This window comes from Peromyscus californicus, unplaced genomic scaffold (genome assembly GCF_007827085.1).
Source record: "Peromyscus californicus insignis strain IS unplaced genomic scaffold, ASM782708v3 Scaffold_23__1_contigs__length_62951481, whole genome shotgun sequence".
Lineage (NCBI taxonomy): Eukaryota > Metazoa > Chordata > Mammalia > Rodentia > Cricetidae > Peromyscus > Peromyscus californicus.
The window spans coordinates 59836926-59940579 of record NW_026294534.1 but is presented as its reverse complement, the minus strand read 5'-3'; the positions used below and the strand labels follow the sequence as shown (position 1 = coordinate 59940579).

The 103654-nt window shown below is 50.1% G+C and overlaps 1 protein-coding gene across 6 annotated transcripts; it reads left to right on the top strand.

Moving 5' to 3' along the window:
• The first annotated feature begins 3233 nt into the window (after positions 1 to 3233).
• On the top strand, positions 3234 to 96910 carry Eps15l1 (epidermal growth factor receptor pathway substrate 15 like 1). 6 transcript variants are annotated; one of them, XM_052752467.1, is made up of 25 exons: positions 3234 to 3337; positions 28973 to 29014; positions 29738 to 29827; positions 30440 to 30487; positions 33825 to 33920; positions 34691 to 34753; positions 39976 to 40101; positions 43103 to 43162; positions 44971 to 45204; positions 49715 to 49872; positions 52021 to 52177; positions 52415 to 52500; positions 53723 to 53795; positions 54340 to 54501; positions 55193 to 55390; positions 56857 to 57021; positions 62384 to 62507; positions 63314 to 63364; positions 64461 to 64597; positions 67595 to 67655; positions 68341 to 68423; positions 79620 to 79752; positions 81867 to 81914; positions 91749 to 91954; positions 96353 to 96910. In XM_052752467.1, the coding sequence occupies exons 1-25, from the start codon at positions 3305 to 3307 to the stop codon at positions 96494 to 96496; spliced, it is 2778 nt and encodes a 925-aa protein (XP_052608427.1). In that variant the 5' UTR covers positions 3234 to 3304; the 3' UTR covers positions 96497 to 96910. The 6 variants fall into 6 exon arrangements, with proteins under 6 accessions (XP_052608427.1, XP_052608428.1, XP_052608430.1 ...); XM_052752468.1 differs by lacking the exon at positions 81867 to 81914 and having other exon boundaries at positions 3237 to 3337; XM_052752470.1 differs by lacking the exons at positions 81867 to 81914; positions 91749 to 91954 and having other exon boundaries at positions 3237 to 3337; positions 96353 to 96470.
• The last annotated feature ends 6744 nt before the right edge of the window (positions 96911 to 103654 follow it).

The following is a 103654-nucleotide window of genomic DNA, read 5'->3' as shown; positions in this document are numbered from 1 at the left end:
CAGAGGCAGGTGGATCTCTGTAAGTTTGAGGCCAGCCTGGGCTACAGAGTGAGTTCCAGGAAAGTCTCCAAAGCTACATAGAAACCTTGTCTCCAAAAAAAAAAAAAAAAAAAGTTTCCCCTGCACAGAACAGACCATTAAGAAGCCAGAGACCTGTAAGAATCTGGCCATCAACAATATGCCTTTTTTTTTGAACCTTTTAAATACCATCATGAAATAAAAGATGGTATGTAGCTGAAAGTTTTCTCTCTGGTTCCGCCCAGCCCATGGTCCCAAAGCCGCTTATAAAATAATCACTCAGAAGCTTATATTAATTAGAACTGCTTGGCCATTAGCTCAGGCTTATTACTGACTAGCTCTTACACTTAAATTAACCCATAATTCTTATCTATGTTTAGCCACGTGGCTTGGTACCTTTTCTCAGTTCTGCCTTGTCATCTTGCTTCCTCTTTGTCTGGCTGGCGAGCTTGACTCAGCCCTTCCTCTTCCCAGAATTCTCCTCATATGCTTGCCCCACTTATACTTCCTGCCCGGCTGCTGGCCAATCAGCATTTTGTTTATCAACCAATCAGAGCAACACATATTCACAGACTACAGAACAACATCCCACAGCACTTCCCCTTTTCTATCTAATCAAAAAGGAAGGTTTTAACTTTAACATAGTAAAATTACATATAACAAAACAGTTATCAAGCAAGAATTACAGTTACAATATCTCATCTATTTGTATTTGGCAAATTTAAAGAAAATATTCTTTTTATCCTATATCTGTGAGTCTCAGGTTTCATGTCTAATTTATCTTTTATCATAACCAAGGAAAATTATAACAATCTAGTCTTCAACTACATCAAAGACCTCAGAAGGATATATTACCTAAGCAAACGGGAGGAGCATTGTAAGCTCTGTAAGTCCATGACTGTCATGGACTCTAAGCCTCTGGAGCTGTAAATCCCAATAAACTCTTCCATAAGTTGCTTTGGTTGTGATGTCTTATAGCAATAGAAAAGTAACTAAGACAGTAGCCACTTTGGATAGAATGTGCTGTGTGACAGGCCTGTGCCACCATACGTGGCTATATTGCCTTTAAAAGTCTTTCTGAGAGAGTGTTCCACTATGTAGCTTATAGCTCCTTATGTAGACCAGGCTGGTGTCAAACACACAGAGATCTGACTCTGCATCCTGAGTGCTGGGAATAAAGGCATGTGCTACCACACCTGGCTAAAAAACTTCAAAATTTACAAATTTTTATGGGCTAGAGAAATGAGTCTGTGATCAAGAGCACTTGCTGCTCTTCCAGAGGACCTGAGTTTAGTTCTCAGCAACTACATCAGGCACCTCACAACATCCAGGCCCAGAGGATCTGATGCCCTCTTCTGACCTCTGCAGGGACCTGCATAAACACACATAACATAACTTTTGTTGTTGTTTTCGAGACAGGTAGCTTTGGAGCCTGTCCTGGAACTTGCTCTGTAGACAGGCTGGCCTGGAACTCACAGAGATCCACCTGCCTCTGCATCCCCGAGTGCTGGGATTAAAGGTGTGTGCTAACACCGTCCAGCTAACTTTTTAAAAAAAGATTGATGTCGTGTGTGGTGAGGCATCTGGTCACCCAGCATCCACAGTCAGGATTCAGAGCTGAATGCTGTTCAGCTCACTTTCTCCTGGACTCCCTGCCCATGGAATGGTGGGTCTTCCCTCCTCATCCCAGTCCAGAAATTCACGATGTACCCCAGAGCTTTGTCTCCTACGTGATTCTAGATTCTGTCAAGCTGGCAATCAGGATCAATCATCACAATTAACTCAAGAAATCAAACCAAGTGGGAGTGAATGTGGTGGTGTACATATGCCCTTTATCCCAGCACTTGCATAGTGGTTTGAATGAGAAAATGAGGATGTCCCATGGGGCCAGCAAGATGGCTCAGTGGGTGAAGATGCTTGCCACCAAGGCTAACAACTTGAGTTCTATCTCTGGGACTTACGGTGGGAAGGGAGACCTGACTCCTCCGCGTTGACCTCTGACTACACACCCACACACTAAGTAAGAGTGTAGTAAAAATATGTAGGGGCTGGAGAGATGGTTCAGTGGTTAGATAAGAGCAGTTGTTGCTCCTTCAGAGGATCCAGGTTTGATTCCCAGCATCCAATGTGATGGTTATAACCACTGGAAACTCCTGTTCCAGTGAACCCCAAGCCTTCTGACCGCTATAGGCACCAATGAAGAGATGGTTCCTTGGTTAAAGGTGCTTGTTGCTTTTCCAGAGGACCCAAGTTCGGTTCCCATTCACATCGGGAGGCGCCTAAGTGCTGTTAACGCCATCTCTAGGGCGTCCAACAACCTCTTCTCCACAGGTACAGGAGCGCATGTAGCAGACACACAGACACACACACATAAATGACAAAAGAACCAAAAACAAACAAACCAAAATGTCAGGCCACACCCGCATCTGCAAACAGAATCAAAACCTAAGTCTGCAAGTCTGTTTAACAAGCTCACAGGGTGGTACTGACACCGCACAGGGCCCAAAGTGTCATGGTACTTGTGTCTGTTTCTATGTCGCTGGGAAAAGTTCAGCAAACGCTAAGCATTTGTAAGGGGCTGCTAGAGTAGAGAGGTTAAGATGGTGCCTGCGTTTAGCCAAGCTCAGAGACACCGACCCAGACTGGGAGGCGCACACAGCGCTAGGAACAGGGGAAGCTCAGAGCGTCCTCAGAATTCATCCGCAGGGAGCTGGAGGCCCGCGGCCGGGAAGGGAAGCCTACTGCTCTAGGGTCCCTGCCCTCTAGAACCACGCCCCGGGCTCGTCCCGCCCACTCTAATCAGATTATGCACACGAGACCCCGCCCCCAGATCGCCCACCCCGCCCACTCCAGGCCAGCTGTGCTCCCGATGCCCCGCCCCTGGTCCCCCACACCCAGGTCTACTCTGGATGACAGAGGTCGAGGCCCCGCCCCTTCCAGACAGACATGTGCTCTAGGCTCCGCCCTCGATACGCCCTACCATCTTGCCCGGCCCACTCCAGTTATGCTACGAGAGGGAGCCTCCTCATCAAGGCCCCGCCCCGAGCCAGAAGCGCCCCGCCCTCTCCGGGCTGACTATGCCCGAGGCCCCGCCCCTCTACTGCAAAACTGAGCACGTGAGGCTCTGGATTCCTATCTGCGCATGTGTATTCTTGTACTCTAGCCCGCGGGCCTGTCATCGCGCTGGCCGGGCTGCGCGCGCATCGCATCTCTCCTTCGTCCTAGTGCGCACGCACGGCTCCGCCCCCGCCCCCTTCGGCGCTCGGGAGGCCGAGTCCGCACGAAGATGGCGGCGCCGCTCGTGCCCCTCTCGCAGCAGGTACGGTGCTGGGGCGCGCCGCGGGGTGGTGCGGACGGCGGGTGCTGCAGGAAGGGTGAGGCGTCGCGGAAGCGCGGCTTCAGGGAACGGCGGCGGCGGAGACGCGCGCCGAGGGCTCGGGCGGCGGAGCGGCGGGGTCCGGGTGGCCCTGAAGGTGACAGGCCGGCGCGGCCCGCGGACTCTCGCGCCCGGCGACCCTCCGAGAGGCTGCAAAGAGGTGACGGGGCGCGGCCGCGGCGCGTGTCTGCTCCGGCTGGGGCCCGGCAGGCTGGCAGGGTCCCGCGAGCCGCGTCGCGCTTCGTCTCTGCGGAGGTGGGCGAGGACGGTGGGCCCAGTCGCCAGTCTTTGTCTCCCGCGGGGTCGGGCGTCGGGGCGGATGGCGTCCCTGCGTGGAGCAGCGCGGGGATTCGGGACGCGCCCGCAGCACCGCCGGCCGGCCGGCCCTCTTTCCCCAGGGAGCCGCTTCCGCTGCCCCTGCGCGCGGTGGGAAAAGCGCAGATCTCACGTCCCCACGGTGGGCGCCAGTCTGCGTCCTCAAAGTCGCCCGATGATTTTCTTAAGAGTATCAGACGCCACAGGGACGTGCAGAAAACCCAAGAGAAGGCCTCTGTGCTTCTGGGCAGAGACATTCATTCATTCTTCAGCCCATCTCTCTGACGTGCCTGGGGTCAGGTGCTGGGAGCGCAGCAGTCTCCCACTGACAAGGTCGCTGGTCTCCTGGAGGTGACACTCATAAAAATTAGAGAGTACGTCTGTCCTGCTAATTTGCCAATTTGCCCGTTTGTCCTCACAGCATATTATAAGCACTTGCTTGAATCATCTTGCACGGGGTCATAGTTACCATGAGGAAGCACCTTATGTTCATCTCTTGGCCCCAGCTCTTTCTCTTTCTGAGTGTCCTTGAAGCAAGCTTCTTAGCCTCCGCAAACATCAATTACCTCATTTGGAAAATAGAGCTTTAAAATGCATTAGCGGAAGGTGAAGAACAACTATGGAAAGCACATTTTGCCCAATGAATTTGGAGCTCTTTTGTTATCATCATTAAATTTGGGTGTTTGGGACTAGAGACGACTGCAAGTAGAAATGCCTAGGCCGGTAGGAAGTGATAGGCAGGTTGGTGCATGCTCTCACCTGTCCAGAGGAGAAAGAAATAGAGTTGTAAGTCCTATAAAGAACTAGCCACTCAGCACCCTGCCACTAAATTAACAATGTGGAGACCAGTGGTTATTAATTAACATGTACTTACAGCACTGTGACTGTGTCCTGTAAATGGTTAAGGACCAGGCAGATGTGAGGTATATGTTGATATGGAGCCTTGCTATGTTGCCCAGGCTGGCTTCCAATTCCTGGCCTCACTCCATCCTCCTGCTCTAGGCTTCCAAGAAGTTGGGACTGCAGGTGCTTGTGACCATGCCTGGACATAAGGTGTCATTGTTAGTAGGCAGGTACCACAGTGTAGGCTCAGGGGAAGGGATGTCTCAGCTAAGCCCATTTAAGGAGTGAGTGCTCTTGGCTATGATTTCTTGATAAAAGTGTGTGTATGTGTTCACTCCTACCTTGGATGTCCACCTCTTTTGTGACAGGTGGCCTGGAGTTCATCAGTTAGGGCAACCTGTCTAGCCAGCAAGCCTGTCTCCTCCTCCTCAGCACTTAGATTACAAGTGCATGCTACCATGTGGCACTTGTGTGAACTCTGGGGATAGAGCATGGATCAGGGCAAGCATGTTACCAACCAAGCAGTCTCCTGCCCAGGCACTACTTCTGGCTTTTGGAGGAAGGTCTTTTCAAACTTTCTAATTTTGACATTAGCCATAATTTGGATTTTTTTTTTTAATTTGGGCTATGGTAGTAGCTGATGGTTATTGAGTATATAGGAGTTGGATACATGCTGTTAATTTTTCCAAAACACCAGAATATCAAGGAGGAGGTTGATGTTGTTGACTCTCAGCTAGCAACCCAGAAACAGTTCTAGGCAAGCCTGGGCTATGTAATGAGACCCTGTGTGGGGAGGAGGGGGAGTTCTGTTTTACTGATCAAGTAATTGCAGTGTAGGATGGTGTTTTTGTCACAGTGAGGTGACTGGTGTGAGAACATGAGTCAGTTCATGAGATTCACCTTCTTAGAACCTGCTAGAGCCGGGCGGTGGTGGTGCACGCCTTTAATCCCAGTATTTGGGAGGCAGAGGCAGGCGGATCTCTGTGAGTTTGAGGCCAGCCTGGTCTACAGAGCGAGTTCTAGGATAGACTCCAATGCTACACAGAGAAACCCTGTCTCGAAAAAACAAAAACAAAAAAACCGAAACAAAACAAAAGAATCTTCTGGAATAGAATCTGGATTTTTTTCTCTTCCCAGGTGTGCACCAGCTTCTGACTTGCTTGCCATATGCTATCCTTGGTACCACGATGTGGCCAATTTTCTGCTCCTTGCATAGTCCAGCTGTGTCGTCATGGTGTCCCTGAGGGTTCTTCATTCTTCCTGAAGCACTCTAACCTTTTCCCCTTTTGTGGTTCAGCTCCTGGTTCTTTCCTTTCCTTTAGTGGCAGCTCAGATGTCATTCTTCCCAGAGGCCTTTGCTAGTCATGGCACAAGGCCATGTGTGTCTCACATGACCCCGCAGCCTTCCTGCTAGTCCTCAGAGACTACTTGTCTGTTTGCTGTCTCTGTCGCCAATGGGAGGACAAGTGGGTAGTGGGGACTGTGGCTGTAGCTGTAGCAGTTCCCTGTGTTGGATGGGTTGTGGGTGGGAACAGGAGCAGTTGAGATGGTGGCCTGGCTGTGGCTCACAAGTTCAGGTTATGCCTTCTAAGCTTCTTTCCCTCCACGCTTGTATTTTGTGATGATTATTGTTGTTTTTGTATTTACTTAGTTTGTCCTTGTGTATGTATGTGTGTGGGCATGTGTACCATGGTGCATGTGGTGGTTGGAAGACAACTCTCCTGCATTGATCCTCCATGGGAGTCTCGCGAGTCTTGCTGGTTGTCCAGGCTGGTCCCAAACTTGTGCTGATTCTCCTGCCTCCGCCTCTGGAGGCCTATGATCACAGATAATACCTGGCTGCTCCTTATCCCCTTGTTAACAGGCCTGGTCCACAACTCCCTCACCTGCTGCTATAGGGGCAGTGTGCTGAGGGTTCAGGGTTTCACACACACTAGGCAATTTATTCACTAAGCAATCCTTACATTTATGTGTGTGGAGGTCAGAATACAACTTAGGATTTGGTCTCTATTTCCACCATATGAGTCTTAGGCCTCAAACTCAGGTCATCAGGCTTGGTGACAAGCATCGTTACTTACTGAATCATCTCTCTGACACTAAGTTGCCCAAGCTGGCCTTGTACTCATGGCAGTTCTCCTGCCTCACCTTCCTAAGTGCTAGGGTTACAGTGTGAGCCACCTGCTCAGCTTTTATACCTGCCTCCCCCTCTTGATTTATTTACTTATACATGTGTGTGTTTGTGTGTGTGCGTGCCTGTGTGTGCGTGCCTGTGTGTGCCTCTGTGTGTGTGTGTATATGTGTGTGTGTGTGCCTGTGCCTGAGTTACATGTAATACATGTGTGCAGGTGCCCATGGAAGCAAGAAGGTGTTGGCTTCCCTAGAACTGGAGATACAGGCTTGGTGTGCGTTCTGGGAACTGAACCTAGGTCCTCAGTAAGAGCAGTAAGTTCTCTTAAAGGCTGAACCATCTTTCTACCCCTCTGTACCTGCCCTTGATGCTCAGACCCAAGTTACTATCACCCAGGTGTAAGGCAAGGCCCTACCAGGCCCTTAGAGCCAAGCCTTGGAGCTCACATAGGATCACAGGGAAAACAAGGGAAGGCTTCTGGGATGCCATTTGGATGGCTGAGGTGTTCTGAACAGAACACTTCGGTGTAGTTGAGCTTCCAGCCACAGGACCAGTAGGAGTCTACTGCTCTTTCTCCTCCAGTCCCAGGGGATGTTTCCTGTCATCCTCTGTGTTCCTGTCCCCAACACTTCCCTGACCATCAGACCTACAATTCTGCCTCCACCTCTCAGAGCCGATTGCACATGAGTGCCAGCAAGCCCAGCCTCGACCTTGCTTTCCCTTAAACCCCAGGGACCCTTTCTGCTCTTTCCAAGGCTATGGGACAGAGCCTAAGGCCTTGTGCACAGCCTCCTCCTTTGTTCACTCAGCTTCCTCCTCTCTGGCCAGGGGCTTTTGGCTTCTCCCACCTCTCTGTCCTCCTTCCTTTCTGTTCTTTGGTCCCAGCCTCCATGCTCAGCACTCTAAACCTGCCTTTTGCAGACGCTCCTGACATTGTCTCCCCCACCCCTCTGGGGCCTGCTGGACTCTGGAATAGGCTACTTCCTGAGCCTTGCAGTTCTCTGGGGGCATGAGTCTTATTTCCTCCTTTTATTCCTAACACCGCTGTGAGATCTTCTAACCACTCCCTTACTCCAGAGCCTTCCATGGCTCTCATTCTCTTGGTGAAGGGTTAGGGAGTAGCTCAGTGGTAAAGTGCCCGCTCTCTCAAAGTGAGTCTGGGCTGGTGAGCCAGCACCTCAGTCCCACTCTGCTCGGCCTTGTTGACTAGCCTTGCTATTCCAGTCTCATGTCCTGACCCTGGTCTTCCACTCACCAACAGGCTCTGTCACCCCCAGTGCACTGGGAGACTGCTGACTTCCCTTTTGCCCTCCTGGATCTGAGATTTCATTCTGCTCACTGTCTTCTGAGTCTCCTGTTCATAGTCCTAGCCCTCATACTGAAGGTACCCTAGGCTGAAAGAAAGCACCCGGTCTCACATCCTACTTCCAGGGGATCTGGGGATACTTCTTGAACCACGTACTGTGGTTGTAGGTTTTGATTATTTCCGGTGCTGCAGATGAAACCCAGGCCCTTGCATTTGCCAGGTGGTGCTTTACTGGCAAGCTGTGTCCCCAGCCCCTCTAGAAAGATTCTGTTTATTGCATGGAAGAAGCTGAGGCCCACAGTAGTCAGGTGACTTGTAAATTCCCATGGCTGTAGGTGCCACATTGGAGTTGAATCACAGCTGCCTACTGAGGAGGCACCCCCCCCCCAACCCCATACTTCCCCACAGCCTGCTGGGCACCCTGCCCAGAGCTCTGAGCCAGGCTAGTGTGTATGGAATGAATGTTGAGGGCCTGGGGACACTCATTTGTCCCCTTGTGCCTGTGTTATTTTCAAGGCTTTTATCTTTCTGGAAGGCTGATGACTGTGCAGTATGCCTTGATGGACAAAGAGCAGGGTTCTAGGGGCAGATTTGGCTCTGGAAAAACCAGAATCCTCTGGCTGCTTTGCTGACCTGCCTTGCCTGCTTTTTGCTGACTCCTGAGGCCCTGTCAAGTGAGATCACATGTTTCCTCCCCCCCCCCCCCCCCCCCAGCCCTAGTTCCCATGCTCATCTTTGAGCCTGGGTCAGCTGCTCTTAGGAGACAAGTGCCTGTCTTTGCCTGAGATGCTGGGGAGCTGAGCATCACTTTCTGATGTGACTTCTAGGCTGTGTTGCCAGCCATGATGCACAGACAGTACCATGGGTTACATGATTGGCCTCCTCAGCTTGGCTTCCCAGGAGCAATCAGTGTCCCTATAGGAAGCTGTTCCATGGAGTGGGTCTAGGTGGGCAGCCTGTCAGCCAGCATTAGGGAGGCAAGGCAAGATTTCTGTGAGTTGAGGGCCAGCCTGGATTATGTGGTTCCAGGTCAGGTGTGACTACATAGTTAAACCCGACTAAACAAAAACAATATACATCAAGAGAGAAGGGGGTGGGCTGTATCTTGCATTGCTGGGTTAATCATCTGGGTCACTCTGGTCATTGTTGTGGTTGTTTACCATGTGGAGGAGTAAGCTGAGTCAGAACTATCTGGTCCCTGGCTGGGGTTGTGCCTGGCAGCCTCACCTGGCCAGGCGCTGACCCAACTCTTTCTGTTGTGCTGCAGTTTCCTGTCCTGGAAGGATTGTTCCCAGACACCAATAGACACTGATGTCACTGGCTGCCTGCAGTGACTGCTCCTCAGAGCACCTGCCTGTTGCTTATATCCTTGTACTTTTTTTTTTAAACATTTACATATTGGTGTGTATTTGTGCAGGCATGAGTGTGCCACTACTGTGTGTGGTCAGAACACAACTTGCAGGAGTCAGTTCTCCCCTACCATGTGGGCCCAGGTTTGGCTTTACCTGCTGAGCCATCCATCTGGCCTTCTTTATGTTTTACACACATTGTGTACGTTTTGGGGGAGAGGGTTAAGACAGGGATTTGACTGGTATTGTCTTGAACTTGCCATCCTCCCTCCTCACCTCCTGAGTGCTGGCATGACTGACAGACCTGTCCTCCACGTCTCTCTTTGACTGGGGTGACTTAGGGATGAAAGGAGGAAGGTGTTTTGGTAAATAGGACACAGTGTGCCTGGACTGCAGATGAGTCCTGGACAAGAGGCTGACAGGCTGCTGTTTGTCTAGAACTGGCCTGAGGCCAAGGGTTTCAGGGGGAATGACACCTACTCACTGTCCTCAGGCAGGATCACAGCTTGCTGCTGGACAGGGTGGTGGCTCCAATGGTCCAGGCGTGATGGGTTCCACTCCCTGTGGAGTTTAAGCCATTAGCCGTCGTGGCTGATAGGGGCTTTCAAGCTATTTTGCTCGGTTTGGTGTAGGAGTGCTGGGCTCTGAACCAGAGCGTCATGTATCCTAGGCAAGTGCTTTCCTCTGATCTCCGTGCCCAGCAACCCCAGCAAGGTTCCGATGCCACAATATTTGGGAGTCTCAAGACTCCTGCTACTTGCTGCATGGGAGAGCATTCATCCTCTGATTCTAGCCAGACTTGCCTCTTCCTGACTGAACGAAGGGAGAGGCCCAAGAAACCCTGCCTGAGAAGGGCTGCTGTCCATCAGCGGGTGGCACACCAGGGTTCCCATCTCCCAGCACTGCCTACCCTGTGGGCTGCCCTGAGGCCTTTTCAGCTGCAGTGGCTTGCCTGGAATACCCTTCCCCTTCTCCCTGTTCAGCTACTTTTCCTGCCTCAGCTGGGCCATCTCCTCAGGGAGCCTTTTCTCACAAATGACTGGCTGGTGTGATGGACACCCTGTGTGCCACATACCCATTTGTGATTCCTATAATCTTACAATCTGTCTTAAAACAACAAGAACAAGAACAAGAAAACAACAACAACAGCAGCAAATCCATCTTTTGAGACAGGCTCTCTTGGAGCCCAGGCTGGCCTGGAACTTACAGTGAAGAGGAGAATGGCCTTACAGTCTGATCTCCCTGCCCCTGCCTCCCATGCACCACCATGACCATAGTATGTAGAGAGGATAGACTCTACAGTCTCATGCATGCTGAGACAGTGCTCTACCAGCTGAGCTATATAGCCCTAGCATTTTAAAGAAATTTATTTTGAGTCAGGCTCTCCCAGTATGGCTCAGGCTGGCCTCAAAGTTCTCATCCCCATGCTTCAGCCTCCTAAGTAGCTGGGTGGCCACAGCCACTGTGCCTCACTTGGGATTTCCTCAGTAGAGTGATTGGCACATGATGTGCTGCCCTCTCCTGCCTATGCCTTTTTCCTCATCTTATATCCCAGGTCCTGACTGTGCTCACCGCCGAGCTGTACGGGATTTGAGAAACACTGGGTTGGGCTGTGTTGGGGGGAGCATTGCCACGGGGAATGCTGGATGTGGGTGTGCAGTGGCAGAGAGCTGGTCAGAGGGCTTCAGGAAGAGTAGTGAGGTTGCCCATGGAAGGGATTCGGTCAAGAGAAGCAGCTGTGGGGACCTGTGAGATGACTCGTTGGATAGAGGCACTTGCCACCAAGCCTGATGATTTGAGTTCAGTTCTGGAAGTCACATGGTAGGTAGAAGGAGAGACCCAACTCCTATAAGTTACTTTCTGACTTCCACACTGCTGTGCCCATGCTTATCCTCCCAACAGACAGATGAATGAAAGAAGTAGCCATCGGGTATGCAGACCAGAGACTGAGGCTAACCTTCTGAGCTCCAGGCAGCCACAGGCCACCTCTCACCTCTGCTTTGCCTCTTTGGTACTGCCATCCCTTGGAGGGTGGAGAGGGCCTCATCATCGGGAATTAGCCTGTCCTTTCTCCTGCCCCCAGCCCTTATTTTTCTTGTGCTAGAAATGGAAGCCACCAACTCGCACATGTTAGGATGTTTATCTTTGCTGGGAAGTGTAAAATTGAAAAGTATACTCCTTTTGGATTAAGAGAAGCCAGTTCTCAGGCTGGTATGTGACTGCAATATTAAGCAGCAGTATTGCCCCCATTGGGCTGGATGAGACCTCAGGTCCCCTCGCTGTCTGTGTTGGAGTCCTACATGCAGCTGAACTCTGGTGGGGTCTGGCAGGCATTTGCCTCTTGGGCTTGGTTTTTAGGTAGGGACTCTGAGGCTGTCCTCATCACTCCTGGGAGTTTTGGAACCTTCTAGGTAGGGCTGGGCATCTGGGATAGCTGGGTCTGCTGAGCACCCTGGACCATGGGGTCGGTATCCTTTCTCAGGCCACATTCTTTCACTTGAGGGCTCATAGCTTAGTGGCATTGTGTGCCTGGTGTTTAGAGGCCCTCAGTTCCAAACACCTCCTGCCCCAAACCAACTCCCACAGTGTGAAAAATGCAAGGAGAAGGAGGGACCAGGACAGGCACCTCTATGAATCAGACCTTAAGAAGTACCCCTTTCCTCAGTTCTTGGCCCAGGGTGTAGGGGTGGGAAAGACACATTGCTCTGGGGCTTAGGGGAGTGGAGAGCAGTCAGTCCCAACACTCAGCACAGGCATAATTTGTGATATCCAGGGGTGACAGTGCCTAGATGTTTGGTGACCTCAATAGGCAGGAAAGGAAGGATGGAGTACTGCTGTGAGCATGACTGAGGGTGGGTGAGTGGATGTGTCGGTGTGAGCTTGCGTATGAGTGCACTGACCTGTGTGGTCGGTCTCTCTAGGGTTTTCTGTCATTGAGGTAGACATTCAGTAGATTCTGGACCTGAGACTGGGAACCTGCTGCTCTCGTCAGTCAGGGCCTCTGCAGGGAAGAGGCTGGGTCCTCCTTGGCCTAGTCCATGCTGGTGTGTCCTTGCCTTTGGAATGGTGAGGCCTCTGAGCAGAGGAGAGGCTTAGTGCTGGCAAGTGGGCCAGGCAGAGGGGATGGTGGCTTTCACTCTTTCTTGTCTAGACACAGCTTTGATCTGGTCCTCTCACCAAGCCAGCGCACTCCTGTGCCTGTGTATGGGTCAGCTGACTGGGCCTCAGCTCAAGATGCTGGAACTCAGGCAGTAGGTGGCCAGTGACCAAGGCTATCGATGTCACCAGTGGTTGTCCAGAGTTAGAAGGAGGTAACGGGAGGGAGTACCAGGAAATTGGAAGCACCCCAGGAGGAGGCCAGATGCATTCAAACTCAAGTCCTGGGCCCTGTGTTCATCAGATAGGGGACAGCGGGCCAGGCAGGGGGAGTCAAGCTGGAAGATACAAAGTAACAGCCCCAGGGCATGGAGGAAAGGAGTCTCTCAAGGCCCAGGGCATTCTCGGGAGAGTGCTTGCAGAGTGGGTTTCTCCAGAAGGTGGGAATTAGCCCTGGGTGTGACAGGCAAGTCTGCTGAGCTGAGGTACCCTTTGGGGTGATCACCCCCAGGCTTTCTGGGGTCTGTTAAAGCACAGGCAGAGGGGAGAGGATGGTCTCTGAGCTGGGTGGTGAGCTGTGTAGTGTCTGGAAACTGAGAAGTCACGGCACTGTTTGGCATCTGTTGACTGTCCCTGGGCAGACTCTGGAGGCTGCTTGGAGCACAGTCTTCCTTTCTATGCCCGGCGCTTTAATGGCGTCCTGGAGGGAGGCAGAGTCATCCTGCTCAAAGTCACATCTGCACCTCAGCTTCTGCCAGGGCGACAGCCACTCCCTGTTCCCTGCATTTCCTTTTGCATTTGGAGTCTGGGAGGTCAGTCTTGTTGGGGGCTACAGTCCGCCTGGTTACCCAGTGTGTGCTCCTGTGCTGGGATGAATTCTACAGCAGCAGCCCCACAGTCCTCTCTTATCATCCTGGTTGTTGTTGTTGTTGTTGGATGGGGTTTACTGTGTAGTCCAAGCTGACCTGGACCTCCCTGCTGGTGGGATGATGTGTGTCATGACACTTGGCTTCTGTTTACCCTCAGCTGCAGAGCCCTGGACCTGCTGGATCCTTGCCCCATCCTTGAAGCCCCTCACTGTGTCACACAGTCCGTCTGTCTGTCCTCCGCCCAGAGCATTATCATGCACACTGATTCTCAGGGCCTCATTGTTGATGGAATAAGCGAGCAGGGGAGGAGTGGTGGAGCCAAGGGCCTACCTCTGTTTGTGGGGGTCATCTACAGAGGGTTGATTGGAGAAGCTTGAGTGGAAGCAGGATAGAAGGGCACTTCTAGGAATGAACTTCCAGCTGGAGCCTGTGAGGTGAATGATCATGTAGTCAAGAACCACAAGGCCTTGGTGGTGGGATGTGGAGACTGAGGTCCAGAGAGGAGGCCCACTGTCCCAGGGTTGCCCAGCAATCCAGGGCAGGGCTAGGAAGGGAATCCACATCTGTTGGGTGGAGCCTGTACAGGACTGTTTACTTTAGCTCAGGTTTGCCTGGAACTTACAGCCAGCCTTCTGCTTTAGCCTCCCAAGTGCTAGGGTGACAGGCATGTGCCACCCTGTCAGTCTGGGACTCCTTGCCTTAGTGAGGCCAATTAAGGTGGGTGGAGGAGCTGCCAGAGTCAGGCAGGCTGTCTGAAAGTGGGGTTATCTCAGAACGCTGCTGCAAGTGACCTTTCCCCTCAGGGTCATTTCTTGTAGTGGAGGCTGGGATCCAAGGTCACCTGGTAGCAATTGATGCTCTCAACTCTTGAATCTGAGCTCTGGTAGTGTGGAACAGGTGAGATCTTAAGGTTTTCCCACTCTGTTCCATGCGAGGAGGGCAAGTGGCTTCCTCCAGTTGGCGTGGGCACACCCAGATATGCTGTCCAAGATCATTCAGCCCTTGGAAGAGTTTGGGAATCTAAAGATCTTCCTGACCCCACTTTTTTTTTTTTTTTTTTTTTTGGTTTTTTCGAGACGGTTTCTCCGTGTAGCTTTGCGCCTCTCCTGGAACTCACATGGTAGCCCAGGCTGGCCTCGAACTCACAGAGATCCACCTGGCTCTGCCTCCCGAGTGCTGGGATTAAAGGCGTGCGCCACCACCGCCCGGCTCCTGACCCCACTTTTATCTCTAACCCTTCTCTGTCCTGTGGACAGAGAAGGATGACCCAAATCTGGAACTCCAGAGACCATGGAAGAAGCAAGTTGGCTATCCAAGAAAGCCCTGCCAGTGTGGGCCCCACCCCACCATGTTTAGTTTTCAATCTTTGGTCTTTTTCTGAGGTGCTGGGGATGGCAGCAGGACCTTGAGCTGCATCCTGCAGTGCTGTAGAGCTCCACCTCCTCCTCCCTTCTCACCTAGCCAGTCCTTGGCAGCCGAGTCCTCGGCTTAGGCATCCTTTCTGCTATGCTCTGTCGTCACTCAGGAGTCATTATTGACTTGGTCAGTCCTCAGCTGCCTGTCTGTCCATTTCTGAATCCAGGAGGGAAAACAGCCCTCTCACTCTTCTTGCCCTACACATCTGGACAGGTTTTTCTGGTGGACTCCAGGCCACTCCTGTCCCTGGGGGTACAGATGTGTGAGCTGCTTGCTGTGCTGGAGTCTTCTGTTTGCAGTACCAGTGCTGGGACCCAGGGCCTTCCCATAGACTCAGCATTCCTCTCCCCACGAACCTCAGCCCTGCCCAGAAAGGCTGCTCTTCACCGTTAGACAAAAGCCTGGTCCTGTTGGTGGAAAAGTTCTCTTCTCTCTCAACATCTGCAGGTTCTAGGCCTGCACACACTAGAGGGAGAGGAAAGGTGGAGGGACAGCCTGAGCTCACCACAGGTAGTATGCTCTGCTGTCTCACTCAGTGCCTGTCCTTCTGAGCCCCTCGTCCAGTTTGTGTTTTGCTTTTCATTGTGGAGTCAGGTTCTCACTAATATGACCCAGGCTGGCCTGGAGCCCGTCAGTCATCTCCTGCCTCAGCCTCATCTCACTGGGATACAGGCAGGTACCACCATGCCCAGCTCAGACCCATTTCTTTAATTCCAAGGTTGTCTTTTTGATTTTTGAGATGGTATTCAAGTGGGTGAGGGCGACTTCTAACTTGCTGTGTAACTAAGAGTGATCTTGACCTTGGCATGCTCATGCACGTACGTGTGTGTGTGTGCGCGTGCGTGCGTACGTGCTTGTGTGTCTGTCAGTCTGCCTGTGTACAGACACAAACCAAACCCTGAGGTTGTTGTAGTCAAGTGCAGCTGTGACAGTTATGCAGAGATCCATGGGTCATTTCCCCTCCTTACTCCATACCAGCACTCTGCCTTCCTCCTCCTCCTCCCAAATGCCCCCCCCCCCCCCCCCAGTCAGCCAGCTGTTGCTGTGGCTTTAACCTGGTGGTCAGACAGGGAGGAGTCACCCTTTGGGACTGGCCTGTTGTGCTCAGTCTCTTGTTGTTGTTAAGTGTGGCCATAAGGTTTATGTGGTGGTTTCTTAGCCTGGTTTTCTGCTTTATTTGTATGTTTTGCATTTTGGTCCATGATCCATTTTTCACTTTAATTTTTGTGTGTGCCTGTGTGTATCCATGTGTCCATATGTGCTTGTGTGTGTGGAGGCTGAGACAGTAATGTTGGGTGTCTCATTCTATTGCTCAACCTTGTCTTTAAATATTTTAATTAAACGTATGAGTTTGTCCACAAGAGTGTCACAGCATTCTGTAGAGGTCAGAGGTTGGCTTCTATCTTGGAGGTTCCAGGGATCAAACTCAGGTTGCCAGGCTTGGTGACAGTGCCTTTCCTGGCTGAGCCATGTCACTGCCAACCTTATCTTTTGAAACAGTCTCTAAGTGGACCTGGGACTGGCTGCCCACTCAACTCTGGGAACCCATGCCCCCTAACTAGAGTTACAGATGAGGTCGACCACACTTGGCCTTTTCTGTTCTTTTCTTTTCTTTTTTTTTTCTTTTTTCTTTTAAATGTGTGTGCTTTAAGTAAGACAGTTGTATAGCTTGATCTGCTTAAGGGGCCCCCTGGCAGTAGGATCAGGATCCATCCCTGGTGCATGAGCTGGCATTTTGGAGCCCACTACCTATGGTGGGACACCTTGCACAGCCTTGATGCAGGGGGAGGGGCTTGGACTTGCCTCACCTGAATGTACCAGGGTCTGCTGAATCCCCATGGGAGACTTTCCTTTGTCAGAGGAGGGGATGGGAGGTGGGTTGGGAGTGGGGAAGGCTGGGGAGGCAAGAGAGAGGGGGTCTGTGGTTAGTATGTAAAATGAATAAAAAATTTCTTGATTAAAAAAAAGGCTAAAATAACAGTTAAAAAAAGTGTATGCTGGGGATCTGAGTCAAGTCTCCATTCTTGCACAGCAGGTGTCTTAACACCCAGTAGCTTCCCCAGTCCAGGACTATGCTCCCAGCTCCTCCCCTTCCCTGTCCTTTTCCCTCTGCCTCACCCCCAGCTTGTTGAGCTAAACCCTGGCCTTCAGGTGGGGTGGTGGTGGTTGGAGTGCTTAGCCTAGGCTCCCCTAGAGCTAGTAATGCCTCTGCCTCAGCCTCCAAGGATTGGTATGAGTGGCGTGCCCTTGAGCTGTTTCTAACATGCTCCATCAGTGTTTGCTGAGTTGACTTTCTAGGAGCATTGGTGTGTCTCCAGGAGACAGATGGAAGTGTACAGGCTGTAGCAGGATGGCTATACACCAGCTCTTGTTGGAGAGTGAAGGCCCAGGACAGCTGCAGCGTTGTTCAATTGTGTTGGGTTTTTAGCCGTTCCCCTGCTCTTGGGAACCTACTACTTTCCCACCAGCAGCTCTGCTAGGCTCTGCCTTTGCTGTGTGAGCCACCCCACAAGCTTTTAATTTGCATTTCTGTGCTGGTTCATGGTGTCGGACATCTTTGCACTTTCCCCCATCTGTATCTTTAATGAACCGGCCATTTTACCACTCATTGAGCAGTGCTGTGCAGGGAGGTGAGCGCTCTGCGGACACCCCCACCCACCCCCTTACCCCCACTTGCTTGCCTTGTCTCTCTTTCTCTCTCTTTTTTTTTTAATTAAAAAAATTATTTTATGTGCACTGGTGTAAGGGTGTTGGATCCATTGGAACTCTAGTTACAAACGGTTGTGAGCAGCCATGTGGGTGCTGGGAATTGAACCTGGGTTTTCTAAAAGAGCAGCCAAGTGATCTTAACCACTGAGCCATCTCTCAGCCTCATCTCTCCCTGTTCTTACGTGAACATTTGTATTTGGGAAGTTTGAGTTAACCTTTCCCTTTGGTGTCAGCTCTAAGAACTAATACCTCCCCCTCCGCCCCACCCAAGATGGGTCTCTCAATGTGTAGCCCTGGCTGTCCTGAACTCACTCTGTAGACCAAGTTGGTCTCGAACTCAGAATCCTCTTGCCTCTGCCTCCCGAGTGCTGGGATTAAAGGCGTACACTGCCACCACCCGGCATAAGAACTCATTTTTATTGCTCCAGTGCTGTGGATGGAACCTGGGCACTATGTGTGCTCAGTAAATGAGGCTGGTGGGAACCCGGGTCATTGCATGCTCAGTAAGTCCTGGGGATGGAACTGGCCTGAATGTGTAACCCAGGTCCTGTACACATGCAGTAGGCACCCTGGCTTCTAAAACTTCATCTAGCCCTAGATTCTAAAGATTTGTCTCCTATGCTTTTTCCCAAATGTTTCATATTTTTACATTTTACATTGAATGAAGTCCGTGATCATTTGAGTTTTCACCTGTATCTTTTATGTATCACCAATATGTAACCAGCAGGCTGAGGTCGACTTTGTTCTGTGTTTTGATTCCTCTGGTACCGTGCTGAAAACTGCCCTTCTCTGGCCACCAAGCCACCTTCTGCCCTCACAGTCTTCCAGATGAGGCTCCTGGTGTAGCTTTACTTCTTAAAAAGAAATTATTACACTTATGGGGAACACTACAGTGTGTGTAGAAATCAGAGGACAATTGCAGGAGTAGAGTCAAGCTGGTGGTCAGACTTAGTGGCAAGCACTTTTAGCCACTGAAGTGTCTCACCTGCTCTGCTCTTTATTAGACTCTGTTGGAACAGGGCTGGGGGTATGACCCAGTGGTGGAGTCCAGCATGTGCCAAACTCAAAGTTCCCTTGCAAACACGGGGGTATTGTGCAGGGCAGTCTCCCAGTGCTTTGGAGACTGAGGCAGGATGGCTGCTGGAAGTTGAGGCCAGTCTGGGGTGCATAGTGTGTTCAAGGCCAGCCTTGGCTATATAATGACATCCTGTCTCAAATGCCATAATAATAATAATGAGCTAACAGTTCCATCTCAGTGTGCAACACAGTGAGTACATCTAGGCTCTGTTCTACTCTACATGGTGCACACTTGTCTTCTGCCCCATTATATTTCTTTGGTTGACATGGCTGCAGAAAGCCTTGCGATCAGACACATTAACCGCTCTTCTTCTTCCTCCTCTTCCGGTTTGTTTACTTTTACTTGTGTATGTTGGTTCCTGCATGAGTTTATTCGAAATGTATATACAGGTGTCTGTGGAGGCCTGAGGTGTCAGTTCCCTGGAACTGAAATTACAGATGGCTGTGAGCTGCCTAACCCAGGTCTTTGTAAGATCAGTGTGTGCTCTTAAGCACTAGCTGTCTCTCAGCATCCTCCACCCTTTATTCTTTTAAAGGGAGGAAGGCTGACAAGATGGTCCTGAGGTTAATCCCAGGACCTACCAAGTGGGAGAAGAGTGGGTCCTCTAACCTCCACTTACATGTTGTGGCATGTTTGCGCACACATGTACACAGTTTTTAATTGAAATAGAATTACATATGTACACACTTTTTAAAAAAAATTTAAAAATAAATTAAAACATTAGGACTGATGAGATGGCTCTGCTGCTAAAGGTGCTTGCCACCAAGCCTGTTTGATATGAGTTTGACCCCTGGGACCTACATGTGTGGATCAGAGCTAACTCTCACAAAGTTGTCCTCTGACCTCTGTGTGCACGAGCATGTACACACGCATAGGCATATATTTTAGTTCTTCTGCCTTCTATATTGGTCTGAGAATGATCCACAGTTAGCAGAAGTCTGGCCGGAGTTCAGGGGAGTCGCTTATGCCTGTACATCTGGGGTGTATAGATCAGCTCCTGTAGTTTTATTGTTCCACCTCCAGAGCAGGGCAGAGAATGTGTGCATGTGCTTCTGCTGGCTCTGTTCCATGCCAAATAGATAGTTAAGGCTAGCACTTCTGTTTTGTTTTGTTTTTCGAGACAGGGTTTCTCTGTGTAGCTTTGTGTCTTTCCTGGAACTCGCTTTGGAGACCAGGCTGGCCTCGAACTCTAGCACTTCTGTAATATAGGCTGTGTAGCCAGAAATTTTCCTGTGTCCCAGCCGACTGGCAGTTGGGACAAATCTCTCCTACTCACATGCCTCAAGTAAGCATATAGAGGCTTATGTTAATTATAATTGCTTGGCCATTAGATCAGGCTTATTATTGACTAGCTCTTACACTTAAATTAACCCATACTTCTTATTTATGTTTAGCCATGTGGCTTGGTACCTTTTCTTAGTTCTGCCTTGTCATCTTGCTTCTTCTGTGTCTGGCTAGTGACTCCTGACTCAGCCTTCCTCCTCCCAGAATTCTCCTTGTCCTGCTTATACTTCCTGCCTGGCCACTGGCCAATCAGCATTTTATTTATCAACCAAACAGAGCAACACACATTTACAGCATACAGAACGACATTCCACAGCACTTCCCCTTTCTATCTAATCAAAAAGGAAGGTTTTAACTTTAACGTAGTAAAATTACATAGTTGGGCGGTGGTGGCGCACGCCTTTAATCCCAGCACTCGGGAGGCAGAGCCAGGTGGATCTCTGTGAGTTTGAGGCCAGCCTGGTCTACTGAGCGAGATCTAGGAAAGGCACAAAGCTACACAGAGAAACCCTGTCTTGAAAAAAAAAAAATTACATATAATAAAACAGTTATGAAGCAAGAATTATGGTTACAATATCTCATCTATTTGTATTTTGCAAAATTAAAGAAAATATTCTATCATCTATCCTATATTTGTGAGTCTATAAAGTTTCATATCTAATTTGTCTTTTATCATAACCAAGGAAATTTATAACTGTTTAGTGTTCAACTACACCAAAGACCCCAGAAGGATATAAGCCATTAGGTCATACAGTTCATAATTAATATAAGCCTCTGTGTGTTCATTTGGATCTGAGTGGCTGTGGGACTATGGGGCCGCCAGAGCCAGGTGGGACCAGGAAAACTTCAGCTACAAATGGCGCCCAATGGGTTGGCTTGAGTTTCCACCTGAAACCTGAGAATACTTTATAAGCGATTCTAAACAGAGCCAAAAACAGGTCCCTGCTTCATATCTCATGTGGGCGGCGAGACTCCGCAGCATTTGGGCTTGAGCGCAACATGGCGGATTCCCGCTGCAGTACATAGTGGCCTTTCTAAGCCACACAGCACACTGCGTGACAGATTTAGCTTTTGCTAGTACAGAAAAAAGAGGGGTTTCTGGGCTATACACTCCATTAATGGAGGCATAGATCCACTGCTTCCTAGAGTTGATGATACACATGGCCTAGAGCTGAAGGTGAATTACCTCCGCCATGTTGAAAAGCTGAAATGGGCAGAGTCAGCAGCCAAGGCTGCTGCTTTTTGTCCTGGCCACTCAGTTTGTTTAGCAGTTTAAAGTCTCTCCTGGCCAGAAAAGGATTATAGATTCAGAATAAGACAGATTCAGATGGGATAAACCCTAAACAGTTTACAGTGTGTGTAAAAATGTACGTAGGCTTGGAAGAGAGAAGAAAAGGAATATAGACAGTTATAGAAAGAAATAGAAAGGTGTTTTTTTTTGGTTTGGTTTGGTTTTTCGAGACCGGGTTTCCCTATGTAGTTTTGGTGCCTGTCCTGGATCTCGCTCTGTAGACCAGGCTGGCCTTGAACTCGCAGAGATTCCCCCTGGCTCTGCCTCCCGAGTGCTGGGATTAAAGGCTTGCACCACCGCCGCCTGGAAGAAATAGAAAGTTTTAAAAAATAAAGTCTTTAAAGGGAAAGTAAAAGTAATATAAGAAATAAGCCACATAAAGATGGATATCACACACAGAGTCTAGATTATATTGTCTTTGGGATTTTTAACTGCAGAGAGACATTTGATTGTAAAAGTTGCTGAGTTAATATGTGTATTTTAAAGGTATCTTGACCTCAAAATTTGGATCTAAGGATATGTTGCTTTGGAAAGGAGGCTCTGCTTTTGTTTCCATAGGAAGCAAGAGGCTGGATTTGTTCCAGGTTAAGATGATTCAGATTTGATCAAGCCAGACCTCCTGAACTTTAACAGATGGTACCTATCAACAAAGGTTATAGCCAGTTTTCTCAGGACTTCTCCATCTCAGGACTTGTCCATAATTCTTAATTTTCTCAGGATCCCCATAAGATTGCCAGCGCCCTCATTCAGCAGAAAGTAGTGTATGAGAAGCTACGCCCCAATTCCCAAAAAAATTGTTCATAAATGTTTGTTTTTATTTAAAGAAGGTTGATTATAAATGCAATCTCTTTCTAAAAAAGAAAAGAGGATATGGATATGATGGGATAAAAGGGTAGATTATTGAATCTACTCTTAAAGAAAAACTTAATTTTGCATTGCTATAGACTTTAATTTATTGATACAAATTTAAAGTTAATTTTGTTATACTGTATATATTTCTACTCTTGTTTAAGGTATTTTGTTTGTGAAACTCATTTGAAATCATAGTGTATAGTGGAGAAATACAGATTAATAGTTAATCATGTATGATAATCAAACTTGTAGTCATGTTAAGTTTCTAGGTATACATAGATACAATTCAGTTAGGTAGGTAATCTTCAAACACTTCAAAGACCTACAGAATTTGGCATTTAAAATGTTTTAAAAACTTAGACTTTCTGGACAGTGAAACACATTTGCTCCTGGTAGCACCGATTTACTTCAAAGAGAAAGATGGGCATTGAGGACACTCCATATGGAATTATCTTCTTCTTGGCAAAAGTAGCCATTTGGGCAAGAAACTGTTCTTGCCTGGACTGCTTGACAAAATGTTGTATCGACTGGACAAGCAGGACCCATAGGAAGGTGACCACTGAACTTTGCAAGGCGAGATGGTCCTTCAGGTTCCTGCTTCACAGAAGAAACTGCCAGACATTCTACAGCACACAGAAAAGTGACTGAGAGACCCTAGGCCTGTAGGCCGAAGATGGATACCCCCAACGTTACAGAAGAACTTCGGGTGACTGTCCAGACAGCTAGCTGTTTCTCTCATTCTAGATTTTTGGAAGTTGCTTACAATGCTCTTCCTGTTTACTTAGGTAATATTGTACCCTTCTGAGGTCTTTGATGTAGTTGAAGACTAGATAGTTATAATTATGGTTTTCCTTGTTTATGATAAGAGATAAGGTAGATATAAAACCTTAGGCTCACAGATACAGGATACATAGGATATCTTCTTTAATTTCGCCAAATGCAAATAGACTAGGTATTATAACTATAATCCTTGCTTGATAACTGTTTTATATATGTAATTTTACTATATTAAAAACCTTCCTTTTGAATAGAAAGAAAAGGGGAAGTGATAAGGATGTCGTTTTGTATGCTGTGAAAATGTGTTGCTCTGATTGGTTGATAAATAAAGCTGTTTGGCCAATGGTGAGGCAGAATAAGGTTAGGTGGGACATTCTAACTAGAGGAGAGGAAGGAGAAAGAGAGAGCTGGGAGACGCTGCCAGCTGCAGCCATGAGAAGCAAGATACCGGTAAGCCGCGTGGCAAAGTATAGATTTATAGAAATGGGTTAATTTAAGATGTAAGAACTAGCTAGCGAGAAGCCTGAGCCATTAGCTCATACAGTTTGTAATTAATATAAGCTTCTGTGTGTTCATGCTGAGGGAGCCAGGCAGGACCAGGAAAACTTCAGCTACAAGGCTGTGAATTGCTTTGCTTGAAATCCCAAATGGGCAGTGATCCAAAATCCAAAAATTCCTCATGGACATGGCTCCACAGGCAGGAAGTTGCACACCTGACCTGCTGGGACCGGCTTGCATGGAATATGGTAGGAGACTCCCTAGGCGGTGTGTGCAAGGCCCCTGGGAACAGCTGAGTTCTGTATTTAGACTTGAGTCCCATTCAGAAGATGGTGCTGTGTGGTATGAAAGATACCCATAACCTGAAAGAGCCCTAAAGCTCTGCTGGCCTGGGCACCTTATGGCAGGATGTTCTGCCAGCGTAGCTGCTAGTGGGGGACATTGTCCTCCTGGCCTGGCCGTAACCTGCCCATCTCAACAGTGTTTCTCTTCTTTTCCTAATTTTTTCTCCCTCCCTCCCTCCCTCCCTCCCTCCTTACTTATTTGTTGACGTGGTGAGAATAAAACCTAGAACCTTGTCCACACAAGTTGGTGCTCTACCACTGAGCCCCAGCTCTGTCTCTTAGTTAATTAAAATGATTTTACGGTTATGGGTGGTAGTAGGGGGAAGCATGTGCCACAGTGTGTGTGGAGATTAGAGGACACAGTGTGTATACAGAACCACCCCTCTGCTGCCATCTTTATGTAGGTTCTGGGGATGGAAATCAGGTCAGTAGGTGTGGTGGTGGTTTGAATACAAATGGCCTCATAGGCTCATCTATTTGAATGCTTAGTCACCAGGGAGTGGCACTATTGGAAAGGATTGTAAAGATTAAGAGGTGTGACCTTGTTGGAGGAAGTGTGTCACTAGGGGTGGGTTTTGAGGTTTCAAAAGCCCATGCCAAGCCAGAGTCTCTATCTCTCTCCGCCTATAGATCAGGATGTAGCTTTCAGTTATGGCTACAGCACCTGCCTGCTGCATGTTGCCATGCTCCCTGACATGATAATGGACTGAGCCTCTGAAACTGTAAGCAAGCCCCAGTTAAAATGCTTTCTTTTATAAGAGTTGCCACGGTCATGGTGTCTCTTTGACAGCAGTAGATAAGACACCAGGCTTGAAGGAAAGTACTTTTGCCCATTGGGCCATTTGCCAGCCCAATTTTTAAATGAAAACAAAAACCACATTTTTTTTTTTAAGACAGAGTTTCATGTAGCTGAGGTTGGCCTCAGACTTATTGTGTACCGGGGATGATCTTGACCTCCCTGTCCATCCTTCTGTCTACCCCTCCTGAGTGCTGGGATGATCTGTGTGCTTGTAGAGTCGGAACCAGGCTTCGTGTGTGCCAGGCAAGCACTCTACCAGCCGACTACCTACGGCCTTTGCCCCATTACTGATTTTGTGCTTCTGAGACAGGGTCTTCTTCTGTAGTCCCGGCTGGAATGCTCCTCCAGTACAGCTGCAGGTCATACTGCTGTGATCAGCTTCTCTTTCTTTTCCACTTGTCCCTGCTTCGAAGCTCCTCATTCCCAGGCTCCTCCTCAGCTCTGACCTAGACTAGAGAGAGTGTTGCTCTGGGGGTCAAACATGCCCACGTAGTGGAGTCTCATTCTTGCCCCATGACAGATGTGGTGTCCTCCCCCAGAGTGCAGGCCAGCGTGCCCTGGGAATAGGGCTGGGATGGCAGGACTGGCACTCTATGGGACTGCCCCTTCCTCCTGTGCCCAGGGCAGCCAGGATTGGGCAAACAGCAGGCAGTACCTGTTTTCATAGGGCTTTTTTGTTCACTGTCTGGCCATGGCTGCTTTGGTTTCATAAAGCGCACCATTGTGGAGCCCCGAGAGTGCATTTTCCCACGTCACATGCCCATGTAACTGTTCCACGTCAGCACTGCCACACCTGGGCTGTCTTTGCAGCAAGTTAGGGTCAAATGAAAGCCTCCTAGCCTGGAGCTCCTGGAACCTCAGCACTCATTGCCTGCATGGGGGAAACTACATTGTCCCACCAGTAAAGAAGAGCTAGCATATTGTCTGCCCTATAGCATTGCCCTATAGGAAGAATGAATGAGGAGCTCAAGGCCAGGCATGGTGGCATGTGCATACTACCAGTAATCCCAGCCTTAGGAAGCAGAGGCAGGAGTTTGCTGAGAGTTTGAGGTCAGCCTGAGATAAATCGTGAGTGCCACATATGCCAGGGATATGTACCAAGACTCCACCTGAAAACAAAATGAAACGAGATGAAAGTGCTGGATGTGAAACATTGAGTGAACAGTGAGGAGCATGGTCCTTGGTCAGGAGGGGTAAGATGGTCTCAGGTATCCCAGGGTTCCCTCGAACTCCACATGTACCTGAGATTGCCCTGAACTCCTTCCTGATCCTCCTGCCGCCACTTGGGGGAGAGTTGGGATGGCAGGCGTGTGCTGCCATGCTCCACTATGATCTATTTATTAGGAGAGTGGATTATACATACTTTTCTACAAGTTTTAAATTATTAGTTTGTGTCTCCCCATCCCTGCCACTTGCTCAGGCGCGTTCTGAAGTCCAGTTTCAGCTGAGCACATAGTGAGTGTGGGTGTAGCAGGAGATAACCAGGTGCTCAGGCCTGTAAGGAACCCTGCTCTTGGCCAGATCCTGCCAGGATTAGGGTTGCTGTGACGCTATCTCTAGGGCATCCCCTCCACAGGGTGCTGCCATGTTCCCATATTCTCTAATGCAAATGGACTGTGGCGTTGCAAAGCTGCTTCAGCAGCAGTGTGCAAAACTGCTCCAAGGCCTCTCCCTGCCACCTCAGCCAGCTGGAGGAGAAGTAAAGGGACATGTGTGGTGTCCTGGCTGTGTAGTGGGCTGTAGCCAGCTCCCTACCCCTGCAGCCTCTTGCCTTCAAAGCCCTGTCCTCTGGCTGGTCCCTCTCAGTCTGTGCCTCTCCCTTTGTGGTGAGACTTGCGAGCATAGCTTACGTGGCAGCTGTGGGCCCACAGAGGGCTCTGTCCCAGCTTGGGAGCTTGCCCTGGGGACCACTGCCTTTATCACGAGCTGGCGGTGACTGAGGTCTCTGCTCATGCCTGTTTCATAGATTGGCCATGGCTGAGGCTTGGATGGTGTCACAGTGAACACTAACACAGCCTGCAGGTGTGGCTTCAGTGTCCCCAGGAAGCCATGGCATAAGAGGAATTGTAACTCATATCTAACATCTGCCCTGCTTCCTTGTCTCTGTCCACAGCACTGAAGTGTGAGCACTAATGAAACCTTTGCTGTTGCTGCCCTGCCCCTGGGCTTATGAACTGTGGCTTCTAAGGATGCACAGCCAGCCCCAGGGCTGGAACAAGCTTGAGTGGGCCTGGCTATGGCAGCCTGGATGCTGGGCTGTTTCTCTTGAGCGTGGATTTGGTGATTTGCTTGGTTTGGGTTTTGTCTTGACCAGGACCGGCTCTCTCTTTGTTGCTCAGGCTGGTTGGTCTTGAACTCTTGTCACTTGTAGGCCCTTGGGAAGCAGCCAGATATAACAATTGAACATGCACCAAACCTGCTGCTGTCTGTCACTGAGCCACAGCACCTTGGGAGTGGATGCTTGATGTGCTTGGTTAGAATTGAACTTCTACCTCCAAAACCTTGAGGAAAATATTTACAGTCTGGACTTTGCCAATGAGACCTGTGGGGTTAGATGAGCTATGGCAGGTGATATGCCATCACCACCTTTTCTCACACATGACAAACAGCCCATCTCCTTTCTGTCAGTCTTACTGCTCTGGGGAGATTCTTCTAGAGGCTTGCTGAAGTATTTAGTTATGTATGTGTGTGCATGCGTACTGCATGTGTGAAGAGGTCAAATGATAACTTGAGGGAGTCCATTCTCTCCTTCAACTTTGTGGGTTCTAAAGCTCAAACTCAGGTCATCAGGCTTGTACAGCAAGCGCCTTTACCTGCTGAGACATCTTGCTAGCCCCACATAGTGGCATTTTCCTAATGCTCTTTCTTCAGCGTTTGCTCCAAGCCTCAGGTCTTTTCCTGCCATCCAGCCTCTTCCCCTTCCTCTCCCCTGCAGCCCTCTGTACTTTCCCTCCTGCCTCTCTGTCTGGGTATTTTGCTTTGCTTACAGGTGCCTGGTTCCCCCAGAGAAGCTGACTGTACTTGCATTGTTTTGAACCTGAAAGGATCTTGTGCTGGGTAGTGCTGGTTCAGAGCCTGGGAGTCCTTTCCCTGGCTTATCCTTATGCAGTCACAGGACAGCATCCCTCCTGACTCAAACTCTTAACCACCAGCATCACAGGCAGGCCAGACTAAGGAAGTTTGTTTATTTATTTGTTTTTAAAGACAGGGTTCTCACTATATGTAACCTTAAGTGACCTGGAACTCATTATGTAGAATTCAAACTCAGAGATCCTCCTGCCTCTGCCTCTTGAATTTCTGGGATTTAAAAGTGTGCGCCACACTTAAGGAAGTTTTGAAAACCTCTCAGCAATGCTCAGTCTCTCAGTCTCCCTGCGGCTGTGTGGTTAACACCCTTCTTTAAGTTAGTCTCATCTCACTTTCTTCACTCAGCCCAGGTGTGTTTTGTGCTGGGTGTCTAAGGCTGGGCCACTGATCAAGAACAGATTTAGCTCTTGTAAGCTCTGATGGTTGGGAAGGCCAAGCAGGACACCTACAACTGGCCAGGCAGAGGGAGTGGGCAGGACACACACTCCTGTCGGGACAGGGTGATAGCAGCTTGATGCTTCAGAGTATGGAGCCCCTGCCTGACTTCCCAGTCCTCACTGGGGTTGATGCTGCCTGCATTTGAACTTCAGCCTCCATAAAGTACCAACATAGGGAAGCCCTTTTCATACGGTCACTTGTTTGTTTACTTGTTCTTTTGTTTGCGACAGGGCCTCACTACATAGCCCATGCTGTCTTGACCACCCCTCCTCCCAGTGCTGGGAGACCCCACTGCTACATAGTGGCTGCTTACTTCCCCACTGAGGTAGCTTGCTCCCCTAGATGACTTCTTCCTCTCCATAGAGGGACATCCTGTTGAGGCCAGTGAGGGAGGGAGGTAGTGGCTGGAGCCTGACAGGTGACCTTAGAGTCCTGGGCTGAATGAGGGGTGTTCTTGGTGCTGAGTGGAGGACTCTTGGCTTCGCACACAGAGGGAGTGGATGCTTTCAGCGTGAGGCTGTGTGCATCCTGGAGGATGCCTGCAGCATGAATCTGTGTGCTGTCACTTGTCAGGCAGCTGGTAGAGGACAAGATGGGTGAGGACTTGAAAACAACCAAGTGCATTATGGTGACTCAGGGTCACATACAGAAACTCCACCAACACACAGGGTGAGGAAGGAGGCCCATCACTGCCTCTCCCTAGGCAAGTTTCTGTGTGGGGTTTGGCTTTGCTCTGGCTGTCAGGTGCATACATTTTTACCAGAACCAGGGTGTATTTTGGTGATGGTGAAACATTGAGTATTGTCACCTCCACTTAGGAGGCTAAGGCAGGAGACCACTTGACCCTAGGAGAGTTCAGGAGGAGTTTGGGGCTAGGTGCGGCAGTTCCTGCCAGTAATATCAGCACTCAAGAGCCAGAGTCAGGAGGATCACCAGGAGTTTAAGGCCAGCCAAGGCTCTCTACTAGTGCCTTGTCCCAACAAAAATGAAACAAAACAACTGGAGACCAGCCTGGACAGCACCTGAAGAGGAAGAAGACCAAGGCGGGAGGGTGCTTTTGTGTATTGTGACCACTTTCTGACTCTCCTGTTTTGTTCAGATTCCCAGTGGAAATCCGTTGTATGAGTCTTACTACAAGCAGGTATGTCTAAGTGCATCTTTTCACATTGTAATTGATTGTGCTGTGTAGGTGTGCGCGTGTTCACCTGTGCCATGGTATGCCTGTGGCAGTCAGGGCACAACTCTCATGGTCAGTTCTCTCCTTTTACCATGTGGGTCCCAGAGATCAAATTCAGGCCATCAGGCTTGATGGCAGGAGCCTTTGCCCACTGACCATCTCTCCAGCCCACTAGTGCCTTTTTTTTTTTTTTTTTTTTTTTTTTTCAGTGGTGGTGCACACCTTTTTTTTTTTTTTTTTTTTAAGATTTATTTATTTATTATGTATACAGTGTTCTGCCTGCTTGAATACCTACAGGCCAGAAGAGGGCACCAGATCTCATTACAGATGGTTGTGAGCCACCATGTGGGTGCTGGGAATTGAACTCAGGACCTCTGGAAGAGCAGCCAGTGCTCTTAATCGCTGAGCCATCTCTCCAGCCCCACTAGTGCCTTTTTATGTGTTTTGTATGTACTCATGTGTGCATGTGTGTGTTGGTGCTGGGGGTGGAACCCAGAGCCTCTTACATGCAGAGCAGATCAGCCACTGAGTTGCACCCAGCCTCCCGTCATCTTTGTAGTTAACCTTGGGAACACATGGCCATGGCGTCTGTAAGTGGTGGTGTCAACTCCTGTGGACATACATGGGGACGGCGCTGATACTTCTGTATCTTTAAGTGTTGTGTCAATTCTTGCTGTCCTGTTGCAGGTGGACCCTGCCTACACAGGAAGAGTTGGGGCCAGTGAGGCTGCGCTGTTTCTGAAGAAGTCGGGGCTCTCTGACATCATCCTGGGGAAGGTAGGGAAGATGAAGCGTGGTCTGCTGAAATGAAAGCCAACTGTGCAGACCCTCCCTGGGCAGGGCCAGAACATCCTGGGTTTCTTTGCTGTAGCTGGTGGATCTGAAGGCCTGATTTCTTTTTCCTTTAGAGCTGACTTTCCATGCCCATCCTAGCACTTGAGAGACTAAGATCACAACTCCGGAAGGATCATGAGTTCCAGGATAGCCTGGGCTACATAGTATGACCTGTCTTTGAAAAGACAAACCAAAGTTATAATGTGAGGCATGGTGGAGCGTTCCTTTACTCCCAGCACTCTGGAGGCATAGGGCTATGGGTCTCTGGAGTTTGAAGTCAGCCTGGTCAGTCTCAGATGGTGGTTACCTTCAAGGTGTAAGCAGCAGACTGGACCAGAGTGCTTTTGATGTCTTGATAGCTCTGGGCTTACATTGCCATGTAATGACTGAATAGGGAGCTAAGTGGGCATAGGGGGTTCTTTGGGCCCTACCACCAAATGGCTGTGTGCCTGGCAGGGCTATTGGCCCCAGTGCCCATGGCACTGTGACTCCTGTTCCATCCAACTTGGCTGGTGAGCGACAGTCACACTTACGGGCACTTTTTTGTCTCCACAGATATGGGACTTGGCGGACCCCGAAGGTAAAGGGTTCTTGGACAAACAGGTATATATGAACACACAGAGCAGGGGAGGGCTGGGCACCCCTGAGGCTGGGTAACTTGTACCTTTCTTCCACTGGCTGCTATATCATCCACACACAGCTGCCAGGCTCAAGTGAGGAACTCTCACTTTGGAGTGCAGATCTGTAAGTATGCCAACCCCTGACTCAGTGACATGCCCTTGACGGTCTCGAGACTATCTCAGCTTCTTTACCTGCTGCTGTGATAAATTGCCCTGACAGAAGCAGCTCTGATGAAGGGCCACCCGTGGCTCCCAGTTCCAGGCACAGCCACTTGGGGCAAGTTAAGGCAGCAGGAGCCTGAAGCAGCTGGTCACATGTAGTCAGGAGCACAGGGACCAAATGCTGTCTCCTGTTCACTCAGCCCGGGGTCTAGCCCAGGGGTGGTGTGCCCGCATGGAGGGTACACTTTCCCATCTCATTTAACCTGGGAACCCGTCACAAGCCAGCCTAATTGAAGCAGCTCCTCACTGACTTCCTTCTTGGGTAGTTCCCATTGTGTCAGGTTGACAATCAAAACTGAATACCAAGGGGACTGAGAGAGGACTCAGCTGGAACTGAGTTCAGGTCCCAGCACCCACATTTGGCAGCTTACAACCACCTATAACTCCAGCTCCAAGGGATCCAATGCCCTCTTCTGGCCTCTCAGAGCACCCACTCATACCTACATGTATACATACACACACCTACATACCCACCTTTAGACAAAACAAAACAAAACAAAACCCCAAACATCACAATGAACTTACCAGTGATTGAAGCGTTTTAAAGATTTAAAATAATTTAAATAAATTGTACTGTGTATGGTGGCCCACACCTTTAATCCCAATACTCAGGCAGCAGAGGCAGATGGATAGATCTCTGTGAGTTTGTGGCCAGCCTAGTCTACATATGGAGAGCCAGGCTACCCAGGGCTACACAGTGAGACTTGGTCTCAAAACAAAAAAACCCCACAGGGGTAGGGGGACCAGAAAAAAATTTGTTTATGTATATGTGGCCCATGGAGGTCAGAAAAAGGTGCCGGATTCCCTGGAGGTGGGGTGAGGGAGCTACCTGATGGGGTGCTGGGAACTGAACTCTGGTTCTCTGCATGAGCAGCATGTGCTCTTAACCACAGAGCCATGTCTTACAGCCTAAAGACTAATCTGTATCAAAGTAATTTTAGAATTCTGTAAAGATATCAAACACAGTTTAATGGGTTCCCATACACCCCTTCTAGCCCATGTTTATAGCCAGCTCTCCCCAGGGATGCTCAGTCACACAATTCCAATGCTTGTGTCAGATTGCTGTGGTCACAGCATTAACCAGGACCTGCAGTCAGGCTGGCCATTTCCTGGTGCCCTCTACCATGGAGGCATGTGTGCCAGTCAGCCCTGATACTCTTAGGCTTCCCCTTGGAGCCCTGGGCTCTATGCTCTTCAGAAATATTATGAATGGAATTGTGTTTGTCCCGCAGTGTTGGCTGTGGGAGCTTTACAGCAGGCTTTACCGTGCTGTGCTCACAGGGCCTGGGTGCAGGTGAGTTCCCCAGCTCCTCCCCCAGGCACTGTCTGAGGCTGTTCTGTATCCTAAGGCCTCAAGCCTGTCCATCTGCTGGCCACCGACCTCCAGCCACCGGTACCTCCCTTCCTTGTGGTTGGGGTTGCTCAGCCGCTTAGTGAAGGAGCTGAGGGACCTGATTTGGTTTGTCTGGCCACCATCCTGCCCCGTTTCCAGCTTCCCTCTGACACCATGTGTTTCTGCACAGTTTCTGTGGACATCCCCATGAAAGGCGTAGCTCTCCCCATGTTCTTATGCCAGTAGAGAAGCTCCGCTGTAGGGTACATATTTGCCCCTGCTTCTGTCTGATAAAACTGACCAAAAGCACCTGGAGAGGAAGGGTTACTTGATTTACAGATTACAGTCCATCACTGAGGGAAACTAGGAACTCCAGGCAGGAACCTGGAGGCAGGAACTGAAGCAGAGGCCATCGAGGATCAGTGCTTGCTGGCTTGCTTCCCTGGCTTGCTCCATATATAGAATTTAGGACTACCAGCCCAGGAATGGCACTGTCTTTGTGAATCATTAATTAAGAAAATGCTCTGTAGACACATCCACAGGCCCATCTGATGGAGGCAGTTCCTTGATCAAGGTTCTTTCTCATCCGATTTTAGTTGTGTCAAGTTGATGGCTCATCACAGAACACAGGTCATGCTGGCACTCAGGAGGCTGAGGCAGGAGGATTGAAAGTCCCCCTTCAGACTCAGCTGCATAGTAAGAACCTGTTTCAAAAAAGGAGGCCGGAGAAAAGGCTCAATGGTTAAGAGTGCTTACTGTTCTTGCAGGGAACTGAGTTCAGTTCCCAGTACCCACAAGACTGCTTACAACCACCTGTACCTCCAGTTCCAGGAATCTGATGCCTCTGGCCTCTGTGGGTACCCACACTTGTGTGCACACACTCATAATTAATAGCAAAACTATCTGGGCTGTGGTGGTGCACACCTTTAGTCCCAGCACTCGGGAGGCAGAGGCAGGCAGGTCTTTGAGTTTGAGGGCAGCCTGGTCTACAGAGCAAGTTCCAGGACAGCCAGTGCTACACAGAGAAACTCTGTTTCAAAAAACCAAAAAAAAACAAGTATCAAAACTGAGTATTAAAAAAGAAAAAAGGAGGTCAGTGAGACAGCCCCTCTGGTGAAAGAAGGTCCTTGCTGACAAGCCTGATGACCTGAGTTCAGTCCCTAGAACCATATGGTGGGAGGAGAGAGCTGAATTCCCCTCTGGGTGCACATGACCCCTCCTCCCAAATAAATACTAATAGTTTCTTTTAAAAAAATTTTTTTTAAATCCACTACCTGGGCTGAAGTACAGCTTGGGAGATAAGTGCTTGCCTGGTGTTCCTGAAGCTTCAGGCCCCACCCCTACCCCACAAAAACAGAAAACAACATAGGCTGTGTGTATTTTTGACCCATCAGTCACTGTAAGTGTATGGACTGCTCCAGCATCTCGTTGCCTTTGGGAAATCCCTTTACTTGAATCTTTTTTTTTTTTAAATAATTTATTTAACTTTATTTTATATGCGTTGGTGTGAGGGTGTCAGATCCCCTGGGACTGGAGTTATAGACAGTTGTAAGCTGCCATTTAGGTGCTGGGAATGAACCCCGGTCCTCTGGAAGAGCAGCCAGTGCTCTTAACCGCTGAGCCATCTCTCCAGCCCTACTTGAATCTTTTTAATGCTCAGTACTCACTACTGCTGCCCACTGTGTTGTCTGTGGTCATCACAGTGGAGATGAGAGCTGTCCTGTCCGCCTTATAGGGTTAACGCCTCCTCTTTCTGGGCCCACAGGGTTTCTATGTTGCCTTGAGATTGGTGGCCTGTGCACAGAGTGGCCATGAAGTCACCTTGAGCAATCTGAGCCTCACCATGCCACCACCGAAGTTTGTGAGTGTGCAAGCCATCATACTCTCTTGGTACTGTGTGTGTGCGAATATATGTGTGAGTGACATCTCCATGTTTTCTCTTGTTTTTCCGTGTTTTAGTTAAGGTGAAATACATATACCATAAAATTTACCATTTTTTTAAGTGCACAGTTCAGCTAGGCATAGTGGCTCACACCTTTAATCCCAGTACTCGGGAGGCAGAGACAGGCGAATCTCTGAGTTCGAGGCCAGCCTGGTCTACAGAGCTAGTTCCAGACAGCCAGGGCTACACAGAGAAACCCTGTCTTGAAAACAAAGTAAATAAAATGCTCATTTGGGTAGCACTTACACATCAGCCTGAGTTCTAGTTCTCACCCCGTAAAGGAAGATCCTGGGCCCGTCTTACTCTTTGATTCTCCATCTCCCAGTCCTTGGTAGCCGCCCATCTTTTTTTCTGTGCAGAGTTGTCTTTCTGATGTTGCTCTCAGTGGAGTCACACTTGTGTGTGCACCTTGCACTCAGTCTACCTAGATGAGGATACTTTACTGTTGTGACTGTGGCTGGGCACTGCGTACCTGTCTGTCTGCTGAGCTCTGTGGTGTCTCCTGCACCTTTGGCTGTTGGGAGCAGCGCAGCTGTGAAGGGTCATGGATTTGTGTGTGCACCTGTGGGCCTACACCTGGGAGGGAGCTGTGGGGTCCTAGCTCATTCCCCATTCCGTGACCATCCCACTTTGGAATGAGATTATTTTGGTTGTGTTTGCATATGTGATCTCGTCCCTTTTTTCCTCAGCATGACACCAGCAGCCCACTGATGGCCACACAGCCGTCTACAGAGACTCACTGGGCTGTGCGGGTAAGTGAGGGGACAGTGCCATAGTTGATGCGCTAGCCATGTATATCATTTGGAACATTCTGGAGCACCTTTGCCATCTGTTTGTCTCCACAGAATCCAAGGGTCATATCTATTTTAATATTGTTTTTAAGATTTTATTTTATTTTTAATTATTTGTATGTCTATGGGTGGGTATGTTTTCCCTTGGAGGCCAAAGATGGGGGTGGGATCCCCGGGAGCTGGAGTGACCTCCTAATTTAGGCATTGGGAACTGCACTTGGCTGCGTTAACCTCTGAGTCATTTCTCCAACCCTTGTTTTGTTTTTTGCTTATTGAGAAAGGGTCTTATGTCACCTAGGCTGACGTCAAGCTAACTTGTAGCTGAAGCAGCTTCCAATTCCTAATCCTCTGCCTCTACCTCTCCAGCATGGGGATGACAGGCAAGCCACAGCACTAGGCTTGAAAAATCGATTGTCAAATTCTCTCACCATAGCTAGCGGCTGTGTCTAGGAGCAAGGAACTAAGGACCTGAGGTTGCCTTTAATTCCTGTGTTCTCAGGACGCATCTGGGGCTGTGTTGCTTGTGTTGGTTCTTCAGGATAGAGAAGAGACACACTGCCTATGCAGCCTTCCAGCAGCTCCCTGAGGCCATTCTTCCCTGTGTGAGGTGCCTACTGCTCTGTAAAAAGCCTCACCCAGCACTTTAGGTGTTCCTTTTCCATGCAGAGGGCAATGTGGTCCTGCCTCTAGAAAGGAAAAACAAGCATGGTGGCTGTCTTAGTCCGTGTCCTATTGCTGTGAAGAGACACCATGACCACACTGGCTCTTACAAAGGAAAGCATTTAATTGGGGCTTGCTTACAGTTTCAGAGGTTTAGTCTGTTTATTAGCATGGCAGGAAACATGGTGACGTGCAGGCAGACATGGTGCTGGAGAGGAACTGAGAATTCTATATCTGTATCCACAGGCAGCGAGGGGGGCGTGGCGCGTGCCACTGCGCCTGGCTTGGGCTTTTGAAACCTCAAAGCCCATCCACAGTGACACACTTCTTCCAACAAGGCCACACCTACCCCAACAAGGCCACAATTCCTAATAGTGCCACTTGTTGGTGACCAAGCCTTTAAATCTATGAGCCTTTGGGGGCCATTCTCATTCAAACCACCACATTCTACTCCCTGGCCCCCATAGTCTTTTAGCCATACGCCTTCAGTCCAACTTCAAAAGTCCCCAGTCTATCACAGTCTCCATACCGTTTGAAAGTACAAAGTCTCTTCTGAGACTCATGGCAATCTCTCGTTTTTGAGACAGGCTTTTCTCTGTGTAGTCTTGGCTGTCCTGAAACTCACTCTGTAGTCCAGGCTGGCTTCGAACTCAGAGATCTGCCTGCTTCTGCTGCCTCCTGAGTGCTGGGATGAAAGGTTGTTGCCACCACACACGGCTTCGTGGCAGTCTCTTAGCTGTAACCCTCTGTAAAATAAAAATGAAAAGCAGATTACAGACTTCCAACATACAGTGGCACAGGATATACATTGCTATTCAGAAGCACAGGGAAGGGAGCATAGTGAGGAAATGCTGGACAAAAGCAAGCCCCAAACCAGTTGAGCAAACTCTGTACCTCCATGTCTGATGTCAAAGTGCTCTTCAGATCTCCACCTCCATTCAGCTTTGTTGACACTTCTCTCTCTTGGGCTGCTTCCACTCCCTGTTAGCAGCTCTCCTCAGCAGGTATCCCTTAACTCTGGCATCTCTAACATCTTGGGTTCTCCAAGGCAACTCAGACTTCACCTTCACAGCTTCACACAATGGCCTCTTTGAGCGTCCATGCAGGGACACCTATGATACATGCCTGGCCTCAGTGGCTTTTGTTAGTCGTGGAGGGAGATTCCATAACTTCTTTCTTCTATCCTTGTCTCTAACACCAGAACCATGTGGCTGAAGCTGCCAAGTTCTGCTGCTTGCTGAGCCTGGAACATCCCCCCCACCCCCCTCCCTTGTTCAAAATTTTGCCAGTTTTCTGTTTTCAAGGGTTTCCTTCAATGCCTAAACTTTGCTGTCCTGAAACTTGCTCTGATGACCAAATTGGCTTCGAACTCAGAGATCCACCTACCTCTGCCTCTCAGTGCTAGGATTAAAGATGTACACCACTGTGCCTGGCCCTAAAATTTTCTTAATTCCTCTTCACAAGTTGGAAGTTTAGCTACTTGGGGTCTCACCTTGAAGCCCCCACTTTATTTCATTTAGGATCTCCCGAGCACTGGACTGCTCCATCACACTCTGATGCTCTTCTCCTCACACTGGACCTTTTGTGATTGTCCTTGCTCAGCTCTACGGAAGAGTGACTGCTAATAGCCAGGCTGTGGTGGCCCACACCTTTAATCCTAGCACTTGGGAGGCAGAGGCAAGAACATAGATCCACTTCTTGCCCCTATCCTGGGCATGTCTTGTTCTTTCATGAAGCAACAGTTCATTTCCTCTTGTGGGCCCCAAGAATATAGAGATTCAGCTGTGTATTAAAGCTATACTTTGACCGGCCAAGGGTCTGTCAAAAGGCAAACCATTTATTATGAATATTTGGTGTTATCCAGTTTTTAATATTTCAGCTATCTTCTGCTATGAAATTCTTGTGTGCCCAAATACTTCCCAACCATCTTGGCAAACAGCTAAGCTTTTCGACTAGGTACTAACTCCCCTGCTGAGCCTAGGAGACTAACAGCCTACTAGATGCATAGCTTTGTTTCTTGTGCAAATCACGTTCAGATCTTCCACGGCCCCAGAGCACCTTCTTAGATCAGAGGGTTCCCTCTCACCAGGTGCTTCAAGCTGAGATGCAGATTGACTAGCTGTCAGTGCTCCTCCCCCGCCCTGTCAGGAAACTGGTGCAGAGAAAAACTGAGGCAGTTTTATTTTAGTGACTTGTAGATTTCTTTACCCTATCACCTGTGAGTTTGTAGTTGGAGCACATTATGATAGACCCGTAATGTTTTCACCTAGCCACAGTAAGGGTAGATTCCTAGCACATAAATTCCTTCTCTGATTTGTTCCAGCTCCTATCTAACTCCGCCTTTATTCTCTCCCCCTTTTGGGGTTGCAAATGAAGTTGCCAGGAAGCTTCTGGTGGGGACCTTGCAATTCTTCTGTTGTATTGTACACAGGAAGGTGTTGCTGTCTTGGGAAAGATATAGACCAGTCCCGATAGAAGCGGGAGGAGTTATGATGGCAGAATGGTGGTGGCGGGTGAATAAACGAGTGGGACAAAAGAGCTCCGTGCATCTAGATTCATTCCTGCACCACTGGTAGTGTCTCTTCTGGGCCCCTGTAATATTAAGGCTGGTCCTATAATATTATATGAAAATTTCCCAGGAATTTGAACCATTTATATTTGCCTTGCTGAGAGAAGAGAACGGGTCCTATGACTGTCCCAGGGCAAGTAAAAAGTCAGAAAGCTGAGCTGGGCGGTGGTGGAGCACACCTTTAATTCCAGCATTCCGGAGGCAGAGGCAGGTAGAGTTCTGTGAGTTCAAGGCCAGCCTGAGCTACAGAGTGAATTCTAGGATAGCCAGGGCTACCCAGACAAACCCTGTTTTGAAAAACCAAAAAGAAAAAAGAGAGAGTGACCACTAATAACCATAGGACAGAGTCAATACTGGGCTGCCCTGAAATCTCCTCTGCTGACACCATTAATTCCAAACTTTTAAATTTAGCTTAAGGTAGATTTTTTTGGACAAGAGCAAAAAGCAGCCACTTTTTTTCCTCCCCAAAAATACCACAAGAATGGTCTCTAGGCCATATACTAACATTCTTCTCTTCTGAAACCTCTTGAGCCACGCCCCTACAGTTCAAATCCCCCTCAGTACCACGTCTTCCGTGGTTCTACTAGTATGGCCCATTGAGCCCACCTTAAAGCATTCCACTGCTTTCCTGATCCAAAGTCCACATTCCATCAACAAGAAGCTTGGTCAGGCTGTTAAATCAATACCCCACTCTGCTACCAACATCTATCTTAGTGTTTTATCACAGTGACACATGCTTGTCATCCCAACACTCAGGAACCTGAGGCTGGGGGACAGATCACATATTCAAGGCTGGTGTTGGTCACATAGGGAGAATCTGTCTCAAAAAAGAAAAAGATGGGGCTGATGAGATGGCTCAGTGAATAAAGGCACTTGTCAAGTGTGACGGTCCTGGAACCCATGTGATGGAAGGAGAGCTGACTCTCTCAAATTTCCTGACTGCCACACACAAGTGTATACACAGTAAATACATTAAAATTTGAGATATGTATTTGCAAAACCTAAGTGACTCCTTCTGGTAAGCCAGAGTTGGTTCTGCAGCTGAGTGTGGGCTGTGGATGCTCTCAGAGAATGGGAAGCAGCCCCTCTTCCCTATACTTCTTCCTTCCTTCTTGATCCTGCTCTCTGTCTCTTTTGAACTTGGACAGACCTTGAGCTTCTCAGGCAAGGGCTTTGCCACCAAACTGTCCTTAGCCCTGTTTAGTTTGTTTCTCTAACACAGGGTCTCCATAGCCCAGTCTGACTTCAAACCTCAATATAGCCAAGAATGACCTTGAACCCTGACCTCCACCTTCTCAGAGCTGGGATTGCAGGTGGGGCCTGTGGTTTATACAGTGCTGGGGATAGAGCCCAGGGACTCTTTTGTGTTTGCTATATGGGCACTCTACCCACTGAACCACAGCACCTTTTCAAAACCCTTTTTTCTTAGTGATGTAATTAGAACCCAAGGATTCACTGTACTGAGCCCCATCACAGCTTATTTTGGATTGTGAGAAGTAAGACTTGTGCTCTTGAAGTTGACATTTGAGACAGGGTCTTCCCATGTAGCACAGGCTGGCCTCAAGCCCTCTATCCTAGCTCCATCTTGAGTGCTGGAATGAGAGGTGTGTGCCATTGGCCCCACTGGAGGTTGATTTGACCATGTTTGCTCCCAAACTAAACATCTAATGAGGTTCCTTGAGACACTGCAAAGGCGTTGCCATGCTGGTTAGGCTCCTTTTGCCATTCGGCAGAACAAGATGTGGACCAGCTTCTCTTCTGCTCACTGTGGCCCCTAGGCCATGGTGCCAGGGAGCTGTCCCCCTAGGCCATAAATTCTCCCTGGAAACTCAGGCAGTTGGGCTTGCTCTAGGATATCTCGCACCCTCTGGTACAGCTGAGCTCTGTGTAGACAAGTCTGGGTTTGGATTTGAACTGCGTGCTCTGTTCATCCCAGCTCCTTTTTTCCTGGTAGGTGGAGGAGAAGGCAAAGTTTGATGGCATCTTTGAAAGCCTTCTGCCAGTCAATGGTCTGCTCTCTGGAGACAAGGTCAAGCCAGTCCTCATGAACTCGAAACTACCTCTGGATGTGCTGGGCAGGGTAAGCTGCTGCGTGCTTTTCCATCCACCCTGTACCACAGCATGTCTGTCTGTTAACGGATACCTTTCTTCTCCCGCTGAACACCGTACCCCCCCCCCCCCCCCCCCCCCTTGTGTGTGTCTGCCTTTTCCGTAGTTGGAGGAGCAGGACTGCTCTTCTGCTCCTGGGAAGATGCTAGCATCCATCTACTTACGACAAGAGGCAGGGGCAGACAGGTGATGGCTACTTGTACATGTGACAGCAGAGCCTGCTCCAAGCCCAGCACCAAATCCCCTTTTCTCTTGTTTGTTTCTTCCCATTTCTTTTTTTTTTTTTTTAAAAAGGCGTCTGCACAGGAGTGCATGTATATGTGGAGTTAAGAGGACAGCCTTGGGTGCACTCTTTAACTGCTGTCTTCTGCTTTTTTAGATAGTGTCTCTCACTGGTCCTAGAATGTACTAAGCTGATGAGCTGGCTGGCTAAGAGTCCAGGCATTACCCTGTCTCTGCCACCTCAGTACTGGGATTATAAGTACATGCTGCCACACCCAGCTTTAAAGAACAAGTTACATTTAAAAAAAAAATTTTTTTTTTTTTGAGATAAGGTTTCATTGTGTTGCTGTGGTTGGCTTGGAACTCATTATGTAGACAATATTGACCTTGAATTCATAGAAATCTTCCTGCCTCTGCCTCCCAAATGCTGGGATAAAGGTGTGTGCCACTATGCTACCTACATTTAAAACTTTTAGTGTGTGCATGTACATAGTATGTGTGCATACCACTGTGTATCTATGAAGGTCGGAGGGCAACTTGCACGATCGGGTTCTCTCCTTCTACCTGGGAAATTGACCTGAGCTTTCAGGCTTTGCGGCAGGCACCTTTACCTGCTGAGCCATCACAGTGGCCTTTGGCTTCTGTTTTTAAGTTAATGCTTTTTCCTGCCTATCAGTCTCAAGGTGAAGGCACTTTCAGCTCTGTTATAGGTTTAGAAATAGTTTTAGTTATTCCTTTTTTGATTTTATCATGGGGTCTCCTATCTCCCATATCGGCTGGGGGGTAAACTTAAACTCCGAATCTACCTCCATAGTGCATTCCTATTTGTTTGTTTAAAAGTCTCAATTTCGGTGGCTGTGGCCATGCGCACCTATAATTCCAAGAGGCTGAGGTAGGAGGATCATGAGTTTGAGGCCATCCCAGTCTGTGTGGCAGGACCCTGTATCAGGAGCCCCTCAACAAAAATGAACCTCAGATGTATTCATATTAATACGAAGTGTTTGGCTCCAGATCTCCCACTGCAGGCATAATTCCTCTAGATGGATGTGGCTTAAGTCTTCATCCTGGCAGCCTGCTTCCTGGTGTATGTGGGCCAGGCAAGCTTATTGTCTCTGTGGGGCCTTGCTACAGAGGGACTGTGGTTGTTCAACCAGAGCCCAAGGCCCTGGCCTTCAACAGAACCTAAAAACAACAAACATTGTCCTTAGAGGTTCTCAGAGACCATTTCCTAATGCCCATTAGATGTGCTTCTTTCTATCTCCCAGCTTCTAGAATTATAGGCACGTGCAACATTTCCAGTTACATTTTAAAATAGACTTTAAAAATCTCTGATACTGGGGCTGGAGAGATGTCTTATGGCTTACGAGCACTGCAGTGACCCCAGTTTGATTCAGATTTCAGTTGAAAGCGTTTCCTGGGATGTGGTTTTCATCCTGGCCTTCGTCAGCACAGTGAGCATGCTACTGTAGGAAGGATGTGGGTCTCAGTATTGGCCCTCAGCTCCCTCAGAGAGCTGCAGGGTGTCAGGATTATTGTTTGTTTTGATTTCTGTAGGGTCTTAGTGTTCTGTTGCTATGAAGAGATGCTATGACCACAGCAGTTTTTATAAAAGAAGTAGTTTAATTGGGGCTGGCTTACAGTTTTAGAGGGTTAGACCATGGTCGTCATGACAGGAAGCATGGCGGCAGGCAGGCAGACATGATGCTGGAGAAGTAGCTGAGAGCTCCATCTGATCCACAAGTGGAGCTGCAACTAAAGATTGGATCTGACCTGGTGTGGGCTTTTGACAACTCTTCCAACAAGACCACATCTCCTAATCCTTAACAATTCACCAACTGAGGGGCATCTCTGGTCAGACCCTCAGAGATAGGCTCTGAGCTTGGAACTCTCTATGTACTCGAGACAGGCCCTGAGATTCCAATCCTCCTGCCTCAGCCTCTTGTCATAAACTAGTTCTTTTTCTTTTCTTTCTTTTTTTTAAACTTATTGATTTATTATGTATACAGTGTTCTGCTTGCATATATCCCTTCAGGCCAGAAGAGGGAGCCAGATCTCATTACAGATGGCTGTGAGCCACTAAGTGGTTGCTGGGAATTGAACTCAGGACCTCTGGAAGAATAGCCGGTGCTCTTAACCTCTGAGCCATCTCTCCAGCCCCACAAACTAGTTCTTTTTTTTTTTTTTTTTTGGTTTTTCGAGACAGGGTTTCTCTGTGTAGCTTTGCGCCTTTCCTGGAACTCACTTTGGAGACCAGGCTGGCCTCTAACTCACAGAGATCCGCCTGGCTCTGCCTCCCGAGTGCTGGGATTAAAAGCGTGCGCCACCACTGCCCGGCCACAAACTAGTTCTTAAATGCTTTTCCTTTTCTTTTTTTTTTTGTTTTTTTTTGTTTTTTTTTGTTTTTTTTGTTGGTTTTTCGAGACAGGGTTTCTCTGTGTAGCTTTGCGCCTTTCCTGGAACTCACTTGGTAGTCCAGGCTGGCCTTGAACTCACAGAGATCCGCCTGGCTCTGCCTCCCGAGTGCTGGGATTAAAGGCGTGCGCCACCACCGCCCGGCTCTGCTTTTCCTTTTCTTCTCGTGTGTGTGTGTGTGTGTGTGTGTGTGTGTGTGTACACATATGTACATATGTGTGTAGGTGTGTGGGAAGACAGATATACAGCTCTTTAAGTGCCTCTGATTGCCTGGCCTTATTTACTATCAACTCAGATGTTACTTGTGCTGGGTTTACGGATCTGTCTGGCCCCTGCAGGTCTGGGACCTCAGTGACATCGACAAGGATGGACATCTGGACCGAGATGAGTTTGCTGTGGTAAGTTCTCTGTGTCCTGTTCCCACCTTGCTGAGGCCTCATGGGGTGGGTACGGGAGTCTTTTGTGTCTTTAGTTTAAAAGTGTCTATTTTGACATCTCCCAATACTTAGAAAAAGTTCAGGGGTCAGGAGAGTCCAGAGTCGTCATCACTGATCCAGTATGACCTTACAGTGCCTGCTTCACCATCCTTCCTCCTGCTCTTCTCTGTCTCTTCCTTATCCCCACCCCCACCCCCACCCCACACGATTTTTTTTCCCTTGGATTGTTTTCAAAGAGATAAATTGCAAACATAGTGCCTTTATTTTTGTGATTTATTTTTTTTTTTGGAACAGGGTCTCAGATAATTGAAGCTGGCCTTTTTGTTTGTTTTTGTGTTTTGTTTTTGTTTTTACACAGAGACAGGGTTTCTCTGTGTAGCCCTGGCTGTCCTGGAACTCACTCTGTGGACTAGGCTGGCCTCAAACACAGATCTGCCTACCTCTGCCTCCCAAGTGGTAGGATCAAAGGCGTGCACCACCACTGCCAGACTTGAAGCTGGTCTGAACTCCTGATTCTCCTGTCTCTATCTCCCTAATTCTATAATTATAGGCATGTACAGCACCTGGACTTCCAGTTACATTTTAAAATAGACTTTAAAATCTGTGATACTGGTCCTGGAGAGATGTCTTAGGGCTTAAGAGCACTGCAGAGGACGGGGTTTGATCTCCACCTCACACATGGAGGCTCACAACAGTCTGTAACTCCAGTTACAGGAGATCTAATGCCCTCTTCTGGCCTCCATGGGCACTGCACAGACACATAGACAGGCAAAACACTCATAGGTATAAAAATAAATCTTCAAAATCTGTGATATTGCCAGTGTGTGCCTGTCATCCCAGTACCCAGAAGGCTGAGGCAGGAGGATTGGGATTCAGGTCCAACTTGGGCTTCATATCAAGACTTTGCCTCAAAATAAATAAATACATAGACACGATTTAGAATGTATCCCCTGCCCCCCCTGCCTGTCCTCTCTCTGTCCCCTCTGGGGTCATACTCTGTATCTCCTGAGTATTTTGAAGTAGAAGCTCCTCTTGGGGGTCTGTGCATCTCCAGATTTCAGAAATTTGGAAATCATAAGCCCTGGGGCTTGGTGGTCATACTGCATGCTGACAGAGCTGCAAGTGCCTGGTGTACTCAGCCACGTCTGTTACATACAGGTACTTCACTTTTCCTGTCTGTTCTTGGCTGTTACGGTGTTTTCCTTGGTAATAGATTAATAGCGATTGTAATGAAGTAATTGCAACAAAGACTGAGGCTGTAGCTCAGTGAGCAGAGTGCTTGTCAAGCACGCACAAAGCCCTGGGTTCATCCTGTGCCACATAACTCAGGGGTAGTGGCTCATGCCTGCAATCTCAGCACTCTGGAGGTGGCCACGGCAGGAAGATCAGTTGTTTAAAGTCATCCTCAACTATTTAGTGAGCGTGAGGCCAGCCTGGGATACGTGAGACACCTGTCTCAAAACAGTCATGGCAATGTGCTATAATAGACGTGTTATGAATGTGTTTTTTTTTGTTTCTGGAATTTCCTACCTAACATTTCAGACCACAGGTAACTCAAATCTTGGCAAGGAACCCTCAGAACTGGCTGTGTGGTGTCTGGATGACTGCCATCTATGCTCACTTCACTCACCTAAACTCAACATGTCTCAAGAAGCTGCGGATTCCTTGGAGCCTCTTGGGGTCCCCATGGCTCCAATACTGCATGAGACTCTTTTCTGTTATGTGACCCCTGCCCCCTCAGTTCCCTTCTCTTCTCATTGGCACCACAGGCCATGCACTTGGTGTACCGCGCCTTGGAGAAGGAGCCAGTGCCCTCTGTCCTGCCCCCATCCCTCATCCCACCCTCCAAGAAGAAGAAGACAGTGTTTGCAGGTGCTGTGCCTGTCCTGCCTGCCAGCCCCCCACCCAAAGACAGCCTCCGCTCCACGCCATCCCATGGCAGCGTCAGCAGCCTCAACAGCACAGGCAGCCTGTCCCCAAAGCACAGCGTCAAGCAGACTCAGGTCAGTGTTCCTGGTTCTGTTCTGCACTATTTCTTGACAGCAAAAAGGAGAAAACTTTGATCCAATTTTCTAAAAAATTTACTAGAAGTATTGGGCTGGAGGGATGGTTTAGTGGATGGGAGCACTGACTGTTCTTCCAGGTTCAATTCTCAGCACCCACATGGCAGCCCACAGCAGTCTGTACTTATGTATGTGATGCATAGGCAGTAATACCAGTACATATAAAATAAATAAGTAACCTAGAAAAATTGCTAGAAGGATTCAGAATGAACTTTCTTGCTCACTTGCAGGTAAGTGAAATTGTTCCCCGGTGTCTATGGAGCTTGGGCTCCAGGAGCCCCAGGGTACCAGTGCTCACCAATGTCAAGTCCTCATCGAAGTGATACAGTGTCTGCACAGAGCCTATGTGTGCCCTTAGACTCACCACATTAAGAGAAAAGACCCACATGGCAGCTCATAGCTGTCTGTAACTCCCGTTCCAGGGGATCCAGTGCCCTCATACAGACATACATGCAGGCAAAACACCAATTAAAAATAAATTATTAATGGGCGGTGGTGACTTGCATGGCATAAGCCTTTAATCCCAGCACTTGGGAGGCAGAGGCAGGCAGATCTCTGAGTTTGAGGCCAGCCTGGTCTACAAAGAGAATTCCAGAATAGCTAGGGCTACACAGAGAAACCCTGCCTGGAAATAAATAAATAAACAAACAAACAAACAAATAAATAAATATTTTTAAAAAGTGAAGAGCCAAGATTTTAACTCAGGAAGAAGGGGGTGGGGGAGAAAAGACTCATTTATTTATATTCATTCACTCATCCACCTATTTATTTATTTATTTATTTATTTATTTATTTATTTATTTATTTATTTATTTATTTATTTATGCATGCACCTATTTATTTGTTTGTTTATTTGTTTATGTGTATGTTTATGTGTTTATGTGCATGCATTTGTACAAGTATGTGCACATATCTTTGTTTGGAGAGCAGAAGAGGGTATCAGATGTCCTCCTCCTTCACTGAATTCCTTTGAGGCAGGATCTCTTCCAGACGTGGGGCTCTTGTTTCCTGCCTACGCCGGCAGCCACGAACCCCAGTGATCTCCCTGTCTTTGACCCCCTTGGAGCAGGAGTTGCAGGCACTTGCAGGATGCTTGCTACGTGGTTCTGGGATCAGCACTGCCATCCTCAGGATTATGTAGCAATCAGTCTCAATCAAAACTGAGCCAGTGCCCAGCCCTGGCCCCTTGGTTTCTCTGACCATTTAGAGACTGCTGTGGCTGCCACGCTGTCCCCATCTTCAGTGTGCGTGGACTGATGTGGGGGACAGTGCTGCTCGCATGCTTAGTGCACAGAGTTACTTGGTGAACAATGAGAAAGACACCTGTTGGTGTTGAACTGTGTAGGTGCTCTTCTTCTCTCATTTTGAGACAGCAGCTTGCTGTGTACCCCAAGCTGCTCCAGAAGCCTCCATTCCCTTGCCTCAGCTCCTGAATTCTAGGATGACAGATAAGTGCCTGGCAGTATTTTTCCTGAGGTGGGTGCAGAACCTGTGGGTATGTGGGGTGACCATAGTACCCTTTTTCAAACACGCCCCCCACCCCAACCCCTAGGTGCCCTCTTCCTATCCCTGCCCAGCTGTGGCTTAGTCCTCAGCCCCAACCCTCTCTTCTTGGCTTCCATCCCCACCCGGGTCAGGAGGCCATGTTCCTCAGCTCAGTCGTCCCTTCCTTAAGCTTACACTTGGCCAGACATGTGGCATGGCCTCTGATTGATGTCACACAGAGCCCTCCTCCAGTCCACACACCGTGCCTTTCTGGGGCTGCCTGCACACTGCACAGTCCCCCTGGAACATTCTGGGGCATCCAAGGCACTCAGTGGACATACACACACAGGAGAGTATGCCACAGCAGGCTTGTTGGTCAGGACAACTTGCAGGAGTCGGTTCTCTTCTTCCTCCACGTGGACTGTGGGGATCAAACACGGGTTGTCAGGCTTGGTGGGAAGCACCTTTACCCACAGAGCCATGTCTCTGGCCCCTCTTGTATTTTTGAGGATAGATTTGGGCAGGCAGGTGGACAACACCTTACCCATTATCAGATCGTGAGGATGACAGCAAGAAGGGCAGATGGGGTCAGTGTGCTCTCTCTGTGACTAGTGGGGAGGTAAGTGGTCAGTAACTTGGGAGGCTCCTTCTCAGAGAACTTGTAGGACATGGTACTGCCCTAGCATTTCAGAGACCATTGGGAGGATGGACGGCATCATCACTGGGAACTCAGCACTCACAACTCCTGAGGCCACTTGATGTTAGGGGTGGGGGTGGATGGAGTTAAGCTCAACCCCCTGAGTATCCCCCAGCCCGGTGTTCACTGCTCTCCCTTTCCTTTATTATTTCATGTATGTTCACACAACATGCTCCTACAGTTCTGGGAATGGAACTTAGGTCTTACATATGCCAGGCAAGCATCCTGCCACTGAGTCACCTCCCAGCCCCTCACTGGGGGATTCTAGGCTCCACCCCTGAGCCACGCCCCCAGCCTCTCACTGGGGATTCTAGGCAGGGGCTCCACCCCTGAGCCACACCCCTAGCTTTTCCACTCCTGGTGTCTTTTTTTTTTTTTTTTTTTGGTTTTTCGAGACAGGGTTTCTCTGTGTAGCTTTGGAGCCTGTCCTGGAACTCACTTTGGAGCCCAGGCTGGCCTTGAACTCACAGAGATCCACCTGGCTCTGCCTCCCGGGTGCTGGGACTAAAGGCATGCACCACCACCACCTGGCTTCCTCATGTCTTTTTGCAGCCACACTCAAGAATGTCCTCAGAGTGCTCAGTGTTTCGCAGTGTCATACAACAATCTTCTGTTCTTACATGTACAATAAGCAAATTGGTAAACTGAAGAAGTGCAAGGAGTCGGGTTGGACCCCTCCATAGATAAGCCAGCTGGAAGGGTCCCAGCAAGGTGACATCTGAGCTGAAATGACAAGAAGCCATTAGAAGAGCAGCCATGGCTGGGCTGAATTAGAATACTTCGTGCGCTCTAGAACAAGAGGAGGCCAGGGTGGCAAGAGCTGGCCACTTGTTTAGCCACTACAGCTCACCAGTGAGCCCTTGCCAAGAGAGAGCTGTTGTGAGCAGAGGCCTGGGTAGGTGTTTGGCTGGGAAGGAAGCAGCCGAGGCCAAATTATCTGGCATAGCCTCAGGCATCCCCGGTTACCTCCAGACTTCTCACCAGGCCAGGTTTTTTTTTCTCTTTCTTTCTTTCTTTTTTTTTTTTTTAAACCTAAGATGGGGCATTTGTCATGAAGATAGGTGTTTTCTGGGACCCATAGTTATGATCCCTCAGGTCATCATACCACCACAGGAGGGGCTCCAGTGCCCTCCTAGTTCCGTGCCCTGGTGGCCTGGGTGCAGTGTGGTACCTTCTAGCCACAAGTGTGCCCTCCTTCACTTATCGCTGATACACTCACATTAGTATGCCTGGCTCCAGCACTTAGGCAGAGTTTTATTTTGTTGGTACTGCACACAGGACTTTCTCTATCCTAGAGTCTTAGTTTCTTGGGACTCATCTGTTGAGAAGCCCTTCTGCCTTGTCAGTTCAGTTCAGCTTGTCTGATGCCTGTTACCTTTCCTCTACTCTCTGGCTCCAGACACCAGCCTGCTGCAGCCCCTTAACTCAAAGGCAGCAGCATCCTGTCACTGTAACTGAATCCCACAGCTAAGGTCATTTATAAAGAACAGAGGGTCATGGTCTGGATGCTGGGAAGGCTTCCTGGCAGAGGACATAGTTTGGCAAGGTGAGCATTTAGGACAGAGAAATAGTGTACTGCACACAGCTGTGACATCAGGTTAGGCATTTTTAGTCATGTTAAGATGGGGAAAGTGTTTGGGAGAATGTGTGTAGGATCTGTGTACGCATTGAGAAAGCATTGAGAGTTTCGGCATCCATGAGGGTTCAGTAGCTGGCATGTACTGATAGGCCTCTTGGGGCCAACAGAGGCTGTGTAGGGAGGGAGGGCATGGCTGTACAGCACAGAGCAGTCACTAGCAGATAAATATGTCTGGTGCCCATTAAAGACAGGGTCTCACTATATGTAGCCCAGGTTGGCCTGGAAATCATAATTTTCCTGCCTCAGCCTCACGAGAGCTGAGGGATAATTATATTAAAAATCAAAACAACAGAAACTGTCAGTGTGTGCAGAGACTAGCAGCTGCAGTTTCTTCCTGGTTGTTTCTAGCCTGAGACGGTAGCTTACACACATACCCATACACCATACCCATGCTGTGGTTCTGGATTCAGAGGTAGCGGTTGTGGTAGCAGCAGAGAACCTCACGCGACTTGAACTTCCCTGTACACTGTCTTTGTGTCCATCCTTTCTTTATTCCCTTGCTGCCGCTGGCAAGGGTTCTGGGACCTGAGCTGCATGGATCTGACACTATCTGTGAGAGCCCTGTAAGTAGAGCCTCGGGCTGGGACAGGGCTCACAGGTAAGTAAATCACTGTTGTAACATCTTTCAGCCACCAGTGGCCTGGGTGGTGCCTGTGGCAGATAAGATGCGCTTTGATGAGATCTTCTTGAAGACGGACCTGGACCTCGATGGCTATGTGAGTGGCCAGGAAGTGAAGGAGATCTTCATGCACTCAGGCCTCACACAGAACCTTCTGGCACACATTTGGTAAGAATGGAAGCTGTGGTGGAGGTGGCTCTGAGAGGCTGGGAAGCGGGCAGGTGGGAGGGAGGGCTCCAGTTTCCTAGGTGTCAGTGTACAGGGAGGTCGAGTCAGCCTTATTGGAGAGTTCTCTTGGCACAATCTCTCCACAAGCCTTACCTTGCCTCAGCCACTTGTGATAGTCATTCTGCCTGCCACTTGGGTAAAATAAGAGGGCCTTGACAGTTCCAATGAGGTCCCACTTGGAAGGGCAGCATCTTCTTTCAACAGGGAGGAGGGTGGGGAGTCCTACCCTGTTTTGTTCCTCAGTGCTGTGGGAATCCTTTCCTGGGGAGATGTAACACCCTTCCCCCCATGGGGCACCAAGGACAAACCAAATACATACCACTGAAGTCCAGTGGGGCACCAGGGAGTTGATTGGGCTTGCAGTTCATTGGTGAGATGCTTTTTACAAGAGATGGGGGGGGGGGGACCTCCAGAGAGGCTGATAACCCCCACAGCTGCATTGATGGAGTCCCCTTCAGTTAACTTTCCACACTCAGTGGATCCTGGAACCTCCTGAGACCACAGGCTATGTGAGATTAGAGCAGAATTACATACAGTGGTTGGGAGGTGTAGATGAGGGTCCAGTGACCCTCCCTACCCTGTCCTCCTATGGAGGACTGATTTAGTTAAGGTTTCTATTGCTGTGATAAAACACTGTGACCAAAAGCAATGTGGACATGGTTTATTTTTGCTTACATTTCCAGATAACAGTCCATCACTGAGGGAAGTCAGGCAGGAACTTGAGCAGGAACCTGGAGGCAGGAACTGATGCAGAGACCATGGAGGAGTGTTGCTTACTGGCTTGCGCCTCATGGCTTGCTCAGCCTCCTTATACAGCTCAGGACCACCTGCCAAGGGTTGGCACCACCCACAGTGAGCCTCCCTCCCCCATATCAGTCATTAATCAAGAAAATGCCCGCACAGAGCTGCCTACAGGCCAATCTGATGGAGGCATTTTCTCAAGAGTCATCTTCCCAGATATGTCTAGACTGTGTAAAGTTTACAAAATCATCTGGCACATGGACAGTCAGGAGCCAACAGGCTTGCTCTCAGGGTCCTCTGGCAAGCAGTCATAGCTGTTCTGGTTAGATGGTGGCCACTGTGTAACACTTGGTGCTGGGTAGAGGAGCCACCTTCATCCTCCCTCTGCCATCTCAGAATGGGGCTTCTGTGGCTGCCCTGGTCCAAGGCATTGTCGGCTTGTCCAGGGCCAGGGCCTTGAATGACTTCCTGACTGTAGCAGGGAAACTGAGCCAGTCACCTGATGGCCAGAAAGAACCATCTTGAATAATCCTAGCCGGGCAGGGAGCAGAGCCGACGAAGGGGCAGTGGCCACGGAGTTGCCTCCTCAGGCAGGACGCCGGCTCCTTCAGAGCTGAGCTGCCGCACTCAAGTAAAGGAGGCGCCGCAGACAGCAACCCGAGCCTGCTCTTCTTCACCGATGCTCTGCAAGTAGCTGCTGCCAGAGCGGGCACTTGGAGACCGTGTGCCTCTGGCAAACAACTGCATTTGAACAGCAGCTGCATCGATCACCAGAAGTGGAAGTGTTTGTCCCTCACGAGGCCATTCACTGCCAGCTCAAGTCTGGGCACTCCTGTTCTCTCTTGTTCCACACTGGGCACAGAGAGGCCAGAGGCAAGCTTCTGGTGGCACAGACGCTGTGGGCAGGGAGTGTCTCCAGGCCTCCACAGTGCAGCTCTTGTCCCCACTGACTCACGCAACCTCCAGATCTCTAGATTAAACAGGAATGAGAGTGTAGCCCTGCCCCATCTGCACAGGGGCTTATGGGCAATTGCATCTCTTCAGTATCTTGCACAAGATGAACCAAGAAAGCCTTGACCCTTACAGCCAGCTGGAGGTGTGTGTGTTGGCAGGGGTGGGGGGGTGTCCTTTCTGAGACCAGACGCCTCTCAGCTCAGTAGGCCAAAACCTCACTCCCACGCTGTGAGGCCTGTGATCAGCCTTGGGTAGGTGCTCATCAGCACTGGGGGAAACATGGAGGCAGTGCCCGGGGCTTGCTCTGGTCCTGGTGGGCTTGGTAAGCGGGCTTGCTCGGGGTAGGTGGTACATGTAGCTGTGGTGTGTAATTGCATCCCACGTCTCTCCCAGGGCCCTGGCTGATACAAGACAAACGGGGAAGTTAAGCAAAGAGCAATTCGCGCTAGCTATGTATTTCATTCAGCAGAAGGTCAGTAAAGGCATCGACCCTCCTCAAGTCCTCTCGCCAGACATGGTGCCACCCTCGGAGAGAGGCACTCCTATTCCAGTGAGTAACCAGACACCCTTGTTTCTGTTGTTTCTGCCACCCACCAGAAGGTGGCACTGGTGCCCCAAGAGCCCCACAGCCCTCAGTCCCCAAACACAGGTTGGGGATCGGGGTGGGGCATACTGTGACTGGGCCACCTGGAGTGTTTTCAGGCCAGTGGCCAGCACTTTTATCCCCTGCTGTAGCAGAGATGTGGGCTGCTGGCTCCCTGTGACTCTGTCTGACTTTTGATCCTAGGATAGCTCAAGTGCTCTCGGGTCAGGAGAGTTCACTGGTGTAAAGGAGCTGGATGACATTAGCCAGGAGATCGCTCAGTTGCAGAGGTATGCCACTACCCTCTTCCTGGTGACTCCTGAGGGAGGACAAGTCTTCTCAGATCTGCTTCTGTTTGGGTCTTTGTTGCTCTGAGTCCACACTGTCCGGGTAGCCTCAGCAGGTTGTGGCTACACAGCTGCATGGGGACACAGCAGCAGAGATAAGCAGAGAGTCCAGCACATAGCTTAGGATATAAACCCAAGTCTGGAGCGCCTGGTGTGTACAGTGGGCCAGTTCCTCACTGCCCTTTACCACAGGCAGGGTGACTGCTACTGCTTTCCATGTCACTCCACACGATTCCCTTAGCCCAGCTTTGTTTTCCATTCGTGTCCTCCAGAAAAGTCTTCTCCCATATATCCTCATTCCCATAGTACCTCCCCAGAGTCCACTGTTCCTTGTGGTACTAGTAGGTGTTCATGTGCAGGTGTTTGTTCCCAGTGCCCCCCTACTCCTGTTGAGCAGACCTTCAGTTTCAGACTCCTGAGTAGCATTTGATTGGGTATGGGATGTTGGGGATGGTGTGTCTCTGTTCGACAGTCACAGACTTGAACATCGTGGTGGCATAAGTATATTAGCTCACAGGAGGGAGTCCAGGTGCCTGTACCAGCTGTCTAGGGTGTTGGAGCCCATGGAAAAGGTGTGTGCCTGGGCTTCTCTCTGGATCCTTGCCATTTTGGGCCAAGCTCTCCATTTCCTTGATGTCAGCTTGAGGGTGGGGTGGGGTGGGGCGTGCTAATGTTGGAGACCATCTCTATTCCTCCCTGTTTGCCTCCTGAACCTTCAGAGTTAGTAAGGGCTTGACAAGTCCTTGTCACACCTACAAGTCTCCATTTTCCTTTTTGGCCATCAGCTGGAGAAGACACTGCTCTCAGGCAGTGGGCACTGGGAGGGAGGCCTGTCATGTGCAGATTCCACTGCACCCTAGGGTAGGGGATTGTTGGTTAGCCTAAGAGTGTTGCTGTAAAAAATACCTGAGGCTAGGTGATGTATAAAGACAGGGGCTTCCTTCCCTCAGTTTTGGAAGCTGATCTATCTGGCCTCTGATGAGGACCTCAGGATACATGCTGTCACTGTGACTGTGACATAGGACCAGTTGTGTGGCAAGCCTGAGGGGTCAGGACACATGGAGGGTCACAGGGTCATTCTGTCGGAGTATAGGATCAGGCCTGAAGTCAGTCAGGGTGACAGCAGTGTCTACTCTGTTTTTATGCATTGTCTTTAAACCCACAGAGAGAAATACTCACTGGAACAAGACATCAGAGAAAAGGAAGAGGCAATCAGACAGAAAACCAGTGAAGTACAGGTGTGAATACTGCATTCTGACTTGCACTTTTGGGGTTTTTTTTTTGTTTGTTTGTTTGTTTGATTGATTGATTTTTTTCTCCATTTTTCAAGACAGTCTCTCTGTATAGCCCTGGCTGTCCTGGAATTCCCTCTGTAGACCAAGCTAGCCTTGAACTCACAGAGATCCGCCTGTCTCTGCCTCCCCTGTGCTGAGGTTAAAGGTGTGTGCCACCACCACCTGGCAGCTTGGGCCTGCTTTGTGCTGAGTGTAGGGACCATGGGAAACAGCCTTGGGATTGCAAAGTGTTTTTGTTTCCTTGGTGGCATTGGCAATGGAACCTGGGGTTTCACTCATGCTTGGTAGGCAATGAGGGTAAAAACCCGGCCTCACCTGTGCTTAGATGCCAGACAAGAACCCAGGACCTCATGCTTACTCTCGGCCAGCATGGTGATGGAGCCTGGCACCACACGGTTCCTACTGCAGAGCCACAGCCCAGCCCAGAGTTTTTAATCTCTCCTTGTTCAGGGCCAGTTACCAGTCAGCATCCATCCATTTCCCATAGGAACTACAAAATGACCTAGACAGGGAAACCAGCAGTCTGCAGGAGCTTGAGGCTCAGAAGCAGGACGCCCAGGACCGCCTGGATGAGATGGACCAGCAGAAGGCCAAGTTGAGGGACATGCTGAGTGACGTGCGGCAGAAATGCCAGGATGAGACCCAGATGGTGAGTCCCACGGTGTGGAAGATGTCCCCTGACCAATGCTCTCACTGACCAATGACAAAATACCTGGAGTGGAATCACTGAAACGTGAGCTGGGAAACTCCAGGCATTTGAGGCCTGACCTATGAATGATCTCTCTGTTCCTAGAGATAAAGTTGCAGAATTGCATGGCTTCAGTACCCGTGGCCTGGACACCCTGCTGTGGTCTGTGTCCCACAGCAGGGAACAGGGCTCCAGGTGCCTCTCTGCTTTTCCCATGCCTATGCTACCTCTTTTATTTTTTATTTATTTATTTATTTATTTTGTTTTTTCAAGACAGGGTTTCTCTGTGTAGCTTTGCGCCTTTCCTGGAACTCGCTTTGGAGACCAGGCTGGCCTCGAACTCACAGAGATCCGCCTGCCTCTGCCTCCCGAGTGCTGGGATTAAAGGCGCACGCCACCACCGCCCGGCTGCTACCTCTTTTAAAAGCTGTTTATTATACTTATTCATGTTTGTGAGAGGTTATGCGTGTGCATGTAGAGGTCAGGATAGCTGTGGGACTTGGTCCTCTCCTTCCACTCTGTGCTCCCGGATCTTTAGGCTTGGAAGCCGGCACCTTTACCTGCTAACCGTCTCCCCAGCTTCACACAGTGAGAAAGTTTGCTGTCTGTCTTTCTGTGCTCTGACTTGTGAGTCCTTTGACTGTCATTTCAGATCTCATCATTGAAAACCCAGATCCAGTCTCAGGAGTCAGACTTGAAGTCCCAGGAGGATGACCTCAACCGGGCCAAGTCAGAGCTGAATCGGTTGCAGCAGGAGGAGACACAGCTGGAGCAGAGCATCCAGGCTGGGCGTGCCCAGCTAGAGACCATCCTCAAGTCCCTCAAGTCCACGCAAGATGAAATCAACCAGGTACTTTCACGGGGCTGGCAGTGAGCAGAAGCTGGGCCCCCGTGCGGCTGCACTGTTACTGTGGCTTTTTTTGTCTCACTTGCTTGTGTGCTGGGGTCACTGGTGCTGGGGAGATTAGCTGTGGAGGGCTTTGTGCAGTGTGGCTCAGGGTGCCTGGCGCCCTGTCCATGAATGCTTGGTCTCTTCTGGCAGCGGGGAGAAAGCTCTGACTCTGCCCTATCCTGCATATGGTGGTCATTGGTCTTCGTGGTGGTCTCTGGGATGCAGGCCACAGAACAGGATGGTACAGGGCCTTAGTACATAGGAAAGAAAACCTGTGTCCTCTAGACTGAAAGTGTCTGTTTGTCTGCAGGCTACAGGCTGACAGAGCAATGTGGGTGCCTCCTTGTCTCAGTGCCTCCTTGTGTCTTATATATTGTATTTTATAAATGTTAATCCTGTAGGATTATTATCAGGTTTTTTCCTCCTGCCCTCAGAGTCTTACATGGAGATGGCCCAAGATGCATGTAGAGTTGCTGATAGAAGGATGATGGGACTAGACAGGTCTCACTCTGTAGCCCCTGCAGGTCTGGAATTCACTATGTAAACCAGGCTATCCTTGAACTCTGTCCTTGAACAGACCCTGTCTCTGTCTCTTGAGTGCTGGCATTAAAGGTGTGCACCACCATAGCCACCATCATTTTTGTTGTTGTTGTTCTTGAAGCAGAGTCTTATCATGTAGCTCAGGTCAGCCTTGCATTTGTGATCTGTCCTCCTGCCTCAGCCTTTGCAGGCCCTCCTCTGGTGTCTCCTCCTCCTCTTCCCCTTATCTTTCATTAACAGATGCTACATAGTGAGTGTCATTTTGACATTCCCATCTTTGCCTTCCCATCATTCACAGTATTTCTTTTTAAATTAGAGGAGACAGAAAACAACAACAACAGTAACCACAAAAAGCTGGGCATGGTGATGCACGCCTTTAATCCCAGCTCTTGTGACACAGAGGCAGGTGGTTCTCTGTGAGTTGGAGGCCAGCCTGGTCTACATAGTGAGTTCCAGGACAACCAGAGCTATGTAGAGAGACCCTGTCTCAACCAAACAAAACAATAGAGAAACAGAGGTTGGGTCCAGGCCAGCTGCATGCACCGAGCTGTCTCTTCTGCGTGTGTCACCCTCCCTCTCCACGAGTTCTTTGTCTGGGAGTGAGGGAAACAAGCATGTAATAAAACCCTGAGAAGGAACAGATTGCCAATCCAGATTCTGCCTAATTGTAGTTGGTTGAGAATTGGTTTGAGGGAGCAAGTGCTCCTCTGGGGGCCAGGCCGCAGAGGTCTGGAGCAGTAGGGTGTCTTGGTATTCATGGATCAGTGCATCCTGTCTGGTGTACAGCCTGTGCAGGGCAGTCCTGTGTGCATGATTCCCTGGGCAAGGCATCTTGCTGGCTGTACCCCGTGCTCCTCTTAATGTCTGTGGTGTTTGTCTTTTAGGCAAGAAGCAAGCTGTCGCAGCTGCAGGAGAGCCACCTAGAAGCTCACCGGAGCCTGGAACAGTACGACCAGGTGCCTGATGGGGTCTCTGGCACCAGCCTGCCTGACCTGGCCACCCTGAGTGAAGGCATCTTGCTGGCAGAGAGAGGCGGCTTTGGAGCCATGGTAAAGGTCGAGTAAGCGTCTCCTGGTCCTCGTGGGCTCTGCTGCACCTACAGATCTGCACACGGCACTGGCTCCCTCAGTGCATGGCACCCGTTGTTTTTGATGGCAATCTGCACAGGGCCCAGGGCTGGCGGTTGAGTTTATCCTGCTGTCTAAAAGCTGTGAGGCCCAAGTGTTCATTTCCTCAGAAGTGTTTTCTATTGGGCCAGTCACACAAATGTAGAGGGCAAACCTAACCGAAGCCCATGTAGTCCCATACTGTGGAAGTTCCATACTCCACAGATGGCAGCCTTGGGGTGCACATGTGTTATTCAGGCCAAGTGATTCTGAAAGATGAAAAATCAGCTGGAGCTGGAGCTTGTAGTAAGCACTGAAGGCCCCAGGTCCCATCCTGCAGTGCACACTGAGAGCACCACAGCTTGTCTGCTTTCCAGGTGCTGCGCAGTCAGCTGTCGGCCGGCCTCTCTGGGAGAACCTCAACACTGTGTGACCCTCTCTGCTTGTGAGCCATCAGCCTAGGCAGTGTGACCCTTCTCTCGGGTTGTCAGTGCCCCTTGTTGGAGTCATCAGCCCCATCCAGGGATGTCTCTGTGGTTGGGCCTATAGTATCTGGGGTGCTATGCTACTCTTAACCACTTGGCCGCCTCATCTTCCAGGGCTCTGCCTTGCTCCAGCCCTGCTGCTTCTTCCTCTTGGTCCCTTCCCTCCTTGCCTTGTGCTTTAAACACAGCCACCTTCCCCTCTCTTCTCTGTGTTTCTTTCGCATCCAAGAACTCACAGGGAAGACTACTTCCCCTGGACTACTTAAAAGGTGCTGTCTGTAACCCTGCCTGTCCCTCGTGTCTGCCCGCAGAAGTCCCGTTCACTCTTAGACGCACAAGCAGGTGGCTTCCTGCCCACCATGGGCATCTCAGGCTTCACTGTTCCATGGGATTCCCATGGAATTCCCTGCTTTGTGGCCTGTAGCTGGTGTGTGTTTCCATCTTGTGACTGTGCTCTCTATTCCATCTCACCATTGCTCCCCATGCAGCTGGCTTGTCCTGTGTCCTGGGCCAGGGAAATCATGGCTTAAGCCTGCCCTTGTAGCCTGCTTGGTTTGTTGTTCGTTTTCTCTCTCTCTCTCTCTCTCTCTCTCTCTCTCTCTCTCTCTCTCTCTCTTTTTGAGACAAGGTGTCACTGCAACCCAGGCTGGCCTGGAACTCCAGAGATTCCAGTTGTGGGGATTAAAGGAGTGTGCCCGGTTCTCTGTGCCTTTATCAGGCTCACATCCTGGGCTGCATCTTGGCAGTGGATGACAGTTTCAGGTAGCTGGTCATTTCTGCTACCACCTGAGCCTTTCATACCTGGTAATTTTTGTCCATTATTGAAGCAGGCAGAGTTTGCATGGTGGACTGTCACGTGTACAGTGTAACTATCAGATATATTACCTAGAAGCTCAGGACTTGTGTCTGAAGGAACCCACATCTCTTTGTACAAATAGTTTTAAGATCATTTTTGGGGTTGTTTCCATTTCTTAATAAACAATTTGAAGCAAGGTCTTTGTTCAGTATTCCATCTGGGGACTGTCTGGAGCAGAGTGTGCTCTGTCAGTTCTCTTTGTGGGGTGCAGCTAGGCACTGTGCTTGTGGAGAACAGTGCAACCAGAGTGGCACATCTAGAACTTTCTGTAGGTGATTCTTGAGTCACTGAGCTAAATGTAAGTTCCCATGGTGGAGACAATGGGATTCTTAAGACCATGTTCACTTCTGTGTGTATACCTTTAATTACTTTTTTCTTTCACAGTGCTGTAGGTAGAGCCCAGGACCTCACACATGTTAGCACAGGTGGAGCCCAGGGTCTCCCTCACACATGTTAGCACAGGTGGAACCCAGGGCCTCACACATGTTAGCACAGGTGGAGCCCAGGGTCTCCCTCACACATGTTAGCACAGGTGGAGCCCAGGGTCTCCCTCACACATGTTAGCACAGGAGGAGCCCAGGGCCTCACACATGTTAGCACAGGTGGAGCCCAGGGCCTCACACATGTTAGCACAGGTGGAGCCCAGGGTCTCACACATGTTAGCACAGGTGGAGCCCAGGGCCTCACACATGTTAGCACAGGTGGAGCCCAGGGCCTCACACATGTTAGCACAGGAGGAGCCCAGGGCCTCACACATGTTAGCACAGGAGGAGCCCAGGGTCTCCCTCACACATGTTAGCACAGGTGGAGCCCAGGGCCTCACACATGTTAGCACAGGTGGAGCCCAGGGCCTCACACATGCTAGCAAGTACTCACCACCGAGCCTTTCACCCAGCCCAAGGCCATGTTTATTTCTTGTGACTGATGGGAGCCTCTTCCTGGATACCCAGCCAGCCCACCCAGCAGAGAGCAAGTCGTGCACCATCCCATTTGTTACTTTGACTCATCAGGATAGGTTGGGTCCTTGGCCACTCGAGCCTTGGTAACATTCAGGGGCCAAGGTTATGGACTCCCAGCAAGGATTTATAAATGAGAGACGCTTAGCTGGTAACTTGAACTCAACTGAGGATGGGAATACTTGCATCAGTACAGTTAGCAGGAGCTGCAGCATTGGGCACCCACCCAACAAACTTGGTTTTGTTGTGTTTTGTTGAGACAAGGTCTCACGGTATAGCCATGGCTGGCCGGGAATTCATTATGAAGACCAGGCTGACCTTGGGCTCACAGAGATCCATGTGCCTCTGCCTCTAAGTGATGAGATGAAAGGGATGCACCCCACACCCAGTCCCCAACATTCTGTAAAAGGCAAGGATGTCACAGAAACTTCTTGGGTGTCCTCTGTGACCTGGTCCATACTCTGAAAGCAGGCAGAGCTTAGGGCTAGCTGCTGCCTTGCTTTTGAAGGTGTTTTCTGCAGCTGGGCACGTGGCTCAGTAGTGGGGTCTTGCCCAGTGTGTGTGAGGCCCTGGGTCCCATCCTCCATGCTGCAAAACCTAGTAATTAAATGAAAGTAGTTACTGTGTTTTAGCTCTGTGAAGGTACTTATCACCCACCCTAATGCAGTTACATCACCGAGTGACCACGTGATTCGGTGCTCTGAGAAGATGGCATCTACTAGTGGCATTGTAGATTCATTTATCCGCTTCTATGCACACAATGATAGAATGTGTCCTGCATTTGGAAGTGCCACAGGCCTATTCTTGCCCTTATATTCTGTCTCCCAGAGTGACATGCCCTTCATTCTCCTGGCTGGTGGCTGGCCATGTTCCCATTTGTGGGTGGGGAAAAGCCCTCTTTCCAGCTCTGTTTCTTCCTTACTGTTAATTTGAGCCAGTGCCTTGGCTGCAGTGCTGGGCTGCATACATGCTCGGTTAGTCTTTGCCGCTGATCTGCAACCAGCTATGCTGTGGCCCCCTTTGGGGGGAGTGTCACAGTTGCACAAGGTGTACGACTCCTTCTGACATCACTGCATAGGTCCCGCCATGCCACCATGTGAGAACTGGTAGTGCAGTTCACAGGCACATTTGTTCCATTGAAACCCATTCCTCGTCTTCCCTTCAGCAATTGTAAACAACAGATAGTCAGTACCTAGCCCTGTCCATAAATGACATGAGTTTCCTTTTGAAACCAAGCTCCATCCCTCATCCCTTTGTCTTTTGAAACACAGCCCATTCCTCACCCAGGGCTAGTACAAGAGTCTTCTGCCCGGTTCAGGGCTTCCTTAGGTCATGACCTTCTGCCGGTGTCTCTCTGTCCTTGAACCCCAACAGCTGTGTGTCCTTCCTTTGCCCATGGTAGGGCAGAGAGGTAGGTCTGTCTTCTGCCTCAGTGCACGGGCTTCTTTCGGTCAGAATCTCCCATCGCATTTCTCTCCATCCTGAACCCCAGCAGCTGCACTGGGGTGTGTGCCTCTCAGGGCTGGCAGCACCCAGGTGTCTTCAGCAGATGCCACGCTGGCTGCATCTGTGCTTAACCTCCCTGAGCGCCAGGCCTGGCTTCTTTAGGAAGGCCTGTGCCCAGAAGCTCCGAAGAATCAGTCCCAGGTAAGACTATGGCCCACCACTTCTTCCCCCAAGTCAGTGACCGCTGCTTCCTGTTTTATCTTACTGTGTGACCAGGCTGGTGAGGAACTCTTATCCTCCTGCTTCAGCCTCTCCCAGAACCAGGGTGCTCCCTGTTCCTATCTAGTGGCTTCCTCTTAACCTAGTCCCTCTGGGCACCATTCTCCTATCCCAGGTGCAGGCAGCCTTATTAGAATGCGTCCTTTTCATGTCATTTCTTCAAACCATTGTCTGCTTTCACAGATGTCCTAGCTTTGAATGACTTGGTCAGGGGAGGAATGACAGTCCCTTCGCCCAGCTGCAGGTGTCTGTGAGAAACCATCTGCTGGTCATGGTAGCCCACACATTTAATCCCAACAGTCAGGGAGGCAGAGGCAGGCTGATATATGAGCCCAAGGCCAGCCTTGTCTACATAGTGAGTTCCAGGCCAGTCAGGGCTGCACAGCGAGACCCTGCCTCCCTAAAAAAAAAAAAAAAAAAAAAAAAAAAGTATTCCAGTTAAACATCCCTGTTTCATGGAGGATTGTGTCTCTGTTAAGCAGAACAGATCCCTAATTCTCAACCCAGCATTCTACTTACAGGGGTTACCCCGCCCCACAGGCCATTTCCACTATGGACAAGCACTCTTCAAAAGTAAATTTTTTTGTTGTTGTTGTTGTTCTGCTGCTTTGAATACACTTTCCAGTTTCTAGAAATAAGCACCTTTTTATAAAAATGCAAAGTGCCCTGCATGCTTTAGCAGCTCCCACTGTACCAGTGTCACCCCAAGCCCCACTTCCCACTCAGGCAGAAACGGCCCACTTGTTTCTTGACATAGAACTTGTGGGGGGTGAGGGTCGATGGCACTGGCCCCGTCATTCCACTTTCTGTCCCTGTGAATGTGGTGACTCCAGGGGCTTCGTATGAATGGGATCACACAGCATTTATCTCTCTGTCACTGACATCTTATTTCCACTTAGCTTCACATCCTCAAGTCTCCTCTTTTTACAGCAGAATTTTCATCCTCTTCAAGGCTGAGTATTATTCCACCATGTGGGTGGGTAGATTCCATCTATTTGTTCTTTCTCCTCAGTGGCTTTATTAGAGTTGTTTTAGATTTATTGAAACACTGCAAAGCTATGGTGCAGAGTTTCCATGAGTTCACACCTGGTCTCCATTGCTTCCTCAGCAAATAAATTCATGTCCAGGGTTGCTTTTAGCCAAAATCTCCACTTGTGTGACTCCTCTCAGGCATTCTGTTCCAGCTCACACTGCATCAAGTGCAGATCTGAGTTAAGCGTGAAATCCTGCACTTGGCTTAGATCAGAAGTAACTCAGTGCCTGTCCTTTCTTCACACTCCTAGGATGACCCTTTCAAAAACAAAGCCTTACTGTTTAGCAACAACTCACAAGAACTACATCCAGACCCCTTCCAGGCGGAGGACCCCTTCAAGTCCGACCCATTTAAAGGAGCTGACCCCTTCAAAGGTATGCCCCAGCCTGCGTGCCATGAAAGGACTATTGTTTCTTTTCTTTTTAAAATACTTTCTTGTGAATGTATGGGTCTTTTGCTTGCGTGTGTGTGCATCATGTGTGTGCAGTGCTCCTAGAGGGCACAAGAGGGCATCAGATCCTCCAGAGCTGGAATTACAGATAGTTGTGAACTGCCATGTAGATGCTGGGACTTGAACCTGGGTCCTCCGTAGAAACAAGCGATGCTTTTAACTGCTAAGCCACTGTTCTAGCCCCTTAACTTTAAGGTTTTTATTTGTTTGTTTGTTTGTTTTTTGAGACAGGGTAGATGTTTGTGTAGCCTTGGCTGACCTGGAACTCACTCTGTAGACCAGGCTGGCCTGGAACTCACAAAGATCCTCCTGCCTCTGCCTCGCTTGTGCTGTGATTAAAGTTGTGCACCACCATGCCTGGGGAGCTTTCAGATTTTGATCTTAGGTCTAAGGGACGGATCCAGCAGCTTTGGCATTGTCATAGGTCATCATGACATGGCCAGGACAGCCACTGTGTCCCTGTCCTCTTACTGAGCAAGGTAGGAAATGCAGGGATCCAGAGTGGAGAAAGAAAAGTGCTTCCTCAAAGACTAGTTATTTCTGCAGCCGGCTAAGCATCTGGGCCAGCTTAATTAAGTGTTTTCCGGCCTGGGGCTCCCACTTTTTACCCATGACCCTCTGTGGCAGGGCCGGGTGCAGAGGGACCACTTCTTCTCTTGAACCAGGCAGCAGGCCTGTCTCCCCGCTGTCCTCCCTCCACTCACCTGACTGCTGCTCTCTCTGCTCCAGGTGACCCCTTCCAGAACGATCCCTTCGCAGAGCAGCAGACGGCAGTCACAGGTAAAGGCTGGCTTCCTTGTGTCCCTCAGTGCTCAGAGTCTCTCCAGACTCAGTTCATTTGGGGACACGGTCACTTGTGCCATAGCTGCCTATGTTGGGTGTGTGATGTGAGTGTCACACATGGTGGGATTTCCCACCACTCATGCCAGGGACAATGATGTCATAGCAAAAGACAGCCATCATATGTCATGTGTGACTTTTTTCTCCTGTGTTGGCATTGCCTAGTGTGCCTGAAAGCCTGAATTCCATCCCCAGCCACAGAAACAGAAAAGATTTGGAAACTTTGTACCCCAGCAGAAACCCGCATCTGTCACAGTAGCTCCCATCCTGTCCAGTGCCTGGCGCCACCAGTGTGCTTCCTGCCCCTGGTCCCACCAGTGTGCTTCCTGACCCTGGCACCACCCACATTGCTTATTAGTGTTAAATGCGGCTTTATTATGGAGCATGATGTACACATCACAAAATTCTCCTTTTAAAAAAGTTTTATGAGCCGGGCGGTGGTGGCGCACGCCTTTAATCCCAGCACTCGGGAGGCAGAGGCAGGCGGATCTCTGTGAGTTCGAGGCCAGCCTGGACTATCAAGTGAGTTCCAGGAAAGGCGCAAAGCTACACAGCGAAACCCTGCCTCGAAAAAACCAAAAAAAAAAAAAAAAAAGTTTTATGAACTGGGCATGGTGGCACACACCGTTAATCCCAGAACTCGGTGACTCAGTAGGCAGAAGCAGGTGGATCTCCTAAGTTCAAAGCCAGCCTACATAGCTGGTCTACATAGCAAGATCCCGTCTCAAGAAACTTTTATTTAACAGTTGTGTGTAGGTGTGCCATGTGTGGCGGTCGGGGCACTTGTAGGAGTCCGTTTTCTTCTTCCTCTATGTGGGTCAGCCTGTTAGGTTTGGCAGCAGGTGCCAGGAAAGCTTCTGACAGATGTTTAGAGGTTGAAGGACAGTCGACAGTCCATCACCCTGAGAGGTCCTGACTCTGGGGCAACTGACCAGTCACCACAATTTCCATCTCATCCTGAGTTTTTGTCTCCCTGGTGTCCACTCCTCACATCTCTCTAGTATCATTGCTCACCCGTTGTACCCTCTCTTTCTAGACCCATTTGGAGGAGACCCTTTCAAAGAAAGTGACCCATTCCACAGCTCAAACACTGATGACTTCTTCAAGAAGCAGACAAAGAAGGACCCGTTTACCTCAGACCCCTTCACAAAGAACCCTTCCTTACCTCCAAAGGTGAGTGGTCTCTGGGCCCACTTGAGCAGGTCTGGTCTGATGTGTGTTTGGATGGGTCCATGGTGTCAGGAGGCTGGCTTGGCCAGGAGCTGGGATTACAAGCCTGGTCTCATTCCTGGTCAGTGCTGTCATTGCCAGGTCCTGTCTTGTGAGCCAGCACACTACGGCGCCACGTCGGGGCCAGGGCATCTCCTCAAATAGCTCTTGTCCCTTCCTGTCCCTCTCCTCTGCTCCCACCTCCACTCTGTCTCCCACAGCTACAGCAAAACACCACGAGAAGCTGGGCATGGTGGCTGCACCTGTTGTCCTGTCCACTTGAGGGGAAGCTGGGGGAAGACTTGAGTCCAGGCCGTCCTGGACAACACAGCGAGGCCCCGCGCCACACACATAGAGCCCACACATTCCCTCCATCAGCCTGCCCTGCCGTCTTTTTTCTTTTAAATTACATTCTTATTTATTTTCTTTTTGGTTCTTTTTAAAAAATACATATTTTTTTATTGTGTGTGTATCTACATGAATTTATGTGTACCACATGTGTGCAGGTGCCCTGGGAGGCCAGAAGAAAATATCATATTCCCTAGAGCAGGAGTTCAGTCTGTTGTGGGTTACCTGACATGGATGTTGGGGACCAGACTGTACGAGAGCATCAAGAGCTCTTAACTACTGAAGAGTCCACAGCCACTATTTTGTATGTGTGTGTACACTTGTGAGTGCCACAGCACATGTTGATGTCTATTTCCACCAAGTAGGTTATTGGGAACAAACTCAGATTGTCAGCAAACACCTTTACTTAATAAACCATCTCGTTGGCTGTGCTCTGGGATCCATCTGGTGCAAATCACTGATGGCATCACTTGAGTTAGATAACTTAGAGGGTGTTAGCCTGTTTTCTGTTACTCTAACAAAATTCCTGAGGCTGGACACTTAATAAAGCAAAGAGGTTTATTTTGGTTCAGAGTTCTGGAGTAGTGTGGCCATTGGTTTTGTTGTGGGTGCAACATGGCAGAAGCCAGAGAAGGAAACCAGCCCTGCCCAGAAGGAGTGGTTTTTGTGCAAGTGAGGAACCAGAAGGCAGGAAGCGCCAATCTTGCTTGCTTTTCCCTTCATGTAACTTTCAGAGGACCTAATCTGCCCCTGCCAGACCTGACATCATGATACAAGTGCAAAGTTCCACATCTGACCTCATGTGGTTTGGATATATATAGCCAGGGTGCAAGTGCACTTAGAATGCTGTGCGAATTTCCCTTCAGGCTGTGTATAGAATATAAGAAACAACAAAATTCCAGGCCAGCCTGGTTTTTATAGCAAGTAGTGAGACACTGTGAGACTCTGTCTCAAAAAAAAAAAAAAAAAAAAGCCAACAAACCACAGGGTGGGTAGCAGTGCTGGGGTGCTGGAGTGGTGGCTCAGCAGTCAGGAACGTGCCTGTGCAAGCCTGAGGTGGACATGGAGACCCCAGCACCTGTGAAACAAGCTGCCTGAGATCTTAGACATCACAGCCTGCCCTGAGCTGGGTAGAGACAGGAGGATGGCTGGGGCTTGCTGGCCAGCCCAGCTCCAGATTCAGTGAGAAACCCTGCCTCAAAGGAGTAAGGCAGAGGGCGATGAGATAGGAGGCCAGGTGCCTCTGGCCTTTGCATGCACACACTCACCCCCACACACATGCAAACAAACCTCACACACGAGAGAAACAAAGAAATTTTATGTTGAGACTGGGGTCCCATCCCCAATCTAGCTCATCATGCATGCATAATTCTACATGTTCTAGAATCCAGTTCCTTTGCCCAGCATGCTGGAGAGTGAAACACAACCTATAATTGCTTTTCTTTTTTTTTTTTTTTTTTGTTTTGTTTTGTTTTGTTTTTCGAGACAGGGTTTCTCTGTGTAGCTTTGTGCCTTATAATTGCTTTTCTGTTGGGATTTTCCTTTTTAAAGATTTTAAGAAGTTTTTATTTTAGTTTTGTAGGTGTTTTGCCTGCATATCTGTCTGTATACCACATGAGTGCCTGGTGCCTATGGAGTCCAGAAGAGGGCATCAGATCCCTGCACCTTGAGATACAGGTGGTTGAACCACCTTGTGGGTGCCGGGAACCAACTCTGGCCCACTGGAAAAGCAGCCAGTGCTTGTAACCACTGAGCCACCCCTCCAGCTCTGAATTTTTTGTTTGTTAGTTTGTTTTTGTTTTTATGAGTCAGGTACTCTGTGTAGCCCTGGGACTCAGAAATCTGCCTGTCTCCACCTCCACGGTGCTGGCAGCATTTGTCATTTTTGCTTTGATCCTTTGTATGTGGGTCTCTCTCCTCTATTTCTCTTTTCTTTTGAGGCATAGTCTCTCAGTGTAGTCCCAACTGGCCTCAGAATTGGAGCAATCCTCCTGCCTTGGCCTCCTGTGTGCTGGGAAGACAGGTGTGAATTTAAAAGAGTTAACTACTGTTTTTAATTTTTATTATTTATTTATTTATTTTTGGCTTTTTTTGAGGCAGGGTCTCTCTGTGTAGCCCTGGGTGTCCTTGCTCTGTAGACCAGGCTCACCTTGAACTAAGAGATCCGCCTGCCTCTGCCTCCCGAGTGCTAGGATTAAAGTTGTGCACCATCAAGCCTGTTAAGTGCTCATAGGATTGACCAGGCATGTGTCATTTCTGATTCTCTTCCTTCCATTGAAAGACAAACTTCCTTCCCTTTATTGAGCCTTGCCCCCAACCCCTCTCTAGGGGATTTTAGGCAGAGACTCCACTTCTACCAGATCTTAATGCCCTCTGTGTCTGTGGCTTTGGTTCACTTCTCAGGCCTTCATTTCATGGTCATTTGTGGGGACTATAGCATTCATCAGTGTTACCTGCTGCAGGGCATCTGTTGAGGATTCCCCTCCACTGCCCAGGTTTGTCTGAGTCACCCCACCCTCTCTGATGTGTGGTATTGTTAATGGCATTTGAACGTGTTGGAAAGTACATTGAGTGGGTAGATGGCAGAATAAACTCTTCTCTCTCCTCCCTCAGCTCGACCCATTTGAGTCCAGTGATCCCTTCTCTTCCTCCAGCATCTCCTCGAAAGGATCAGGTGAGACTTGAAGCTCCCACCCTCCTGACTACATCACGCCTCAATAATGTCATCAGTCCCCAGATTAGTGTAGCTCGGTGGAGCGTGATGCCTAAGTGGATGCCCTCATCTCACCCTCACAGACCTGTCTGTCCCAGCAGAAGCTGGCATCCGTCCTTCCAGACAATTTATCTGCTGGGGGCCATTTGCTCATTGTCCTTAATGGGAATAGTCCACAGTTTCCCAAGCATGGTGGCACTCACCTCTGACCCCAGCACTAGGAAACAGCCTAGAGGATCACTAGTTTCAAAACAGACTCAGGCATGGGAGTACACATCTTTAATAATCCTACCACTCAAGAGTCAGAGGCAGGGGGATCTCTGTGAGTTCCAGACCAGCCTGGGCTACAGAGTGAGACCTTATCTGAAAAGCTGGGGGTGAGGGAATCTCTCCCAGCTGATGATCCACACACACACACAAACTGTGGTGTGTCCAGCCACCCTCTAATGGCTCATTCTCTCCATGTCACCTGTTTCTCCTGGACTGGTGGGACAGCAGGAACCAATCCCTCATTTGATCACTGTGAGCCATCTTCCCAGAGACATTCACAGCCCTGAGTCTCCTACTCCTGGATCCTAGGATTGCCCCTTGATGTTAGGCACATCTGCTCAGACCATAACCCCAACTGTGTTGGTGCCCCTTGCAGATCCCTTTGGAACCCTAGACCCCTTTGGAAGCGGCTCCTTCAGCAGTGCCGAGGGCTTTGCTGACTTCAGCCAGATGTCCAAGGTAAGGCCCTCTCAAGAAGCCCCAGCCACATGCGTCTTGTGTGGGTAGCCAGATGTAACTGCTGCCACATAGGTGTGTACCTGCACTTGTCACACTCTGAGTACAACCTTACACAGCAGAGAGTGGATAGGGTCTGGAAAATACCTGACCTGGGATAGGATACCTTGTGTACACTCGAAGCTGCCAAAGCCCAGGTCCCTCCTGGTGCCATCAGCCTCGGCCCATCTTGCTCAGGTCTGATCAAACAAGGTTCAGATCTCAGGGCGTGAAGTGGCGCCTCTGTGGCCAAGCACACTCAAGGTCAGTGAGTGGCCCAGGGCTGTACATTTGTCTGCCTGCCAAGGACCTAGGGAAGGAAGAGATAGACATGGTGGTCCCAGGAGGCCAGGGGGACAGACCTCAGGCTTGAGGTGTCTGGAGAAAGTGAACCACACAAATGCCTAGAACCTCCAGGGACCAAACTCTTGAGGGTGTTGAATGGTAAGGGCCAGCTCACAGCAAAGGTGAATGAATATGCATATGAAGACAGCTTGCACTACTCAAGGACAAAAGCTACACCCCTGTCCTAAACAGGGGCCCTGAAAAGCTTCCCTGTCTGCTCTGGCTCCAGGATGTACTGTGGCTGATGTCACTCATCGAGGGGACATGTGGTTTGAGAGCCACATCTTGAGCTCAGCAAGTAGTCATCCCACAGTGCAGCAGCTCAAGGCCCGAGTGGGATGCATGTCTTCCTCCAGCACTTGGTAGGCTCAGGTGGGAGGACGGCTGTGACTTGGAGGCTAGCCTGGGCTACACATGGAGCTAGACCTGTCTGAGAAGAAAGCAGCAGGGCTCATCCTTATGAAGAACTTGCTAACCTGGAGTCATGGTCTTGGTGAGAGAGACTAAGTCACAGGTCCTTGCCCAGCACACCAGTGCATGAATTTGAGTGGTCTTTGGTAATGAATAAAAGAGTCAAGCCAGCTGTAGCAGCAAACCCTGGAGACTGAGGCAGGAAGATGGCCAGCTCCAGGCCAGCCTGGGCTATACAGAGAAACACTGCCTCAAAACAGTTAAGGAAAGTAGTGCTACAGGAGTGCTCTCTCAGCCACTGCTGTCCTGTCCTGGTGGCACCCTTGTCTATTCTGCCCTGTCCTCTCCTGGCAGGGCATCAACTCTGTCCTTAGAGCCACTGGTGTGGTGTGCCTTGCAAACTTTTCTCATGGGGCACAGTTTCCCTAACAGAATCCATCCTTCTACTGGGCCACCTGAAGGAGGCAGTAGGAGGCCATTCTGAGGGTGGAGGCATCCCTGGTATCCATAAAGGTGTATTGCGTGATGCCCAGGGGACATCCAAATCCTCACTGTCATTCCTCTTGTGACATGACTCAGTACCACAGACTGCACATCTGGGTGGCTTCGAGTGTCTCCCAGGATGTGCTGTGTCTGTAGCTCCATTTGTAGTCCCAAGGAAAGCTGCCTGTGTGCGCTCAGTGCTGATGCAGTGTTTTTCTATCTTCAGTGTGAGGTTGGTTGAATATTCAGATGTGGAACCCCAGGAGATGGAGGCCAACCACAGGTGGTAGCCAGTGTCCAAGCATGGGGTCCCTGCCCTCCCCCACCATGCCCTCTTCACTGGTATCCCAGTATTATCCCGATAATTCTCAGGTGCCAAAGGCTGGCAGCAGTTGCAACATGCAATGTGACATGCTGCTTCCAAAAAACACTTGGCATGCCGCAAGTTTTCAGCACAGTGACAGACAGACGTACACAGCGGCACAGGGAGGCCTGGCTTTTAGCAGGAGACCTTCAGTTGGCCCATTCAGGAGCCCTGTGCATGCAGCTTCAGGAGCACCAGTACTGTATAGGCAGCACCTGGCATTGGAGAAGCAGAGACAGCATGAGCCCTTGGAACCCAGCTCCTGCTCTCAGGACATTTTGGCCACACGGGGGCGGCAGCTTACAAGGGCTGGTGATCAGAGCTGTCTGAAGCTGTGGACTCCTTTCTGAGGAGCCCCTCTCTAGGCTTGGAACTGTTCCCTGCTCGTTGTCAGCCCCATAGAAGGCCTGAGCAAGTGTACAAGGTACCTGTAGTTGTAGGTTGCTGATGAGAAGAAAGTTTTCTCTGCTCACTGTGGCCACTGGCTGTTGCCCATGCTCATCTAACGTGCCCTAATTAAGCTCAGTCACAGAGAGAGCCTGCAAACCAAAAATGTGGAAGTAGGAATGAAAAAGGGGTTTGTGGGGAGTGGGGAGGAATGACAGGGCTACAGGAATACATCACACACATGTGAAAATGTTAGTTCTAAGTGTTCATTGAGAGACTGTGGCCATGCAGGTGGCTGGGGGCTAGGGCCTGGGCCTGGGCTGCTCTCCACTTGAGATGCTGGGATTCGAGGCTGGAATAGGTGCTAGCTGCCACCCCTATTTAGTCCTTCCCTGTCTCTCTGCCCAGCTACCCTCTAGTTGCATAGGCCCCCCTTCTCCTGAGGAACCCCCAGATAAGCCTGTGTGTCCTCCCCATCCCCCTACAACTGGGATAGGAAAGCCAGGCCCACTTCCTGTTCTCGGCACCAGGCCAGGACACAATTGGCTAGGACTGTGGAAAATCCTGTCCCGTACACTGTTTACACCATCCTTGGGGCTCCTTGACTTCAAGACACTTGTAAAGCCTATGCTGGCCCCGCCCCTGCCCCCCACTGATTTTCCTCTCTGGTCACCTTGCTAGTTTTCAAGAACAACACTGGGTATAAATAAATCCGGAGGGAAATGAAAGTAGAGTGGCAAGGGCTTCTTTCTCTTAGCTTTCTTTTTTCTGTTTTTAGCCATCACCACCAGCCCTTTCGCACCTGATCAGGGTGGGGCAGCAGTGCGTGCCACTCCTGGCTCCTAGAATTAGAGTGCCCTACACTGGCACAGCTGTGCTGAGGAAGGGGACAGCAGGCCCCTCTGGGGGCCTCCAGGCCGTGCTAGTGGAGGGCTCCGTCTTCGGGGTTCTGTCGCTGCAATGAAACTCCGTGACCAAAGCAAGTTGGGGAGGAAAGGGTTTATTTGGCTCACACTTCCACGTCACTGTTCATCACTGAAGGAAGTCAGGACAGCAACTCACAGAGGGCAGGAACCTGGAGGCAGGAGCTGATGCAGAAGCCATGGAGGGATGCTGCTTACTGGCTTGCTTCCCCTAACTTGCTCAGCCTGCTTTCTTGTAGAACCCAGGACCACCAGCCCAGGGATGGCACTACCCACAATAGGCTGGGCCCTCCCTCATTGATCACTAATTAAGAAAATGAGCCGGGTGGTGGTGGCACACGCCTTTGATCCCAGCACTCGGGAGGCAGAGGCAGGTGAATCTCTGTGAGTTCGAGGCCAGCCTGGTCTACAGAGTGAGTTACAGGACAGCCAGAACTGTTTCACAGAGAACTCTGTTTCAAAAAACCAAAGGGAAAAAAAAAGAAAAGAAAAGCCCCATAGGCCTGCCTACAGTCAAAACTTAGGAAGGCATTTTCTCAATTGAGGCTCCCTCCTCTCAGATGACTCCAACTCTTGTGTCAAGTTGACATAAAACTAAACTATCCAGTACAAGCTGGGTGGTGGCAGCACTCCCAGCACTCGGGAGGCAGAGGCAGATGGATCTTTGTGAGTTCGAGGCCAGCCTGGTCTACAGACTGAATTCCAGGACAGGCTTCAGAGTTGCACAGAGAAACTGTCTGAAAACAAAACAAAAAACAAACAAACAAAAAAACTGTCCAGCACAGGTTCCCAGAGGAATATTCTAGACAATTATTGAGCCTCGGTGACATTTGCTTGCTTTCAAAATGAGTTCCCCCGACTGCAGGTGCGATCAGTGGTACGAGCCTGCAGAGCATGATCAGGGCCCTGGGTTCATCCCAGCACTCCAGCCGAAAAGGAAATCAAAGTAAGTAAGTTCTCTAAAGTGTGTTCATAGAGCACTTCAGAATGTAAATAAGTCTAACTTCATTTACCTTTTCCCCACCCACACCCAGAAGAAAAGCCACCTGCGCAGTAGTGGGGTGGATGGCAGCCCATTTTCAGTGACTTTTCAACCTTGTCGTGGTTTGTTTGGTTTTTTTCTTTCTTTTTTTAAATCTTTGCAGTGGTGCTGATGGAACACAGGGTCCCCTGCATGCCAGGCAGGGGCTCCACCCCTGAGCCATGCCCCTAGTCCTTTTTGGTATTCCTCACCCCTGCCTCTGAGTTCTTGCTGTCGTTTGGAAGCATACCTTGCTCTTCTCTAGTTCCCAGCCTCTGTGGGAACCTTTCTGAAATACAGCCTGCCTTGAATCCACCGTGGCTTGAGGTGGAAAGAGCCAGGTCCCAAAGGAGATTTAGTGGGAAGGAAACCTAAAGTCATCAAAACTGGGTCTAGAAGCTGGGCCTGGTGTCGCACACCTTTAATCCCAGCACTCGGGAGGCAGAGGCAGGTGGAGCTCTATGAGTTCAAGGCCAGCCTGGTCTACAGAGTGAGTGCAGGCCAGCCAGAGCTACATAGTGAGACGTTTCCTCAAAAAATAAAATCATAAAACTAATACCGGGAAATTACCTGAGCAGTGTGACACTGGGTAGGATGGACCACGTGAGGGGAGCCAGGCTGCCACGGTTAAGCCCCAGGCGGAGGTGGCACGGCTGTCTGCCCTGAGACATTGCTGCTAGCCAGAGGACCACGCAGCATTGTGTCAGCAGATGTCGGGAGCTCAGAAAGGAGAGCTGCTCAGGCCCCTATCCTCCTGCCTGTGATTTGGGGCTTCCCGAGTCAGGAGACCAGGGAACCACATCCACACTGCACCCTCTCCTCAGGCTTCTATATTTCAGGCCCCAGAACCAGGACTGCATCACACAGGCCCTAGCACTCACACCTTCAGCTAACAAATGGCTTTTCTTTGGGGAGGGTGGCACATGTCATGGCACCTGGGTGGAGCTCGAGGATAACCCTGCTTGAGTCAGTATTTTTTCTACCTTTTGAACCTGAGGAGCAAACTCAGGTCACCAGGCTTGCCTCTAAGTACATTGAGCCTCTCACCAGCATCCAAAGATACTGAGTGCTGCACCCCTCTCTTATCCTGTGTCTTGTCTGGAGGCTGGAGAAATGTGTATAAGAGCAGCCTCAGGTTTATGGTGAGACTTTATCTCAAAGAAACAACCACTAGCCCGTAGATGGCCCTGGTCTACCTCCAAACCCCAGAGGCAGGAGGAGTTGAGGTTCTGTAGACACAGGCTTCAGAAAGAGATGGGATCCTGCCCATCTGCCTCACCATACTCTTAGCCTGTGGAGCCCCATCCTGGGAGCCCTCCTCCAGTGGATGCCTGAAGCCTGTATTCACTGTTCCCTCTGCACCTGTACTTCTGACATAGTATGACTAGTAAACAAGGCACAGTTGTGGAATGAATAGTTACAGTACTCTACAATAAGTTATTTGAGATTCAGGAATTGTTTTTCTGGAACTTTCCCTCCATGCTCTCAGTGTGATAGCCTGTGACAAGGTGGGGGCTGCTGTATTCACTGTATCTGTGCTGACGCATCCAGTGTGTGGTGGGCATTTTCCCTAACTCTGACTTCCAGGGATGCTACTGACAATGAGGCCTGTCATCTCTGTTACGTCACAGATAGGAAATCAAGGCAGAGAACTGGGCTGGGATTTCAGCCCAGGTTGGGCAACCCAACTCACCTCTGACCATAGGACTTTGCAGCCTGACTAGGCTGGTGTTCTGGAAACTTCCAGGACAGGCTCTGAAATAAGACTGTCATTTGCGGAGAACGACTCAAGTGTTCTTGGTAGAGGAGCTGCCTCCTCCCTGCACTACAGCCTTCCAGCCTGCCGGCACGAAGCTCCCAGTACAGGAAGTGGGAGTAGGGGGCTTGTTAGAAAGTAAATCTGGGGCTTGCAGGGTCCTGTTGTGCGTGCATGTGTGTGTGTGTGTGTGTGTGTGTGTGTGTGTGTGTGTGTGTGCGCGCGCGCGTGCGTGCGCTCTCCCCAGAGGTCAGAGGTCAGTGTTAGGTGTCTTCCTTAATCACTCTTGCTGTTGGAGATGGATCTCACTGAACCTGCAGCTTGCAGCTTCACTTAGGCCAGCCAGCAGTTCCTCTGGTCTCTGCTCCTCCTGGCTCTGGGTTACAGACACATGCTATAGATGCTGCAGCACCTGGCCTTTTCTAGAGGTGGTAGGGAGCTCAGGGACGTGACCCGTCGGCTGTGTCTCCAGCCCCAGACCCCTGTTTTCCTTTGGAGGAGCTGCCTTCTCCTGCTGTCCCCTCCTGGCTCTGTTTCTCCCCTAAAGCCTTGTGTGTTTCCTTCAGCCTGAGGACAGGTAGTTCTCAGTGCCTGCCCTTCAGACGATGCCACAGAGTCCAGGCCTAGGTGGTGGACAAGCTGTACTGGCCCTGGGTCAACATTGACCCATGGTGTAGTCTGGGCAAGCCACACTGACTTCCTGTGCCTCGGTTTGCCTGTGTGTATAGCAGGGGTGATGATAGTAGGGTTCTCTCACAAGCCCTAGGAAGAGAGCAGTAGAACATCCATTTCCTGCCTGGAGCCAGAAAGCCCTGGGGCCTGGGGAAGGAGCTGTCGGCTTGGGTGCCAAAGCCACTGCCTCCCTGCCACACCTGCTGCTAAGGATGTGTGAGTGCCTGGAGCTGGCTTCTTCTCTGGGACCAGGGAAGCTGCACACTCTCCTCACCTCTCCTGCAATTGGATGGTGTGCCTTGGGTCCAGGGTGCTCTGGCTGACTTTCTGTCCTTGGTCTGCCCTGTGGGAGGAAGTAGAAAGCGCCAACCCTCCTCTCACTCTCTGGGCTCCGTTGAGGAGTTTGCTGTCATTTTTAGTCCCACTTTTGCCCAGTGCTGTGGACGGACTGTGGTGGCGGCCATGCCACCACACCTGGCTTGGTCCTTCTGCTTTGTCAGCAGTGGATTTGTTTGACCTGTCCTTTACTTACTATGTTATATGTTGGGCAAAATGCGCTCTGGTATACTCCATTAAACATTTTGCTCTTTTTGAGAAGGTCTGTCTTAGTTAAGGTTACTCTTACTGTAATGAAACACCGTGACCAAAAAGTAAATTGGGGAGGAAAGGGTTTATTTGGCTTACACTTCCACATCACTGCTCATCTTTGAAGGAAGTCAGGACAGCAACTCACACAGGCAGGGACCTGGAGGCAGGAGCTGATACAGAAGCCATGGAGGGGTGCTGCTTACTGGATTGCTCCCATGGCTTGCTCAGCCTGCTTTCTTATAGAACCCAGGACCACCAGCCTGGGGTTGGCACCACCCATTTTATCTTTTTTTTTAAATTCCCAAGCAAGGTCTTTCCTTGTAGCTCTGGCTGTCCTGGAACTTACTCTGTAGATCAAGCTAGCTTCAAGTGCTGGGATTAAAGACATGTGCTACTACACCCAGCTGGAGGCATTTTCTTAATTGAGACTCCCTCCTCTTAGATGGCTTTAACTTATGTCAAGTTGACATTAATTTGTAGCTAGAGTTTTCCTGCCTTGCCCACAGTCAGGACAAATCTCTGTCACCCGCCAGTCCCACAGCTGCTCAGACCCAACCAAGTAAACACAGAGACTTATATTGCTTACAAACTGTATGGCTGTGGCAGACTTCTTGCTAACTGTTCTTACAGCTTAAATTAATCCATTTCTATTAATCTATACCTTGCCACGTGGCTCATGACTTACCGGCATCTTCACATGTGGTTTGTCATGGCAGCGGCTGGCAGTGTCTCCTTTAGCCTTCCGCTTCCCAGAATTCTCCTCTCTCCTTGTCCCGCCTATACTTCCTGCCTGGCCACTGGCCAATCAGTGTTTTATTTATACAGAACGATATCCACAGCACTTCTCTTTTTCTTTTTTTTCAAAAAGGAAGGTTTTAACCTTAACATAGTAAAATTACATATAATTTGGGAATTTGGGCATAGCTTCTCTTACTACTTCCTGCTGGAGGGGGGCGCTGTATCTTATGGGGACACAAAGAAAATTTCAGGATTATGGAGTAGTCCATGAGGCAGTATTGTCTGAGCCAGTTGCCTTCAAACCATTCTGGATGTTGGATCATCTGGGCCATGGTGTCATTGGAGACCTTTCAGGGGGTCTTGGCTGGTCAAACCTGATGTATCTGAATCTGGAACAAATCCATAGCCTCTGGCTTTCTGTGGAAAGAAAAGCAGAGCCTCTTTTCCAAAACAACATATCCTTACATCCAAATTTTGAAGTCAAGGTACCTTTAAAATATACATTTTGGCATAACTCAACAGCTTTTGCAATCAAATGTTTTTCTTCAGTTACGAATATCAAAGAGAACATAATCCAGATTCTCTGTGTGGTAGCCATCTTTACGTGGCTTATTTTTTATATCACCTTGAACCTACTGCTTTAAACTGCAGCATTCCAAGACTGAAACGGCACTGTGACTGCTGCCTCTGCCCACTTTAGTTTCCCAACATGGTGGTGGTACGTTTTCCGCCAGCTCTGGGAGCCATCAACTCTCAGAAATAGTGGGTCTATGCTTCTATCAAAGCAGCATGTAGCCCAGAAACCTCTTTTTTTGTTTTGTATTAGCAAAGGCTAAATCCACCATGCAGCTTAATGTGCCACTTGCAGAGGCCTCATTCCTGCCATACGCGCTAGGAACCCACAAGTAGCTCAAACCGGCAAGCTGCCGCTCATTTGAGAGAGACAATTAGGAACTGTTTTTAGCTCCATTTTAGAATCTTTTTTCTCAGTTTTTAGGTGGAAACTCTTGCCACCACGTTGGGCACCATTTGTAGACATCTTCTTCTTCATCTTCGTCTTCCTCTTCTTCCTCCTCTTCCTCATCCTCTTCATCCTCCTCCTCATTAAATTGTCTATCACAGGGTCTCACTATGTAATACGCTGGCTGGACTCAAACTCAGATTTGTCTGTGCTGGGATTAAAGGCATATGCTACTGTGTCCAGCCAGATATTTCACTTAAAAAAGAATTATTTTATGTGTATGGTATTTTGCTTGCATATGTCTATGCAGCATGCTCTGGTGCACTCAGGTCAAAAGAAGGAGTAGATTCCTGGGGCTGCAGTTACAGACAGTTTGAGCCACCATTGTGGTGCTAGCAACCAAACCCAGGACCTCACCAGAGCAGCCAGTGCTCTTGATTGCCCATTACCCAAGCATTTCACTTTAACTTTTTTCACTATATTTTATTTGTATAAGTGTGTCAAATGCCCCAAGGTGCACATGTAATTGCAGGTGTTTCTTTCTGCTCTACAGGTCCAGGGATCAAACTCAGGTTATCAGACTTGACGGCAGTCCCTCTTGCCATCCCATTTCACTTTCCTATTTGCTCTCCCTCCACCAGGTGTGGTAGTGCCTGTCTGTCCTTCTAGCACCCAAGAGATTGAGGCAGGAGGATCAGGAAACGCAAGACCACCCATCAAAAGAAAGCAGTGTTTCTTACCCACCCTTCCCCATACACAGCGATTTTTCTCCCACATGGGAGGCTCCAGCTCTTTCCTGCGAGCATCTCAGATGATCTGACCACTGTGGTCTGACCTATCTGTCAGTGGGTGTCTCCCTCATAGGGAATAGGCACATTCCCTGATGCTGACACACAGGCACCTGCCAGCCACAAGCACTGACCCTGAACTAGGAAGGATGCCATGAGTGGTGGGAGCCCTGTACCAGCAGGGAGGCCCAGGCCCACCAATGAAACAGGGCCAAGATAGAGTGATGATTGACAGGCAGGGCTTGGACCAGAGTGGGGTCCAGCTGCTGAACTTCCCCTGGAGTCTCCAGGACTTGGCCAAGTCCCCAGGGGGGCTCACAGAGCTCCACGGTGTATCATACCTAGCCTTATTTACTTGTTTGTTTGTTTGATTGTTTTTTGAGAGATGGGCTTAGATGAGGCCCAAGACCTGGCACCTATGTGCCTCGCAGAGTGCTTAGAGTATGCTTGTTACATCAGCCTGGTGCTGTCTCTTGTTTACCCACCCAGCCGCTCTCTCCACCAGCAGCCTATCTACCCTCACACCTACCTCTTCCTCTCTCCTCCTCCCTTTCTCTGTATCCATCCATTCATACTTCCTTCATCCACCAGACTACCCGCTGTCATCCACCTATGTGTCTATCTACTGTCCGTCTACTCATTATTCCATCCACCTGTCCTAGTTTTTTTCATGTTGCTATAATAAAATATCCTGGCAAAAGCTACTGTAAGGGAAGGGTCAGGTTAGTCCATCATTGTGGGGACTCCAGGATGGGCCTTGAAACAGCCAGTCAAGAGCAGGGGATAAATGCATCCTTGTTTGTGCTTAGCTCTTTCTATCTCTACTTAGAAAGTCCAGGATTACCATCCACAGAGGGCAGGTCTTCCCACCTCAGTTCATGTAATCAAGACAGTCCCTTCCCCCATGCCTACAGACCAACCTTATCTAGACTTTGAGCCCTCCTTGTTAAGAATTTCTTCCCCAGTGATTGTGGATTGTGTCGGGTTGAGTACTTAAACTAACCATTGTACCATCCATCCACCTACACACCCGGACATCTACTCACCTATTTACCCACATCAATCTATCCATTCATCCATCCACCCTCAACTACTTGTCCCATCACACACATGCTCCATCCGTGGTCACCCACATGCCCCATTTACCCTCACCCACATGTCTATCCATCCATCACTCCACACATTCATCCACCTACTCACCATCTATTTGTAACTGTCTTATTTCAAACAGGGGAATTGGGGCTAATTTAATTGAGACGTAAACATTGGATAGGGGAAACAAGCTTAAGTGGAAGTGGCTACCAAGAGTGGGTAGAGCTAATGGAGGTAGTGTGGCTGTGCCAGCAGATGAAGGGGGCAGGGTTTGGAGCAGACACTCTGGCCTGAGCGTCTGGGGGCATAGAGAGAGCCTGTCCCAGCACCAGGCCAGCAGAGGCTGAGGCCATGCGCATCTCTGAACATGAGCAGAAGTCCCAGGGCCCCATGTGTGTGTTGAGTTGGGAAAGACTCCTTAATGGAGCAAGAGAGGCCGTTGGGGATAGGGTTACCCTCTGCTGCTTGTATTGGTGGCTTCCCTGTCATACAGAGGGCCTGGCTTTTGAGGGTGGAGGAAAGCGGGGGCTTGAGAGGACCTCAGTCTTGCCAGGGCTCTTGGTGCGGGAGCATTTGCCCGGTGCCTTCCTTTTAATGTCTGTTTTTGCCTCTTTCGTGTCCTCTCTTACAGCCCCCACCTTCTGGCCCCTTCTCCTCCTCCTTGGGAGGCACAGGATTCTCAGATGACCCCTTTAAAAGTAAACAGGACACTCCCGCTCTGCCTCCGAAGAAGCCCGCTCCTCCACGGCCCAAACCGCCCAGCGGTCAGTACGCTTCCTCCTCTCGCGGCACCCGCCGGTGGGGACAGGGCGGCGGGCACAGGGCCCCCTGCATTGAGCAGCCAGAGTAGAGCAGACCCCAGGGCAGGAGGCTCTCCCCTCTGCCCCACTGCCCCACCCCCTTGTGTGTGCTGTGCTATTTCCCTGTCCCGAGGTCCACACAAGAGTCCCCACAGAAGGTGCCCGCATCAGTGTCCCTGCATCTGCACCTCAGCGTCCAACGGCCTCCTGGCCTCCTGCTGTTCCCACAGTGGCTCAGGGAGGGCCTGGGGTGGGCTGCAGCAAGTGCTCAGGGTAACCCTGGTCCCTGAGTGTTGGGGTAAGGTGGTGGCTCTCTTGGCTGTGTTGATAAGCAGATGGCCTTATCTCCCTTACTGGTCAGGAGAAGGCTGTAGAGGGGTTTCCCATTCTCTTCCTATAACCTCACTGTCCTGAACCCTGCTCTCCAGAGAGGACCACTGTGCCCTCCCCCAGCAGATTCTGAGTACCTGTGACTCCAGTGTGGAAGGCTGGCGACAGAGCTCAATGGCTCAGCAGTGGAGCACGTGCCTTGCATGCCCAAAGTCCTGGCTTTGATATCCAGTACTGAAAAAGAGGACACATTTCTGAGTGACGCGCATATGCAATGTCTCCTTTCCAGTCCCCAATAAGAGCAGGTGGCCAGCCACAGGGCCACAGCTGTCCCTGCAGGCTCCCATTCATCATCCATCCCACTCTACTGTCCAGGGTGTTGCTGGCAGCAGGACACCTACACACTCCCAGCCACACCTGCTACCAGGCCACAGCAGCCTTCCCAGGGCAGGTGACAAAGTGACACACACCTTCCAGCCCAGTATGTACCTCTGTGAACCTACCTGTGATTCCATCTGTGGCCCTTGGAGGGACCTAGCCTGCCCCAGCTCATTCAGTCCTGTGATCACCCCTTCCTACGCAGCCCACCTGCAGAAGATAGACAGAGGGAGGGTTACCCTGAAGAGGCTGCCCCCCGCCTCCTGTCACCAGTGTCCTTCAGGGACCGTGCCCAGGTCGGCAAACTCTATGATGACAGCAGCTCTCTGTGAAGGGGTGGGAAGGAGCAGGAGTCTGAAAGGCACTGACCCGGAAGTGCAGGGGAGCCCTTCTATCTTGAGCAGCACCCCGCACTCCATCACCCCAGCAGCCTCATGTAGCATGTACACACGTGCACACCTACACATACATGCCCTTGATTCACAGAGAGTGTGTGTGCCCGCATGCATATTTCATCACTCAAGGTTCACATGCACTTTGAAAGCAAAGGCTTGAACATGTGTGCACCTGTGTTCATGTTTTGTGTATGTGCTCATGATGCCAAATGTTCGAGTGTCAAGTGAGCATGCGTCCCCACAGCGTGAGCCACATTGCCTGTGTCAGATGTGCCACAGGCATTCACTTACACACTTGTAAACACTACCCACTCACTCCTGCATCATGTGTATCCACAGGCACACACTCTCTCATGGAGACACACAAGCAGTGCTGACACTGTCCCACGTGGCCTTCTGTGTCCTCTCCTCATGCTGGATTTAGAGAGCAGGGTCACCTGTGAAATGCCGAGTGCTCTGTGGCCTCTGGTACCTGGTGTCAGAGTTGAGTCTTCGTAGCATGGATCCAGGATTGGGGCTCCAGGGCCCTCAGTCACCCTGTTTGAGGCTCTGAACCTGGCTCCTTTTCAATGATGCAGACTGGGTTCTGTCAGCCATTGTGCCGTGGGTGTGCCTGTGTGCTCCTGCCATCTGACCTTGGCAGGCCTGGTGTAACCCTTACCTCCTGTGACGCTAGTGAGACCATGAGATAGACAGGGCAGGCAACGTGATGCCTACTTACTGCAGAGGAAGGGCAACAGAGGGCATGGGGCCACCAGAGTCCCAGGGAAGATGGCATCTGCACCTGGACTTGGTCCCCACCTCCCCACCACTTTCTTTGGTTACTTGCCGTTTGCTCTTACATCAGCAGTCAGGAGAACCCAGCCAGGAGGGTCCCGGCATCCTGAGAATTGGGGCTCTCTCGTGCACTGTAATCCATGAGCACCTGAGAGCACCTGTGGGGGCCTAAGCGTTTTTTCATTTCACTCTCCCCAGAAGCAGCAGCTGGACAGAAAGACGCGGCAGTGTACACGCTGCTGGGTGGTAGGTACAGATGTGTGGGTGCATGTGAGCCCAGCGTCCCGTGCTGTGGTTGTGTTGACCTCATGCTAGCTCTAACATGCAGGCACTGCCTGGTACCTGTGCACAGCTCAGGACACCCCCTGCCTTAGCTGACTTGCTAATTAGCCCTGTTTGATGGGGAAGCATTTGGCGTCACGTCCCTGGTTCACGCATGGATTTGGAGCCCAGCCATACACTCCCTCGTCCTGTTCCCATCCATACCACACATACCACAGCTACTCTCTCAGCGGACGGGGTAACAGTATAAACTGACCAGCTCCCATGGCTGGACTTGCTCAGAAGCCAGGGCACTCTGCCTTCTGACCACTTAAGAAGGGACATAGCCAAGCTGAAGTGGGACCTTTACCTCATTTTATGTCTGAGACAGGATCTCTGTGATAACCTGGAACTCAACAATCCTCCTGATTCAGCCTCCTGCCCCACTGTGCCCTGTTTTTGGATGGTGCTTTTCTGTCTACCCTTTTTCCATTGAGGAAAACCACATAACCAGTGTACAACAGTAACCACCTTCAGCTGCTCACGTGCCATCATTCAGACCCTTGGGATATCAGATGTTGAGTTCTGCAGTAGGAGGGCTGGTCCCTGAATGGCTAGGAGCGGGTGGAGAAGGTGGGAGCATCCTGTTCCCAAGGACCCCCATGGGTGGTGGACCTGGCAGAGAAAGTGTGGCAATGGTGGTACTTCTCCAGATTCAGTGTTTTGTCTGGTTAAGGCAGGAATCATGAGCGACAGTGGCTTTCCTCATTCTGATGGCATGCCTGTGTGTGACATATGCCACCACCTTCCTAGCATATTTTCTAGCCCAGGGACAGGGACTTTATGAAACCCTACTGGGTCCCTGTCCAACAGGAATCTGAGGGGTTGTTCAGTCAGGCTGCTTTGGGGACGTGAGGGCCCTGGGCAGATGTCCCTGGGCCGCCCTGGACACATGCCCAAAGCTCACCCAGCCTCAGTTTCCCACAGCCTGGGCCCAGGCTTGTAAGTAAAGCACTTGTCATGGTGATGTTGTACGGTACCTGCATTGCATTGTGTGTCCATCCCCAGCCCCCCTTCCCCCAGCTATCCCCAGGCACAGGGCCCGAACACAGATGCCAGACTTAAAAGCCAGCCCTGGGTCCCCTGAGGGTCATCACTCAGGATGTGCCAGTTTGGGCCTGGGTGGCATGTAGTTACATGCTACCTTCTCCCGGCTCCGCGTCTCCTGGGATCTGCTGTTTGTCCTCTCAGTTTCCGTTCACATAGGGATTGGCTGCATCTACCGTGGTACCCCCAATGCCAAGGATACAGTTCTCTCCTTGAAGCCATAGACTGTATGCCCTAGACTGCTGGGGTGTGCACAGAAGTTGGACGTTTTGAAAGCGCTGCATTCTTGTGCCTGGAGATCTTTTCTAGAAAGGTCTATCAAGGTATTGAATAACCTGCAGGTGTCTGTCTGAGCCTGAGGCAACCGACTGCTTTCAGACACATGCAAAACAGCCCTGAAAACTGCCAGTTGGAGTGAATGCGCACCTCCCCCAGGTAAACAGTGGTGTATTTTCTGCAACGGACGGAGAGGAGATCAGTCAGAACTCACCGCTAAAGTTTCTAGGTAAAAGTTGTTGATTTGCAAAGAGAGAAACAGATTTTTTTAAGTGCAGGAAACGGCTGTGTGGGCGTCAGTGATTGGGCTGCCTGAGATAGCGGGATCCTGGCGGGCCCCACCCTGCCACTTCCTGCCAGCGCTGCCCTGCGGCTCCCAGCAGAGCCTACCCGCTGCCCCAGCTACACTCACTCACCAGCCAGTCACCTTTAACCTCTCCCCAAGTTAATGATCATCTTTATTACTACTCATGACCTCCCCCCACTTCTTTAAGGCCAGGCGCACGATGGAGATAAGGTCATGGCGACTTTTTGCCCCTTCCCCACAGTGCCTCCGACAGTGCACTTACGTTAGCAAGCAGCCCTCACTCAAGCCACATGAGAATGGTCTGGCCTTGTGTTGAATTCGATGCCCCTTCCAAAGCAGAAGCAAAAAGTCATTTCTCCTGTGACATACACTTCCTCTCCCACCCATGTGAGATCTATGCAGAGTGGCATGAGTTCCTCACAGGGTCACTGTGGCCTGCAGGGTACAGGCACAGGGAATGTTCTAGGGCTGTAAGCAGTCCACTCCAGTGTGTTCTCAACCCTCCTGTGAGGTACCAGGCCAAGGTCGGAACCTGCGTGTCTGGACCCTGGTGCTGACCGTGTTGTGCCCGAGCCTCCTGTTGCTGCGTATTGTCAAATGGCATCGCCATCTGAGCCTGTGGTTAGCACCTCTGCCCTGAACGTAACTACTTTAATTCCGTTCCCACGATGGTGGCAAAGAGATAATGCAGTGGGTACACTAGAGAGTTTAGAATGGGACAGACTTGTTCCATTTCAGGAAGATTCTGGCGTTTGCCAGCCAGCCAGGATGGCCAGAAGGCACCCAAGCAGCCCGAGACACCTAAACTGGTGGAGCATCACCACCCCCATCTTGCCCTCACTCAATGCACTCACTGCTCTGCTGTTACCAAGGCAGCCCTGGAGTGTCGTCCCTGGGCCCCGTATGTATAACCAGTGCCTGCTGAGGATGCTGGCTGAGGAGGCACCTGTGTGCTACAAGGGCTGCTTTCCAGGCTACCTGAGAATCCTTGCTTCTCTAGCTAGTTTCAGTGACCTGGCAGTTCCTGCTCTTTAGAGTTAGAACAATTTGAAAATACCTCAACACACCCACCCTTCTGTACACAGCAGGGTGGATCCAGTGGGTGTCTTGTAACTCCATTACCTGGTATGCAGTAGTGGGTAAATGCCCCTCCAGGGGTGGGTCACAGTCCAGACATTGGAGTTTCTTGGGGGGCCTGCAGGATGTAAGCCCAGAGAAATAGGGCCTTCCTTACCATCTGTGTCTGCAGAGGTGAGTGGGCAGAAGCCACTGACTCCCAGGCCCTCACAGAGCCAATGGTCCACTGTTGGTTTACCTAAAGGATTCAGGCTAGGGCTCCAGATACAGCCTCCCCAGCCCTCTGGCAAGGTCAGGGTAATCACTCACAGCTTGTCAGAAATCTGACCATAAAGAGAGTGAAGTAGGGGGTGCTAGAGAGATGGCTCAGTGCTTTAAGAGCACTGGCTGCTCTTCCAGAGGTCCTGAGTTCAATTCCCAGCAACCACATGATGGCTCACAACTATCTGTAATGGAATCCAATGCCCTCTTTTGTCATGCAGTTATACATGTGAGTAGAGCACTCATACATAAATTACATGAGAAAAAAGAGCCAAGTAAGGACCCTCCCCTTAAACCCTCCCTGGGCTCCTCTGTGGGCCTGTGACCCTTTCCACCACAGGGCATTCGTTCCCACTGCAGACATCACAGTCTGTGGTGACTTTGTTAAATGTGGGCACTTGTCTCCCTGCCCTTCACAGAGGTAGCATTCTAGCTATGTTAGCCCTTGTGGGGAAGAACAAAGAAGGGCCCTGGCAGCCCCATGGCTGTGCATAGCCAGCACTTAGGGTCCCCACCACCTGGCTTCTCTGCAGATAGCATCTCCCTGAGCACCCACTGGAAAAGAAAGTCGTGTCAAAAGTGACTTCTCTGAATGCAGTGGGACCTGTCGGTTTGTATTGTTGCGCAGTGAAGACTGACAGGTGCCAGCATGGTGGCTTATGCCTGTGATCTCAGCACATGGGGCACAAGGTCCCGCTGAGGCTGTAGAGTGAAACCCTGTCTCGAGAAACACCAAAAATGAATAACAGAACACAGGGCAGGTGGTTTGTAGCAATTCATGTCAGCCCTGCCCCCAACCTGTTTTCTTCTGTAGGCTAATGTCACCCCTTCAGTTCCTTGTTAGAGATCAGAGCAACCTTTGTGAAAACTAAAAGAAAATTGTCATCCTCACTTCAAATCGGTTTGTCTTTTGTGCACCCAAAGCGAGTGGCCACCTTCTTCCCTTTCCATGGTGGAGTGATACCATGTCCACCGGGCCTGCCAGCCCCAGAGATTCCCATGACCCCTGCCCGTTTCACAGCAGACAAAAACAGCCAAGCACAGGTGGGGATAACAAATATTTGTTCAGCTTTTCTCCTTAGCTCAGACCCAAACCTCATCCTGTCCCCTCCAATGCGCCAAGCAAGTCTTCTCAAAAATTGGTAAATATTTTTGGTGGGAAATGTCGGCACCATGATGTGATCCGGGACCTCAGATTTTTATCTCCTGGGCTGTGCTGCTGTGCTATGCTCTGATCTGCCGGTGTGCAGGACTCCTGCCTGCAAGCCTGCAGTGGTCCAGGCACCAAGGCTGCCAGAACAAGTCAGCTGGAGAACGGAGGTGTGATCAGAAAGGACTCCTTTCTTGTGACAGTTGAAAGTTTGAGTCAGGCAGTCTGATTTCTCTCTCCTCTGTCCCGCTAAGTCTTTGTTTTGCTGTTAAGCTGGGGCAGAAAGGGGTGAGATCTCTGGTGACCTCTTAGTCTCTGCCTGGTGTGTTCCTGCCCGGTGTGATGTCCCTCACCAAGTTCCCAACAGAAGGACTCCCAGAAGCCTGGCAGTATGAACAACCAGTGCTGTTCACGGTGAAGGATACTTGACGGTGTGTGGGTGCCCATGTCAGGGTGCACAGCAGTGTGGGAGCGACCTGGGTTGCAGAGGGTAATGGCTGGGGTGGGGCAGCTGCCCTGACCACAAACCTTTAGTCTTTGTTTTCTAGTTGTCTTTTTTGGGGGTGTTTTTCCTGTATTTATCTTTCATCTGCAGAACTGCGTTTTCTAAGTACAGCGATGATTTGTGTTAACAGAACTGAAGAGTTTGATGGGGGCAAGCACACTCTCTGTTTTGTTTTGTAAATTTTCCCCCTTTCACAGCAGGATGTCTCACCCTATAGCCCAGGCTGGCTTGCCTGGAACTCATGATCCCCCTGCCTCAGCCTTCAGAGTGCTGAGGTTAGAGGTGTACACCATTCCATATGTATGTGGTGCTGGTGAGAGCCCAGGGCTTCCTGCATACCAAATAAGTTAAATATTTGATATTCTCCTTAATCAGATTTCTAGGGACCCTGCACCCCAGACCTCTGACTGTTCTCTTGTATCACCCCTTGAATGGAGAGAGTCACCCTTCTTGGAGCTGATTATTGAGATCCCAGTGCATTACCCGAACCTGGCTCTGGAATGGCTCAAGGGATCCCTGAAAAGCAAGCTAAGGTCAGGTGAAGGCGATTCCCTGACCTCTAGTCTCTGGGTGTGCTGGCTCTGTGTACGGGGGCAACAAACAGCTTCGAAAACCTGAAAAATAGAAAATTAAAGAAATTCTTACCAGGGTGGGGCCGGCCACTGAGTAATTTTTTTTTAGCAGAGTGTGCTGTGGTAAACCATGGAGTTCGTGTTGTTTTTGCCGAAGTCAGTGCTGTGTGTGGTTTCGGTACACCGCTTGGGCGGCTGTTGAAACTGCTGTGGTTTCCACTTAAGGCCTACTGTGCCTCTTCGTCCCCTCAGCTAGTACAGTGGGCCAGGGGGCATGGACCAGGGGTACCATGCCTGCTGTGGCATTGATTACCACACACCAACCTGCTAAATTTTTCGTGTAATTTTGTTGTTGTTGTTTGTTACTTTGAGGGGGGCATCTCACAGGCTGTCTCAGAGATTCCCCCTGCCTGCGTGCTCCGATTCAAGGTGTATGCCACCCTGCCTGGCCAAACAATCCTTTTATTGCTGTTGTTATTAATGATACTTAGGAACTTTGTTTTTATTTCCTTTCTTTTCTTTTTCTTTTTTTGTTTTTTTACTACATTTATTTGCTTATGTGTGCACATTCGTCAGTGGCACACAGGTCGGGGTTCGAGGGCAGCTCTCAAGGGTCAGTTCTTCCATCATGTGAGTTTGGGCATTGAACCCAGGCTTGGGAGCAAGCAGCTTTGTCTGCTGAGCCGTCTTGCCAGTTTTGTCTTTAGACATAGCCTCATTCTTTCTGAGTTTTTACCGAAGCCATCTCTCCATACTCATGTCCCAAGAGCCAAAACCACTGTGACCTTGCTTCCTACTGCTGGGACAGACAGAATGACTGTCACACTCAGGATCAGCTCCACCTCAGAAAATAGGGAAAGCAATTAAGGAGTTAGCAGAAGTGGTTACATAAAAGCAGGAACTAGACCCAGCCTTGAAACAATACAGCCACCAAAAATAACTGGGTGCCAAGTGGGAAGCCACGGCCAGGGGCTTCCATCATTGCTCAAGCCCTGGCACAATCCAGGGCCACACCAACCTGCAAGTGGCAGGGACTTGCAGCGCCTGCACACCAGCACCCAAAAAACAGGCACCCAAGAGAAAACCGTTTCTCTCCTGAAAACAAGAGGCAGCAGTTGCTGCTGTCGGGTTTCATGAGCGCAGTCGCAATTTCTAAATAACGGTTTCAGCTGCAGCGAGTCTTGGTGTGAAAGCCTCTTTTCATCTCGATCACCTCTCTGCTCTCAGAAGCCTTAGCCTCACTTGGCTGCAGCCGGCTGCGTTCCTGACAGCCCCTCCCAGCAAAACAGGTTTTTGTATATATTTTTTTTTAAATCTTGCAAGCCAAAGGAGAAAGAGTTCTTCATCAAATAGATGAAGAGGTTCAGAAGTGGCTAGTCGCCTCCTTTCCCTGCTCAGACGTTTTCAGATCTGCCCAGCCTTGCCACACCCTTTAAGAAATGTCCTGCTCTTAAATTCTTATTGTTCATTGTTTTTGAGATGGTGTCTCATGTAGTGCAGGCTAGCCTCAGACTCTAGGTAGCTAATGATGAACTTGAACTCCTGGTCTTCCTTGCTTCAGCCCCTGTACTTGAATCAGAGGCGTGGTCGACCACACCTAGTTTTTAGTGGGTAGGGAATGAAACCCAAGGCTTCGCTCCCGGCTGAAAAAGCACCCCACCCTTGTTTTTATTTGAAACCGGGCTGACTATGTAATACAGTCTAGCTTTAAGTTCATAACCCTGCCTCAGCCTCCCAAGTACGGGATGATCATCCACATAACATGGTCAAAGCCAGCCTGGGCTACATGAGACCCTTTCTCAAAAAACAAACAAACAGTCCTGTTTCCATTAGTGACCTGCTCTGCATAGCTGGGAGTCGGGACTTCTAGCCATGGACTTGATGGTAGAATATGGTGACAAGCTGAGCAGGCAGCACAGGCTGGGTGGGGATGTGTAGGAGGACCCTCCAAGAGTCAGCTGGTTCAGCCTCTAGTCTAGGACCTTGTCAGTACTAGACCTGCACAGGCATGAGTTAATATGTGTTTGTGCATGGTGGGGGTGGGTTTCAGAAACCATAATGGCATAAGATAGCATCTGATTTGAGAGTGCCCAGGGTTGGGGTCGCTGCAGAAGGCTGGGAGGAGAGTTGGTGGTCCTGGGGCTTTCCTGGTACTCAGGTACCTTGGGAACTCAGATTTTGTGCTATAGAGAGCCACATTCAGTCAAAGGCGCTCAGCCCTCCCTCCTGGCTCCTGGTTGGGCACTGAGGATGGGGGGAAGGTCCAGACTCAGGGATAGAGGTTCCAGCCATTGAGAAGAGAATGAGAAAGCACACAGTAAGTGACTTAGCCACCAGGCTTTAGTCACAAGGGCCACAGAGGCAGTGACAGGTATCTGAGCCATGCAATGAGTGGGTACTGGAGCAGCCTCCACAGGATGACCTTGGATGTGGATGAGGTGGAGTGTATCATGGGTAGGTGGGGAGGTCTCTGGCGGGAGGGGGTTTGTTTAGGGTGGAAGTTACAGAGGCAGTGAACAGAGAGGGTGCCCAAAGGAGGACAAGCACCTCTCCATGTCATTCTCTTTGCCCGGGTTCCCTTGGCTGAGGCTCCCAGAACACAGGCTGTGCTTATGTTCCCAGCAGTCTGGGGACTGAGGAAAGGGGCCCAAGACAACAGTTAGTCCCTGTGTTGGTACCACAAGTGTGCTGGTTCCTTGTGAGCCTCCCCAGCCTCTGCTGCCTGCCTGCTCTGGGGGGCCAGGAATACAGGTGGCCTTGGCTGCCTGTTCCTTCATCTCTGGTGGGTGGGCCTGCTGGGGACTGGCCTGCGGGGAGGCTGGAGGTCGGCAGCAGGGCAGAGAGAACAGCAGGGGTATTTGGGAGTGGGAGAGAGGTAGGCATTAAAGCCACAGGGGTTGGGAACCAGGTATGTATCTGCCCTTCTGATAGGGTCTCCAGGTCTGTGACCATGACCTTGGCAGAAACCTAAAGGGAGGCTAGGTGTGCGGTGCATGCCTTTAATCCCAATAGTCAGGAGGTGAATCCCAGGCTAGCCTGGTCTACATGGTAAGACCCTACCATTTTTTTTTTTTTTAAGAAGCAGCAGCTGAAGGGACAGTGCAGTGATGCTCACTGGACTCCTCCCGTGGCCATGCACCTGCATCTGACTATTGCACTTTACAGCTGTGTGGGCCCAGGCTGCCATTGATGCTTTCAGAAGAGAGCTGTAGCCAGGGCTCCATCAGGTGCAAGCCAGGCACAGCAACAGACTGCTCCCGAGTATCCTGACAGCACCCACCCCCCCAGTCTCTCATTCCTGCACCACACATGAGGAGACTGAGGCCAACCAGGCCTCAGAACTTGCCCTCCATGAGCCCTATACAGCTGGAGTTGGGTGGGAGGTTGTTCAGTGGTCTGGGGGAGCAGAACACGATGTTAGGCCTTTTCCCCTTGCATTTATTCATTTGCTGGGGGGACGAGTGCTATGGCACACACGTAAGTCAGAACACCTTACAGAGCTGTCTCTCTCCTCTGTGCTGGTGCCTAGGGTGGCTCAGCTCGTCAGGCTTGTCGGCCAGCACTTTACCTGCTCAGAAGTCTTGCCAGCTGGACTGCCATTAGGCTGTGCGCTGGTTGTGATGGGTGGGAAGCAGGTGTCCTGGGCTCAGGTGTGCTGTCCACACAACCAGGTGTTTCTTTCTGAATGATGGCCTTGAAACCATGAGAGCCAGTGTGGGTAGTTTGTTAACACCAGGGAGCTGTGCTGACCCAGCCCTTGGGCTGATGTTTCAGCTATGGATGTCTGGACCCTGTGTGCCCTGGCAGAGCTGCAACCACAGGAGGCAGGAGTACCGAGCTGACCTTGCCTGGAGAGCCAGGCAGAGGTTCATCTCTTGTGTGTGGTTGGTGTTGTCCCCTGTAATCATGCCCTGTGCTCTGGTGAACTGGAGGCTATGCCTGTGACCTTGTCACCAGGGAGTCCTCCCTGTCCCTTCCTGCTGTCCCTCTGCTCAGCTGTGACTGGGAAAGGTATGATGGGCTGGGCTAAAGGAAATCCCATGCAAACAGCCTGCCAGTCTCACCCCACATAGTAACTGTAGGGAAGTGTGGACTTGGGTACTGGGAACCAAACTTGAGTTCTCTGCAAAACCAGTGTGTGTCCTTAACTACTAAAGACAGGTCTAATTTTATGTAACCTAAAGTGATCTTGGGCCAGGTGTGGTGCCACACACCTGTCATCCCATCACTTGGTAGGGTGAGGCAGGAAGATGAGTTCAGGCCCAGCCTGGGGTACATGAGACCCCATCTCAAAAATAACTTTAAAACAATTAAATCACTCTTCTGGCATCGCTCACAATCTTGTTGCTCCTCTGCTCTGGGTTATTATAGACTGTAACTCCAAGCTGTAACAAGTACAGAGTGGGCATGGGATTGTGGATTCCAGACACACACACACACACACCCCCAAAAAATTCAGAGTCCCAGGGCCAGCACTCCACCCTGCCGTAGTGAGTAACTTGTGTTTCCTTTTTTTTTTGTCTTCTGTTTTTTGTTTTTTGTTGTTTTTCCCTAAACTTTCCAGGTCAGAGTACACCTGTAAGCCAGCTGGTTTCTTCAGCCTTCCCCGAGTCCCCCGATCCATTCCAGCCACTCGGGGCTGACAGCGGCGACCCGTTCCAAAATAAAAAGGGGTTTGGGGACCCATTTAGTGGCAAAGATCCATTTGCCCCCTCCTCTTCAGCTAAACCTCCTAAGGCCTCTTCCTCCGGCTTTGCCGACTTCACCTCTGTAAGTTGAGTCCTCCCTCGGCCGCCTTCCTGCCTGGCTTGCTGCTTCTTGGGGGTGGGAGTCCCTCTGCAGCTCAGACCCTGCTCCTCCTGCTGCCGGCACCTCCCACCATCCATCTACTATTTTTGTTGTTTATTCTGCACTGGCCTCTCTAAGGAAAAGGTTGTTGATAAAGCTGAGAACTACGGTTGAACAACTGCAGGAAGATGAGATTCTCCCGGGAGGGTGACACGGAGTGTGCCTGCCTCTGTTCAGTGGCTGTGTGACCTTTGTCCCTCGGGCAAGGCTGCTGTGTTCACTGAGTTTCTGTTGGAGACATGGTCTCTCTATGGAGCCCAGGCTGGCCTGGAACTCACAGTCCACCTGCCTCTGCCTCCTGAGTGTTGGGACTAAAGGTGTGCACCACCATGCTGGTCCATTGAGTTTTGGAGGCTGAGCATGCAGTCATTTCCCAGGACTGATTCTGAACATTTCATCAGGTTCTGCTGCCTCCAGAAAGGTCTTTGAGTGCCAGGGTCAGTGGTCCTGCCCAAGTACGACACGTATGTAAGAGAAGAGTCCAGGCAGGATGTCCAAAAATGAGGGATTCGGTTACTTTTGTGTTCTGTGTTTCGTGTTTTGTTTTTCCCCAATTTCTGTTTGGTTTATTAGCTACAGTAAAAAGAACCCAGCCTAGACGACCGCCCTGGAGCCTCTTCTCTTTCCCAAGGGTTCAGAGAGGCCGCTTGCCCAGGCCAGAGGCTTCCTGGCATCAGCCTGGGCTCTGACCAGCTCTGCCCTGCTGTCTGTTTAGAGCCAGCCCCGGCTTCTGCAGGGCATTCTTAGCACCCTCCACCACCTCAGGGCAGCCTGTGCTCCGAGTGTGCTGTCTTTCCATAATCCATTTCACCCTTCCAGGTGTGGACATTTTCCCAAAAGCTTTCCTTTGTGTTTGTGAAGTTCCTCACTGGGCTGTCAGGGGAGACATTGGGATTACTGCTCTGTTTACTTTTTTACTTGCTTTTGTTTCTTTGAGATCAGCCTGGGCCTTAGTTTGTAGCCTAGAGTGACCATGAGCTACTTACTGGTCCTCATGCCTCCAAACAGTCCTGGAGGGACTCATTGGTGTCCCTCAGTGGTGATTGACTGGCAGGGCCCACGTAGGACCCTAGGTTCCATTCCCACTACAAAAAACTAAAAAAACCAAAGGACTTGTATCAGGGCATAGTGAATACCCAGGTCCTCCCTAGCTGTTAGTGACATCCATGGAACATGGCTGTGCTGTGGCTTTATTTGAATTGCTTAAGGCAGAGCTGGGCCCAGTGGTACTCATCTCTTATCCCAGTTCTGGGAAGCTGAGGCAGAAGGATCTCAGGGTTGAGGTCAGCCTGAGGTATATGGAGAGACGATGTCTAAAAATAGTAATGGTGATAATAATATATTGGCCCTGGCCCTTTTGTGGTCCCTGGGGACCTATGACTTTTCCAAACTACAGCTTGTTCATTTCTGTTGACAGTGCACACAGTGTGTGCCTTCAGAAAGGCAGCATTATTAGAAAAAGTCAGAGACAGAAGCACTTTGAGTTTTTTTGAATAGCACCAGGTTGATTTTCTGGTGGGAACTATTACCAACAAGACCAGGGCTGGTGCTATGCATGGAGTGCGTGCCCAGCTCCACACCGGCCATCTATCTCAGCACCGGGCAGGTGAAAGCAGAAGGCTCAGGAGTTCCAGGTCAGCCTGTGCTACAAAAATAAAATAGTCCGTTTGAAAAAACAAACAAAACGGCACAGCTGTTGCCACGTGACTGCAGTGCTCGGTTCGGGCAGGGAAGAGTGGTTGTGGAGCTGAGCCACAGTGTAGAGAAATGACTGTGGCCTTTCTGAAAAGCCTGCACTTCCTGTGCCCGCACCGGCAGAGCGCCCATTCCCCTGCACCGTTTTGTCGTAAACACCAGGTTCTGAGCTGTGACCGGGCTAACGACTCGGTTGTCCCAGAGTGGTTACTGGCTTCAATTTTATTTTTCAAGTGTATCTGTTTGTTATTTGGGTCTTACTGAGGCTGTTCTCAAACTTGCAGCTTCTGGTTGCTGGGGTGTTTGGTACTGTACCCATACTTAGCTTAACTTCTGATTTAAACACTCTCATCTCCAGATGGGAAACTAAATTCTGTCCTGCCCTGGCCTGGCCTGTGTTCCCATCAGCACAGCACACAGCACAGGCCTCCCTGATGGCAGAGCCCCAGTGGGGACAGCCCTCCCTCCGTGAACCTGCTTTCCAGGCTCGTTGGGACTTTAATACTGTGAAGCTCAGAAAAGGCTATCGTCACCTGTGGGAAACAGCCTGATCGGTTTGGGCTTTTGGACACTGATGTCACCCACGAGGGCTGGCCATGCTTTCCTTGGCACCTGCTGTGGTACCCCAAAGCTTTCTGGTGGTGGGCCATTTCCCTCAGTAGCTCTTCCCCTTAGCGAAGCTTCTTCCTCCGGGCTGGGGCCATAGCTCAGTGGGTAGTGCTCACTTAGCACCCACGAAGCCCAGGGCTCCGTCCCCAGCACCCAGGAGTTAAAGGTTGTCATCCTCAGCTGGTTCACGTCCAGCCCGGGCTACAAGAGACCCTGTCTCAAAAAAAGGACATAGTAGCCAGCACCTTTAATGCCAGCACCTGGGAGACAGAGAGACAGGTAGATCTCTGAGTTGAGGGAAGCCTGGGCTGCATAGAGAGAACTTTCCTTGAAAACAATAAAAAAGTTTCTTTACATCCTGGCAAGCAGGGCATGGCAGTGCCTATCGGAGACCCAGGGAATTCAGGGCCATTGTGGGTTGCCAGAGTCCCTACCCTACGAAACAGCCACAAAGAGCCATTCTGCCTCAAGCCACTCGTGTGTTCCTCAGAAGCAGCCAGGGGTGTGTGTCTCGCAGAGTAGCTGACATAGCCTGCTAGCTTCCTTAGGAACCACGTGGACGTCAGCCCGACTGCTCTGGGCTTTGCAGAGTCTGTCTGCACGCTCGCTCCATACAGGCACACTTCTTCAGAGAGACACAGACTCTCAATGGTGAAGGTGTCTGAGAAAGGTGGAGTCCTCTCGGCTCTTTGGGTCCCTGAGACCGTACAGAAGGGAAGTGGCACCCAAGCTGCTGGTCCAGGGCACCTAAAACCCCTCAGGTTCAGTTCACCCCTATGTGACCCAGGAGAACCAGAGGTAGCCTAGTCCAGACATCTCCACCCAGGTCTAGTCAGCACTACTGAGGAAATACCCTTGCGGGAACGTTCTCTCGGCCCAAGTGCACAAGGCAGAGCTGTGTGGGATTATGAAGCACCCCAATGTGTGGGATGACTGAGCGGGGCTTGCTCCTCATCTGGGGCTGGGGAGGATGAAGCCCTTCACCCACTGCCCATCTGCAGCTCCTGGGGTCATTTACGCCTGCATTTCATTTTTTTCTTCCTTATTTTGTTCCCCATGAAATTTTAGGAAAATTCCCCAAGACAGGGAGGAGGCAGTGATCTATGACCTGCCTGTGGGAATAGATAAGGGACCCAACCTCCTAGGGATGTCTTAGACTCCAGACTTGTCCCCTTCCTGAGCCCCTGTGAGGGTTCCTGGGCTCCACCCTTTCCCTGGAAGCCACACCCCTACTACCAGCAGAGCTGAGTAATATTCCAGTAGGTTCCTTGTCACTGACTAGGAAGTCACAGCCCTGTCCTGGGGCTCTTAGTTTCCTTGTGGCCCTGATTTCTCCCACCTAGAACCTCCCAGGTCCCCAAGCCACTGTCCCCACCAGTCCCTGGTGGCGGCTTGCAGACAAACCCTTCTGAGGGCCCAGTGCCCTGGTGAGACAGCTGCCTGTGTCCTCCGCACCTCCTTCCTCCGCTCCCCAGGGAGGTGTGGCCGTCACTTGTTTCACTGCTGATGTCTCTCTGCTCTTGAGGGCTAGAATCTTACATCACAGAAACCAAATTCCCTGGAAGAGACAGTGATTAGGGGACTATTGAAGTCCCTTCACGCACAGTGGCTCCCTGGGGCCTTGAGGTCTCTCAAGAGGGCATGGAGCAGAATAAGAGTAGCTGGTAGGGTGTGTCAACCAGCTGGGTGGCCGAGGCAGGAGGATTGGCTATGATTGTAGGCCAGCTTGGGCTACGTAAGGAGACCCTATCTCTAAAGGAGAGAGAAAACTGACGGATGTGCCTACAGAGTTGGTGGACCTGCCTGCTAGAACCTTCCAGCACCAGGCCGGGCTGCCCTCTCTGCAGGGGTGGGTGTCTAGACCTCGAGTTGGCAGCTCAGGTCGAATGTACTCTGCTTCTTTTTACGTGGGGTGAGGTCAGGGACCCTAGCATGGGCTCCTGGTTCTTACCTGCCCAACGGCCCCTCCACCCACAGCCTGGGCCCCCCTCTCACTGCCCCAATCTTCCTTTGTAGTTTGGCAATGAGGAGCAGCAGTTGGCTTGGGCCAAACGGGAAAGCGAGAAAGCGGAGCAGGAGCGGCTGGCGAGGCTGCGGAGACAGGAACAGGAGGACCTGGAGCTGGCCATCGCCCTCAGCAAGGCTGACATGCCGGCCTAGGCGGTGCAGGGGAAGCCACTGCTGTCCGTATGTACACACCCATGCTCAGAGCGTGCCCGCTTCAAGACGTGCCTGCCACAGCCACCACAGTTAAGGACAAGCTGGCCACCGGGCCTGGGCCTCAGGGCCTTCTTCAGAGGCAGTAGACGCAGCTCACCCCTGTGAGTGAACCAGGTAGGCAGCTGTAGGCAAAAGGCCTGGAAGCTGCTGGTCTGTCTGAGGTGTGATGGTGTCAGTCAGGCTCCGCCTGCCAGATCATTCAACAATGGCCGAGACAGCCTCCAGTCTCCTGCTGCAGACAGGCCCCGCCCGCAGCCCCTCCCCGCATCCATGAGACACCCCCACATGATGTATGCATTCGTTGTATAAAAATGAAGTTTGAATGAGTAATATAAAATATTTTAATACAAAACAGGAAGCTATCTTGTTTTCAGTTTAGGAGCTTGGGTCAGTGGCTCCCTGGCATGCTGAGGACCAGGTGCTCCTGCAGCAGGGGTAAAGAGAAGTGTTGCATTGTTTGTTTGCATGTGTGTGCATGTGTATGCCTGTAGGTGCTGGTCGTGGGCCAAAGGGGATGTCAAATTCCCTGGAGCAGTTGGGAGCTGCCTGGTGTGAGTGCTGGGACTCCATCTGAGTCCTCTGCAAGAGCTGTGCACTACACACTTCTTATTTATGTATATTTGCATTCTATTTATTGTGTGTGTGTGCATACACACATCCGTGAAGCATAGTGAAAGGGCAGAGGTCAGTTCTTTCCTCCAAGCACGTGGGACCTTCAGATTGAATTCAGGTCATCAGGCTTGGTAGCAAGTGCCTTAACCCAGTGAGCCGTTTTGTTGTTGACAGTGGGGGGGGGGGGGTTGCTTTTGTTTTGGTTAAATGTGTGTGACTGTTTTGTCTGCATGTATGTCTGTGCATCCCTGGTACCCATGAGGTCAGAAGAAAGTGCCAGGGCCCTTGGAACTGGAGTTACAGATGGTTATGAGCTACCATGTGGATATTGGGAATTGAACCCCGGTCCTCTGCAAGAGCATCAAGCACTCTTAACCCCTGAGCTGTCCTCTACACCTGCTCAGCTATTAAGCTTTGAAGGCAATTTATGACCATAGAGAAGCCAGTCTGGCAATTTTTTTTTTCACTTTCCGGAATACATCCTTCTTTCCTCCTCTGCAGGGGAAAAATGCTTTTGAAATGCAGGTTGCTGGCACACCCTGAGGCAGGGGCAGGCAAAGGCAGTTGGCCAGCCTGGTCTACATGATGAGTTCCAGGACAGCAAGGGCTACATAGAAAGACCATGTCTCAAAGAAAGTGATGCAGGTCAGACACCCCAAATCAGAAATGCTGCTAGATATTCAGCTTTCTGAGTGAATACAAGACATGGACACTGTGGCCGTCTAGTGCTGGGGCATGTGGAACTGTTGGCTGGCCCTGTGAAGGGCCTCTGGCCATGGCAGGAGATAGCCTTGTGTTTTCCTCGAGCTCACATTTTATTTCATGTGCTTAAAATCTAACTTGGGGGTGGAGTGGGGAGCTGAGGAGATGCCTGCTGCTCTAGCCGAGGACCCAAGTTTCATTCCCAGCACCCACATCAGACAGTTCAGCTACAAGTGTCCCCAGCTCCAGGGGACCCAGTGCCCTCTCTGGTCCCCTTGGACACTTGCCCACACACACATATAATAAATTTTTAATAATCATGCCGGATGTGGTGGTACATGCCTTTGATCCTCCTGCTTAGGAAGCAGAGATAGATCTGAGTGTGGGCCAACCTGGTCTACGTAAGGGCTTCAAGGCCATCAGGGCTACATAGCCATACTGTTTCGAAATAAATAAGGGGCTAGAGAGACAGCTTAGGTTAAGAGCACTGGCTGTTCTTCCAAAGGATCTGGGTTTGATTCCCAGCATCCACATGATGGCTCACAACCTTCTGTAACTCTGCTCCAAGGGATTCACCACCCTCCTCTGGCTTCAGGGACACCAAGGACTTATGTGTTGCACATACATATATGCAGACAAACACATATATGCAGATAAACACTTACATTTATATATATGCAGACAAACAATGTTAGGTGTTTTTTTGTTTTTGATTTTGTTTTTTGTTTTTGAGACAGGGTTTCTCTGTGTAGCCCTGGATGTCCTGGAACTCACTCTGTAGACCAGGCTGGCCTCGAACTCACAGAGCTCCACCTGCCTCTGCCACCCCAGTGCTGATATTAAAGGTGAGTGCCACCACCACCTACCTCCAAGGAGTTTAATCTGCTGTTCATGGGATTTGGGGTCCCACACAGAGGTGGGTCAGCCATGGTTATTAAGGGCTAAAGTTAGCCCAATATAAATTGTAGTTAGGCTCTGGACCTGCAGCATTCCACCCTCTCCATACCCCTGCAGCTCTGTCAGCTGGTCAGCCTCTGTGGACACAGCTTCTTTCCAGGACTTCCCTATCTCAGTTGGATCCCTGGACTTACAAGTCTGGGAGAGCCTCACCCACACAAAATGAAAGAAATGTAATTTTAAAGCATCAGGTAAAATATGGGGCTGGGAGAGGGCTCAGGGATCAAGGGTACACACTGCTCTTGCAGAGGACCCCAGTTCAGGTCTCAGAATCCATGTTGGGTGGCTCACAACCACCTGGCACTGTAGCTCCTAGGGACTCGATGCCTTCCTCTGTCTTCCTTAGGCACTGCACACTCATCACACACACACACACACACACACACACACACACACACACACACACACATCAAAATAAATCTGAAAAAAATCTCACTGCCTCCCCTTCCTGTTCTGATTTTATTATTATTATTATTTTGTTTTGTTTTGTTTTGTTTTTTGAGATAGGGTCTCACTCTGTAGCCCAGGCTGGCCTAGAACTCAGAGACCTGCCTGCCTCTGCCTCCCTGGGATTACAGGGAGGCAGCTACTGTGCCTCGTTGAGTTACGTTTTGAAATGTTTCACATCATAATGAGGTTCTGGGGCTTGGATCCAGGTCTACACAACACCCCTTCACATGCTGTATACACATAGCAGCTGGGGAAAGCTCCGTGGAGGGCACTGGATAGACTGTTTATTCTTAACTTTTTTTCTTTGCTGGTTTTTTAAAAAAGTGAATTATTAGCCAGTCAGTGCTGGCGCACACTTTTGATCCCAGCACCCAGGAGGCAGAGGCAGGCGGATCTCCGAATTCGAGACCAACCTGGTCTACAGAGTGAGTGCCAGGGAGACCAGCCTGGTCTACAGAGCGAGGGCCAGGAGTCCTCAGGCAGCTGTGGGATGCCTCCATCATGGTCTTTGAAAAGCTCTTGGTTTGTGACTTTATTTGGTTACTCTAAAAGCTTCACAAAACTGCTTGCATCTGGAAATGTGGAACTCCAGGTGACATGATGTCATTCATTTTTGGCTCCCGAGTTCCTCTTGTCTCCTTTGAGGTGAGACTGTTTTGGCATCCACTGGTTGACACAGCTCAGGTAATCAGACGTGGCGACAAGACAAGTATGCCTACCGCGCCGTCTCTCCAGCCTTTCACTTTTCTGTTTTTGTTTTGTTTTTTCGTCGTCGTCCTTGTGTTTTGTGTGTGTGTGTGTGTGTGTGTGTGTGTGTGTGTGTGTGTGTGTGGTTTCTTTTTTTTTTTCTTTTTTTTGGTTTTTCGAGACAGGGTTTCTCTGTGTAGCTTTGCACCTTTCCTGGAACTCACTTGGTAGCCCAGGCTGGCCTCGAACTCACAGAGGTCCGCCTGGCTCTGCCTCCCGGGTGCTGGGATTAAAGGCATGTGCCACTGCCAACCGGCCTTCACTTTTCTTTTTTTAAGGACCATTTTAGATTTAGAATCACAGAGAGAGAATTCCAGAAGGCCCTCTCATCACGGCTGTTCTTAGTGTCCTGCTCATCTGTTGAGCAGTTCCCCAGCCAGCTGTCACCTCTTGAAGCTGCCTCTGCTTGCCCTCGGCTCCTTTCCATCACGGATCCCTGTCAACCTTTAACCCACAGTTTCCTTTGCTCCTGTGAGCCTTGGAAGTTCTCGGGCCTTCCTGCCTTTTTCCCCCATTTTATTTTGTGTGTGTGGGTGTTTGGCCTGCATGTGTGTGCCATGTGTGTGCAGTGCCCTCTGAGGCCAAAAGAGGGCGTTGAATTCCCTGGAAGTTGGGAAGTTGCTAACCTTCCCAAGCTGCCATGTTGATACTGGAACCTGAACTTGGGTCCTCTGCAAGAGCATCGGCTGCTCTTAACCCTGAGCCGGCTCTACAGCGCCAGCCTTGAGTCTTTTAAGGCTTAGAGGCCAGGTGTTCTGCCCACGCCCCTCCTTGGGATTGATGTTGTTCACAACACTAGAGGAGGGTGACCGCTTCGTGGAGGAAACACACCGGCTTGAGTACCCTCCCATGCCCCTTTGGGATGGGGCATCTGGAGGGCTGCGAGATGGTCCAGTCAGCAAAGCACTTGTCGTAGAAGCATGAGGGACTGAGTTCAAATCCCTGCAAGCTCTGTTAAATAAATCTAGGCAGGATGGCGCACCTGTACCCCCAGTGCTGGAGGCAGAGACAGGAGGATGCCGGGCTCGCTAGCTACCGGGGCTAACCTGTGTGAGCTCCAGGTTCAGTGAGAGACCCTGTCCTTAAACAAAAACAAAAGCTGGGGAGTGACTGAGGAAAACACCTGACATCAGCTTCTGGTCTCTGTAGCCAGGGATTCACACAGAAAGCCACACACAAAAGAAGAAAGGGTCCCCACAGCCAGCCAAGTGTGGTAGTGCACACCTGATCCCACACATTGGAAGCTGGGGCAGAACTAAACAGCTATGTGGAGATGCCTTGTCTCAAAAAAATAATAAATAAATAAATAAATAAATAAATAAATAAATAAATAAATAAATAACAAGAGAGTCTTTTTTTGCCTGCACTCCATCCCCAGAAGTACAGAAACCAGGTTTGGAGATTCCAGAGTTCATGGTCATCCTGGACTACATGAGACCTTGACTCAAGAAAATTAATGTTCAGTAATAAACAAAAAGCTGGGCAATGGTGTTGCATGCCCTTTAGTCCCAGTACTCGGGAGGCAGAGACAGGGGAATCTCTCTGAGTTTGAGGCCAATGTGGTCTACAGAGTGAGTTCCAGAACAACCAGGGCTGTTACATAGAGGAAAACAGAAACAAAGTAGTAGTAGTAGTAGTAATAAAGTAAAAAGGGTGTGGGTGGAGCTCAGTGGCAGAAAGTCCTCAGGGCTTGGGCTTGGAAGAGCCCGGGCCAGGGTAACCCTGGCAATGAACTGACCCCGGGTTCTGAGTCAGAACTCCCAGGTGACGCTTTGCAGATTCTGAGAGTCACCTTGCGGATGGCACCAGGTCACTTGGATGGGTAGGTAGAAAGAGTCAAGAAGCAATTTATCACACGAGGTCAGACTCCTGTGAGATGAAATCCCAGCTTCAAAGCTGGTTTTATGGGAAGGCCATTCATGTCCTGAGCCCCTTGTGCGGGGCTATTTTAGGACCGAACAGGAAGCAGCCAGAAAACAAGCCTGCCACCAAAAATAATAGACTTAATATTTTGGTTCCTTATCAGATTCAAACGTGGGCCTCCCTCCCCCACTCAATGATTTTTTCCTCAGTAGAAAGTTCCTAGGCGCTGAACAAATTGTATCAGGAGGTGAGATTGGAAAAAAAAAAAAAAAAAAAAAGCAGGGGGAAATGGAAACATGATCATTATCTCTTGTTTATTCCAAAGAAATTCCATGATGGGGCCGTGCTGAGCTGTGTGGACGCTCCGTGGTCCTGTAGAATGGACTTTGGTTTGTTTTCTGGCCGATGGACATCTTTGCTATTGTTTTGTTTTGTTTGAGGGGAGGGGTTACGTAGCCTCCAGCTGTCCTTGTAGCTAAGGCTGGCCTTGAACTCCAGATCCTCCTGCTTCAGCTCCCTGAGGTTTACCCTCATCTTTACTGAAAACCCTTTGTCAGGGACGGTGATACGGTTCAGTGGGTAAGGTGCTTGCCTCTGGGAGCTGGTTCACTCTCTGGGACCCACATGATAGAAAGAGAAAACTGACTCAAAATTTTTCTTCTGACATCCATGTGCACACATGAGCTATGGTACATGCGTTCATCCCACAATCAAGCAATCACTATAATGATTTTAAAAAAATTTTAAAGAAGAAAAGACTGTTAAATGTCTGTTTTGTCAGGGGGTAGTGGTGGTGCACGCCTGTCCTAGCATTTGGAAGGCTGAGGAAAGGAGAGGGAAAGCTTGAGGCTAGCCTGGGCTACATAGCAAGACCTTGTCTTAAAAAGCCACACACACCCCCATTTAAAAACATATGTGATTAACTTCCCTGGCTGCCTCCTAAGGGAGAGGCGCGAACACTGACTCAAACATGAACTCTGACATGGTGTGATTCCACGTGATAAACACAGCCTGGAATTGTCTCTCTGAACCAGAGCAGCGTTGCTTACGGCAATGTATGTCACTGTCATCTCAGCCCTGGGGAGGTGGAGGCAGGAGGATCAGGAGTTTAAGGCCAGCTTGGGCTGAAACTTGAGACTGTCTCACATATAATAAATAAAAATTAATAACTAGGGATGGAGGCGAATGCCTTTAGTCACAGCACACGGGAGACAGAAAGAGGCAGATCTCTTCAAGTTAGAAGCTAGCCTGGTCTTCATAGCAGAAAGGGCTACGTAGTAAGACTCTGTCTCCAAATAAATAAACAAATCTCACTGGCCAGTGAGATGGCTGAGTGGGTACAGGTGAGCGCTGCCAAGCCTGAGGACCGAGTTCTGTCCCTGGAACCCACGTGGCGGAAGGAGCTGACTCCTGCAAGTTGTCCTCTGACCTCCACATGTGTACCGTGGCCCTCGAACATGCGCGCGCACATTAAATAAATAAATAAGTGCAATTTAAAAAGCAGCACTACGTGGTTTATGTTAATCTGGGTGTGGGCTGCGCTCCTGTCACCCCAGTGCTCAGGAGTCTGAAGAATGAAGCCCACCAGCCTGGGCTACACGGTGAGAATGTCCTCCCCACCACAAAAGTTGGTTTTCTGTTTTTATGAGGATTTGTTGCCTTTTTTTTAGTTTTTGAGACGGTCTCAGGTGTCCCAGGCTGGCCTCACGCTGACTATGCAGTTGTGAGTGACTTTGAACTCTGGATCTGCCAGCTCTAAAGGGCTGG

Excerpts from the sequence above, each read along its gene's own strand:
- Eps15l1 (XM_052752467.1), top strand. The coding sequence starts at position 3,305 with ATGGCGGCGCCGCTCGTGCCCCTCTCGCAGCAG. Across the intron at positions 54,502-55,192 it reads GCCAGGATGAGACCCAGATG|ATCTCATCATTGAAAACCCA; the intron begins GTGAGTCCCACG and ends CTGTCATTTCAG. Across the intron at positions 81,915-91,748 it reads AGTGTACACGCTGCTGGGTG|GTCAGAGTACACCTGTAAGC; the intron begins GTAGGTACAGAT and ends TAAACTTTCCAG.